This window comes from Typopeltis vanoorti, chromosome 18 (genome assembly GCF_054136105.1).
Source record: "Typopeltis vanoorti isolate ZY-2024b chromosome 18, IOZ_Tvanoo_1.0, whole genome shotgun sequence".
In the NCBI taxonomy this organism is placed as follows: domain Eukaryota; kingdom Metazoa; phylum Arthropoda; class Arachnida; order Uropygi; family Thelyphonidae; genus Typopeltis; species Typopeltis vanoorti.
This window is the reverse complement of record NC_143566.1, coordinates 69,444,044-69,582,267: the sequence shown is the minus strand read 5'-3', so window position 1 is coordinate 69,582,267 and position 138,224 is coordinate 69,444,044. Positions and strand designations below refer to the sequence as shown.

Genomic DNA, 138,224 nt, shown 5'->3' with positions numbered 1-138,224 from the left:
AAGAACTAGCTCTTATTACAGACAAACACACATATGAATTCCTTACATAATCACACTATGCGCCAATTTCATAGTATAGGAGAAAAGCAGACGAATAAATTCTGTGAACATACAACGCCACCATCGGTTAATACAACGAGTCAGCTGCAGTTGAATTCTTAAAATAATATTTAATGTTAAATCCTGAAATATATGTATTAACATATTATAAATTTAAAAACAAATATAAAATTCGCAAATATTTATATTATAAATGAAATTAATTGCTGTAAGCTATTTAAAATAATCTTTGGTCTAAAATATTTATTTCTTAACAAACACAAACTCGCTAATTTAAGTGCCACATAAATAATACCTCTAAAGTCGATATTACTGGTCAAGTAGCAAATATTGTTTAACTATATTTTTCGCATGATCCTCGAAAGGATGCCAACTTACCTTTCCTCAGAAGAGTTTATAATCTTCTGATACTCCCCTAGCATAAAATACTCCTTTTTTTTATTCACGAAGTTCAAAATATCTACCTAATAAATAAATTTCTGCTGAAACGGCTTATACAGAAACAAGGTCAATTTTTTTTCACTCGCAACTTTACCCGACACACGGCCTATTGCACATCATCCAACACATGTAGATCCGGACATGGAGCGATCTCCGACCCCTTTACAGGGGAAGCTGTTTCTGTACGGCAGCAACAGATAGACTGATGTCAGCGGAATGCGACCATACTCCAACCATTCCACTGTTAGGTCAGAAATTCGGAAGTACTCGTCCAGTATAGTAGAACATGCGCACCTCCGCTCACGTGCACTGTGGACCTCCCTTTGCGTCGAGTGACAACAGGCACTATTGTCCCATCACAGGAAACTGTCCACAACAAAAGTACAGCTTCCTAACATCTTCCATTTATTAGGGCAACAGACCTAAATACAGCACCCAGTAATTATTGGGTTCAGTGGCGATGATGCTCCGTTAGTTAATTTGTCATTCGTCATCTTTTTGGACGGATAGAGTTGACAAATTCCTGTTCGTGATTTCACATGGCCATCTGATAAGTTCTGCAATGTATGGGATTGACTGCGAAACATAAAAATACATAAAATAGTTATAAGCGTTATCATAGGTATTAAAACGGGAAACCATATGGTTTTTTTTTCTTTTTTCAGAAAATCCTACTAAAGTAAGCCTAGTTTACACTTTAGTACCACATTCGCAAAGAATTAAATAATGCGGGAACTTGCTTATATACCAAAATGTTCAAGCTACTTCAGACCTCCATTAATTAATGTGATGTTCTCAAATTGGTGTTTGAAAATCATCTTTCACCTAAAATGGCGCATTGATTGTGATCATTGTAAGCTGGAATTTTGCAGATGAATTAAGTGCGTCATAAGCTGGAGCTTTGTTCCATAGGTAATGTGATGTAAATAAAGCCATGTGGTTAAAAAAAAACTGATGCTCTGTATTGGAAATCTCTATTTGTTTTTCCTTTACGCACAAGAACTAATTATAATCGATGATAGCAGTCTATCAGGAAAGTGAAATAATAATTTTAAAAATAATGCGGATTCGGATTTTATCTCAAAATAAAATAATGCACTAAAAGGGATTTTGGAGTCGTCTGTTATGTATTTTAAATATTAAATAGTAGTTTGTGAAAAAGCGATCTTCTGCTTAAAACTATTTGCAACTGTGATTCCCAAGTATTATTCTAATTGTAAGTCTCTAGAATTTTTAAAATTTTGATTTATAGATTCTGCTGGAAAGGCCGCCTTACTCGGAAACTCTTATGGCATTGTGGTTACTTAAAACTATAGCATTTCCTATGATATTACTCTTTTAAAACCAAATATATGGTAAGTTGTCTTTATTGAAAGAGTATTAACTAGTTGCCTTTTGCATATTATGCGATGATGATCCGTTAGTTATCTTATATATCACGTCTTATGCATCAATATTTTTGCATTATCTATGATGGTACGATTGTTAATGTCTCACTTAGAATCACATTATACAGTACTGCACTGTTTAGAGATTGGGTAACTAAAGGATAAGAAATACTGGAAATAAAATAAATAAAAAAAACTGTAAATTAAATTAAAATTTCCGCACGGAACAGAAAGTTCATGTTAATTAATCTGATCGCTTTTTCTAAATTAATATAAAATTCCTTCCCCGTGTTTAATTCTTTTGCTTTTTAGAGTCTCAAAAGTATTTTTCTGCGTTTGAAGTTTCCAATTTATTTTTCCTCTCCGATTTTCGAGAAAGACTTGAGGCACAAAGTGCCCTTCAAGATGACATTATATATAATGTAATGTTTGGTATTTAATGAGATGCTTTTAATAACGCATCAGTTTAAAAAGTTCTAGAATTATTAATAAAAAAATGCTCGCTACGAACTGTACTAAAAGAAACAGTGCAATGATAGCCGAATAAGGCAGTGTGAATGGTCAGTTCAGCTGTGCCAGTCTCATATTCATCCGGCTTAACCATAGTTTTTAAAAGTGATTTACTTTAATTTTTTCCCATAATATTATGAAAAAGACAATTATGAAGTATATACATAAAGTAACTGGACATTATTACTTTATTTTTATGTGTCATATACGATTAAAATAATTTTATTGTTTACTTTCCAACATCACAAAGACTGGGGGAGTGGATGGTAATCAATAATTTATTGATTACCACAAAATTCCATTCTTTAAGCGTTGCTAACCATGGTAGAGATTCGTATAACACAATAGACAGTTCAACAAACTTTAGTAAGATTTCATGTATCATCAAAACTCATGATTTGAAATGGAAAGCAAAATAGATATAAGCTGACTAACAACAGCGGAAATTACTTCAAATAAGCAAATTTATATTATACAGGTGCTTTCTCTCAGAGATTCCAAAATCTCAATTGACTCCGGATATCTTTCATTAGCAGCTCATTCCCATACGATTCAAAAAAATCTTCCTCTGTTAAAGGTTTAATATGAATACTACTAGAAGATATCAGTTTTCGTCTGAACCATATGCAAAATCTTTCCTAGATGCCATTTCCACTTAAGTTGAATTTTTGTATGTGAACCCACCAACGAAAGGCTGTTAGGCAATAGTACACACCCTTAATCCGCTCGCTACTAATAAATGAGTGGATTAAAGGTTTGATCCGGTAACTCTATTCTTGAGACCAACCGTGAATATGGATAATTTTTGTTTTCAAGTTATAGATGAATTCATCGCCCAGTGTGAGACCATCACACGGCTTATTGAATGTCTGAAATGGCTTGAAAAAGTTTCATATTTGGAGCGGATCTAACCAATCTGCAAATCAAGCAGAAATAAAAAAACTCAACACATTGTTGTAAGAAAAGAAGTTTTTCTTTTTCAGCCTTAACCGAAAATTCGATCATATGAGTTGAAATTTCTGCGAATGAACTTGCTAATTTTGATATTATTGAATGAGGAATAGCGCTGATTATACGAAACAGAAGAAATTGTCTTAATCAAAGAAAATGAAAAGTTCCAAAAATTAAATAACCAATAAAACGCGTTTATGCTTCTGTTCTTCTGTAATGCAGTTAGAAAGTCGTCCACAGACCTTCAGTTGAAAAATATCTGTCGAATTCCATGTAGGACGAGTTTTTGATGAAAGTAAATTAGGCGATTGCACACGAAGATTGCAAGGTTTCTTTTCCAAAGATGTTGTTTTACCTCAACAACACAGACAAACTTAGCTGGATGATATATGCAGTCGACTTCGTTGGCGCAGTGCATAGCATCTCTATTCTCTTGTTATGCTCTAAACGAGAATAGAGGGGCAAAAGACTATGAGTTTGAATACTATAGCAAATAACCATGCCATGGATATCTGTAAAAATCTTTAAGTGATACATAATTTTCATCTTCCAATGTGAAACCACAGTCTAATTGTTTGAGGTCTGAAATGACCTCAAAAAAGTTTCATGATTTCTATAGCAACAATAATAATAGCAACACTAACACCCTAGTTTCATGAATTTTAGTCCTAGTCACTTCATCCATATTTTCAACCAATCAGTACCTTACGTCCTTCTGTTTAAAAGATTGCGTTTTTTGTCTTTAAGTCTGAAAATAGATACTTTAAATTCATTTTAAGAGGTCGTAATGGCTTGATTGATCTAATTGGGCAATTCATAGAGTCTACCACTTCTCTTTCTCTATCCATTGATCTAGTTTTACATCGGCATATAACGAGTCATAGAAATGGCTCTAAAAACGAGTAATTACCGAGGTTGATTTACAAAGTCAAATTAGGCTCTCAACATTTACAAAAACAAGTTCAGTAAATCGTTCTTTCAATTTTATGCCTTCTGAAAAAGAAAATTCTTCAAGTTCTATTATATTAGAAATCGAACGAGTGGTAAAAAAAAAAAAAAAAAAAAAAAAAATTCCCTTTTCATGTTTGCGTACATGACAGGCATCATAACACAAGTAGAGCATAAGTGATAGTCACTGATATTATCGCGAAAGATAGAGAAACGGTAGACCAGGTGGTCAGGGGCATCACAGTGACCTGACTAACTCTCTTTGAAACACTATATAAATATGGTATAGGAAAACTAACTGCGTTTCACGATTTATGTAGGACTTTTCGACTGTTTTCAGAAAATGTTTAAAGTATAATAAACATGGTGTCCTTTTTACCTTATATTCACATCCTTTTCCAAAACAACATTACATCCTACCGTAACGTATCGAGGCCATGCTGATCTCTACTTCCCCATATCAGTCATTCAGTTACTAGGTTTGTTTTTCATTTACCACTTTCCGCGGTTTTTTTATGGGTATTAGAGGCTTAAACACTGTGTCCTTTCGAGGCCGAAGTGAGTTGTAACGTGTGGCCCTATAGAACATTTATTGTGGCTGCACCGTGTATACAATTTTATTTTAAAACTAGCTGTGATGTAGGATGGATGACAATATATCCTCCATATTACAGCGCCGTCATACAAAGCTTGACCCACTTTCTGGTTTGGTGCTTCAGAAAAAGTGTTTCGTAAAAAAAAAAAAAAAAAAAAAGTATAAAAAAAAAATCCCTATCGTCTTTTATAATCTAAAAACACGCACATGTGTAGGTATACAGGGACATGCACTAAAACAATACGGTTTCCCGAGGATGTAGACATAATGTGTATTTGACCTATAGAAATCCCATCACACTCAATATAGACGTCATTCGATATACCCTATAGTTGTAATAACTGTAATAATGCATGCTGTCATCATTCATCTCGGCTTTTATAAATACTTCTATGCGTGGAAAGTGAGTCTATCAATGGAAAGTGACTGGGTAAGCTAATTTTTTTTCAAAAATAACTAACTTTCGGCAAATAACGTAAAAACTAGTAAAACGATGACATGGCTTTGTGCATGATTTAACAGAGATTTTTAATAAACAGATGAAAAAATTATTATATGCAACCAGAATCACACCTGTGGGTGAAAATCATTCGGAATACAAAAACAGGGTGAAACATTGAATTGAAACGTGATCAATTAAATTCATATCCCCATAAAAAGACGATCTTAATTATTTTCTTCGATCCTTTCCAGGATTTTAAATCCTATGACTGCCATATTTCTTTGACTTCTGAAACTTTAATGTAGTTACGAAAAGTGGTTAGTCTTAGGCCCGTTGGAATATACATTTTATCTATAATAATATTTATTCTTAAAATATTTTGAATATGTATTCTCCTTCAAAGAAATGACATGTACACAAAAGTATATATAAAAAAATTAATACTGTAATACAAAAATTTTTTACAGTAGGTATAATTGTTATATGTAAAAGAATAACAGTAATAATTTTTAATAAAAAAATATCAACAATAATCTTATTGGTCTTCCAGAGTAGTTACACTTTTTTAAACTCCTTGATAAAAAAAAAAGTTTCATTGCTGAGTACTTTTCAGTTACAGTAAGTCGAGTTAATACTTTTTTTTTTAGACAACAATACTACATTTTACTACTTGTGGTTCAGTACAAAGTTTAAATAATATCCTTATAATCTGCATAACGTCCAAGTCCAATTGGTATTATGATCCATGTATTGCTATTATCAATGATAATCACATTGATAATTTACCATACATAATTCACATTTACATAAGATAATTAATAATATACGTTGCAGTTCACATTTTTTTCTTCAAAATTTGAGAAAGTGTGATTATACATTTACAGTTAAAATATTATATTTCCTACTATTTCGTACAATGACAGTAGAAAGTAAGTTCATTATTTACAAACATTTTTACTAATATTACTGCTTTATTACTTTCTATGCTCATATATTATATAGGAATATTATTACATGGTGAATAGTAATATTGATATATTATATAATAAGAATATTACACTATATATAGTAATAGCAATATTTTACATAATAATATTATTACACTACATTTAATAATTTTAATATTAGTATTAATTTAATTATACTTTATTCAATATTTCGTTTTTTGTTGTTGTTCATTTAGAAATAGGTTTATAAAAGACTTTATTTGAGTAATTAAGTATGCTTGAGTATGTTCGATGTTCGAAATGAGTTCGATGCTAATATTCGCAGTAAATGGATGATGAATAATGAAGACGAGCAATCCACTGATTTTAAAAATAGGCTGTTCATCATCGTATTATATTATATTATATATATATATAATATAATATATGTCATGATGAACAGCCTATTTTTCTACCCTCTGCAGGGTGAAGGCCTCTCCCATTGCGGGAGGTTTTAGGTCTACTACTCCCATGGTATATACTCCCAAGTATAGTGTATCTATACTTGGGTGAATGAATGTATGAAGGTGGAAGACAATCACAAACATCCATGCCTACGCGGGATTTGAACCCGCAGCCACCGATGGTGTTATCAAACATATACAGTGATACTGACTTCGAATATAAAGAAGAGTTACTATTGCTATGGTAACAAACACCTCTTCAGAGATTGCTTCCTTGCAAATTCAAGGAGGCGCCTCTGAAGTGAGATTGTTTTTACTGTAAACGTGTGAATAAAGAAGTCTTTGAAACCAAAAGTTGCACCAGCCCGTTAGTGCAGATGAGTTCGATCTCATTTTAGATAAATGACATACTTATTATAATTATTTACCAAATAATAATAATAATAATATAAAAAGAAGGCTAGATACAGCGAAAATATTTTCAAAATAGAATAGAACAATATTAACAATGTCCTTACATAAATTTGAAACTATCATTGATGTAACGGATAGATTTTATTACTCATTCATCGAAGATGAATCAATCTGTCAGATAATAAATGAAATATTGAAATATATTTGGAATTTCATCAAATTTAACACTAACACGAATTACTTGAAAGACCTAATGACACACTCCTCTACTCTGATGCAAATACAGTCCAGAGAAATAGCATTATCTTTGTTTATACCTAGTGATCGGTTCCTCATTTGCTTATTTATGGAAGGTTACCGAAGCATAGGCGTGTTCAGGACAGCAAAATAAAGAGAAGGATGTTGTTAGAATGGAGTGAATAGCCGTTTTCATGGGCAGTGACTTCACCTCCGGCTGGTTATTCTAAAACAAGATGCAAATTGCTTGAATGCAGAAAGTCAAACAACCATGAATGACAATTAGCGTTTTAGTGAGAATAAAGACATATATTGCTTGCTGTTGCAGACAAGTTTGTATAGTCTCTGATTTGTTATCGAAGGGTTCGAATCATCTATCACATAAAGCAAGACTTTAAGAGATACAATGTATATATATATATATATATATATATGTTAAAGATACCAAGCTATTTTAAATATAAACCTGGTTTTAATCTATTTCCCAAGTAAGCAAACAGATTATTTAAAATAGCATGGTATCTTTAACGTATATTATACCCAAGGTAAAAAACTTTCTACATGGTGCATGTTTAAGTGAAATTTGTTGTCTATTGCAAGGAGTGAGTTAAAAATCGAAACTTTTTATTCATAAGCGGAAATTTTTATTTACTATTTTAATCCAGAATTTAACAGAATTTTAACCCGGTCGAAGTACGGAAGTCAACGTAGCTCAGTCGGTATCGATTATTTCCTTCGGAAAGAAGTGGGTTCGATGAACCTTTATAAGATTTTTTTTTTTTCATCAGTTGAATGTTAGCCAGTCTCATACAAAGGCGATAGAGTTTCCCTTCAGAAATCTAGGATTTTTTCATCCCAAAAAACATGCCAGAAGAACACATGCAATTAACAGACAAAATACTAGCTTCATAGCCTTAGTGGCCTTGGCCACAGTTCCAAACAGCAATCACAACGAGAACATAAAAAAATTGCACTAAGTTCTACCTCGAACTTAGTCCAGTTTTGACAGGAAGCCACTTGACATCAATAAATGGGAAAGCATGAAAATGAATCCCATCTTTATCTATTTTTGTTTCAGGAATGTTTATCACTATTAACACGAAACATTTTAGATAAATGCGGATAACGTTTGCTAAGAGACATATTTTGGAAAAGCTGATGATGTCATTACCTTAGTGACAAATATGCCCCACACAATTGAAAAAGCATATTCCTAATGCAGATATACCCAATTTGCCTTTTGATTTGAAAGATCTAAGTTAGACTCTCTCTTGGATGTGAGAAATTTTTATGACGTTTTCAGCTAGAGATGAGTTAATTAGTGCCATATGGAGTTGGAAGGATTTATCTTCTGAAAAAAAGCCACACAAAGAGCGTACACAAATAACTAAAGCAAATTTCCTCGTAGTGCTTACACTCCTCAGCGATAAACCGCCTGAAGAAAGATCGTTTTGAGTTAGATCGATTCCAGACGCTGCCTAGAAGAACTTGTGAAAGCTACTTTTCGCCTGGTTCACAAGTTAGTCATTTCTGGCACGAGAGAGTGAGTCTTTTTCTCCGGGAAACTCGGATTTTTCGGTTCTTAAACTCAAGAAAATGGGCCGTAGAAACCATACTATTTCAGACATTAAAAATATTGTTTTAAGGTGATGGATCACTAGATGGCAGCAATTGTTAACCGTCTCTTCATTGCGTGCCGCATAAATTAGTGATAGCCTTGAACCAGTAATCTCTGATTAGCTACCAGTGGAGACTGAACTGCCTATTCAGTCTTCAAAAGTTAGGGAAAGCTAAAACGGCCTCGACTACTCCTTATAAATGAATAAAAAGGCGTTAGCAGATTTTCTTAATTCATCAGTCATGATAATTCTTCAGTATTTCTATTTAAATCACAATTAATTTTAACCAATAATTTACTGTATTCGGAAACACCCTTATTTGGCAATATGAAACGGATGCGTCATTGCCAAAAACAATCAGATACAAATCTTTTGACGCTTTTTTTCACTTTTCAAAAGACCACTCCTACTTCACTTTACTCAAATTTTAATACTGGTATTATTGTAGGATTAATAATAAATTGTCAGTTTCTTTAATTTTCCAATGTGGTTCATTTAAATATGACACATCCATCACTGTCAAGAACTTTCCTCGAGAAATTTCTGGTAAATCAGCAGCATGATAGGGCAAGAATCATCAGCACCATTTTAATCAATCAGTTCAAGCAGAAACTAATTATAATAAGGTTGACGTATAGATAGTCCCTAAACTACAAATAGTTTAATGACAGATATAAAATGATATTCTAAATTATATTAAGCATTTGCTACTTAAGCTGAGCTACTCAAGGACTGTCGTTGTGCAACATATAGCCTCTCGCAGAAGCTATATATGTCAAATCATCCTCACCTTCCCACGGTATAGCATGTTTCCACAAACGGGGCTCTGGAGAACAACCTGGCAAGCATTGCCCTGCAAAATCATATATTCCCTGGTTGGAGGAAATGCCAACTTAACCTCTAGGTGGGAGATATCTTTCATTAACCAGTGAAATACCACCACCTTCTTATTAGAGACCTAACGTCTCTGTCTCCTTCCATTTCATACCTAAGGTCTCGCCTGCTGTGTAGTCCACTTTAGTGGTATTTATTTTGTCACAACTCAAGCAGAATTCCCCATATAAGTCATCCAGGCTAATGTCGGATTCCAGATTAAGTGCTTTCACAATGTTTGGTTGCTAGAGAAAGGGTTCTCGTTTCTGTCACCCTCCACTCTTCCCACATGCAGCAAGAGAGACACCCTCAAAGAGATACCAATCTCACTGTAAGGGCCACCGAACCCTTCCCTATTGGAGGATACACCATCAAAACATTTCGCAGGCCGGCGCTTGTTAGTACACAGAACCGAACCAGTTAGTAACGAATCTTGAGGCTTTCCGATCAGCTAGCAAAAAATACTGCAACCATGTATTTTGCCAGATCGTCTGGAGGGAGACCAAATACTGTAACTGCAGGGGGAACTGTCGAGACCACTATGGACAGGAGACCGACTCTCTTATGTGTGGGTGGTATGTTTGCAAGTCTATCACCTCTCACCGCATGCCCCACTTCCATTTTTTCTCTTTCTTGCCAATTCTCCCACAAGAAATAATTAAAAAACCATAAAAACATCGACAATCCAACCAAATTTACTAAAAATACTTACAAAAATATTTCCAGATCCACTTCCTTTCTGAACCAACTGGCAATTTCGACAGACCACTTTACACCTTAGTTGCCCAAATTACACATTAAGCAGCTCTTTCCGCCACACACGTGGCACTTGGGCATTCGTTAGAACCGAAATAGAATTGCCAGAGACGGCAATTCCTTGACTCTCCATCAAACTCTCCACTATTCAATCTGCTTTGGCTCAAACTTTCTCTACCAAATCAACCTGCCCTTTTCGTATGATCCTTCTATCACTCTCCAAACTCCGTCAACCACTCTGACCTCTTTAACTTTCTCTCTCCAAAGAATCTCTCTCTCGATTTTCTGCAGTCTAAATACTAGTAGTGAGGTCATCCTCCTTGGGGACTTCAATGTCCACAACTCACATTGGCTCCCCTTTTCCTGATCAAGGAGGAGGGACGGATGCCATGCTTGCCATCAGCAATTACTTATGCCAGATCATCAATCTTCCGACCAAAATTCCTGACAATGCCCTTTAAATTGCCAACATACTTGACCTCTTCCTAACAAGCTCCCCTTCCGGTTCACAGTCTCATATCCTTTGACACGACAAGGGATAGAGGGAGGAGGATCTCTGCTTCTATTACTATTTTCCATGGTCTGACTACTGCTTCAGTTCTGATCCAAACAACTGCTTAGACCGAATAACAGAAAGCATCCTGATATGAATGAAGGTTTTCATCCCTTATTCCACTCCAAATTCTAAGCAACCATCTAATCATTGGCTCTCAAAAAAATTGCCAATGCTGTGAAATAAAAAATCTCTGCTTACCACAACTGGCTCAAGACAAAACTCCAGTGCCCTCTCTGCCTATACTGTGGCTCACAGTACAGGCAGACAGGGCAGCAAAAGAATCATCACCAAGTCAGACTTTGAAGGGGTCAAATGCTTGCCTCCTGACCAAATGGCAGTCGCTCCTTCTGATCTCTTGCCAGGGCCACTGGATGCAACTTCTGCCCAACCATGTTTCCACCATTCTCGAGATGATATTATAGTCATCTCACCAAAAGACAAGGCCAACTTGCTTACATCACTCTTCTCTTCCAATCCCTGCATTGAAGATTGGCCAAATTTCTGTCTACTCCACAAAGATCGACTCCCTTCATGTGTCTCCCATAGTCTTCCAACAAAAACAAATCAGAAAAATCCTTATTACCAGAACATAAATCAGGCATCAATTCATCCCCAAGAAAGGTGATAAAACTCAACCAACGGAGTACCTTCAGTTGCTCTTAGTTCTGTTCTTTCAGAAATTATAGAGAAAGTCATGAATAACCAACTCTTGAACCACCTAGAGACATACCAAATAATCAGCAGTATGCTTCCACTACTCGTAATTCATACTGCTGGATTAATGAATTCTCTCCTCATATTTCCACACAGATGCAAGCATATCCCAGGATTTGTTCTTTTATCCACTCCCTTCCTCTATAAATGACCTGCTCTCATAGACTTCCAATCCTATTCATAGCTTTGCTGATGACATTACACTCGGACACAGGGACCTGAACTCGAATCTCTTAGCAATATCCTTGGGGAAAGGACAACCTTATAAACTTCAATGCCCCCAAAACTCAGTTCTGTCATATCGCTCACACGAAAGAGCTCACATCCCTCACCCTTACACTCAGTAATAATGGGATATCGAAACACATTCATATTTCTCTTCTTGGACTGCCTTGCACCTCCTATCTTTCCTGGCACAACCATATTTCGATTTTAATTTCTGCAGACGCCAAAAAACTTGGTTTAATTTTTTTGCGCAAGATCTACTTCACACCTTCACAGCTGCTAACCTCTGTACAAAAGCCAAATGTGCCCAGCTATGGAATATTGTCTGCATATTTGGGGTGGTGCACCAAAATCCTCTTTAAGATTGTTTAATTCTATCCAGAAGAGGACAATCTGGTTAATTAATGATTCATCTCTTACAAACCCACTTCAATCCCTCTCTCATAGACGTTTAGTTTCCGCCTTGTGCCTCTTCTACAGATAGTTTTATGTTCAGAGTTCTGTAGAAATGGACACTATTATTCCTCCTCTGTCCTCCAAAATCATTAAAACAAGCGCCACTGCTAACCAACATTATTTTACAGCCCATCGTAAAACTCACCAAACCAACTTCACTTCGTCCTCTTTCATTCCATCTACTTCTGTCCTTTGGAACAATTTCCCCCACACTGCCTTCCCCAAAAGATTACAATCCTCAGCTGTTTAAGCATGATGTGAACAGATTCATCCTTTCTTCTATTTCTTTTGCCCACACACACGGCACTAGTATTCTATAGGTCTTGTGGCCTCTTGTGTGTGGATCAGATATATATATATATATATATATATATATATATATATATATATATATATATATATATATATATATATATATATATATATATATATATATATATATATATATATAAGTTGCTGTTAATGTGCCCATTTTTTTTCTCTGTAGCTCAATTGGTATCGAATAACCTTACTGTTTAAATGGAATGACATAATCATACTACCAATTTGGTGAATACTAAATGATGAATAGTCTGGGGCAGGCTTTTCCGTGATTCGCTAAGGATCGAGACTTGTTGACCAATAGTCTTCCAAAACTAAAATTTTAGACCTGGATTCGAATGTTGCCAAGGTCATTAGTAACGTTAGAATTGATTTTTTTTAACTGAACTCGAAACACCTGATCTCATACTCAGACGGCAGGATTTTTTCTTCTTGAAATTTGAGTTGTCATCTAGAGTAATAGAAAAAATGCCTAAAATATACAAGCTAGGATCGACATAGAGAATTATATAGGAATAACCTCTTTATCATAACATTAACTAGCTCATATGAAGCCATATTAATTGTGACAGACTATACATAATCTCTCTCTCTCTGGTCCCTAAGTGCTACCGTTTTCAAATTACTGGTTTCCTCATACTGTGCTATCTTTTCATTCTACATCTTCAACTAGATGAGTGAGTGATCATAAAATTTGGCATTTTTTATGTTGCTCCCACCCACGAAAGCTTAATTGCAATAATAAGGTACGTTTTGTACCATATTATTGCAATTATGCAATTTGTTCTCTCTCTCTCTCTCTCTCTCTCTCTGAGAGAGAGAGAGAGCCTACGTACCTAAATGGAAGTAGCATTTGCATTCTTCACTGCTAAACCGCTCAAAGAATGACCTAGGCACAATTCTAGTTGCCAACTCTAGCCTTTATTCGACCGGTTCACAAGCTAGTTGATCTCTGGCATGTACAAGCAGATTTCCAGGAAACTTGGGATTTTCATCATAGAAAATCGGCCATCGAACCCACACTATTTCAGAAAATAAAAATACTATGTTAGTGATCACAATATGGCAGCACTTGTTGGTTGTGTCTTTACCAGATGCCGCTAAAAATTAGTTATAGTCTTGTTCCAGTCATCTCTGATTGGCTACCAATGGAGACTGAACTGTTCACTCAGTCTCCGAAAAGGTTAGATAGCGCTAAAACGGCCTTGATTACTCCCAATATGGGAACAAAACGCGTATCTCATTGGATATATATATATATATTTTTTTTTTTTATTTGTATTTTGAATTTATTTTTACATAGTCCCAAAACCCTGTTCTAGGGACCAAACATGGTACTTTTCAAGCTACTTCAACCATCCAATAAGTGGGATGATGGTCGCACACAGGGTGATGAAAGTTTTCCTACAGCTGAAGACCATCACATGGTGAGATTCGAATATGCAACCTGTTGGTTGGGGAGCAGATATGCTAACAACTCAGCCAAGCAGTTCATCAGCTATATACTAAAATTTAAAAAAAAAATCAGCTAAGGCCTATTTGTTCCCGTATAGGGGAGTAGGCGGGGCCGTTTACCCTTCCTAACTTTTGGAGACTGAGTGGGCAGTTCAATCTCCACTGGTAGCCAATCACGATATTGCGCGAAATCTTGTGAAAGAAAACGAATTCAAAGTATTGAACATAATGATTTTGGATAATGTTGAATACATTATCCCATACTGATCCATTGGATGATAGTAAGATTTTATTTTTATATTATTTATTTACTTTCTAATGATGTTAAAACAGATTATCCACCATAATAATTCCTGAACTAAATACAGGGTATATTCTTAATCACTGATGTATGTATGATGGTCTTGTTTATGAATTTAAGGTAGCTTGTTGTGTCTGTGTGATTTTGGTGTAAATTCCGTTAATTAATGTAGTATTTAACGATACGTTTCATATATTTGAATATGGCACCAATGCGACGTAAGATAATGGCGTCCAAAAATACGACGCCATTGTTCAAAAACTATAATGTGAGAGAATTTGTCCAGTGTGATGTGTGTGGAATGTATGCATTCCCGAATGAGGCTGGAGTATGGATTGAAAGTGATAGTGGTGGGAGAATGTGTAGAAAGTGTATGCAAAGTGAGGAGTCGAAGTATGTGTCAGGTTGTGAGACAGTTATGGTTGAAGAAAGCCAGAATGCGAGTGAAAATAGTGGCTCGATAGGGAATTGCGGTGTACAAGATGGCAATGTGAGCGGTGATCTAAGAAAGAGTGAGAGCAATTATACAGAAAGAGAAAATGGTTTGAATGATAAAAAAAATGAGGAATTATTTGTAGGAAGTGAGATCGCTAGGCTGCGCGCAGTGATACAAAATGCGCAGCGGCAATTAGAGCACCTGCAAAACTCTTTCCAGAGTGATTCGGCTAACGTAAATAAACAGCGTGGGAGAGTTTCCTAAACGAAGGAGAGAGTGTTGTATGGTGACTCGTTATTAAGAGGAGTAATAGATGGGAGTGTAACTAAATCGTACTTACCGGGTGCGAAATTTAAGGATGTAAGTGAGAGCATTAGAGTGCAAAAACAGAGGGTGAAAGAATTAACAATTGTGGCGGGTACGAATGAATTGAAAGGTGATAAATTTTTTATGAGAGAGGACTTGAAAGTATTGTTAAAGGTAGTGAAAGAAAAGAGTGACAGAGTTAGAATGGTGAGCCTATTACCGCTGTATGACAGAGAGGAGTTTAGAAGGAGGGCCATAATCGCAAATGACATTATGCGCAGGTTATGCGGGCGGTGTGGTGTGGAATTCGTGGACGTGTGGAATGAGTTTGATGGGCGAAAGGACTTATACAAGATGGATGGCCTGCATTTGAATGGACTTGGTGTGCGGAGACTGGAAAAAGTGTTGCTGAATGAAGTGAAAATGGATGTGCAGAACCAGGGAAACTAGAACTACCAAGGAGGGGGGGAAGTGGATATCCAGACATCAGTGAGACAGTTGAGTGTAAAAATGTATATAATGTACCTGAGCCAGCAATAAGGACAAAAAATGGGAATGGGATATTTAGAATATACGCATCAAGATAGGGGTGGGACAAAGGGATCACTGCAATTCATGTATACTAATGCCAGGAGTATTAGGAACAAGAAGGAAGAATTTTTGGCCTTGATTGGCTCTTCCTGGCCACAGGTTATTGGCATTAGTGAAACATGGCTGATGGAAGATGATATAGTTAGTGGAATAGAATGTGTATGTTATAGTATGTTTAGGAGGGACAGAGAGAATAAAATTGGGGGAGGGGTGTTATTGATGATAGCTGATGAACTGCAGCCAAGGAGAATTGAAGTATTGCAGGATAGTGAAAGGAGCTCATTTGAGGCTATTTGGTGTGAGATTGATACTGGCAGAATAAAATATACAGTTGGGTGCTGCTATAGACCAGGTGATGGAATAGATGGTGCAGATGGTATGCATAAACAAATTGATGAAATGAGTGGAAGGAGGGTAATTATTATGGGTGATTTCAACTATGGTAACATTGATTGGAAGGAGGAGAGGACACATGTGAGGAAGGAAATGGATTTTATTCAATTATTAAGGGATAACTATCTGAAACAGCATGTAATTGAAAATACTAGGGGTGTGAGAGTGCTTGACCTGGTAATAGTATCTGAGAATTTGACTGTAATGAATATGACCATGTTGCCACCTATTGGTAAGAGTGATCATAAGGTCTTGACCTGGGAGGTGGCTAAAGGTGTGAAATTTGTGATTAAGACAGGGTATATGTGGAATTACTGTGCTGGCAAGTATGACAAGCTTAGGAGATTGCTTGGATCAGTGCCATGGCATGTACAACTGCAAGGGCTGGACGTCGATAGAGCATGGAAAGTGATCAAAGAGCATTTACAGGAGGTTATGGCTGATTGCATACCTAAGGTCCGAATAGTGAAACAAGGAGGGGTTAAATGGATGAATAACACCATTAAGCTTGAGCTGCAAGAAAAGAAACAACTATGGAGGGAATTTAAAGAAAGGGGTGACCTGCAGGCACACGAACGGTATAAACTACAGGCCAGAAGGGTAACGAGTGTGGTAAAAACAGCAAAAGCCGATTATGAAAGGAAACTAGCTATGCAAGCAAAAGAGAATCCCAAACAGTTCTTTCAATATGCTGCAAGCAAGAAAAAAACTGTACATGGCAAAATGATTTTAAGGAATGACGATGGTTAAGAGTTCACCGAACCAGTCGATATAGTAGAGTTACTGAGCGCGCATTTTGCAAAAGTATATCATCCAGGTGGTGACGTTGAAAAAATGAAGGAACCATTAGTTTATATGGGAATTGTGATGAATGAAGTGGAGGTGAATAGTCTATTACAGAACCTTAATGTGAATACATCTGTGGGATTGGATGGTATACTGCACGGGTCTTGCATGAAGCGGCTAATGGATTATGAGTGCCCTTGACCATGTTGTTTAATCTGAGTCTCGGGTCTAGCTTAGTCCCGAAGGCGTGGAAAGAGGGAAAAATAGTTTAACTGCATAAAGGAGGATCCAAGACTATGGTTGCAAATTACCGACCGATCAGCATATCAGGAGTCGTTGTCAAGGTCTTGGAGAAAGTAGGCAAGGGAAAAATACAGGAATGGATTGATGAAAATGAGATACTGTACAGAGGACAGCATGGCTTTGTGAAGGGTAGATCATGCCTCAGTAACTTGCTCAAGTTTTATAACAAGGTGACGGCTGAACTGGATAAGGGAAATGGGTTTAGAGTGATACTGCTGGACCTGGCAAAGGCGTTTGACAGGATACCACATGGAATTCTAATCCGTAAACTACAACATATGGGAATGGATATAGGGTTGGTGAGATGGATAGCTGGGTGGTTGATGGAGAGATATCAAAGAGTAGTTTATTCAGGAGTAGAGTCCAAAAAACGGCCTGTGACTAGTGGTGTGCCACAGGGTTCTGTTCTTGGACCACTGCTGTTTAATCTGTTCATTAACGATATAGGGAATGGTCTAAGTGGGACAGTTCATTTGTCCGCTGATGATGCAAAGTTGGGTAGGGCGATAGTGAATGCAGAAGATGTCAAAGTCTTGCAAGATGACTTAGATAGATTGGAGTTCTGGACTAAGGAGAATGGATGTCAATTTAATGTGACAAAATGTAAGGTTATGCATTTCGGAGTGAAAAGATTAGCAGCAGTATACCACATTGGTGGAACTGTACTCCAAGAGATTGATGAGGCCAGGGACTTGGGAGTGTTGGTGGATAGGGAGATGAAGTTTAGGGGGCACATTGCGAAAGTAGCTAAATCAGCTCATCAACTCACTTGGTTGTTGAAAAATATCTTGACGAGCAGAGAAAAACAAGTTATTGTACCTCTGTACCGAGCCCTGATAAGACGTCATCTCGACTACTGTGCCCAGATTTGTTCACCTCGGTTCCTTCTTGATGGGGAGGAGGTTGAGAGGATACAGAGGCGAGTGACTAAGATGATAGCAGGTCTATGGAATGTACCATATGAGAACAGGTTGAAGATTTGTGGGTTGCAGAAACTAGTTGATAGGCGGAAGAGGAGAGATATGATTGAGACATTCAAACTGCTAAAAGGATTCTATAGGATTAATTCAGATGATATTTTTGAGATCAGGACTGGTGGTGGGAGGACTAGGGGACACCTATGGAAGCTGGGCAAGAGCGTGGTTAGCAGGGGTGTTAGAGCTGGGTTCTTTACTTTTAGAGTGGTAAATGAGTGGAATAAGCTGCCAGAGTTTGTTGTGGGTGCTATGACAGTGAGCGAGTTCAAGGCAAGGTATGACAGATACTGTGAGAATGTTGAACAGCTGTGTGAACATGATGTTTAGGGCCTCCCTCGATGAGTCTAAGGACTCCTGGAGTAGCCCGTAATAATAATAATAATAATAATAATAATAATAATAATAATAATAAACGATTTTGAGAGGAATCTGGTGAGGAGAGTATGGCAGGCAACTGATGCCATCCCGACTCTCAGAATCTAACACTATTGCATTATTGTTTGAAATAGTCTGAGTTCTACAGTCGATTTTGAGTTATGAGACTAAAAAAACGAGTTTTTGGAAGCAGAAACCCTACTTTCCCATACGACAATCGCATGGTCGAAGAAAGACGTAAGAAAAAGTTACACATGAGTTGGCAACTGGAATCAAACTGACAACAGATTTCTTAAGGAAGCCAACTGCTATGGATGCAAACGCCATTTTCGCGGGCTACACAGGCCAAATTGGAATTAAAGGATAAAATCCGATAATGCCTTTTATTCTCTTGCAGGTTGCTGGCGAGGCAGATTAATCCCTATCTAACTTTTGAAGAGAAGGGTGCAGTTCAGTCTCTGTTGGTAGCAATCAGATATAGTTGGCCCAAGACTATCACTAATTATCCATATATTTTGGTGAAGAGAGACAGCTGACAAATGCCGCCATTTTGTGGTCTATAATCCTAATCATGTTTTATTGTCTGAAATAGTGTGGGGTCTACAGTTAATTTTGTTGAATTTACAGGAGGAAACACCCAATTTTATGGAAGAAGCAAAAGCTTCTTTTCCACTCCAGTGATCGACCAACTCGGAACCAGTCGAAAAAAGCTAACTAAAAGTTTGTCTAGTCGACGACTAGAATCGAACTTAGTGCGCTCTTTCTTAGAGAAGCCGAGCGTCGTAGATGCACATGCCACTTCTACTGAGCTATTCAGGAATCCTCTTCTTGGAGTTAAGGACGTGTGTTAATTATCTTTTATTTCAAAATTAATGAATAAATGTTATATTTAACTTTTTGGACCAAAATCACAGACCCATGTGACCTCATATTCGTTTCTCAACTTCCCTGTTTGCTAGGTCATGGGTGATCCCCATCAGACATATACAGGGTGTTCGGGATAAATTTGACAGTTTCGTAAGGAAAAAGTATCTATTAAATTTAATGAATTGACAAAAAAACATTACAGGCAGAGTTAATTACAATACTATCAACAAGATTTACTCAAAATAACCACCATTAGCATCGATCACAGCTTCAATTCTGCTTCGGAACCTCGAACAAGCTGATGCTACAGTCTCCCTGGGAAGGGCCACAAAATCTGTTTTAATTTTATCCATTAACTGGGCTTTTGCATTACTGGAAGTGCGATTGGTGTCTTTTTCAACTGCGCCCCATACAAAATAATCCATGGGGTTAAGGTCTGGGGAGTTTGGAGGCCAAACATTTGGACTGGTGAAGTCGTAGAAATTTTCAGACAACCATTTTTGACTTTTCCCAGAGGTGTGGCAAGGGGCCGAATCCTGCTGCCATACATACGGCCTACCATTGGCTACCCTTGTTATCCAGGGCTTGACTACAGTTAGCAACTCCACGAACAAAGCCCGAATTCCAATGCCAGGGTTCTTCAACACCTGTTCCTGCAGATTTGCGAGGAATTCTGCTGTACGAACGCAATCAGATCGTCTGCTAGGGATCTTTCTTCTTGCTACATCCTCGTAGTCACCATTGCAAGTCTCTAGTTCATGCCTGATTGTTTTTACTGTATTCAGGGAGCATTGGGCAGCAGTCGTAATATCCTTATTTTGATGGCGGGCACGAATCATCATGATACAAGTTATTCTCTTCCATGATTCAGGTGGGTTCCAGCTATCCATCCTTTCTGACATCTTGTATATGAATGAAGAAGGGTCCAAACTTTTAAATGAAGAGAAGTGTGTGTTAATACATGTAACTTACGGAAAAATATAATTAATTATAAATATGTCAAATTTATCCCGAACACCCTGTATCATTACTTAAGGGTATATACCCTGTATTTAGTTCTGAAGAATTATGGTTTGTCCTCTCATCATTGGTCAGTAGCAGAAGAGATTCGTCTCCAGGAGATTCATCTTCAGAAGAATCTTCCGAAAGAAGAATTGATAGTAAAAAAGGTAGGAGCATAGCATGTTACATGAAGACTCTTAGTAATAAATTATAAATTATGGTGGTATCCTGTATCATCTGTGTCTGTTCATTTGTTTCCTAATATATTGGATTGCACGTATGTTTAATGGAAATTCATCATTCATGAAAATTTTGATTAACATTTATTCATACAAATAGTGATCAATGGTAAATAAATTCAGTTATATAGATGTAACTTTATTGGGGTGCATTTATGAATGATTAACGTGAATTAATCATGTAATTTTTGAGTGAAAGTTTGCGACTGGAAGGAAAAGTTATGTAGGAAATATTTTGTAATACTGATATTTTATTCTTTGTTAATATTTCTTTTATTCCATGATTTTCGATAATAATATAATAATAATACCATATAAAAATGTTCTGCTCATGATCAGTTAGAATTTTTAAAGTTAAGTTATTTATTTATGTAGTCGGTAAAGGAAACGGTGACTATGGAAGAATGGCAATCGTTGCTAGGATGGTAGCAAGACACAAGACATACGAGTATAGTAGAAATATTTAATTTGTACTTATGATGATTTAATGAATTATTGTAATTGAAAATAGTTGATATACACTCAGATAATAATAATAATAATAATATAAACATCTCAAAATTTTCTACTTTCATGCTCTTATTATGACTAATTGTAATCGGCATCCAGTGAAGAAAATATGGCATACAACTGCCGCCACCTTGTGGCTCTAATCCTAACGTAAAATATGTTATTTTTCGAAATAGTCTTGAGCATATGTCGATTTTCTGGAATTTACGTGACCAAAAACCCACTTGCCAATGTCAGAGATCCATTATCTCAGGAACCGGTTGAAGAAAGCGTCACAAAGAGTTCCTCTTGTTGGAGACTAGAATCGAAGTTCGAACGCCTTTCTTCAGGCGGCTTAGTGCTATGGATGCAAACATCATTTCCACAGAGCTACACGGGCCTCTCGTTTGTTTGTTTTAGGTTTATAACTTAAACGACTAAGGCTATGGGGGGGCCAATGTATTGCGTGTTTTATTCTGGCAGGTTTTTCTGTTTTGTTTAATGAAAAACCCGAGTTTTTGGAAGGAATATCTGTATCACCACTACCGCATGAGATTGGGTATTTCACCTTTTGAAAAACTGAGAAAGCAAGGGACATGAGGGTAATTGTGACTAGATGATTGAAGTTCAGAGAACATATAGCAAAGTGAATACGACTCAGAATATCGAAGGAATAGTGAAAAGGATTTTGCCAAGTCGCAACAACATGCCATTATATAAAGCATTGATTCGACTCCACTTGGATTACTTTGTTTGCATTTGGTCTCTTAGCTGTAAAGGAGAAGAAGAAGGGTTAGCAAAGGTTCAAAGGATGAATAACTAAGATTATTTCATGACTGTGGTGGGCTATTGATTATAAGAACAGTTCAAGTAATTGATTTGCGGTGTCTGTCAGATAGGTGGTTGAGGGGATTTATGATAAAGGCATATAAGTTGATGAGATGGTTTTTAGGACAGATACAAGAGAAAGTTTTCCGTACATTATAAGGAAGATTCACTGAACAATAGTTTAGTGAACAAATTTTTCTCATAGCGAATGGAAATGTTACCAGAGCGAGCGGTGAGTACAACACCGGTGATTACGTTTAAGGAAATTACCTGCATTGTGTGAGTGTTGATGAATTATCCCTGAAAGTTCATCATGTTGTAGTGTAAATATCACGTGTCGTGTCGTGTAGACCCTCCACGATGTCTTAGACTCCACAGAAGTGCCAGTGTAAAAATAATGTATTCAGAAACGAAAGTTCTTTAATTCGACACACATTGTTCATTGAAATGAACCAGCTAATCAGATATCGTCATTAAATTTCCACTCCAAGATGGTATGACATTGAATAACACTCCATGATTGCGCAATACTTATATAATATCTTGTGTTTCATTCACATTCGCTTTTGTTCTGCGTTCCATTTTTCTATATTGTGTCAAATGATATTCTTTCCTATTGTGTATGATTTTGATGCAATTGATATTACAACTGAATTTATTAGCAAAAGATGTCGCTTTAATCAGTTAATTTTAGCATGTGTTCCACGAAAAGTGGGATTTCTTTACTGTTTCTAACAATGTAGTTAGTAATGGAAGGAAAACTGGATATAGCGGTGAGTGATAACAAGATCGCTTACTTAATATTTTATTAACATGCAGTGCATCATTTTCGTAAAAATATTATAAAAAGTGTATTCTTGTTATTTAAAGAGAAGTATTTGTTTTTCCTTTACCGTGTCTGCGACATGTGCTGCTACCGACACGTGATATTTTTCACTTCTATGTTGCGCGCTAATCAATAAATACTCAATGATGTTTATACGTGAGTTCACTCACCTGATATAATGTCGATATTTTTCGAAACGTCAGCATCCGATACTGTTGAAGACGTGAATATTCGGATAAGCTCTTACAATTATCATTATTCTGAACTGTATGCTGGTTCACCTAAATAAAAAAATTCTGCTGAAAAACCAATTGTGAAATCGAAACCAATTGTTACATCAACCCTTACAAAAGACAAATTTCTCTTTAAAATGATTATGAAATCGAAACCAATTGGCACATCAACCCCTACAGCAGACAGATTTATAAATCAGTAACGCTAAAATATGTGTAATTATTTTCAATGTGTGTATGTGTGTGTGTGTGTATAATTATTTTCTATGTGTGTGTGTGTGTGTGTATATATATATATATATATAATCTTAATAATATGCATTATTAGCTGCATACCAGTCCATCATTGCATGTCCAAATGAACAGTTCTTGCATTGTCAACAGCTATCATTAAATTGAATTATTTAATATGAAATCAAAATTAGAATGCATTACTGTAGTACTTTTACCTGCAACTATTAGAATTTTTCTAGGTAATTACTGAAGTGGTCTGAAACCATTACATAATCCCAATGTAGTCAAAGATTGTGTGTTGGGAAGAATATCTAAAATTTTTTTCAACTTAAAAGTACTTTACATGTTGTCTAAAGGTGCAGTTTGATGTTTTTCACATATAAAATATTTATATGGGGTTGGATATTGTAACTCCCAATTGTGGGAGTTATAAGAAACAATTGTGGAGGGAATTTAAGGAGAAAGGTGACCTGCAGGCACACGAACAGTACAAAGCACAAGCCAGAAGGGTAACTAGTGTGGTAAGAAAAGCAAAAGCAGATTATGAAAGGAAATTAGCAATGCAAGCGAAAGAGAATCCCAAACGGTTCTTTCAACATACTGCAAGTAAAAGAAAAAATGTATAAGGCAGAATGATTTTAAGGAATGCCGATAGTAGGGAGGTAACTGAATCAGTCGAAATAGTAGAATTACTAAGCGAACACTTTGCAAGAGTATATCATCCAGGTGGTGATATACAGGAATGAGGGAACCAATGGTTTATATGGGAACTGAGGTGATTAAATGGAAGTGAATAGTATATTACAGAACCTTGATTATTATTACATACACCTCCAGGGAGCCCTAAGACTCATCGAGGGATGTGAATACATCTGTGGGATTGGATGGTATACCAGCTCGAGTCTTACGTGAAGCAGCAAAGGAATTGTCAGTGCCCTTGACCATATTGTTTAATTTAAGTCTCAGCTCTGGGTTAGTCCTGAGGGGGGTGGAAAGAGGGGAAAATAGTTCCATTGCGTAAAGGAGGCTCCAAGACTGCTGTTGCAAATTACCGACCGATCAGCATATCAGGAGTCGCTGTCAAGGTTTTGGAGAAATTAGTCAAGAGCAAAATACAGGAATGGATAGATGGAAATGGGATACTGTATGGGGGTAGCATGGTTTTTGTGAAGGGTAGATCATGCCTTAGTAACTTGCTCACATTTTATAATACAGTGACAGCTGAACTGAATAAGGGTAATGGGTTTACAGTGATGCTGCTGGATTTTGCTGCGGCCTTTGACAGGATACCACATGGAAGTCTAATCAGTAAACTGCAGCACATGAGGATGGATATAGGGTTGGTGAGATGGATAGGAAGGTGGTTGATAGAGAGATATCAGAGTAGTTTATTCAGGAGTAGAGTCCAAAAGAAGGTCTGTGACTAGTGGTGTACCACAGGGTTGTGTTCTTAGACCACTGCTATTTAATTTGTTCATTAATGATATAGGAAAGGATCTGAGAGGAACTGAACATTTATTTGCCGATGATGCCAATTTGGGTAAAGCAATAGTGAGCACACACGATGTCATTATTTTGCAGGATGATTTCGATAGATTGGCAGACTGGGCTAAGGAGAATGGATATCAGTTTAATGTGGCAAAGTGTAAGGTTATGCATTTTGGGGTGAAAAGATTAACAGCAGTATACCACATTCATAGAACTGTACTCCAGGAAATTGACGAGGCCAGAGATTTGGGAGTATTAGTGGATAGGGAGTTGAAGTTTAGGGGGGCACATAGCAAAAGTGGCTAAATCAGCTCATCAGATCACTTGGTTACTGCAGAATACTTTGACTAGCAGAGATAAGCAGGTTATTGTTCCTCTTTATCAAGCCTTGATAAGATCCCATCTTGACTACTGTGCCCAGATCTGGGTGCCAGAGTTTCTCCTTGATGGGGAGGTGGTAAAGAGGATCCAGAGGCGAGTGACCAAGACGATAGCCGGTCTATGGAATGAACCTTACGAGAACAGGTTGAAGATCTGTGGGTTACAGAAATTGGTTGATAGGTGGAAAAGGGGTGATATGATTGAGATATTCAAATTACTGAGGGTTTTTACAGGATTAACTCAGAGGAAATTTTTCAGAACAGGACTGGTAGTGGGAGAACTAGGGCCATCCATGGAAATTGAGGAAGGGTATTAGAACTAGGTTTTTTACTTGGAGAGTGGTGAATGAGTGGAATAAGCTACCGGAGTCTGTTTATTGGGTGCCATGAGTTCAAAGCAAACCGAGATGTCAAAGCTTACCAACATGTCTGTGTTATTTAAGGTTACATTTTCTATGAGGGTTTTTTTAAAATGGGTAATTTTTTATATAGGATGCAAAAAGTCCAGTGAGGGGGGGGGGGGGTCAGAGAGTTGGCCAGCTGTTTTGACAGTTTGTAGTAAGGTGCGTTAGTGGCATCTACTATAGGTCTTAGTGGGGAATTGGGTTTGTGGATTTTTGGTAAACCGTATATTCTGGGGGGACGAGAACAGAAAGGTTTGAGTATTTTCGTGATGTCCGGGGCCAGGAAGATACTTTTTTAAGTAAGTTTTTTAATTTTTTAACTTGTGTTTTTGTGGGGTCATGTTCTAGCTGGATGTAGGTAGAGCGATCGCGGATGATAATCTCCATTTTTCGATTGCATTCTGTGGCATTACCCTTATCCGCTCTGGTGATGACGATACTTTTTTCTTTCTGTAATTTCATGAGATCAGTGCATTGGGCAGACAATAAGTTACTTTTTGGAGGCGAAGACTGGGTGAGGATGTTGGCGACGTCAAGTCTGATGTTATTTGCTATCTTTGGCGCTAAGCAATAGATCCCGTGTTTGATGTTAAACATTACATCAAGCACTGGCACTTCTTTCGGAGCGACCGCAAAATTGTGGCCAAGGCTTAGGACACTGATGGCATCGTCGTTGAGCCTTTTGTTTACCTTTCCTAGACACCTTAGTTACACGCCTTCGTAACGGTACACTTCCCTTTACTGTATATAGAAAACCCACGCACACAGGCAGATACATTCACAAACTCTCCCACCACCATCCTGCTCAACAATATGGCATTATTAAAACTCTAACCAAGAGAGCCCACAATCTTTGTTCCAGTGGAACTGCCTTTACAACTGAGCTTGACCACATACACAACACTTTCCTCTCCAATGGCTACAGCGATCACAGTATTAAAAAATAATCAGGTCCTCCCCCATTCCCCGGTCTTCTCTTCAGAAAGAGTTTAGAAATGCCATCACCATATCCTACATCCGTGGCACATCCGAAAAAATAACCAAGATTTTAAAAAAGTATAACCTACACACAGCATTTAAGCCCCACTGCAAACTTGCTAACCTTATCCATTCTACAAAAGATCAGCTCCCTCCTCTCTCAGTGCCTGGAGTGTATAAAGTATCCTTTTTATTATTATTATTATTAACACGGGCTACTCCAGGAGTCCTTAGACTCATCGAGGGAGGCCCTAAACATCATGTTCACACAGCTGTTCAACATTCTCACAGTATCTGTCATACCTTGCCTTGAACTCGCTCACTGTCATAGCACCCACAACAGACTCTGGCAGCTTATTCCACTCATTTACCACTCTAAAAGTAAAGAACCCAGCTCTAACACCCTCTGCTAACCACGCTCTTGCCCAGCTTCCATGGGTGTCCCCTAGTTCTCCCACCACCAGTCCTGATCTCAAAAATATCATCTGAATTAATCCTATAGAATCCTTTTAGCAATTTGAATGTCTCAATCATATCTCCCCTTTTTCGCCTATCAACTAGTTTCTGCAACCCACAAATCTTCAACCTGTTCTCATATGGTTCATTCCATAGACCTACTATCATCTTAGTCACTCGCCTCTGGATCCTCTCAACCTCCTCCCCATCAAGAAGGAACCGAGGTGACCAAATCTGGGCACAGTAGTCGAGATGAGGTCTTATCAGGGTTCGGTACAGAGGTACAATAACTTGCTTGTCTCTGCTCGTCAAGGTATTTTTCAACAACCAAGTGAGTTGATGAGCTGATTTAGCTACTTTCGCAATGTGCCCCCTAAACTTCATCTCCCTATCCACCAACACTCCCAAGTCCCTGGCCTCATCAATCTCTTGGAGTACAGTTCCACCAATGTGGTATACTGCTGCTAATCTTTTCACTCCGAAATGCATAACCTTACATTTTGTCACATTAAATTGACATCCATTCTCCTTAGTCCAGAACTCCAATCTATCTAAGTCATCTTGCAAGACTTTGACATCTTCTGCATTCACTATCGCCCTACCCAACTTTGCATCATCAGCGAACAAATGAACTGTCCCACTTAGACCATTCCCTATATCGTTAATGAACAGATTAAACAGCAGTGGTCCAAGAACAGAACCCTGTGGCACACCACTAGTCACAGGCCGTTTTTTGGACTCTACTCCTGAATAAACTACTCTTTGATATCTCTCCATCAACCACCCAGCTATCCATCTCACCAACCCTATATCCATTCCCATATGTTGTAGTTTACGGATTAGAATTCCATGTGGTATCCTGTCAAATGCCTTTGCCAGGTCCAGCAGTATCACTGTAAACCCATTTCCCTTATCCAGTTCAGCCGTCACCTTGTTATAAAACTTGAGCAAGTTACTGAGACATGATCTACCCTTCACAAAGCCATGCTGTCCTCTGTACAGTATCTCATTTTCATCAATCCATTCCTGTATTTTTCCCTTGACTACTTTCCCCAAGACCTTGACAACGACTCCTGATATGCTGATCGGTCGGTAATTTGCAACCATAGTCTTGGATCCTCCTTTATGCAGTGGAACTATTTTCCCCTCTTTCCACGCCTTCGGGACTAAGCCAGACCTGAGACTCAGATTAAACAACATGGTCAAGGGCACTGATAATTCATTAGCCGCTTCATGCAAGACCCGTGCCGGTATACCATCCAATCCCACAGATGTATTCACATTAAGGTTCTGTAATAGACTATTCACCTCCACTTCATTCATCCATATTCCCATATAAACTAATGGTTCCTTCATTTTTTTAACGTCACCACCTGGATGATATACTTTTGCAAAGTGCGCGCTCAGTAACTCCACTATATCGACTGGTTCGGTGAACTCTTTACCATCGTCATTCCTTAAAATCATTTTGCCATGTACAGTTTTTTTCTTGCTTGCAGCATATTGAAAGAACTGTTTGGGATTCTCTTTTGCTTGCATAGCTAGTTTCCTTTCATAATCGGCTTTTGCTGTTTTTACCACACTCGTTACCCTTCTAGCCTGTACTTTATACCGTTCGTGTGCCTGCAGATCACCCCTTTCTTTAAATTCCCTCCATAGTTGTTTCTTTTTTTGCAGCTCAAGCTTAATGGTGTTATTCATCCATTTAACCCCTCCTTGTTTCACTATTCGGACCTTAGGTATACAATCAGCCATAACCTCCTGTAAATGCTCTTTGATCACTTCCCATGCTCTATCGACGTCCAGCCCTTGCAGTTGTACATGCCATGGCACTGATCCAAGCAATCTCCTAAGCTTGTCATACTTGCCAGCACGGTAATTCCACATATACCCTGTCTTAATCACAAATTTCACACCTTTAGCCACCTCCCAGGTCAAGACCTTATGATCACTCTCACCAATAGGTGGCAAACATGGTCATATTCATTACAGTCAAATTCTCAGATACTATTACCAGGTCAAGCACTCTCACACCCCTAGTATTTTCAATTACATGCTGTTTCAGATAGTTATCCCTTAATAATTGAATAAAATCCATTTCCTTCCTCACATGTGTCCTCTCCTCCTTCCAATCAATGTTACCATAGTTGAAATCCCCCATAATAATTACCCTCCTTCCACTCATTTCATCAATTTGTTTATGCATACCATCTCCACCATCTATTCCATCACCTGGTCTATAGCAGCACCCAACTGTATATTTTATTCTGCCAGTATCAATCTCACACCAAATAGCCTCAAATGAGCTCCTTTCACTATCCTGCAATACTTCAATTCTCCTTGGCTGCAGTTCATCGGCTATCATCAATAACACCCCTCCCCCAATTTTATTCTCTCTGTCCCTCCTAAACATACTATAACCTACACATTCTATCCCACTAACTATATCATCTTCTGTCAGCCATGTTTCACTAATGCCAATAACCTGTGGCCAGGAAGAGCCAATCAAGGCCAAAAATTCTTCCTTCTTGTTCCTAATACTCCTGGCATTAGTATACATGAATTGCAGTGTTCCCTTTGTCCCATCCCTATCTTGATGCGTTATTCTAAATATCCCATTCCCATTTTTTGTCCTTATTGCTGGCTCAGGTACATTATATACATTTTTACACTCAACTGTCTCACTGATGTCTGGATATCCACTTCCCCCCCTCCTTGGTAGTTCTAGTTTCCCTGGTTCTGCACATCCATTTTCACTTCATTCAGCAACACTTTTTCCAGTCTCCGCACACCAAGTCCATTCAAATGCAGTCCATCCATCTTGTATAAGTCCTTTCGCCGTCAAACTCATTCCACACGTCCACAAATTCCACACCACACCGTAAGCTAGATCCTGTTCCTGTAAGCTAGCATACTTTGGACAGACAGGCAGATCAGCAACCATCTGCCTGGAGGAACACAAGTCATACATCTGCAACCATGACTATGGTCAGTCAGGCCTGGCTGACCATGTCTTGGATACAACCCATAGGATCTCATGGGGAAAAACCACCATGCTCTACCACAGCAAATTCAAAAAAGATAGACTGTTTTTGGAATCAGCGGCAACTCTCAGAAATCAACCAAATCTTAATAAATACGGTTGCATTAAGCTTCCTAAGATTTGGGAAACACTTATCATCAGAGATCCCACCTTACATTCCAGTCCACCTGCAACTGCCCTTAGAGGATGCTCCACTTAGACAGGACTTTAGTGTCACCCATGTGGTTGGGCTTAGTATTGTGTGTTATTTGTATATATGTTACATTAGTGTTTTTGTAATCCCTGAAGATGTCTCAATGACTGAGAAGAAATATAGGAAGTATTAAATTCTGTTTTAATCCTTTCTGAGTGCTGTATACAATCCATTAAGCCTCCAACATGAAGTTCAAAGCAAAGTATAATAGATACTGTGCGAATGCTGAATAGTTCTTGACATGATGTTTAGGGCCTCCCTCGATGAGTCTAAGGACTCCTTGGAGTTGCCCGTAATAATATTAGCGCATTGGATTGGAGATTGGCTCTCTGATAGGTATCAACAGATTGTGTATGGGGTAGTGATGTTCCTGAAGAGGGGAGGTCACTAGTGCCGTGTTTGAGGTGTCTGTTTTGGGGCCATTGTTGCTTAATTTGTATGTAAATGACATTGGAAAGGGCTTAAATGGTAATATACAGTTGTTTGCAGATGATGGAAAGTTGGGGAGAGTTATGAGAAGCAGAGCATATGTAGCTGTGCAAGAGGACCTAAATAAGCTGTTTAAATGGGTGAGTGTGGGGATGTCAGTTTAATGTTTCTAAGTGTAAGGTTTTAAAATTTGGGAAGCAATGATTGGATGCAGAGTATAGGATTGGTGGGGATATTTTGGAGGAGATGAAGGAATTAGAGGTTGTGGTGGATAGAGACTTAAAATTTCTTGGACATTTTGCTAAAATTTCGAGGACAACACAGTGGTTATGGGAACGATGTGGAGAACACTAACATGATTGGGATGTATAAGTTGGTAAGAGATAATTACCAGATTAACATGGATGAGATTTTTCATATGGGGGGGGATGAGAGGCCATTCCTCGAAGCTGTATAAGGTGGGGGAGGTGAGGAGTAGATTTTTTCATGGAGAGTGGTGGGTGATTGGAATGCATTGCCCTGAGAGTGTGGCGAGTGCAGGGACAGTGAATGCATTTAAGGCAAGGTACAATGAGCTGTGCATGTTGAGAGTGGGACCTCCCATGCCACGATGAGTCTCGACTCCATGGAGGTTTGTTGATAATAATAATTATTATTATTATTAATGAATAGCATGATATATTATTGTTTAAGTATAACTTCGTATACAATTTTTTTTTTTTTCCCCCATCATAATTATACTGATGAAAAGGTGTAAACCTATTTTAGTATTAGACAGTGTGGAAACCCATCCCTGCAGAACAAACCGTATTTTCAAGCCCATTCAGACTTTCAATAAGCATAGTGATACTGGTTTCACACCAGAATTAAAATTGTTTATCACTGAAAGGCATTCATTCACAAAATGTTCCTGTTACAATATAATTTGAACACATGGCCTATAGGCTGAAGAAGAAAATGTCATTCTACTTGCTAACAAGAGTGTACTTATCTTTTCTTTTCCTTGGTCTGTGATGGTTTGATCTTCATTCAAGGAACTTGCTGATGGACAACCTTTATTTATATTTATTTATGAAATTGAAACCAATTGGCACATCAACCCCTACAGCAGACAAATTTATAAATCAGCAATGCTAAAATTTGTTTAATTATTTTCAGTTTATGTTTTCTGATCTTCTCATTTTGAAGAGAAGATTAGAAAAATATTTCATTCTTTTTCATATTCCTTTCATTTTTTTTCTGTTTTGCATGCTATAGTCATCTTATTTAAATATCATATACTTTTGTGTAAGCACCATTTCTTATGTAGTTTTTTTTTAAATCTGAATCATACTAATGAAAGAATGTAAGGCTGACATGAAATTATTATTGTGTTCATCTTTATTTTATTGAATCATTAGCAAACAAATATCAGTGAAATGGTCATGTGACCATAATTCTCCAAGAAGGGATAATGCTGTGCATTCAACAGGGAGAGGTATACCATGGTGGTTATGTGAAATCAACTGACTGCATTTGGAGTAGCCTTGTCATGAAGATGTTTCATGTGCAAAGTTTTGTTTGCTCATGCATTGGTAAAATAAAAATGAAAATAAAAAATAATCACTCCCAGACATCAGAGGCAGATAGCAAATCAATGCTGTGCATGGGCTGGTGTCAGGAGCAGAGTAATTGTTGATAATTTTAAACATTTGGAGGTTGTAGTTCTTTGAAATACTACATGGGGGAAGGTTGTTTCACAGAACTGAGGGATATGAAATGAAAGATGACTGGGAGTAGCAGGTTCATTGAGTATGCAGTTCAGCTGTAAAGGGATGTTTGGTCATTGTTTTTTGTTGATCTTGCAGAAATGGAAGGCATAATGGATACTACTTGTTCACCTGAAGAGAGGCCATGAAAATATCTCTGGAAGATGCACAGTGTGGAATCTGATCTTCTCTGAGATCAGTTCTCTGGCTGAAGAGAGTCTGTAAGACTCATTTCAGCCAGAGAACCTTTGCAGTTCAACTAAACTGTCCTTTTATGAATTTAACCCCATTGAAGGATACTACAGAGATTAGTGTTCAGGGCACTTATTACAGATTCCTGATAAACATTTGATGGAGTGAAACAGCACTAAGAATTTAAAAAAGTATTTAAGGCTTCCAATATTTCATCTCAGTTACAGAGACATCATCAAGGAGTACAAAATGAGACTTGTAACACACACACACAAACTGAAACGTGGACTAGAGACTAGACGAAAGACTATCTGCTCCACTAAAGACAAACTCCATCCCCTCTCAGTTCTAGGTGTATATATTGGCCTACTGTAGACGGAAGATCAACTACCATTCAGATGAAAGAACACAAAAAATATATCTGCAGTAATGACTGTGATCAATCTGGCTTGCAGACCATGCTTTGGATACAGTTTATAGAATCAATTAGAAAAAGATCATGTTCTCAGTAAATTTAGAAGAAAAATGCTGTTTTTAGAATCTGCTGCTGCTCTTTAAAGTCAATCTAATTTAAATAAATATTATTGCATAAAACTTCCAGAAATATAGGAAACATTAATACTTCGAGATCCAGTTTACATCCTAGGCCATCAACAGGTGTTGCTGCATAGAGGACCTTCCACCTAGTTAGGACTAGTCTTTTGTCCACGTTTCAGTTAGTTTTGTGATGACTTTGTGTGTGTTACAAGTCTCATTTTGTACTCCCTGATGATGACTGTAACTGAGATGAAATATTGGAAGCATTAAATACTATTTTTAATAATTTCCTGGTGCTGTTTCACTCCATTAAACTTTTATCATGGATTTTTTCCCATCACTTAGGCCTTAACACACATTACAGTTTGATCACTGCAAGGCTTGTCGTATTAGTAGGATGAGTGGATAGTGCTATCAGCACCAGTGGCGCACCCAGGATTTAATCTTGGGGGGGCACGAGTTGAACGGATAAAAATATTTTTAATGCAAGGAATTTGCATTAAAAATATTTTTATTCATTAAATAAAATTCATTGGGTGATTATAAAAATTTATTTAAAGAATAAAACCCAGTTTTCTTTTCTTTTTACAAAGTCCTTGAATTATTTCAGTCGTGGTTAAATTAATCTCTCTGTGTATATACAGCAAAGCCAGTCCATTCAATCGTGATTGTGTCATGGTAGATCTTAAATTCTTTTTTAAAGGCATAAGTTAGAAAATGATCTTTTACTGACATATGTTGTTACCAGAAGCGTTGCAAATATTTTTAATAAGTTATCGATGTTAGGATATATCATTTTGTCACACTTTGAAACTGTTTCAATGGCATTTTTGCATGGAGCTATTGCAAATGGTTTTTCAAATTTCTTATACCACAACTTGAATTCGGCGTTCAAAATTGCTGGATTTGTATAAGGCAAATCACCGGCATAAAATTTACACAACTGATGAAAATCTTCCATTGCACTTGTTGTTGGAGCATCTTTTCCATTTGGTAGAAGAGAAAAAATTTTTTCAAAATGTTGTGGTGCCGAGTGAAACGATCCTGAAGTTGAGTGAATATTTGATCAATAAATGGAATGAAAATAGTTCTCCTGAAATACCTTTCTACAGAATCGGCTGGAACATTGGACCTTAATGTTTGTTTTGATGTAGTCCTTGGCTTTTTAATGTCAATATTAAAATTATTGGCTTTTAAAATGCTTCATCGTAAATATCTTGAAATGAAGACTGGTATTTCACGAATGGTATTTAATTGAGCCACAACATCATCAACAAAATTTAGGGCAATTAAGAGGTCACTCTCAGATTTTTGCATTATTTAGACAATGGTAAGGTGTACATAAATATTTTTTGCTCGCTAAATAAAGATATTATAAAACCAAATTCACACAAATTATTCAAAAGTTCTGCATTAGAGGACGAGTCTCTGTCTTCCCAAGTAATGATATGAATTACAAGACTATGAATCACTGCATCATATAATTCCACCATGGTCATGATGGCTTCATGGCATTCCACCCACCTAGTTGGACAAACTTGGCATAGTTTCTGTCCCTTAGTATCCGGTGTATATTTATCAATGTTGTCAACAAGGATGTCCTGTCTCTTAGGGGTATTGAAGAAATTGCGTACCTTTTCAATTATGCCAATGCAATTTCTTATTTCAGTCACAGATACAGCATTTCCAATTGCCAATTTCAAACCTTTATATGTTCATTGTGCCAAATTATGCACAATGAACATATAAAGCTTGTGGATATATAGCTGATATGTGAGATTGGACATCATTAAACTTTCTGCTCATTGATGCGGCACCGTTGTAACCTTGCCCACGTAAATATGATAAATTGATGCCATAATTATTTAAGCTTTCTAATATTTTGTTGGATAAGTTTTTTCCTGTACTGCTTGTTACAGGAACAAATTGTAAAAATTGTTCACAAACTTTGCTGTCATTTTCTTCATCTATATACCTGACACACAAGGAAAGATGTTCAGTGGTAGAAATGTCACAAGTTTCATTGGCAAGAATTGAAAAACATTTCGGCGAATTAATTTTTTCGACCAAATGGTTCAAAATGATTTCATTACATGCATTTATAATTTGAATTTGTATGTTCCAGCTAATGTAGGTAGCGTTTTTGGCAGAATGTTTAAAATGTTTAGCCAAGTTTTTGTCGCCCGCATTGAATCTCATTCTTAACAAAACTCGAAAATTGCCTTCATTGGCATTTGGCTCCTGTTCAAATGAAAATTCTCCATAATCACGATGTCCTCTCAAGGGTATATTTTGCTGACCGCATAAAATTACTGTTTTATAATCGGCTCTAATCGTTTCTGATTAACTGAAGCTTGTGATGCACTATCTACATCAATTTGTCGATTGATTGGAATACATTTTCCATCTCGAATATGTTGTTTAGTCTTTGTAAGTCATAACAGCTGTTATATGATATTTTGTTTTTTGATGATTATTAAAATTTTCAATGGCTATCTTCCAATTATTATAACCTTTTGTAACTAACTGCCCAGGTATTTCAGATTTAGATTTTCCAACATTACCAGGTGCAAAAAACACACAATATTTACAGTACGCACTATTTTCAACTTGAGAGTACACTAGCCATGTAAATATTTCAAACCATATGTATTGAAAACTTCTGTTGGATTGCAGCACAGGTTGCAGGAAAATTAAAATTTGGTTCTGGTTTCCACAACTTTTTTCACAATATCTAAATTATCGTCAGAATTAAATGTTTGTTCTTTCAAAAATGCGATGTCATGAGAATTATTAATAACTAAGGAAGTACTTTCTTCTGGATAATTCGATGGTTTTGTCAGACCTACGACTGGGGAACCGAATTCAAATCGGTATTGATAATATTAATAGCGTCAACATTGCTACTAACATTTGAATCATCCTTTTTTGGTTTTTTGGTTTTTTTTGAAATAGTTCAATAAAATACTCTGCGTATGTTTTTCAGCTATAATTTGAAGCACAAAATCCAAAAAAACAAAATAAAATCTTTTACAAATTTAACTTTAAAATTTTAACTTTAACTTAACTTCAATGTTATTGAAGAATTTATGTACGGTAGGGTTACTCTTCAGAGATGGAAAGAAGTTTCAAGTTCAAGACATGCTTTTCAACAAACTCAATGCAAAATAGAACAGAATGCGAACGTATCGCACACTACCTATGACTGAGCATCTGCAATGATTCACCAGTACATGAAACCCATGATCCTCTGGCCCGGCTCGGACAGCTATAGGACAGCGTTTCTCACCCTTTCTAAGCCCAAGGACAAGTAAAATGCCTAAAACAATTCTATGGACCACTAAGTCATGTAATTTTTTTAAAAACATATGTGGGGATTACTAACATTTGGGAAAAAACTGTGCCATTTCTAACATAATAAATCTAAAAGCATGTTTTGAATATATATGGAAACATAATTAACTTGGAAGTAAACGAGTAAAAGTGTATCATCATCGAACAAAGTTTTGATTTTTATTAAACAAATAAATAATATGATATAATTATTTACTATTTACTTTTAATGAGATGGATGAGCTTCTTGGCATTGCAGAGTTGCTGGATATCTGGCTGAATATTGGTTAACCTCAGTCGAAGATTGGCACACACACACTAAGACAAATTCTGTATTTTATTTTTATTTGAAGGAGCGATGAAAATCCTTTCTCGCAAAGAAAACTGCATGATGATTTTTGATGCTGCTTCAGATAATTTGGGAAATTCACTTCTCAGTGAAGGCGAGATCCAGAATCGAGCCAAACCACGATCACGGAATTGCATTTTAAGTCTACTGTCACTTGAAAGCTCAATTAGCTGTTCCTTTTTCGATAACAAAAGGTCGTTCTCATGACTGAAAGCCTGAAATGGATCGCGAACCCACAGAAATTTATTATAAAAGTTATTCGGAAAATATGTTTCCAAATTCTGTTTCAGCGTTTTGAGGGGGCCTTATACAAAATAACCAATTATATTTACATTTTGAATACTATCCGGGGAAGCTTCAAACCTCCCCGTCCCTTTCATCATGCGTTTGTAATCAGGCTACTGTTGATATTGATTTATATACACATTCAAAACTGTAAACGATTGTTGAATAATAACACAATAATATAGGCATAATTACCTTAAAAGGAGAAAAGTCACAAAACAGAAAAATGTTCCTACAAACTAACCAGTCGTATTTACCTTTGAATGCGATCCACTGGTCGAGTGTCCAGCAAGTCAGCCAATCTTTCCTTTCGTTCAGAGTATTAATATTATCGCATTGCAACTGACTGGAATTCTCTGCTTCTGTGGATTCGTTACAGACCTTTTTCTCTTCAGAAACTACACACAAACTGTCGTTACAAACTCGATTTGTATTATCACTTTCATCCGAGCTATTTTTCTGTTTAAAGAAGGTACCAATGTACTTATCCATAATTGAAATACTGTACTTACTCGCATATAACTCCCCCCCCCCCCCCGATTTTATTTTTTGAAAAAATAAATTAAAAAGTTTTGCATATACCTCGCAAATGAAAAAAAGCTGAAACACATTCAGAGCAGGGGAGAGTAATTTGCTCCCGCAGTAAACAACACGCCTTCCCCAATAGCCACTATGTTGCAGAGTCAAGAAAAACAAGTACTTTTATTATGTCGATGAATAAGGTACCAGCAGTCTGTGTAATATATTTCTCAACAAATAATGCAATTAGAGACAACTGGGTAAACATGACACTAATTAATGAATCACATGTCCTTTCATACAGAAACTATGCTATTTAGACTCAAGCAAAACCATATGTTGCACTGGCAAATACAGTATCTAACTAAAAAGCTATTGTTATTAATTAGATGCGTGAGTTTGCCTGCCCCAAAGCAGCAATAAAGTTCAACCGAAGGTGTTAAAATTCGTAAACATGTTAAAACTTAGAAATATATATATATAGTGAATTGTTATGGCAGTTTCACATATGGAATTCGGTTGAAGAGAGTTAGCATTTCAACTCAACTGGCAGCTTGCTTTTATCTTTCAGCATGCGATTTCCTAAAAATATATAAATACTGGGGTTAACTCACAACACACTTTGTCCAAGTATTACTTAGCACTTCTGAAGATATATTGAGCCTTGGTTACCCTTCAACAATAAAAATCAATAAACAACAAGCAATTAGTTGAAATGTGGTCATGTGGACAACACATGTTCACTTCAAATCTGACAAAACAGCAAGGGAAAGTGGAAGCAATAAAACCATATTGCCGTTCACTCAATCCCTCTTTTATTACTCGTCATTCTACCGCTACAAATTAAAATAGTGGCAGAATATTCATGGAATGGACATTGCCGCTATTTTTATTTTATTTTTTAAGTATCCATTTTATTTCAATAAATTTTACTTATTCAATTTTAATTTGTTTTGTTAGGATAATTAAAATATATAGATTTATTTGGTTAATTTAAGTCTGCCTATGGACCACCTGTCTCATCGTCGCAGACCACAGGTTGAGAAACACTACTATAGGGTACTCTCACCTTTTGTGACCGCTAATTCATAAGTAGTATAGAAATAGAAAACATGGCACAACATAAATAAAAAAATGAATTTTAATTAGGAAAAGTATGTTGGAAAATTTTTTAGTGTATTTTAACTTTTTCTTTTTTTTGGGGGGGGGGTCAGGGCCCCCTCCCTGGGTGTGCCACTGATCAGCACTATCCACTTTAGTGGAGCAGAGAGTCTTTCGTCTAGTCTCAAAACTGTGAATAAGGTTTGCAGTTAATGAGAACAGGTTGTTTATGTAAATTAGGAAGAGGATGGGTGAAATGACAGATCCCTGAGAGACTCCTGCATTAACAGGAAAATCTGAAGAATGAGAATACCTTTCACCATTACACATAGTGATTGATCTGAGAGGAAACTGGCAATCCAGTTACAAAAGGAGGAAGGCAGTTCATTATTAAGTCAGAACACTGAAGTTTCAGGTTATTTTTAGTTCATTATCATATTTATTTTTTGCCTTTTTGTCTTTCTTTTAACTGCCGTCACTTCCTTTCCACAAAACGTTTTCTTTGAATCACATTGGCTATATACATTATACATTCCTTTTCTTGCATCTATAGAAAGCCTTTTGTATTGGAAGAAGTCTGCATTTGGTGGGGGAGCGGTAAAGTATTGCCAAAAAAAAGCTTCAGTTTATTAGGCTTTTGCCATATAAACTGAACCAGTTAATGGTACATTTTTAGTTTTCTATAATCTGGAAGAAGAGTTGTAGAGAGACAGAGCTCCACAGTTTATCAAGTCATATGAAATTAAAAGTTTACTTTTTATTATATTCAATAATTATCAGAAGACCAGTTTAGACTAAACTGGTCTTCTGATAATTTAAGTTTAGACAGCATTCAAAATAAAAAGAGAGAGAGAGAGAGAGAGAGAATAGTGTAACCAATGCAAGTAAGTTCTAATTATGTGATGATAAGATAATGAAATTGGAGTGGAAGAACAGGCAAGAGCAGATGAAAAGGATAGTAAAGCATAAATTAAACATCCTAAGAAATTATATATTTGGTTTAATCCTTTATCCAAGCATAAGCAAACAAATCGGTTTCTATAAAAGTACGTAGCTGCGGAATGCATCAGTTCATTGCCTGTGAGCAGTCACCATTACCAAAGGATTGTGCACTTCTCATGAAGTTGTTTTACCAAAATAACAGCTGTGGCTTTGACAGCATTGCAAAAGTTCAGAACATTAAAGGAATTAAAAACAGGTCCTATGACCAAATGATTTACGCAAAATGATCCAGAAATTTGAAGACAGTTTCCTTAGATGTCAAGTCTGGCAAGGGGTGGAAACCCATCAAATGAAAGACAGTGGAGGAAGAAAGGATGGCAGATGTAGGCAGCAGCAGCGCATGGCATATTGCATGGTCTTCAGGCAAACCTGTAAGCACTGTTCACAAAGTCATAAGGCAAATTCTGCACTGTTATCCCTACAAGATTTCCCATGTTCAGCAGTTGCTTAATCCTGACTGGGATACACAATTAATGTTTGCCCTGCAGTTTCTTGCTCAGACTGAACTGGACGACTGGCCATGGAACATTTTCTGGACTGATGAAACTCACTTCCATCTGGATGGTGCTCTAAATACACACACCTGCAGAGTTTGGGCAACTGCAAACCCACACTCTCATGACAGATTCTGCTTCATTCCCAGAAGGTCACCATTTGGTGTGGTTTTACAGTGGAATTCATGAACCTTTCTTTTTTTGAGGGGCTCAATCCTGCTGGTCTCATTATCTGCACTGTTAATGGCCAGCGATATGCATCTCTCTCTCTTAGCCAATCAAGTGATTTCAACACCATCAGTGCCTGGATTCAACAGTTTTTATGCAGGATGGTGCCCTCCTCACATCACTAATCCTGTCAAGCAGTTGCTTCAGACACATTTTACCGAGGGCAGAATCATTACCTTCCATTTTTGTACATGGCCAGTATGCTTGCTGGACCTGAACCCCCTCAGACTTTTGGCTGTGGGGGACATCTCAAAAATGTTGTCTATCGTGAACACATAGCCAACTTAGTGGACTCAAGACTAGTATTACATGCCATATTCACAATGTTTCAAGTGAAACTCTACGTTCTGTGGTTGAGTATGCAATTTTGTGATTTCATCACATTGCCGACAATGGAGGACAGCATATCGAACATGTTGTGTAATCGCACAATGTGCTGTGTATGTATACCCTATGTTTTATGATGTTTTGAGTTACCCACTGCAGTACTGCAGTGCCATGTATCGCCTTAGTGGCAACTTTTAGAAGTAATGTTGATTTTTGCACAAAATAAAATTCCATTGCTGCACACATCGTGTTAAATATAAAATTGTTCTGCTGAGTAGTTACCCAGTTACAGCCTTTCAAAATGTGAACTTTAATTATAATTACCTTGTGCATCTGTCGCCATAAGTAGGATCAGTCTGTGTCTAGTTCACCATGCCTTGGTTATCTTGCAACAACTAAAAACTTGAAACAGTTATTTTAGAATTAGTAGCGGATTTTAAAAAAAAAAAACCCAAATATTTATAAATATAGTTGTATTAAACTTCCCAAGATTTGGAAGCTAATTTTTGCCAGCAAAGTAGAGCCTCTGCTACTAAAGGCTCACGCAAAAAGTTAAGCAAGTTTGAGTGCGGTTAGTAGTTGGAAGGATACAATCATTTGATGCTGTTATCACACTCTCCCTCGTTGAGTCTTTGGACTCCCTGGAGGTGTTACATAATAATAATAATTCTTAGGCCTCTTATCCAACAGCTAAGGCTAGTCAACATAGAGGGCACCCTCATAGGACTTGATTCTTTCGGTCTAATTTTTCAACTTATTTTGTGCTTTTGCAATTTTAATACTATTTCCTTGATGATGTCTGACTGACTGAAATGAAATACAATATCAATTAAATTTATATTCATTCCATTAAACCTTATAATGAATTTCTTGGGTGTCTTTAGGATGATTACCCTAAGCAGCATGTGTCAAAAGCAACATGAGATATTAGACAGTTGGATTTGGTGATATCCTCATAGGATGTAGTTGCGAATGAAGTAATAATCTGCTTTCAGTTGGTTAATTAACCTGTGACAAGTATGGGAATTGATTTTCTTCAGCCAGTTAAGTGAGATGTTTAAAGAGTAATCTTCCACTATGTGACAAGCAAGAAAAAAAATAATTATGGAAGTTTGATATTAGTAGATAGTTATGAGAGTAGGGTGACCATGCATGATGTAGCAGAATTATTCAAAGAATGCTTATGTCAATGTATATCATAATAGAGTAAATTATGCCTGTGTAGGACCTAGAAGCGAGACAAGTGATATTGATTAGAAATGAAAGAATCAGGAGTATGTCTGTTATTGATTGGCTAGATGTAAAAAATAAAAACTAGATGTCATTAGTTTTGCCCTTTGACCTAGTTGTTTAATGAGAGGCTTATAGTAAGAGAGTTTGTGGGATGTGGAGGGGGGCCAAGATTCAGGATCTGGGGATGATGGTACAGACTACTTGGCACATTTGTGCCACTGTATAAAGCATTGGTCAGACCACGGACTGTGATCAGCTAGGTCCCACTGTGATGGGGAAATTCTGGTGAGGAGTCTAGGGATGAGTAACTAAGGCATTATCAGAACTCTGGAATGTTGGTTATGGAGAAAGGTTGAGGCAGTGTAAATTGCAGGGTTTAGTGGATAGGCGAAAAAGAGATGATATGACAGAAATGTTTAAGTTAGTGAGGAAATTTTACTGGATTACGGAAGAAATGAAGGGGGGGGGAGATGAGAGACTGTCTAGAAGTTGTGTAAAGGTGTGTGAAGAAAGGAGTGAGGAGTAATTTAATTGTTGTGATCGTGGAGAATGGATGAGCAGAATGCATTGCCAGAATGTGTTGTGAATGAGTTTAAGGTTCAGTATGATAGATACTGAAGTATTTGCACATGGAAAAATAAGACTTCTGTATTGAGTTGTCTTTCATTATCTCCATGGGTTAGCTTACACTGATGAGGCTTCAGTATAAGTCAAAACTAGTCTGTGTAATGACTCTTCCTGTAAAGCATAGCTATATTCATATCCAGATGAAAGTATGTTATGCATTGTGGAACAATTTGTTTTTTGTCAGAACAATTTGTGACATCATCTCCTTCATATGCAAATTTGCTTTATATATAACCAAGGGAAAAACTTGCTATAACTCAACCTCTGCTGATCAAAAAATGCATCACTTTATGTTTCCTAATGACTTGACTGCACTGATGTGCTATAAGGCAGGGGTGTTCAGCCCATCGACCGCGGAGCGATTTTTGGTCGATCTCTTGTGTAGTCTTCCTTACTTACAAATTTAATTAAAACTGAAAACATAATATTTTATTTATCATTATTTTGTATTATTTTTTATTCGCTTTAAGTGTATTGCTATTGTTTATTTATTTTTCGTTAAAATTGTCAAATCAGTAATTTTCTTATAAGTCCAGGTAAATGAATTAATTTGGATCAATGGAAGTCAAACAGTGAGCTGAGTGAATACGATTATAAGCAAAGTGTAAAAACTCGATTGTAGCTTAAATATTAAATATTCCAAAGCACATTATATCGATTTTATGTTTAGGTTACGTCCCATGTGAATATTGTAAAAAAATAAACTTTGTTTCTCTCGGTATAGTTTGTATTAGATGTTTTTGTAAATAACTCTTTTCAAGCTAACTGTATATATACTGCTTTAATAAGAATATGTTAGCATGTTAAAAACAAAGGTAATGTTTTTGTCGCCAAAGCTGTACATGGTGGCATTAGAAAGATTGTTATTGAAACTTGTATGTATGAGAAAGGCTTGCAGGCTCTAAGTGTAAACATCTCCGAAGTCAATCAGAAAGAATTCAAACAACTTTCCAATGGCCAGCAACTTGCAATCAAAAGAAAGGGACTGAAGCAAGCAGAAGGGGTCCTGGTTCCAGAATTGCTGTCAGAGAGGAGGCCGCCCAGTCCAGAGTCGCCTTCAGAGAGACTGCCTGGATCCACGTTGCTTGAGAGAGGAGTTTCTTTCCCGCTTCCAGAAAGGAGCTTCTCGGTTCGAAACATCTCTAGAGAGAGACTACTTCTATGCCGCAGACAAGGTTTCAAGTTGCCGAAAGGAGGAGTTCTAGTTGTCAGAGAAAAGTTTCTAGTCCAGGTTAATGTCAGACATTCACCAGTGTGTTGTGTTGTGTTTTCATTACAATTTGATGGATCAAACGACTTCACTGATATTGCTCAGTTAATGGTATTTATTCGCATGGTATTTCAAGATTATAACTAAGGAAGAACTTTTGAAAATTATACCATTATTGGGAAGGACCAGGGGAGAAGTCATTTTTTTTGGCATTTGATGAATTTGTGAAACAACACAAACTTCCGCTTTTTGAACTTGTGCCACCAACTTATTATTCACCAACAAGTACTGTGTAGTACAAGATTAAGCACAAAAGATGTTTTGGATATTACATTTAAAATTGTAAATTCTGTTTGAGGAAAAGCCCTGCAACGGCAGTTATTTCAATAACAGGCAGATGATGATAGGGAACTTCTGTTCTACAAAAATGTTAGCTGGTTCAGCAGAAGTCAATTTTTAGAAAGATTTCTTGTATTAATTAATGATATAAAAATTTTTCTTGATGAAAAAGGAGATATTTATCCAATTGAGTGATAAAAGATGGTTGTTACACTTATCATTTTTAGTAGATTTCTGTAGGAAATTAAGCAATTTAAATTTAGAGTTACAAGGTAGAGATAAAAATTTAATTGACATGTTAAGTTCAATAAAAACTTTCCAACTATACTTACTTTTATTAAAGAAAAATATAAATGACTGCAAATTTAGACATCTCCCATATTTATTAAAAATTTTCGAACAAAATCAAGAAATGCTTCGCTATGATTTAAAAGAATTTATTTGTGAAATAGAATTAGTTGAGGAAGAAATAAATTCAAGATTTAAAGATTTTAATAAAACTGAAATGATTGTATCTTTTATCAATAATTCATTTCAAGACAACTTGAACATCACAGAAATTTCAAATAAAATTAGTGGGCTGTTTGATATAAATCAAACTGAAGTAGAACTTGAGATAATAAACATTCAGAATAGTTTACATTTAAAATCAATAAACAATGAAGTCATAAGTATGCACATGAAAAATTCCCAATATTAAAATTATCATTTGGATGATTGTCTGCGATTAGTCACTTCTTCATATCAACTTGACTATGAAAATATTGTGAGGTGCAAACAATGCCAAATTTTTTTTTAATCAACCAGCATTTCCTGTAACTTGTGAGTTTGTAATCAATCTGTTGTTTTTTCTAACTTTGGTTTTTCAAAATAGAGAAATAAATATTTTATTCCAATATATATATATATATTTTTTTTTTTTTGTATTAAAATAATTAAAAGTGATAAATAAATTTTTAAATACACAAATAAATTTTTAGTTATTTATTTGGGTGTAATCAGATATCAGGCTGGGGGAACGTGATCTATATAAGAGAGTAGATCACCGAATAACTTATATATATGAGAGTAGATTGCCGAATAACTTTTTATAGAAAAGTAACTCGTGTGTACAAAAAAAGGTTGAACACCACTGCTATAAGGTTTTTCAGCCTTACATGTATCTCAACTTCCCTCAGTATTAGGCTGAGGTCTGTCACAGCCAAAGTAGTGTTGGGGGAGTAATCCTATCTGCATAGTCTATCTTTTTTTTTTTTTTTTTTTTTAATAATGTTGTGCCCATACACAGGAGGTTGGTTGGTCAACCTATAGTACATTAGTACTGTGTGTGGTTAGTGGGTTGGGAAAGGAGGAACCTGTTTACATTTGATTTAAATGACTGTAAATTGTATTCCTTGGGAAACACAGCAGGTGAGAGACTGTTCCACAGTGCAGCAATTGCAGGGATGAAGGAGGAGGAGGAAAAGAAACTTGTTCTGTTTGTTTCTAGGTGTACTGTGAAGGGATGTTGAGCAGCAGCTGCACGTGTTCCAACGAGCTTAGTACTGAGTGGAGGAATTATTGATGTTATTTCAGATGAGAATTTCCCATGGAAATATTTGTAGAATATACATACTGCAGAAACCATGTCTCTGTGAAAGTGGGGGGGGGGGGGGGGGGAGAGTTGGTAAGGGGATGGGTAATTAATAAGTCTAATTGCTCTCCTCTGTATTGAGTCAAGCATTTTGAGAGTGCTTTTGGGGGCCCCACCCCATATGTAGGAGCAGTATTCAATAGCTGGGCAGATTTGTAATGTTAACAGCTGTTCATGGGTGAAGTAACTTCTTGAGCAAAAGAGAAAAACTTGTTTTTTTGAAGCTGAGGATGCAATGGTTGTGATGTGTTTATGCCAGGAGAGGTTTGATGTGAGGGTAATTCGAAGAAGCGAGATCTCAAACTGTGGAAATTTGGGTATCATCAGAAAAGATACTGAGAAAAAAATGGTTCTTTTTTATGGGAAATAGTACAGAACTGGGTTTTATTGGCATTGAAATTGATGAGGTTATCCGAACCCCATTGTAGGATGGCTTGGAGATCGGAGTTGAGGGTGGTGGTGGTTGATGTTTTGTAGGTTGAGGTGAGTTGTGTAGGATAACTTTTATCAAATGCAAGCAAGGAATGTGGTGTGCTGTTGTCTGCAAAACTGTGTATATTGGGTTGGAGGTCAATTGAAGTAGGTCGTATATATATATAGCAGGAAGAGGGTTAGTGAGATGACAGAACCTTGTGGAACCCCAGCATTAATCGAATGGAGAGAGAATAGGGAGCCATCCACCGTCACACACAGTGTGAGTCCAGACAGAAAGCTGGCATTCCTACTACAGAAGTCCTGGGTCAGACCGAATGATGGTAGTTTGCTTAGTAGGCCTTTGTGCAAGACCTGGTGAAAGGCTTTGGAGATATCTAGTGCAACCACTTGAGATTCACCAAACTTCTCCATGGCATTTGTCCAGAGATGGGTGACATATGTTTGCAGATCTCCTGTTCATCAGCAGTGACAGAATCTATACTGGCGGTCATTTATTAGGTGGGTGTCTTCAAGGTAGTGTAGGAGTTGGGAATTGGTGATTTTTTCTATTACTTTTGACAGGTAAGCGAGATAGGGCAGTAGTTGGATGGCAGTGACTTGTCACCCTTCTTAGGAATGGGCTGAATATAGGCCAATTTCCAGTTTGTGGGATAGATTCCAGTGGAGTAAGAGAGTATATATAGATGACATAGGATAGGAGTCAGTTCTGGTGCGCAAACTTTCAGAACAATTGGAGGAATGTCATCATGGCCAGGAGACTTTTTTGTGTCTAAATGGACAGTCTTTTTCTGATCTCATCAAATCATAAATTGCTTATGTTTATTAGACATGATAATCCAAACGGAAATCTATTTTAATTCCAAATGGAACCGAAACAGGTTTTAATATTACATCCATTTTTCAAACTTGATCACTTTTAATTACTGTAACACTTCTACATTGAACCATTATTATTACATGACACTTCCAAGAAGTCATTGCAGGAGGGCACTCAACTACACACAGCAGTACCACCATCAACACACAGTGCCATCTACCACTCACCAATAGTATTTTTCGACTGTAAATTGTGTGTTTTCTCTAAATCAATTTGCCTGTGTATGTGGGATGAAAAATCCAAATGTCTGAGAGAAAAAACCCTGGTACTTCCATATGAGGTCAGTTAACTCATAGCTGAAAAGTTCACATAAAGATTCCTCGTTATGATGAGAATCAAACTCAGGGCTTTTCCAGTCAAATGATGCAATATCCAATTGTTCTTCCAATTACACTGTGGAGGTGCTTAATTATAGCCTACCATTTGACCTGCAGTCAGTTGAGGGATGTAACATTAGTTGGTCAACACTTAAGCAATTGAAGTTTGAGTTTCACTCTTTAAATTTGGTTTTATGTGGCTTCTTATTATGGCTTATTGTTGGCTGATTGGTTGCTTATATTATGCCAAAGTAACTAGGCTTAGTTTAGTATATTATGATCTGTCACAGCCAAGTAACTTGGCTGCACATCAACTTAATTCATGTTTTGAAAGGACAGTCACCATTGCTTTTAGAACCATGGGAGCCTGCATACAAAAAGAGGTAATATTATGTGTGTTTGATTTATCAACACTGTAAGAGCTCTTGCTATATTTAATGACTTACAAATCAAAATTGTAACACTAGTTTTGATTCGAAGTGTATGATGACACAAATTTTATAATGAGCATACCATATTTTGAACTTAAATTTTTTAATGAACAGGTTATGAGAGAAAAGAAAGATATTTACATTACTTGATTATTGTAGTAAAATTAACAGTTCACATTTTATTTTGGTTTGCCAGAACCTTCTACTGCATGTTGATAAGAACAACATGATGTGCCTTTAATTGGAAAAGACCTCACTTAAGTTCCTGTCGTTATACAAGAAATTTTTATATAGGCAGTTAGTTGGTGTCATCTGGAGGTAGCAGGGTTATCCCCCCCCCCTTTGAAAGTTAAGGTTTTTGTTATACAAAATAGGCAAACCTACTAGAGAAACACATATAATAAACAGAAAGTAGATTTAAAGGTAGAGTAATGTAGTGTGGAGTAGCTGCTTGTAGCAGGCCTTGAGAACTTCACAAGGTTTTATATAATGACAGTTAATATAAGTACAAGAATAATTTTGTCTGGAGAAAAAAAAATTAAAAAGAAAGTGTGTTAGAAAGTGAATATATGCAATTTTTAAAATAGATGCAAATAAAAAAAAACGGTATTGATGATCATTGCACCATCGTGTATAAATCACAATTAAAAACCAGAAAGAATCATTTTTAGTTCCTTTTGGATTAAAGATGATTCTATTTGCTATTAATATCAGAACCTTTTTTTTTTTTTTTAATTAATGAGAAATTATTATTACCTGACACCTAAGGGGTCCAAAGACTCATTGAGGGAAGGCATCCTCTTCAATTCATCAATGAAAAAAATAAAAGTAAATGAAAAACAATGAAAAAATATATAATTTTTTTTCATTGTTAATTGAAGTTCCATTTGCTATTTTTTGTATTGAAAATGTCTTTTGTGATTTAAAATGGATGTTTATGATACCTGAGGTAATTTAAAGATATCAACAAATTTTCTGTTTTAGTCATTCGGAATATCAGATGTGCATTTTGTAAACTGGTCATCGACATTTTCATGCTCACCAGAACTTTTTTTTGCTCCTGAAACAGAAGATGAAATTCGGCAGGTAAGTTGATGCATGAGCACATATGAATATTCTACTTTAAAGTTATATTCATAAGTTCTGGAGACAGTGAATCAAACAAAGACATAATTATGCTCATAATTAGTAATGTAATGCAAAGTAAATAAAATTTAAGCTCTCTAAATATGGTTTTATATTTAATCCTTCTTTTCTTAGTTAATAATATAATTATTGCATTCTCTAGAATTTAATTCCAGAGGCTTTATATTTGTTTTATATCAGTAATTCACATTAAGGTTTTCAGGTAACTAAAGCAGATGCTGTTGCAATACAAGCAGACTTATTACAAATAAGTCTGCTTGTATTGCATAAACATCAAGAAGTAAAATGCCTACTTAAAGTGTAAAATCAGATATCTTAAATATTTTATGTGTATGCCTTTCCACATCTCATAAAATGCTTTTTCAACATAATTTCAATATGACATTACATCTAATCAGTACTTATTCAATTTCACATATTAACATACAGTTACTCTACACACACATACTTGGAATGATGCTATGTGAGAGTGCAGGAACTATAGTTTCATCCAAACAGCTGCAAATTCTTAGCAGATGCTCCCATAAGATTTTTTTTAAGGCAGTCCTATATATGAGTGTGTGCTCATCCTGTTGAGCATTAGTACTGTGGATGAGCAGAAAGTCATTTGTTAACATGGGATTTAAAAACCTGCAAAATATACTCTTTAGGAAGTACTTAAGCAGGAAGGTTATTCCAAAAGACAGCATCAGTAGAGGAAATGGAACAAAGAGAAAGAAATGTTTAATCTGCAAGTTTGAAGTTATAGTTAATGCATGTTTGAACAATTTTATAGCAGAGTCAGGCATTATTGATGCCATTATCCGTAGGAAATGTGCATACATTAGAAACTTAAATGTCCAGGTGCTTGAGAGTAGAGTAAGTTGATGAGAGATGATTCATTGATCAACCTAATGGCTGTCTTCTGTGGTGAGTCATCGATTTTTATAGAGCTCTTGGGAGTTGAGCTTTACTTAGTAATAGGCCCATACAGATATCAGGTATCTTAGAGATATCAAGAGCAATTATTTGAGTTTCCTTTCCTTTAAACATAGTGGAAGTCTCATCCCAGAGTTTCAAATCCAACCTGTGGGTTTGAGAATGGAAATGTTATCCATATGGCATTTATTCAAAAATCGATGACAAACAAAGAGATCTATTGCTGATTTACTGTAGTGAGATGCACACTGATAATAATAGTTTATTGAAAGGCTCTGGGGCATTATATATCTCAATGGGGCATTATATCAAGCAACACTTAGTCTTTATTTGAGTTGTAAGTCAGCAGTTAGAATTGAAGGAAGTACAGGAAGATGGTTTAATGTTAAATCTGGTGTGAGACAAGGATGTACATTATCCCCTGTGTTATTCATTATCTATATGGATCACATTATGAAGGAAAGTGGTATTAAACATGATATCAAAATTGGAGGTGTTAATGTCAGCTCTTTGCTTTATGCAGACGATGTTATACTTCTAAATAAATCTGCTACAAGTCTGCAAGATTCTCTGACTAAATTGAATAGCTATTGTAATAGATATGGTATGAAGGTCAGCAATAAAAAGACAAAGACAATGAAAATAGGCAGAATCATTGAAAATGTCAACTGTGTTGTGAATGGAGAACCTGTGGAACAAGTAAAACATTTCAGCTATTTAGGCACGATTTTTACTGAAGATGGTAAATTAAATATAGAAATAGACAACAGAATCAGCAAAGCTGGTATGGTGGGAAGTCAATTGAATAAATTCATATGGAATAAGAGAGAAATTAGTCGGAACACTAAATTAGCTGTATACAAGACAGTGTTCAAACCAGTTTTAACTTATGGATCTGAGAGCTGGGTCAGAAGTAAAACACTTGACCAAAGACTAGAGACCACAGATATGAGAGTCCTGAGAAAGATTAGAGGCATGAACAGATGGCATCAATGGCAATATCATATTAAAAACGAGGATATTAGGAAAGAACTTGACATTGTCAGCATCCAGGAATGTGTTAGCAGAGCTAATCTCAGGTGGTATGGTCACCTAAACAGAATGGGCGAGGAAAGATTAGCAAAACAAGTGTTCTCTGCCAGGTTGGCAGCAAAACGACCCAGAGGAAGACCAAGATATAGGTGGATTGATACGGGTACAAAGTGCTTTAGATGATAGAAATATAAGATCTGATAATGTTGGAGTCTTGATAAGTAACAGACTGATTTGGAGGAAAATTGTAGATAGGAAATTAATAATGATGTAATTTTTTTCATGTAGTACTATCATATCCTGTACACCCCTTGAGGGTACATGGCAGGAATTTGATGATGATGATGAAAGGCTCTGGATAGGACAGAAGTTAATTTTTTTCATTGTGAGTGATCCTATCGATGAAAGGATGGAAACCAATAATACTTTAATACCACTGATAGGGTAAGTGTTAGATAATCTGGAAGGCCTGCAGTAAGCAAAGTGGTACCAGAGTTTCAAATCCAACCTGTGGGTTTGAGAATAGAAATGTTATCCATTTCTCAACCCAGGCCAGTATGGTGATGAATTTCTCCATATTTGGTATTTAATTCATAGCATGATAATGCTTTTGGAATATGAACAAAAAATTAAGTACATTAATTTTTTGTTCATGATAGTTAAGCATACACTATCATGAACAAAAATGGATAATAGTTAAGCATAAACTATCATCCAAGTGTATATATATATATATATATTTAAAAAAAGTAAAATGTATACAATAATTTGTAATAAAATATTTTCTATTGCAAATATATATAAAAAAAGTATATAGCAAATATCTTAACAATAGATGTAATGAAAATGTAAATTTCATTAAATAACTAAAGTTATTTGACTACTGTGTAAATGCGTAAAAAATTACTCATATTACAATATTCTAAATGTACCACATGCATCATAGTAAAAGTGCTAGCATATCATATCATTGTGTACCATCCCAAAAAAAAGCACTGGTCATTTGCAGTTGCATTTCTGGCTCAGTCAATGTTTCCTTTTCAGAGCTTGATAACCGAGAGACTTCCACATAGCTTTTTAAGAAATGTAGAGAACTGACCAGGGCCTCTGGCTTATGTCCAGTCCTCACCTAATCACAGTTCATCCCATTAGTAGTTATATCTGCTGAATACTGAATGAACTGGTGATTTGGAATTTTGTCGATCAAATTGTATTTTGTATTGGCTTCAACCAAAACAAATGGTAAATATGATTAACTGCCATGCCTTCTGAGACATCGCTCAGTTAAACAATGCCCCTGCTGTTCAGCAACAATGAAAATTTAACTACTGGAACAAACTCCAACTTAACATCAGCAGAATTCAAGATTGGTGCCATGCATAAGAAATATCAACAGAAAAGAAGTGGAACCTGCAGAATTAGAGAAGTACCATGTATAATTGGTGGTGTTGAAACAAAGACAAAAACACGGCGAGTTTTTTTTTTTTTTTTTAAATAACGAATAGATATTATATTATATTCAAGCAGTAATGATCAAGGAAAGGAAGGGGTATCTATAACACTCATGAAGATTATCTACACATGAAGATTATCTTCTGGAATAGTGATGTGAGCAGACGTCAAAATGGGAATTAAACAGTGAGACTTATTTGTGCTTATGGTTGGTCCCACAGATGATTCTACTAAGTTAGAAGTGGAGGATTTTTTTAATTAGTGATATCTTTGCACTGGTTCAATACACAAGAATATACAGAGCATTTGAAATAGGACGTGATCATCATTTAGTTTTGAGTAGGATGAAATTGACTATCATATCAAAGAAAAATGTATAAGAAATTTTTAAAACGAATTGGTTGAGCAGTTACATATTAGCCATAGATGCAACTATAGAAATATTATTCAAGAAAAATGTTTAAAAACAAGAGCTTTAGAGACTCAGTCACAGACCCTGAAAAGAAAACATTGATTGAGTTAGCCAGAGAGTCTTTCAAGGATTAAAAAAATAAAAAATCTGAATCCATGGTGGTTTCAAGAAGTTAGAGGTTTCAAGAAGTCCTGGAAAGTACTTCTTGAAACCTCTAAGTATATTGAAAGTTCTTTGTATGTCAGCAGCATGTGCTCAGAGATGAGAAAAATGTAAGAAAGCAGAGCAGTGTCTAAAAGTAGCTAAACATAAGTCACAGGAAGACTTTGGTGAGAAGATAAATATCAGGCAGGTAGGAAAAATGTTCTGGAGGCTATTGAAAAAAAAACCCTCAGAAACAGAGGAAAGAGTGTGATAAAGGGAATCAGATAATAAAGGTGACATTAAAAATGAAGATGTACATATCTGATGCAATTTGAAAGATTGTTGAACAGTGACAGTACAGTGATAGAAGATGGAATGCAGTCAGGAGTACATATCAGCACTTCAGATAGACAGCCATAAAAATCATTTATTTATTTATTCATATGGAGTTTCCTCCCTTTTCCCCCCATCCCTATTGGGGCGAATTGAGCCCCCTCATGGGGGTTTAAGTATTTATGGCTGTAGATCCGTGTGTTCATGGGGCCGGTTTGCCTGCTTGCGGGATGATAAACCCCAGATAAACTTGGGGAAAAAACCCTGCTGTCCATGCCCAAGACCGGCTAACTTGGCTATGGCTGAGGAAGATCCTTAAGCTCCTCACGTCAGTGATGGGAATCGAACCTAGGACACTCCTTCCCCAAGCATGCGGTTGTGAAGCGCATAGCCACTAGGCTAACCGTGCAGACATAAAAATCATGAAATGTTCAGATATGTAGGTATAAAATTTTACAGTGGTTGTGCTGCATAATTCAGAAGAAAGTTGAATTGAGTAAGTTTTGTAGATTTGGAAAGACATGGCTAGTACCAAGAGAAATTATGTTCAAAATGCTACAGTTATATAATGTGAATGGGACATTATATCAAGCAGTACATAGTCCACATTTCAGTTGCAAGTTGGCAGTTAGAATTGAAGAAGTACAGGAATGTGGTTGGGTGCAAGATCAAGTGTAAGACTAGGGTGCACATTGTCTCCACTCTTCTTCATCTATACAGAATACATTGTTGAAGAAAGTGACATTAAACTTAACATCAGAATGGGAGATACAACACTTAACTCTTTGCTTTACACAGATGATGTTCTATTCCTAAACAAATCCAGTGCAAGTCTTCAGGGATCAGTGGTGATTTTCCTTTCAGTCGTTTCCGATCCTAGGTGACTGTAGGCATTGCCCACAAAGTGTTCCTGGTGAGACTTTTACAGGGTAGTTCACCATTGCTTCCCGCAATCCACCAATTTCATCCAGGCTCAGGACTGGCATATGGCTGGGAAGTATTCATGACAGTAATCCATGTGTATTCATGGGACTGGTTTGCCTGTTTTGGGGAATGAAAAAACCAGAGTTTCTGGGTGAAAAAAACCCTACCACCATATAAGACCAGCTAACTCACCTTTAGTCGAAAGAGACCAGATAAAGGTTCCTCACGTCACTAACGGGAATCGAACCCAGGTCTTTCCGACCAAAGATCTTCGTCTATACTGACTGAGCTACGGAAGCTCCAGGGATCATTAGCTAAATTGAATAGCAGATAAAAAATTTTAAAAAATTATATGAAAATCAGTAATAAAAAGATCAGAACTATGTGAATTCGCAGAGCATTCAGCTGCATTCTCAGTGAAGAACAAGTAATGAGATGCCAGTTGAATAAATAAATGTATATGGAATATGAGAGAAATTAGTCACAACATTAAATTATCCATATCTAAAATAGTGTCGAAACCAATTTTAACTTATGTATCTGAGAGTTGGGTTAATCGAGAGACCATGGATATTAGAGTTCTGAGAAAAATTAAGGGAGTGAACAAATGACATCACTGTCAGGAGAAGGAATTTATTTGTCACTATTCAGATGTTGACAGCTAAACTGGGAGTGGAAAGGCCAACAATATAGATGCCAAGATGGCAGGAAAAAGACCAAGATCTGGGTGGATTGATGCAGTCAGAAATACCTTAGGAGATCGAAATATATGACAATTTTGGAGTGCTAATAGTTAACAGACTAAATTATATGAAAATTATTGATAGGAGAGTGCTAATAATGTAAGCTTAATCATGTGGTACTATCCATAGTATGCTGTACTTTCCATGAGGGCACATGTCAGGAAATTTATGATGGATAATTTTGACCTGCAGGATAAATACCAGTGGAGTAGGAAAGTGTGTGTGTACACATACAAAGACAACATAAAATTTTACAAAGCCACAAACCAATTGTATCCAAAATTTTGCCTTTCTGCAAGTAATGTATAGCTAATTATTCAGAAATGCTAAAAAATTGAATTTAGGACTTTTCTCAATGGTTTCCATTTAGCATGCTCATGTAATATTGGTTAGTTAATTATCTATTTGCAAATTGTATTAAAAATTAAATATTTATTGCTTTGAGTAATTGTTTATTCTTTGATAATTCTACAGATTGTTAGGTTTGCTCGAGAAAACAAAAAAAATGTAAGGGTGGTAGGAAATGGGCATTCGCCATCTGATATTGCCTGCACTGATGATTTCATGATCAGTTTACAAAATTTTAAGGAAGTTTTACAGGTATGTTTAATATTTCAAAGCATAATCATAGAGATAATAGAATATTTTACATCTATTTACATTAATGTTCTCATTAACACTCATCAAAAGCTGGTCTGTTATTTCTCACAAAACCTCAACTAGCATTCTCAACTACTGTCTACCTCAACTATCCAGACTACAATGCCTGATTTCTTCTTAGAAAGATGATATATTTCCATTTGTCAGCTCTGACATTCCATGCCAGTGATGATTGCTAAGCCTTAACACGTTGACCACCATATGAATCAAATACTATTCACACTACATTTTTTCAATGTGTTGCGTGAATCATATTTGCTTTGCATAAAGATTTTTCTTTCAGGCTGTATAGTTCACTTGTGATTCATATCTAAATGAAATGCTTATGGGTAATGGAAATGTGGGGCCTAGTAAGCAGGTTTATATAGTTAACGTGGTAGAATTTCAACTACATGTACAACAGGTGGCCTATTATAGGGGTTTTATTTTTACCTGATTTAGGCCAATTTGTAATGTTGAATAAAACAATAACAATGGTGCTTAATATTTATTTATAATATGTCATTATAAATGTGTCAAATCATAAATTTTTCTTGTAAAAAATTGAAAAACTAATAAACAAAAAATGACAAACAATAGACAAATAGATATGAAAAAAATAATTAGGTGAAATTATTACTAAACAATTACAAAGTACAGTTATGCACAATAATAAAACAGCAAACAAAGTAAAATTTTTCGCACTGAACACATTTCCACCATGTTTGTGTGGCCTTAGATGTTGCATATTTTCTGTTATGTTCTTCGGTTAACTTTTTGTAGCAAGATGTACATCTTCTCCTATTACTGGTACCAACCTCTTCTAAAATATGTTTTTCCTTGTCTGAAGTCGAAGTGACATTATTTTCCTTTGATGTAATTCCTAATAACTCTTTTGCGATTTTTTCTCTAAATTCTGTGATGCTAATGTTTTTATCAGTAACTCGCTTATATACTATAAAAGCATTTAACACAGCAGAACCTAAAAGAATTTCAACTGCAAGATTTCAGTACCATTTCATACTTCTTTGAAGACAAGAAGCATAGGCTTTTACCTGATTGGATAGATCAATAAAACTTTTGCTTTTGTTATAATCTATAATAGCTTCTGGCTTTTGCACTTCATTACCATTTCTTGCTGTAAGAGATTTCGTTTTGTTTGTGTGTTTTGTTGATAACATAAGCACTTCACGTTTATCTCACCATTTTATTACTACCATCCCCGTGTCACTTTCTTTACCAATTATTTCACCCTTTTTCAATTTCTTGGTAACATCCTGTGGAATTCCCTTACGATTTTTTCTCAAAGCACCTACAAAGTGTGTTTGTCTATTCAAAAGTTTGTGTGCTAATTCAATACTGGTATAATAATTATCTACATATGTTGTGCACCCATGGTTAAGTAGATTCTCACAAAGTCCCATAACAATTGAAGTCGGAACACTATTAGTGGTATTGGTCTTTTCTGTGCTGCAGTATATCTTGAAATCATATGTATAGCCATCTTCAATATACATTTTGAATAGTATGCCAAATTTGTGTCATTTATTCTTGATGTACTGACGAAAGGCAAGACGACCTCGGAAAGGAACTAAAGTTTCATCTACGCAAATATTACTCGAAGGCGTCATTATTTTCTGGAAATTTTTTCTTATATGATTTATGAGAGGTGTAATTTTATAAAGTCTTTCAGAAGTATTTCCATCCTCGTTGTCTGTGAAGTGCCAGTTACTGAGAAGAAGATCGAACCGATTCCTTGACATAACTTGTTTGATTTCTGTAGAATAGAGGACGTTTTTCGACTAATAATACTCTAATTTTGGCATCTGCACTAAACCGAACCAAATTTGCAGACCCAAAAATATCTTCATTTCATTGGGATTTCTGTTTTTCCATTTTCTTATCCTTGCTTTTGGTAAAATTGTCTTACTGAGTTTTTGAAGAGCGTATCTGTTATTTCTTGCACCATTAGGTCTAGCAGGCCTTCATCAACAAACATAAAAAAGAAGTCTACAGGCTGTTTATCTTGCATTTCTTCAATAATATTTTGTTTTATTCCAAAATTATTATCCACAAACTGAAAATGTTTTAGATTATCACCTGTAATTTCATTCCATTGTAGGTAGGTTGAATTCACATTTCCAACTATTTCATCTGAGGAAGAATCATTAGTCAAATGCAGATTTCTTATAACATCACCAATTGTTTGTTCTACAGAATTATCAGCAGTAAACCGAGATGTATTAGGAGTGAAAACTTCGGCATTACGAGTTGTAGATACTTTTATTCTCTTTCTAGCAATGAGAGAATCAAAATCTGGACACAGAACTAAGATCACATCCGTTGTAACTTTCCGACAAATATTCGTATGGTTCGTCATCAGATAGAACTTCATTTATCAAGGCATCTAAATGACGTTGCTCTTTTTCACAGTCTAACATATTAGGGCAATTTATAACAATATTTATCACTATAACAAATTTATTCCACCAGACAAAGCACTGAACGCATATAACTGTTCATACGCATCATTGATATGCAAGTTTGACTTTGTGTGAAGTGCGAATCACATGTGCACCGCTCGACCCAGTCAGTAAAAAAATTCTTCTCAGGCCGCGCGGTGCACACGTGATTCGCACTTAACAAATCTATTTAGCTGCATGAAATAGATAAAATATGATTATTTTATGTTACTTTCAGCAAATTGTAAAACAAAAAGAAGTTGGCCCGGGGGATCACAAAATTTTTTAACATTACGGGCGGTCAACGTGTTAAATCCTTTCTTCGTGATCTCTGGCTCAAAATCTCCTAGAAATAGGTTTTGAGACAGAGCAGATCTGTGTTAAAGGTTGATTGTCTACATTCTAATTAACCAAACAGTGAGCTCATCTATCTTTGAGACTTCAGTATTCATAATTCAAATTGGCTTGCCTCCTCCATGAATTGATAATACTTGATAATTCTCATCATTCTCACAATATTCTGGATCTTTTCTTGTAACTAGCTCTCATGACAGTATACGCTATCTGCTCTTTCTTTGTAACAACTCCAGTTACAGTTTTTCATTTTCTACAGGTTGATTTACACCCAGTCACTCTCAACCTTGTCCTTTGGCATTACAGTGGTATATCAATTGGGATGACCTTTGCAGTTTTAATGCCTTTTTTTTTTCTTTCTTCATTGTTATTGTTGTTTTGGGGTCACCTAACGGTCAGAGCTAAATAACTGGAATACCCCAATGTAGCTGTTTAAGAAATGCAGCAAACCAATAGTAGCTTCTCACCTAATGTCCAGTCTTCACCTTAATTTAAACTTACCAAGAAATTATATTCTTCTTTAATCCTATATCCAAATGTAAGCAAACAAAGTTTGCATGTGAAGTATCTTCACCACTAGGCTACTTGTATATATAGAAGCTGATAACTTCACATTAATTGTCTTAGTATCCCATAAAGCAAAGCACGCATCCTTTGAGGTGTGTATAATGCTATGAAATATAACCATCTCCCAGCAGTGGCGTAGCTAGGAGGGAGTCTGCCCCGGGCGGCACGTTGAACCTTACCTTATACATCATTTTGACTTTTTGTAGTATTTTTGGTGTGTATTGAGAAGGGGTAGCAAACTCAGGGACCGCCCCAGGTGGCAAAAGCTCTAGTAACGCCACTGCCTCCCAGATTGATTTTAACCTTTATTGGGTCTCCCACTGATGAAGGCAAGTTGGCTGGTCTCATATGGATGTAGCAGGATTCCCCTTCTGCAAACCAGCCAGAACACAATTTACAGATAATACACTAGCCCCCATAGTCTTAGTTGCTTTGGCTGTAAATTTAAGACAAATAGTTAATCAATATGATCTTTTCTTAGAAAGATATCAGATAAATCCTCAATTTATCTGATACCTCTGGATACCTGTAAATCTGGTAAAGATGATATTTCCACTGATCACAATGGTGTCCAAAATTTGTGCTTCTAGTATCTAGCTGAATTTTTCCACCCTTTGGATACCAGCCATTGAAAGATTTGGAGAAAGTTCATGTCGTTCTTGACATTTCCAGGGCATTTAATCAAATCTGATAGAGGGCCTTGCCTTCTGCCCTTTGTCAGATGATGTATTTGACAAAAGCAGAAGGTTTACTTTTTGACCTCGGATTGAGTAAATTTCAGTTGAACTTCGTAGGAACTGTGCTTCTGTTGTGCACAGATATTCATATACAGCACTTTTAGAACTCTGTGACTTCATTAATTCAGAATTTTATATTTTTGTTTCATACTGAATTTCCAGTTTCCAGAAGGAAAACCTGCCACCTCAATATAAGATTAGCTAACTTGCCTACAGATGAAAAGCCCTTATAAAGGTTCTTCGCATCCTATATTGGTCAGTTGATTCAATCACAACATCCTGGAGAACATCTCAGTGGTTTATAAATAGGATGTGTATAAATGCAGGTTTACATGCAAATGAAAAATTTCCATCAGAAAAAACCTGTTGTTTCCAGCTTTGTAATATTTCAACTATCGCATGTTGATCTTAGGACTTTTTTTTTTTCAACTTTACTTAAATGAAATGATATTATACTGTTGGGCAAATTATTTTTGATAATTATTAGGTATTAATAGGATCAGAAAAGGAATTTAAATATAAATCATGTACACTGTGTGGCAAATTATAAGGACGCTACCCATTTTTCGGCTATTACATACCAGTGATAAACCATGTGGTATAAAGGCAAGGGATGATTCTAAATGTCTGTAGCTATGTAGAGTACTGAAAATGAACCACAGTTTTGAGTAAGCAGACTACTTGAGTCATCATATGCTGTTACGTAGATCGTCAAGTAGTCACGTGGTTGCAGCAAAATTAGAACATCCAAGATCAACTGTATCTGATACATTATGGAAATGTAGTGTTGAAAAGAAAGTCCAGAAACAGTCAATCCACATAAACTGAAGTAAAGGGACAAGAGGATGAGGAAAAGATTATACATTCCTCCCATCATGCATCAGGAGGTTATTCCAAGGATTTCAGGGTATTGAACTGAAGTGGTTTATGCCAGAATCTTATATTGAACTTCATAACTTTTGGTTTTCATGGAAGATTGCTGCTGGCATGACAGATATCATTTAAACAGCAGTGTGCTGATTCATATTGCCCAGTATAGAACTTGCCATGATTGGATTGTAGTTCACTGAAATAGAAACTCATGGTATGAGATGATGAATCATGCTATCATGCTACATACTCTTCAGATCAGATAGCTACCAAATCCACACACACTTTCTATCTTGAGAGTTATGTAACAGAACTATCATTTTATCTATTAAGTGTAATGTCAATGATGGTATATTGTGAAGTTGCTTTTCTTAGTTTCCATTGAGGTGAGGAATTTTGGATTTCGTGAATGTTTATTGACTTTTATAAGCAATTCTTTGTTGTCTGTATTATAGTAATCTTGTAGATAAACTTATATGTTGCAATACATAACACTGTCAGTTTTTAGGGAAAGACAACGTATGCTGTTATATTAATTAAAAAACTTTATTTAATACTTCCTATATTTCGGTAATGTTACATTACCATCTTCAGGGAACATAAAATTAATGATATGTGCACGCAGGCACTAACATGGTAAGAAGGTTGCTTTTTGGCATGAGGAAGTGACTTACAAACTAAAACCTTTTAACCTTAGATACCCATAATATATGGACTTCCAAAAATCCATAAACAGAATGTGCCATTACGTCCCATTGTGGATGACATTGATTCCCCACATACAAATTAACCAAACATTTAGCGAGAGTGCTCACACAATATACTGGGGCCTTCACACATAAAAAATTCAGCCCACTTTAAAGCCAATGTAGAAAACCTCTCACTCCAACACACTGACATAATGATCAATTTTGATGTCTCCTCCTTATTCACCGATGTCCCACTCAATAATACTTTGGACCTCATCCAAGCCAGATTTCCTCCTGTTATCTCAGCCTTATTTCAGTTTATCATGAACTTAGACTATTTCGTTGCAGGGAAAATTCTATAAACAAATAGAGGGGAGGTATGGGTTCTGCACCTCTGGCCAACTTCTTTATGGAAACCTTTGAAGAAAAAGCCTTAAACTCTGCTCTACTTAAACCCACTGTTTGGCTACGCTATGTAGATGATGTGTTCGCTATTTGGCCATATGGCTTGGACACACTCCACAACTTCTTATCACACTTAAACAATCAACACCCCAGGATCCAGTTTATATTGGAAAAAGAAAACAATAGCAATCTCCCTTTCCTAGACACTCTGATTACACTCCAGCCTGATGGATCCCTGGCTTTCTCTGTTTACAGAAAACCTACACATACAGGTATATACATTCACCAGCAATCACCCCCCCCCCCTCCCAACAATATGGGATTATAAAAAACCTATATAACAGGGCAAAATTAATCAATTCAGATAAGAATGCCCTTACCACTGAACTTAACCATATTCTTAACACCTTTGTAGCCAATGGCTACAACCCCTATAAAATAAAAAAAATTTTAAAACCAATTAACCTCAACCCACCTCCATAACAAGGACTACTCTAAATCTATCACCATTCCTTATGTTCGGGGTACTTCTGAAAAGCTAACAAAAATCCTAAAAAAATACGACTTGTTATAAACCATATAAAAAATTGGCATCTCTTATCTGCTCCCCCAAGGACCAGCCACTTTCCCTAGACTTACCTGGAGTATACCAGGTTCTTGTAGTTGCAAACTGTCTTACTACAGCCAAACAGGCAGGGCAGCTAATATCAGGATATCTGAACATAAGGATTATATCCGTTTCCACCAATACAGCCACTTAAGACTTGCTGGCCATGCTTTGGACACCTGCCACAAAATACGCTGGAAGAAAGCTACCTTACTACACTGCAGCAAGTATAAATATGAAAGATTATTCCTGGAATCAGCCTCAGCTCTAAAAAAACTCCCCAAACCTCAACAAATTTGGATGCATAAGACTGCCTCAAATATGGGAAGCTTGCATTCTTAGAACATCAGCCCAACAGCCAAGAACTACTATCCAATTTAGCCCACTTGGTGGCATCTTTTAGGACTCTAGGACCAACTTCAGTTGTTGTCTTCAGCCATATTTGTACAGTGTTAATGCTTGCGTGCACATATCATTAATTTTATGTTCTCTGAAGATGGTAATGTAACATTACCGAAATATAGGAAGTATTAATTAAAGTTTTTTAATAATATAACAGTATACGTTGTCTTTCCCTAAAAATTGACAGTTATGTATTATAGTACTTCCTTAGAAGTGACACAATTATGTAGCAACATAGTAATGGACCATGTCAAACTATGGTGACTTGGTTTGAGAAAATGGAAAATTGAAAATTAAACAGGCTAACACAGATTCCAGTTTAATATCAGTTAATGCAAACCTTTTTCTTTCAACATTTTATAAACTGGCTACATTTCCTACAAATGTTTGTTTTTACTTTTAAACAGGTAGATGCTGACAGTTGTACCATAAAAGTTCAAGCTGGCATTACTCTGAAAGAACTCAATGAAATTCATCTTCTACAATGTGGATTAGCATTATCTGTGTAGGTATATTTGAATTAATATGAATTTCTTTTACTCTTAATATTCCTTGAAAGTGTTTCGTGCTGCAGTGTCTTGCACGAAAGTTATAATCTAACAGTTTAATGATATAGTACATTTATCATTAATGTACTGATAATGTAAACAAGTTGTTGTGAGCTAATTATTAGGATACAGATTAGCTTTGAGTTTTATAAGTTTGTAGTTTTATTTTTGATTATAAGGAATATTTTGAGTAATGCAAACATGTGAAAATCTGCTGTCAGTTACATATCCTCTTCCTTGTCTCAATTTTCATAAGACTGAGCTGTTTCCATGAAGAGTGATTTGTTTTCCTTTACTTTCTTTTATTTAGTTCCAGTAAGGAAAGGGGAAAGTCGAGGCAGAAGTCTGCAAAGATGAGGGAGTGGCGGTCACAGTCCTCTCTTTTTACTAAACTATAGAAACGTTTCTTATAATTAAACTTGTAATTAAAAATTATAATAGACTATCTTATATAATACTAGAAGGGCTGTCGATGTAATTTTGACTTTTCAAAAACTTATCCTATCTCAGTAGAAGACATTTGCCAACAAAATTGATGTTTTAGCATTGGTTTCATCCTGTCCTGTCAGGTGTCTTCTCTCTCCAGGAGATTGACTACTGTGTGTCTCCACCATGTCCTATTCTGCGCCTCTCTGCTGCATTCCTCATATGAGAGATAGGTCCAGTCGTCTATATTTTTCATCCACTCCAGTCTTTGTCTTCCTCTCTTTCTCTTTCTCTCAACAGTTCCTTCGAGAAGTGTCCTTTGTAGGCAGTTATGTTTCAGAATATGTCCAAAATATCTGACTTTTCTCTTTTTAATTTCTTTCATCAGGCTCCTGTTTATGCCTGCCATCTCTAGTACCTCTTCATTTGTCTTTTTGTCTTTTCATGATATTCTCATAATTCTTTGCAGCATCCACATTTCAAAGGCCTCCAGTTTTTTCACACTCAGATTGGAGAGTGTCCATGTCTCTACTCCATATAATAATGTAGACCATATGTAGCATTTGGAGATTCTTAGTCTTGTTTTCAGATTTAATTCTCTAGATGTTAGTAGATTTTTCATCCTGTTGAAAGTCGACCTTGCAATTTCAATCTGTTTTCTAATTTCATCTTCTGTCCTGCCATTTTCTGTGATCAAGTGTCCGAGGTATATGTATTTTTGCACCTGTCCTAATTTATTTCCTTTTATATTGATGCATATTTTTGGTATTGTCTTAAGTTGAAACTGAGGCCATACTGTTCTATACTTGAGGGTTTCATCTATAAGAGTTTTTGAGGGTCATATTTGTTTTCAGCTAGAAGAACCATGTGATCTGCATATCTTAGGTTTTTAATATTTCTGCCCCCTACAGTGATTCCTTTGAGCTACTAATTTTATTAAATATTTCTATATTTCTTCTGTGTACAGGTTAAAGAGAATCGGAGAAAAGACACAGCCTTGTCTCACACCTTTCTGAACTGGAAATTCTTCTGAGGTCTCTCTATTTATTCTCAAAGATGCAGTCTGTTCCCAGTAAAGATTAGTTAATAGCCTAATGTCTTTTCCATCCATGCCTATTTTTGAAAGGATTTCAATTAATTGTTCATGTTGGACATTGTCGGCCTTTTTGTAATCTATAAAGCAGAGGTACACATCTTTTTGTTTTTCTAGATATCTTTCTATGATGGTTCTGACGTTGAAAATACCTTCTCTTGTACCTACATTTTCCTTGAAGCCACTTTGTGTATCATTTATTTCTATGTTTATTTTTCTTTTATTTCTTTCAAGAATAACGTGTAGGAGAACTTTTGATACTTGACCGATGAGGCTGATTGTCCTGAACTCTTCACATCTTGTAGCTTTTGTTTTTTAGGGAATTGGAACGAAAATTGAGTGATTAATATCTTTTGTTAGAAATCCAGTCTCGTATATTTTATTGCATAATTTTGTTAGAAATTTCAGTCCTCCTTCATCGAGAGCCCTCAACCATTCTGCCAAGATGTTATCTATTCCTGCAGCTTTATGTGGTTTTAGTTTTCTGACGGCATTTTCAACTTCATAGAGTAAAATGGATGGTCCTTCTAAATCAGTCTTTTCAGGAATATCATTTGTTTATTGTTCATATAATTTCCTTGTGTATTCAATCCATCTTTCCATGATTTCTTTTTTATCCATTAGAATATGGTCTCTTAAGTCTCTAATGACACTTGCATGGTTTGCTGTATTTGTCCTGCTTGTCATTTCTCTGATCTTTTCATGCATTTCTCTGCTTCTGTGTTTTCTATCAAGGTTTTCTATATCTATACATTTATATTTAATCCATTCCTCTTTGGCTTTCCTGCATTTTTTTTAATTTCTTTATGTTTTTTTCTTTGTTCCATCAACGTCAGTATTTTTTCATTCATCCAAGGTTTATTCCTTTTCCTTTTTAATTGTGGGAATGTATTTTTGGCTGCTTCATTGATGCTATTCTTGAATGTTTGCCAGTTCATGTTAATTTCATCAATTGGTGTTCTATTTTCTGTGTGAGTTGTGGTGTCAGACTTGTTAAGGGATTTTGTGAATTCTTTTATAAAGCAGTCTTTAACTTCTTGATTGTTAAGTGAGTCTGAATTATAAGTTTCTCTTATGAATGGTTGGTATCTTAAGTTTTATTTTGATTTTTGCAATCACTGGGTTGTGATCTGATCCTATGTCTGCTCCAGGATGTTTTTGTTTGTGTTATTGCATTTTGGAATCTTTTGCTTATTATTATATAGTCAATTTGGTTTCTGTAGATGTCCCCAGGGCTTTTCCAGATATATAGTCTTCTGGGAGGATGTTTAAACAGTGTGTTGGCAATTATTAGGTCATTGGTTTCACAGAATTGAATTAATCTTTCACCTTTTTCATTTCTGATTCCAAGCCCTTGGTTTCCGATGCAAAATGAGATTTTTTCTGAGCCCACTTTTGCATTTAGGTCGCCCATCATTATAATAACATCATCTGACTTAGCACTGGAGATTGCAGTTTGGATGTCTTCATAAAATTGTTCCAACTCTTCATTTGGGTGATCTTGGGTTGGTGCATATGCTTGGATAATATACAGGTTGAATGGTTGTGCAGTTATTTTGGCTGTTATGATTCTGTCATTTATGGGCCAATATCCCTGTAGAGATTTTGCAATTCTATTACTTAGGACAAGTGCTACTCCATTAAGGTGTAAGTCACTGCCAGAGTAGATTATAGTGTGATTTTTTTCTTCTTATTATGCCTGTATCTGTCCACCTCACTTCACTGATACCTGCAATATTGGCCTTCATCACTTCTAATTCCTGGAGTAGGTTATCTAATTTGCCTGCCTCGTAGAGTGTTCTGATGTTCCGTGTTACTATTTTCAAAAGATTGCTCCTGGTTTTCATACAAGTAGTTAATGTATGAAGACATATCACACTGAGATCATTCATTATTGTCAGTCACTGAACCCATCTAAAACTGAGCAATAAATGTGATTTATCACATTTTCTTCATTTCTATTTTGTACTGTTACTTAGCGAATGCAGCTATCCAACTTTTCTTTTCATTACAATCAAAAATGTACTCCAATATTCACAATGAAAAAGAGGGAAATATAAGATGCAGTCTCTTGGATCAATCTCTGAAAAAAAGACAAAAAAAAAAAGATACCCACAAAAACTTTGTTTATACAGAATTTAAAAGAAAAAAATTACTTATTTTAATATAAAAGAAGATGGATAAAAATCTGATTTTTGGGAAAAAATGCTACTTCTGTTTTTGTTTTTTTCCGCTTGATATGGGAATAAGTTGTTAGGTACCTATCATAACTTGAATAAAGTAGGACAGTAGGATAGATTTTGTTAATCTTGTTTTAAGCTATTGAAATCAAACTGGTATTTGCCCAGAGATAGAAATAGTTTAATCATCTGAGCATTTATTGATTTATGTTCCCCAGACAGTTCGTTTGTTTACTTACTTGCATATAAAATAAATGTTGGGTGCCTATCATATTTTACCTTTATCGTCTCTTACAGATTAGGCTCAGTTTCAGACCTAACTCTAGGTGGTGCTATTAGCACAGGAACCCATGGAAGTGGAATAAAATTTGGAATGTCTTCCACTTATGTAAGCTATTCTTTTCTCAATTTTTTTTTATTAATACAGGTAGAAAGGTTTATATTAGTTCTTTGTTACTGATACTTAATAGTTGACTCAAACTCAAAATATTATTCTCATGTTCTCACTTTCATGAGGACATGGGAATAATATGTGATAATAGATAGTTTGCAAAAGTAAATTTTCTTAGAATAGCATTGCCTGAGAATATTTTTTTGGTAGTTAGTTAATAATGGCATTTGATTGTATGCCCTTTTGTTGTATTTGTGATTTGACATTGGCAGATTTTGTTTTCTATAGTCGTTTATTTTTAGTGTTCATTTTAAATTGGCATTGATTTGATCACTTCCATGTATTCATACTTGTTTTATATTGTTTTTTCAAAGTGATTTCTTTATTTTTTTTGTTTGTTTGTTTTGTTCTTTCTCTACATGCATCCGTTCATTATCATTGATTATATATTCTATAAATATCATGTTTTTGTTTTTTTAACCTTAATCTTTCTCTCTCTCTCTCTCTCTCTCTCGGTCAATCTCCCCACGGCCGAGGGCTTGTGATCCAATGTATTGTCTTATCCATTTGTCTCTCTTTTGTCATCCTAAGTGCAGATCAGGAATTTGATCTAGCCATTTCTAATGGGGTCTGCCTCTTCTTCCAGTTCCTAGTATCTTGCTTAGCATGAAGAGTTTTTTAATGTCCTCTTCCATTCTTCTCTCCACCATGTTGCAATGACTCATTTCAAGATGGATTTAATTGATCTCTGATGCCCAGGTTGGTTCTTTTCTCTGTCCAAGGAACCCGAAGCATCCATCTCCATGCCCGCATTTTAAAATTATGAACAGTATGATCTTGATTTGCCTAGTTCACTGTCCAGACTCTGAGCCATAAAGAATCACAGTGAAGACCAAGGATCTGACCAATGTGATCTTTGTGTTTATTGCAGATCTTCCCATTGTAATCCATCATCTTATTTTCTCCATGTGACTCTTGTTATCAGAAAGCAGTGAGTTCAGATAGATAAACTGATCAATTTTATGTTTATAAGCTGTCCTGAAGTATTTCCTTTATGATTCCTGGCTAGCAACATCATCTTTGTTTTACAGACATTGATCTTGAGTCTTAATGTCAAACTATACCATTCTGTTCTTCCAAGGAGTTCATTTCATGTCTTTTTCATTTTTTGTTATTAGTGCTATGTCATATTGAGTTGGAGATTGATGAGTAAATGGTGACTACTTTCAAACCTGTATGGCTTTGACACCTATCTTAGAAATGCAATTGCATTTCTAAGATAACAAAGATATTTTGGTAAAACATGTGATAGCCAAAATATTTTACTTGTAGATTTTCCATTCAGGATAAAACTGTTTTTTTTTGTTCATGCCTATTTTCATAATTTTGATCTGTTTATTTACTTATTTTCATGATGAATTTATTGCATCTATTCAATTTAGTTAAGTTATCCTATAGACTTGTTCTGGATTTATTTAAGAGTCATGACATCATCTACATAAAGAGCTGAGATTAATATCAATTTTGAAATCAAGCTTAATGCCACTTTCTTTTATAACGTGATAATGAGCAAGAGTGGAGATAGTGTGCACTCTTATCTTACACGTGAATTTCACATCAGACCATCTTCCTGTACACCCTTCAATTCTAACTGCTGGTGTACAACTCAAATATAGACTATATTGATATAATGTCTCATTTTACCCCATATAAATGTATTATTTTGAATTGCTTTTCTCCTGGCACCTTGTCATATACCCATGCTTTTTCAAAAATTTTTAAAGGGAAAATCATTTGATCCTCATAACCACTCTCTGTCGTGAATCCAGTTTTTCTTTTCCATGTTTCTCTTCTAGAAATTATTCCTGGAAGACTTAATAGAGAAATCCTTTAACTCTCACATTAAGGTTGATTTCCCTTTTCATAGATGGAAGCTCTGAGCTGGACTTCAATGCAGTCACTCTAAAACTTTTATACCTCCATGTTTGAGCATTGCTGATCAGATATTGTCTATTCTAGCTGCTTTTCGTATTTCAGGTATCTGATGTCTTTAAGTCATCAAAGAAAATGTCATCCATGAATTATTCCTATACGCTATTTTAAGATCATTAAATGTTTCTGTAACATTTATCCAGTTTAAAATTAAATATTACCTTTTTTTTTTTTTTTTTTTTTTTTTTTTGACACAAGAAACTAATACCATCTCAAACAGCATCCATTCAAGATTGAAGCTATTGCAACTCACGTGTTCTTGTTGGGAAGAGCACACTGTAATAGTTAAAGTAATAAATAATTTTGCGCAATTCTTTTTACAGTATGTCTAAAGAAATTGGTCTCATTATTTAACAGGCACACTAGGGATTTCATTGTTGTCATTTCATAATCAGAGAAATGGTTATTATGTAATAAATTTCACTGCCCATTATGACACCACCACCACCACTTTTGGGAGTTCTGAAGCCCCTTGAAAATATATCATGTTTGGTCTCTATAGCAGAATTTTCGGGTTATTTGACCCTTAGCTCACCAATGGTACCAGCATGCTATAGATTTCTAGCCTTTTGCAGGTACTGTACGCCCACAGATGCGAGACCTTTCGACACTTCTGCGCATGTCACAAGAAGGAGAATCCATTCCGATATTAGAGTAATCAATCCATCTTCTGGGATGAGTTTATTTATTATTACAGGTCGGAAAATTTAGCTTTTTCTTTTATGAACATTGTAGTAACTATTTTGCTTGTATAACAGTTGGAAAAAATGTACGTATAGTATTAACAAAATTAAAAAAGATATAAAATAAAATAAAAATCATTCCTTAATTTCTTTCTCCCCTCGAGCATGAATTGACTATTCTTAGCAATTTGCCAAACTAGGTTCTCGGAAGTGTGGCATACAAATCATTTTTTTAAAAAAGTCATAATATACAAATGACAGCAATCTTTAAAAATTATTAGATAATTTTTAATAAGTTTTTTGGTTGACTGTCAGATAATTGACTGCTCACCAAATGGGTAATGTAATAAATGATATCACCCAAATTCTTGATATCAAATTTTGTGCAAAATTTGATTTGTCAACAGTATCCTTTATTTTTTGCATGCTTATGATTTGAATAGATATCCACTGCAGAATAGCACAGTTTGAAGCAGTTGAGTTGGCCAACAAGAACTTCTACACCATTGTCATCAGTATGTCCAGGTTTAAGCTACTATTATCCAACATTTTGCTATCTAATTTTGTGATCTTCTCATTAGCATATAGATCCTGCTTTGTTCTGATCACACATTCAGCTTCTCTAGTCATACTCTCCACCATTTTTTGATAAATATTGTGTTCCAATATTTGTATTGGACATCTAATATTTATCAAACTTCAAGTTCCAGTTTGCCCAAATATATTCTGTTCAATTGAGATTGGGATTTTGTGCAAGCTAATCAAGAGTCTTTACAGCATCTTTCTCTAAATCCAGAGTAATTTAATAAAAAGGTGGCACACCTTTTGGCAACTCCTATAGGTAAAGATGACCTGCCATTGCTTCTGCCTGGTATCTCCTCTTCAGGGCCTGGCTCCCACTGAAGAGACCTCAATAAAGGTCGAAACTAGTCTGGGTAGTGGCCCTTCCCTTAATGCATAACATTATACATATCCGCAAGGAGATATGCTTTGCATTATGGGAGATACTGAGATAGGATTGATGTTAGCTTGGTCCACCTTTGCTGTGAGTTGCTCGGTGTTGTACTACCTTATCCCAATCCTGAAGATATTTTCAGGCGCAATATTTGTTTGCTCACACTTGGATAAAGGATTAAACTAAATTTATTATAAGAGTCTTTACATTTTACCCCCTTATATCTCATTCTGAAACAGGAGACATTATCTCAAAAACTTATTTCAGTTTAATGCAAACATAAATAAATTGACAAGACAAAAAATTGTCAGCCTTTTTGGCTGAGTGGTTATCATATCTCCACCCAACAAGTTGCAAGTTTGAATCCCACCATGAATATTTGTAACTGTCTTTAGGTGGAAGATGAATTTCATTGTCATGTTTTGAGACCCCTCACCACTTATCGAAGGCCTGAAGTGGTATGAAAAAATTACGCATTGGGTGTCTTGAACAGGGCTTCCATATTATATAGAATCAAAACATAAAAAAAAATTAAAATTAATAAAAAAAATATTAAAAGAATAATCTTAACCAACCCATGGTACTAATGTACTATAGGCTTACAACCTTTGTGAATGAAATGGGGGGGGAAGGTTTAATGGTTTTGCTGCTAAAAATGAGTTAAACGTGAAATTTCTTCTTAGACACTTGCATTCTCCCCACAATGGACAAAAGTAGCCAGAGATCATATGCAGTTGATACACATAATACTTGGATTTTACTTCCAGAAAATATTCCTCCTCTGTCCCCCTCCTCCCTTGCCATTTTAGATAAACTGCCTGGAGAACATATACATTGACAGATCTGGCAGACTGAAGAGCAGTGGCATCACGTGCCTATTTCGGTTGGGTGTGGGTTGTGCAACCCATGCTACAAATTTCATATCAATTTGACCTTATGCATGGGTGTGCATCTGCAGAAAATTTTCCAGAAGGGAGCGAAGCTTGTGGAGACAAATGATTACATCAATAAACGTCTTTTAGCATTTTTTGATGTAATTATTTGTCGATGTAAACTATAAATACATTATTTTCATTTTACATAGATTTTAATGATCTTTAATTCTTGGGGAAAAAAGTATTCAGAATTAATACAGTTTTCAGCACAATTTCATATATAAAAAAAAATTGCATATTTTGTTAAAAAATCAACTGATTAATTAATCACAAAATCCTAAATTAAATTATTTCAGTTTAAAAGCAAACAAATCATAAAACTAACAGGTAAAATAATATTAAATTACATACACTTACCTTTTAAAAATGTATTTTCTGTTTAAATTTGTTTCACTATAAATTTACAATTCACACTGTGACTCACTAGACACAGGGCAAAGGAACTGGTCTCTGTTCACAACAGTGATGAAATTGTAAGATTACATATCGCAATCACTTTTATGATTATAATCTGGAATTTTTTACTCAATCCGGGGGGGGGGGGTTGCATTCTTATAAGATCTGTAGTTTTCATTCGAAACTTTCAAAGTTTCTGTGTGTGTGGCTAGGAAATGAGCATGGACCTTTAATTCTTGATCTAAAAATTGAGACATAAGTGGAAGAATTCATTATAATTAATTAATGGAATCACATTAATTTAAATCTTTTTATTTTTGAATTTTCGGCTATGTTTCATAGTCATTTTGAATACAATTATAGGAAAACAATCAATAAAAAAGAGAGCATCAATTCAGTTGAAAGTGCATGATATTATAGGCACTATCAACTGCAAGAGAATAGCTCCATCTGCATTAATAGACATCTAAAAGCTGTATAACTGAGAGGAGACCTCCACATAGCCTTTAAAGGAATGCAGAGAACTGACCAAGGCTTCTGACCTAATGTCTAATCCTCACCTTCTCATGATGCACCCTGTTTGGTATCTACCTGGATACTGAACGAACGAGGATGGGCTGCCAATGTGGGATTTAGCCGACCAAATTGTATTCTTATTGGCTTTAACCAAAATACAAAATGATGGTACAACATGACAAAATTTCATGCCGGCTGGGGCGTCACCCGGTTAAACAAGGCACCCATTGTTTTCACCAGGAAACCAGGGCGAACAGTGAAAATTCAGCTATTGGAACAAATCTGAAAACACACCCCAACTCAACATCACCAGAGTTAAAGATCGGTACTATCAACATAAGAAGCCTGAATGGAAAGAAATGGAGCTAGCTGAGGAATTAGATAAGTACCAGATCGACATAATAGGGGTGACTGAAACAAAAAAGACAAAAAACTTGTGAGTTCTTTCTGAGTAATAAATACAAAATGTTATATTCAGGCCATGCCAATCAAGGAAAAGAAGGAGTAGCCATAGTATTCAACACTAAATATGAGGCTAATCTTCTTGAATGGCAGGCAGTCTCGAGTAGAGTGATGTGGGCAAATGTCTGAATGGGGAACTGGACAATGAGACTTATTTGTGCCTATGGATCCACAGTAGTGTTATAATGTTGGCATTTAGAATATGTGTTTACTTGGCCTTTAGTTATTGTATGTATATTATTTTATTTACTTTAATTACCTTTCACTTATTTTCTCTAAATAACTCTCACTTAATTCTTTTCTTAAATCTCTCTAGCTTAGTTTTCGTCTAAATAATATGCTCTATCTGTCTTAAGATTCATTCAGGGCCATTATTCACTCTTAAGAATGGTACACGTGGATTTTGAAGACAAAGGGGTTACTACTGGACAATGCCGATCCCCTTTGTTTCAGTACTGGTTCTGATTCCTTCTTCGGATTCAGGGAAAATTTCTATTATACTGCACCACCCTGAATCCTAGATTATTGAACAGCGCAAAGTCAAGGAACCAGAACTCAGTTTAGTACACTATCTTAAATCACTTAAGCTTGTTTTGCAGTCATAGCCTCCCTAACAATTTATCTCCTGCTGTGGTTCGAATTTTATGAGAAGTTGCAATAGAAATAAAAATCAGGCAAGTCACTAGTTAAACTTAAAGAAAAGAACGTTTAATTTCAATTCAGACATTTACACATTATGAATAGACACTGACATATAATTTCACTAATATCAAAGAATGAATATAATATTCAAAACCTTCCAAATTTCACATAGCATGCAACACACATCAATTCCAGTATGCAATTCTATCTATGAACAGCCATGCACTTTTATACACTTCAAGGCTAAGGATTATTCACTTATCATATCACAAAGTAACCTCCACGTGCTTCTGCACTAATTCCTTTAAAAACTCATATATTATCACTACTTCAAAATCTAACTATCTCTAAAGTCCTCAGCATATTTAATAACCTCAAAAAAACTTAATGTCCTTCTTAAATTTACAAGCTTTCTCCCATAACACAGTCACTTAACAAAACATAAGGTTTACATTACCATTTGCTGGGGTACTATTCTTGGCCATCTCATTCATCACGACTGAACTTTCTCTTCTTGATTCCTGGCTCATTCTATGTTATCTGTAGTGTTCCACTGGTGATCCGGACAGGACATATCTCCGCAGCCGCAAGTAATTACCCGTTGTTTTCTCGTCAACTTGCTCAACATGGCTCAGCTATTTCCTGGGGAATCGGAAACTGCCTTCCGCTGGGCTAAACGTTGACCAGCCAGCTTTCATAAACATCATGGCATGCTCCTTCACTCTTTGTCTCGATGACCTCGTCGAAGCATGGGGCGAGAAGGTGCTACAAGGAGGTTCCAAAACCAAACAAAAAAACCGACAAAAAGCCTTCTCTTAGGCGCTGCTGCTGTTTTTAAATCGCACGCCATCCTTTCTTTCTACATCATTGCTTTTCCTCTCCCCCTTTGACTGAGTCACTCTACGTCTCCCAGTATGTAGCAGCACACTCTCCCCTAGCATGCTCTTCGATGTGAGTGTGTGTGTGGGGGGGGGGGGCTACGTGGTTGCCATTCTTGGGGCATGTGTGCTTGTTTCACGTGTTCAGCTTCTGGCCATCTGCACCTCATCCGATTAACTTTTCTCCCAGCAAATTTACAAGCATTTACACAAAAGTAACATAGCTTAAATCACAGACAATTCACAATATTTATATCACAACATGAATTATGGATAAATAACCTCATTTTAGTAATGTTTCTGGTAAGTTAGAAGTAATTTAGCACATCTGATATGTCAATATATGTTCAAAATTGCAAACGCATGTTAAGTCTGAAGGAAATGAAAATTAATTAATTTTCAGTTAAATTCATAACTTAACAGTAGGAAAAAGGAAAAGTTGGTCTTTGTTGGGGATCTAAATAGCAGAGTAGGACGTGATTGTCAGACATACAAAAATATTTTGGGAACATTTGGAGAATTGAGCAAAGCTAATAATAATGGCAAATACCTGTTGGATTTCTGCTCAGGACATGGACTGGTTATTACTAACACCATGTTCCAAAATAAAAATGTGCACAGTTTCACATGGAGAGAAGAGGCAAGGAATAAGAAAAGTCTTATTGACTGTGTTATTGCTGATAGTGATGTTTTCTCCCTGGTGCAGGACACCAGCGTGTACAGAGGATTTGAAATTGGAAGTGATCACTATTTAGTCTTGAGCAGGATAAAATTGAATTTCATATTGAAAAGAATAACATGTAAGAAAATTTTAATGCAAATAAAAGTTGAGCAGCTCTCAGATATGAACCGTAGACTAAAACACAAAGATTATTGAAGAAAAAATGAAAGAGTTTGAGAACAGGAACCAAACCTTGGAGATTCAGTGGCAAGCCTTGAAGAAAACCCTGATTTCTATCCTAATGCTTGCAAGGATAGAAAAATCAGAACTCTGTGATGGACACAAGAAGTTAAACAGGCAGTGAAGGAAAAGAAGAAAGCATATCAAACATTCCTGGCAAATAAGTCAGCTTGTGCTCTTAGAGAATACAGAGACAAATATAAGAATGCTAAACACAGTGTAAAACTAGCTAAACAAAAGTCATGGGTGGACTTTGGCAAGAACATAGAAAATAAATATCAAGAAGGTGGCAAAATATTCTGGAGGTTGTTGAAGAAGCTTAAAAATGGAAGAAAGAGTGCTGTAAAAGCAGTTAGAGATGATAAAGGTGACATAAAAAAGGGAGAAAAAGATATCCTTGAAGTATGGAGTAATTACTTCTAAAAATTGCTAAATGAAACAAGCAATGGTAGCACAGTGCTAAAAACCACTCAGCAGACATACAATCAGGAATACATATACATACTTGAAGTAGAAAAAGCCATCAAAGGCTTGAAATGTGGAAAGGCAGCAGGAGTAGATGATATTCAACCAGAAATGCTGAAGTATGGTAGTATAAAAGTCTTACAGTGGCTGCACTGCATAGTTCAGAAAGCCTGGACAGAGGGACGAATTCCCGATGATTGGAGTAGAGCTCTCGTAGTACCCATATATAAAAAAGGAAATAAAACTGAACGTGAGAATTACAGAGGTATTTCCCTACTGAGTGTTCCTTGTTAGATTTATGCAAGTATACTTGAAAAATGGTTGAGAAGAATTGTGGAAGAACAACTTGGTGAAGAACAAGCTGGATTCAGGCCAAATAGAGGCTGTCAGGATCAGATCTTCACTTTATGACAAATAGTGAAGAAATCAAAAGACAATCATCATCATCATCATCAAATTCCTGCTATGTACCCTCAAGGGGTGTACAGGATATGACAGTACTACATGAAAAAATTACATCATTACTAACTTCCTATCTACAATTTTCCTCCAAATCAGTCTGTTACTTGTCAAGACTCCAACATTATCAGATCTTATATTTCTATCGTCTAAGGCACTTTGTACCGTATCAATCCACCTATATCTTGGTCTTCCTCTGGGTTGTTTTCCTGCCAACTTGGCAGAGAACACTTGTTTTGCTAATCTTTCCTCTCCCATTCTATTTAAGTGACCATACCACCTGAGATTAGCTCTGCTAATGCATTCCTGGATGCTGACAATGTCAAGTTCTTTCCTAATATCCTCATTTTTAATATGATATTGCCATTGATGCCATCTGTTCACGCCTCTAATCTTTCTCAGGACTCTCATATCTGCGGTCTCTAGTCTTTGGTCAAGTGCTTTACTTCTGACCCAGCTCTCAGATCCATAAGTTAAAACTGGTTTGAACACCGTCTTGTATACAGCTAATTTAGTGTTCCGACTAATTTCTCTCTTATTCCATATGAATTTATTCAATTGACTTCCCACCATACCAGCTTTGCTGATTCTGTTGTCTATTTCTATATTTAATTTACCATCTTCAGTAAAAATTGTGCCTAAGTAGCTGAAATGTTTTACTTGTTCCACAGGTTCTCCATTCACAACACAGTTGACATTTTCAATGATTCTGCCTATTTTCATTGTCTTTGTCTTTTTATTGCTGACCTTCATACCATATCTATCACAACAGCTATTCAATTTAGTCAGAGAATCTTGCAGACTTGTAGTGGATTTATTTAGAAGTATAACATCATCCGCATAAAGCAAAGAGCTGACATTAACATCTCCAATTTTGATATCAGGTTTAATACCACTTTCCTTCATAATGTGATCCATATAGATAATGAATAACAGAGGGGATAATGTACATCCTTGTCTCACACCAGATTTAACATTAAACCATCTTCCTGTACTTCCTTCAATTCTAACTGCTGACTTACAACTCAAATAAAGACTAAGTATTGCTTGATATAATGCCCCATTGACACCATATAACTGCAGCATATTGAATAGCTTTTCTCTTGGCACCTTGTCATATGCCTTTTCCAAATCGACAAAACTTAAATATAGATCTTTGTTATAATCCCATGCTTTCTCGACTATTTGTCGTAAAGTGAAGATCTGATCCTGACAGCCTCTATTTGGCCTTATTCCAGCTTGTTCTTCACCAAGCTTTTCTTCCACAATTCTTCTCAACCGTTTCTCAAGTATACTGGCATAGATCTTACCAGGAACGCTCAGTAGGGAAATACCTCTGTAATTCTCACATTCAGTTTTATTTCCCTTTTTATATATGGGTACTATGAGAGCTCTACTCCAATCATCGGGAATTCGTCCCTCTGTCCAGGCTTTCTGAACTATGCAGTGCAGCCACTGTAAGACTTTTATACCACCATACTTCCGCATTTCTGGTCGAATATCATCTACTCCTGCTGCCTTTCCACATTTCAAGCCTTTGATGGCTTTTTCTACTTCAAGTATGGATATGTACTCCTGACTGCATGCCTGGTCAGTGTTTTTTATCACTGTGCTGTCATCACTGCTTGTTTCATTTAGCAGTTTTTCAAAGTAATTACTCCATACTTCAAGGATATCTTTTTCTCCTGTTTTCATGTCACCTTTATCATCTCTAACTCCTTTTACAGCACTCTTTCCTCCATTCCTAAGCTTCTTCAACAACCTCCAGAATATTTTGCCACCTTCTTGATATTTATTTTCTATATTCTTGCCAAAGTCCTCCCATGACTTTTGTTTAGCTAGTTTTACACACTGTTTAGCTTTCTTACATTTGTCTCTGTATTCTCTATGAGCAAAAGCTGACTTATTTGCCAGGAACTTTTGATATGCTTTCTTCTTTTCCTTCACTGCCTCTTTAACTTCCTGTGTCCACCAGGGAGTTCTGATTTTTTTATCCTTGCACACAACCTCACCACATGCCGCTCTGGCAGAATCAATCAATGTTTTCTTCAGAGTTTGCCACTGAATCTCCAAGGTTTGATTCCTGTTCTCAAACTCTTTCATTTTTCCTTCAATAATCTTTGTGTATTTTAATCTACAGTTCACATCTGAGAGCTGCTCAACTTTTATTCGCTTTAAAACTTTCTTACATGTTATTCTTTTCAATATGAAATTCAATTTTATCCTGCTCAAGACTAAATAGTGATCACTTCCAATTTCAAATCCTCTATACACTCTGGTGTCCTGCACCAGTGAGAAAACATCACTATCAACAATAACATAGTCAATGAGACTTTTCTTATTCCTAGCCTCTTCTCTCCATGTGAATTTGTGCACATTTTTATGTTGGAACATGGTGTTAGTAATAACCAGTCCATCTCCTGAGCAGAAATCCAATAGATATTTGCCATTATTATTAGCTTTGCTCTTTTCTCCAAATTTTCCCAAAATATTTTTGTATGTCTCACAATCATTTCCTACTCTGCTATTTAGATCCCCAACAAGGACCAACTTTTCCTTTTTCATTGTGTCAGTTGCTTTTTCTAGAGCGTCAAAAAATTCCTCCACTTCTACCTTAGTAGAACCTTCTGTGGGACCATAGGCACAAATAAGTCTCATTGTCCAGTTCCCCATTCTCATATTTGCCCACTTTACTCTACTTGAGACTGACTGCCATTCAAGAAGATTAGCCTCGTATTTTGTGTTGAATACTATGGCTACTCCTTCTTTTCCTTGATTGTCATTGCCTGAATATAACATTTTGTATTTATTGCTCAGAAAGATCTCACCAGTTTTGGTCTTTTTTGTTTCAGTCACCCCTATTATGTCGATCTGGTACTTATCTAATTCCTCAGCTAGCTCCATTTCTTTGCCATTCAGGCTTCTTACGTTGATAGTACCGATCTTTAACTCTGGTGATGTTGAGTTGGGGTTTGTTTTCAGATTTGTTCCAGTAGCTGACTTTTCGCTGTTCGCCCTGGTTCCCTGGCAAAAACAACGGGGGCCTTGTTTAACCGGGCGACGCCCCAGCCGGCATGAAATTTTATCATGTTGTACCATCATTTTTTATTTTGGTTTAACCAATAAGAATACAATTTGGTCGGCTAAATCCCAAATTGCCAGCCCATCCTCGTTCGTTCAGTATCAAAGTAGATACCCAACAGGGTGCACCACGAGAAGGTGAGGATTGGACATTAGGTCAGAAGCCCTGGTCGGTTCTCCGCATTCCTTTAAAGGCTATGTGGAGGTCTCCTCTCAGTTATACAGCTTTGACCCTTAAGCACCCCTTAAAAAAAAAAAAAAAAAAAAATGACAAAGACAATGAAAATAGGTAGAATTGTTGAAAATAGGTAGAATTGTTGAAAATGTCAACTGTGTTGTGAACGGGGAACCTGTGGAACAAGTAAAACATTTCAGCTACTTAGGCACAATTTTTATTGAAGATGGTAAATTAAATATGGAAACAGACAACAGATTCAACAAAGCTGGTATGGTAGGCAGTCAATTGAATAAATTCATATGGAATAAGAGAGAAATTAGTCAGAACATTAAATTAGCTGTATACAAGACAGTGGTCAAACCAGTTTTAACTTATGGATCAGAGAGCTGGGTCAGAAGTAAAACACTTGATCAGAGACTAGAGAAAGCAAATATGAGAGTCCTGAGAAAGATTAGAAGTGTGAATAGATGGCATCAATGGCAATATCATATTAAAAATGAGGATATTAGAAAAGAACTTGACATTATCAGCATCCAGAAATGCGTTAGCAGAGCTAATCTCAGGTGGTACGGGTCAGGAAAGATTAGCAAAACAAGTGTTCTCTGCCAGGTTGGCAAGAAAATGACCCAGAAGAAGACCAAGATATAGGCAGACTGATATAGTAAAAAGTGCCTTAGAAGGTTAGAAATATAAGATCTGATAATGTTGGAGTCTTCACAAGTAACAGACTGATTTGGAGGAAAATTATAGATAGGAAGTTAGTAATAATGTAAATTTTTCATGTAGTACTATCATATCCTGTACACCCCCTTGAGAGGTACATGGCAGGAATTTGATGATGATGAAAGAATTACAATAAGATAAATTAGTTATTAAAATATTCTTAAATATAAACAATTAATTACAATTTATGGAACACATGAATGGGGATTATTAGTCAGCATAATTTTCCAAAATTGAGAATGTGTGCTTTGTAGCTGTTTTTGACAGTCTTTCCAGAAGAAAATAACTTATGTAACACTTTGGTTTTGTTCCACCGAATCCTGTGTTTTATAGATAATGTGTGGTTTGCTAAACCAGATTTATTGCATTCTTTAAGTGAAATATATTCTTGATGTTCTTCAAGATGAATTTGTGCAGAATGACCAGGCTGTCCGTAATTACTAAAGCTACAAGAACAGGGGATTCTGTAAACTCCAGGATGAGAAAGAGAATGATATTTCTCTTTTGGATAGATAAGGAAGGTATTAAGTTTACAAACTAGATGTAAGTCAGTCTGTTGAACTGTCTTTCTATTTTTTCTGAAAACCCTTTAATGTATAAAATACAAAATCTAGTACTTCTTGACGTACATTAAGACGATAGCCATAATTATTGTTTTATTGATAGTTTTCGTATTATAACCAATAGAGTATTTTCTGGAGATGAGCAGATTCAAATTATATATTCCTTGATTTGAATGTTAACTGTACTACATATTTACTGCTTACTGTTTCTGAAATGGAACAGCTGCTGCACTTTCCCTACTTTCAGTATAATTCATTGATTTTAAAGTAAAATTTATTGATAAATAATGGCACCAGTTCTTTAGCAAAGGTAATCTTTTTGATTATAATTTGTAATTATATTTATATGTAATGTATTTTTATTTAATGTAATGTTTATGTAATTATATTTATATTTAATGTATATTTATAATTATATAACTTTGCCCATATGAATTGTAGGTTTTAGAAATGGATATCATGAATTCTTCTGGAGAAGTTATAACATGTTCTCACAAAAAGAATGAAGAAATATTTGCTGCAGCACTTTGTGGCCTTGGAGCTATAGGTATAATACTTACTGTAACATACCAGTGTGAACCTGCATTTCATCTCCATCAGAAACAGTATTCATCTACTCTAAAAGAAGTAAGTCCTTAGTTTGTAAAAAATGAGCTTAAATAATAGAAGAATATAAAAGCTTTAGAAAATATTCTAAATAGTGAAATGAATGTTGCTTCAAATTTGTACTTTTTAATTTGCATTGCAGACTTGCCCATTAAAGGTTGCAAACTTATGCTAGTGTTATATGTTGGCAAGAGAGTAAGAAGAAGAAAGAAGGAATCTGTTGATGTGTTTCTTGAACAGCGGAAGGTAATAAGTAGTGTTTGTAGAAGACCATGTTAGAGGTTGTTCCAAACAGGGGTAGACAGTAAGAAATAGGAATGATAGTGGTGGCCAGTTTAGAATTGTCCATCGAAATACCTGTAGGAAAGACACAGAGCAGAAATAAAAAGTTTATGAGAGAATAGACTGAATCGATGAGAGCGGTCATAATTTATTGGATTGCTTCTCAGGCATTTTTAGGGAGGTTGGATGGATTTATGATTTATATAGTGTTAGCAGTTGTACAAATGAAAAGTATTGTCTTGATCACAAAGGCAAATTCTAAAGTTTTTTGAAGGATGAAGAAGCTGTCTGCTATTATACACGTATATACAAGAATATGTATATAATTAACAAAACTCTTTTTGACAAATGGTTCAATCTGAAACCGACAGATCATTCTCAGTGCTAAACTAGCTCAAACAAGGTTGAACAATACAGTGAATTTTTTAAGAACATTGAACTGTGTGTGCCAGCATAATGAACCATAATAGACAACAAGGTGTAGGAGAAATGTAATAAAATAATGTATTGTTGACATGAGGGTAACTGTTGATTACTGATAAGAATGAGACTCACAAATTTTTGGCAAGGAGAGGCAGTCATTTCAATTTAAATTCAGGCAATGTGGTAAGGCTTGAGAACTCTCCTTGAACAAGCATTCAAATATGAAGTGGCTTTGGTAAAGTAGTCAAGTTCTCAACCAGAAGATTCTGTGGTTGGCGTCAATCCCATGCTCCTACATCCCAAATTTAAATTGGAACAACTGCCTCTCCTTGCCAAAAGTTTGGGAAAGTCTCATTCTTATCAGTCATTAATAGTTTTTTCCTCTCAACCATACAGCATACCTACATCTCAGTGTCTATTATACTTCATTATGCTCAAATATGATTCAAAGTACAGTCATACCCTATAGCTACTCGGTAGGTGGGATCAACGAAAAGCGCGTAAGTTGAATTCGCGTAACTCGGGTATAATTTTGCATACAAACACAAAATATTAGTTGATTGGGACCAAAGGTTTACAAAAACACCTATATTTTTTAAGAAATATAATCATAATTGTAGTTTTTCGTACATAAAGAACGTTATTTCGATGTCAATGGTTTCATAAAATCTGATGACATAATGTCTTTTTCTTGTCATTCAAAATTTCTTCATAGCAAGCTAATGATTTTTTTATTCCTTACCTTGTGACTAGAATTCGTTCCTCGTTAGATCTATGTCCTCCAAAATCTGTAAACCTTTCTTTTATGATTGTTCTTACTGTGGATTCCTGTAGATCAAACTTCTTTGCTAGCTCAGAAATTTTCATTCTGCTTTCAAAATCCTTAATGATGTTGAGTTTTGTTTCCAAAATCAATGTTTTTCTTTTCTTGCTAGCTGTAGAAGAATCGGACTTGCTTCTTTTGGACGACTTTATTATTTTTTGTGATAAAATTTTTATCAAGAACATAACGTTAAACAATTGCAAGGTTTGTAGACTATAAAAATCGTGTATGAATGGAGACCGCACAACACGTCAGTGCTTGTTCACAGCATGTGCAACACTGGCGAATGCAGCCGGCGCCAGAAAGATACGACTAGTGGTGAGGCTTGAAGCGGGATGGGAATACGTACATATATGAAACCGCGTAACTCCGGATTCACATAAGTTGGGGTATGACTGCATTTTGTTTTAAATCAATTGCTATCATTCTACCTTGTTTGAACTAACATAATACTGAGGATGATCTGTTAGTCTTAGATCAGCATATTTTTGAAATAAAAGTTTTATTAATTTTGTATATATATTTGTGCTTACATGTATAATAGCAGCTAGACTCCAACATATTAAATATAGTTTTATGTGTATCCAAACATTATCTCTAGCACTCTTTTAACAAGCACCAGTGAAATCTTGAACACAGATTTCACTTGCTCTTAGCTGAGCAAATGTCGTCTCATGTCAACCATAGATGGGTCTGTCTATATTATATCTTTTTAATAGATGTTATCATGGGTGCGGCTCTCCAAAACTGGTCACTACCATTCCTCTACTTTCTTCTAATCACGTAAGAAGAAAGTTATGGTTCAACATCCATACACATTTCAGCTCCAATCTTATCAAACTAACTTCCCTCTATGTCTATTCTTTCCTTATACCATTTTTCCCAATGAATACAATTCCTGGCTCTTGAAAAATGTGCATTAACAGATTCCTTCTTTCTCCATAACCAATTGCCCACTCACATGCGCATGCACATACAACCACACAGCACTGTCTTGTTATGACTTTTTTTTACCTTGTATGTTGGGATTGATATATATATATATATATATATATATATATATCAAGGTAGAAATGTAACTTCTGCATCAGGATCTTTTATTGTTTCTTCTTTGTATTTGTTTCCTGCATGTTTTTTTTTTTTTGTATTATTTTATTATCAATTTTTGTTTGTACCAAGAATGAAAACTTGGGAGACTTACATTAAAATTAAATGGACACTAATTTAATTTTTCTCTGTAGATAATTTATTTGCAAAGTTCCTTTTGTCCTGCATAGCCTTGGTTGCTTTGGCCATAAATACAAAGCCAGTCTTCTGTCTGATTTACTATTTGTGATTTTTAATAAATTTTAATTTTTAAAATTTAAAATTTTAACTTTTTTTTATTAAAAAAATATTTTTTTAAATAATAATAGTGTTTAATACATAAAAATAATACTGGTAATTCAGCTGTCTAAACTTAAATTTTGTAATTTAAGTTCTTTCTTTCTTTATGTCCAAAATATGATTATATAAGTGGATTCATTTCACGTAAAGCCAATTACCTGCATTTCCAATAAGGTTTTCATGCATTGCGTAAAGATAAAAAAACAGGACTAGTGGATCTTAAATGTAATATTAAAGCAACTTATGGATTTAACTACAAGCAAAATTTGAGTTTTTGTAAGAATAGACACTTCCTTACTAAAGAGATACTGTACATGGTTAATTCTTTAAATTGTTTTAGTTAATTCTTGATTTATTTATTTACTAGTTTAATGTTTTTTTCTAGATAATTGAAAACCTTGACATTCACCTTGGAGCATCAGAACATTTTCGGTTTCTCTGGTTTCCTCACACTGAAAATGTTGTCGTGTCGCACACTAGTAGAACAACAAAGGTAATTAACTGCTTTCTTTTGTAATTTTATCTTGGAGCATGTGGATGATTTTGACTATGAAACATATATATCATTTATTGGTTGATCATTTACTAGCTTAATCTCAAAACAAACCAGCTGCTAAATGACACTGATGATCATTTGGTATGATGGGAGTAAACTGGCTGACAATATACCACAGGAAGTAGTTTTAAGAGAAGCTTCTCAGAGTAAAGTGGTGAGGATTGGAATATCCCAGAATCGTGTTTTATGATTCTTTATGTGTTTCGTGATTAATATATCTGTTGCTAATATTTATTGAGTTAAATTCGAAACATTATAGTTCTTTTCTTTGCTTATGTTATGAAATTGGGTAAAGTAATAAATTTAGATGACATCAGTGTTCTTTTCAAGCTTCTTAATCTTAAAGGACTGAAAGAACAGACAAGAAAATGGGATTAAAATTTAATGTGAAGAAATGAAAGTGTGGAATTTGGTAAGAAGGTGATATTATATCACCTTCTTCTCACCTATCTAGATATAAATTGAATGGATAGGGTTTGGAAAGTATTACAAGTATTTGTTCATTTTGTTAATGAACATTCGATAATCATTGGTTAAACAACTTAAAAGAAGACTGTTGGTTTAATTAAAGAAGCTTCACCTGTAGGGGAAGGATGTAATGGTACCGTTATCAGTTGCTTGTCAGACTATAGCTGTTATTTGCTGAAATTTTTAATAGATGATGCACTACTGTACTGAGATCTACAAAGTTTAAGATACGTGCATATCATTTGTTTACTTATAATTCTTCAGTTTAGCAAAAAAAAAGGGGGGGGTGGAGCAGAGACTTAATCGAAGTTTGCAAATTATTGTTATTACAAGAAACCTCCAGGGAGTTTGTGACTCATCAAAAGAGGCCACATATTAAACATCAGCTTTCATACCTTTTCTTGAATTTATTCACACTACCTGTGCTCACCACCTCCAAAAGCAATCCATTCCAGTCATGCACTGTCTATGAGAGAAAGAAATCTAGCTTCCCTTTTTTGATTGCATTCATTCTCAACTTCCATGGATATCTTCTCCTACCCTCTATAAAATTAAAATTTCCATTTCCTGTATTGTGTGTGATGCTTTCAAAAGTTCTTAAGTCTCTATTGTATCACCTTTCTTTTTCCATAGTATCTTTAGTGCTCTCTCTCCACTGTATTTCCATCACCTCAGAACCAGGAGACCAGATCTGTGCACAGTAGTCCAGATGATGTTGTATCAAAGCCTTGTAAAGAGCAAATGACTTCCTTATCCTTTCATCTCAGTGTTGGTTTCAGCATTACAATTATCTTCTGTGTTGTATTTACAGTGTTTATGTGGCCTCTGAGCATCTACTAAAATACCAAAATCCCTAGCCTAGTCTGTTTCTTCTAGCATAATCCTGTCAATATAATAAACTATTGAATATCTCAACACACCAAAGGGCATATAGCTTTACATTTACTAACAGTAAACTGACAGCCGTCTTCACATGCTCACAATTCCAGCCTATTCAAATTATTCTGCAGGTACTGCCTGTCTTTGCATCATCAGGAAATGGCTTTGTTTCCAGATCCTTCCCAATGTCTTTAATGTAAAGACTGAATAACAGTGTATTATTAAATAACTTAAAGGAATTTACAATGTACAAAGGATATAAATTAAATTAAACTTTAATCTATATTTCCAATATTTCGGCAATGTCATGTTGCCATCTTCACAGGAACTTAAAATAAAGACACATGCACGCATGCACTACACACAGTAAATAAGGACGAAGCAAGAAGCTATTGTTTCTCCTAAAAGTCCTGATGGTGCCCTCTAGCACGCTATGTAGGTATTCTTGGCCGTTGGGCTGAAGGTCTTCTGATGTAAGTCTCCCAAATTTGGGGCAGTCTCATGCAACAAATTTATTGAGGTTTGGCATGTTTCTTAGGGCTGAGGCTGATTCCATGAATAGCCTTTCAAATTTGAATTTACTACGGTGTATTACCGTGGCTTTCTTCCACCGTATTCTGTGGCTGTACTGGTGAAACCGGATGTAGTTCTTGTGTTCTGAAATTCTGATATTCGCTGTCCTGCCTGTTTGGCCAAAGTAGGACAGCTTTGGATACACGACACAGAATATGGTGGAAGAAAGCCATGTAATACACCATAGTAAATTCAAATTTGAAAGGCTATTCATGGAATCAGCCTCAGTTCTAAGAAACATGCCAAACCTCAACAAATTTGGTTGCATGATACTGCCCCAAATTTGGGAGACTTACATCAGAAGACCTTCAGCTCAATGGCCAAGAATACCTACATAGCCCGCTAGGGAGCACCATCAGGACTTTTAGGTGAAACAATAGCTTCCTGCTTCATCCTCATTTACTGTGTGTAGTGCCTGCATGCACGTGTCTTTATTTTAAGTTCCTGTGAAGATGGCCAAAATATTGGAAATATAGATTAAAGTTTAATTTAATTTATATCCTTTGTATGTTGTAAATTCCTTAAGTTATTTAATAAGCATGTATAACCAACGTCTAAGGTCTTAGACGTTGGATTGTACTAAGTACTGGCAAAGGACGTGTTATTTTGGTTTTCCAATTGTACAGAGATGCTGACAAATGAATATATTAATAATTTCATTTCAATCACATTGTGACAGCCAGATCAGAACTTTTTTTAGTTAATTAGCATAGGGCTGGTAATGTGTTGCTCAGCTAACGGGACTAAAATACGACATTATTAAGCATGGAAATCAACAACATTGACATTTCATTTGTTAGTGAAACAGCAAAGAATGATAGCATGTAAGATAGCATCAATTGTGTTCTGTCTGTACAGTATCTACCACTAATCACATTGGCTAGGATTAACACAGGCCAGAATCACTTAATGTGCTTACCTTAAAAAAAAAATTGATGGGAAAAGAAAGATTAATATATTCTTGTTAATGCCGGTCACAAGTCATGAAGTAAATAATTCAGAACAGAATAGATTATACATGCTCTACTGGCAATTATAGCTCATTTGTAATGACAGTAATGATAGTCTACTACTATTGCAGATTAACATGAAGGCTGGTAAAAACTAACATTTCATTTAAGAAACTGTGTGGAATTTTCTCAGATCATAAATTTGCTATAAATTTAAATGCAAAAAAAAAAAAAAAAGCTTAGAAAAAATAGAAATTCGATTACTTCCAGTAGGACTGACCATTATGTAATTTTCTCTTAACACAAGCCTTCTAGAGGCTTAATTAAAATGTTAAATTCTAAAGAATTAGAACAATATTAATCTTAATGTTAAGTTTTAATTTTTTAATTTTATTATTTTTTTTTCCCTTAGCCGATCACAAAGATCCCAACATGGAGGAAGTGGATTGACTGGTTTTGGGATTATGCAGTTGGATACTATACGTTGGAATTCTGCTATTATATCAGGTATTTATGAAATTATTTTATTTATATAATTATTTTGAGACAGCTTTTAATTATACAGTGAACATAATGCCATTCTTAAAATTATGTTTGCTTTTTGCAATTTTAAAAATTCTTCCTATTTAAGTGGAAAAATAACTGTATAAATGGTGCTTTTCAAATATCTTTTGCATCTGCAGTTGCCCAATACGAACTTATGAATAAAGCTGAAATATATTCAAATGAACTGCACGAAGGAAGACTTTGAATCTAGTCGTCGAGTAGAGGAAATTTTTTAAGCCTTTTTTTGACTGGTTCCCAAGTTAGTTGATCTCTGGCACGGACGAGAGGGTTTTTTCTCCCTGAAACTCGGGTTTTTCGTCATTTAAACTCAAGAAAATCGACCATAGAACCCACATTATTTCAGACATTAAATATATTGTGTTAGGGACCACAAGATGGCAGCACATGTTGAGCCTTCTCTCTCCACTGTGTGCCGCTTAATTAGTGATAGCCTTGGGCCAGTTATCTCTGATTGACTGCCAGTGGAGATTGAATTGCCCACTCAGTCTCCAAAAGTTAGACAGGGCTAAATGGCCTTGCCTACTCCCTATATGGGAATTTAAAAAAAAAAAAAAAAAAAAAAACGTTGGTTGATTTTTGATTCTCATTCTCCTTTGTATAGCATTTCTGTCACTGAAAATTATAGCATTACAGATGAGATATTAAGGGAGAGAGGGGGGGTCCTATGATACCCTAAGTTCCTCTTTGCTAATTAAAAAAACCCACCAGAATTCTATACTTCCTGTATAGAATGCTATTATGGTGATGAGCAGATCTCTAGCTTACTGATGAAAATATTTGTGTGGAGAAGCTACTTTTTATTGTGCAGAGGAGAGAGGGGATCTCTGATTCTTGTGTGTACTACTGCCCTGAACTATTTTGAGTATGGTTATTTGGATTGATAAAGTACTTTGGAGAAAATAAATAAATAAAATGAGCACTTTCTTTACTGGTCTGTAGAATAAAATTTTGAAACTGGGATCATATTATACTATGTGCTGCATTTGTCAAGCTTTTCTTCTAATGCCATCAGCACATACAAACAATCATTTGTAAACCGAATATATACAGATATTTTGGTTATTTCAAATTATTCTGATCATTTGGTTACATCATATGCCAATCAGTCAAATTTCATCATCTTAAAAATCCAATAGAGCACTACCATGATTAATCATTATTTCTGAGTCTTCGATCTTATAAAATAGCACAAATCTTGGATATCCTGTAAGACCTATGATTTTAAAAACACGTTTTAGAGGGTATCCAAGATTTGTGCAATTTTCATATATACACCCTCTGTCCAAAAAGAAACGAAACTTTTGATAGAAAATAAAACACAGGCCAATTATAATTACTCAAATCATTTATTTCAATCAATATACTCTCCCTCGGCTTCGATACAGTATTTGGCATGGTCAATTAATTCATTAAATGAGTTTTTATATCAGTTTTTGGGATACTGTTGAGGGTCATGGACATTTTCACTGGTGTTGTATCACTTTCCTTTCATCGGCAAATGAAGATGGGGGAAGAGAAAGAAGTCACAGGGTGCAAAATCTGGTGAATACAGCGAGTGATCCAACACACAAACTTGGTTTTTGCTCAAAAACTGTCTCACAATGTTCGAAGAATGAGATGGTGTATTATCGTGCAAAAGTGACCAGCTGCCTGCATCACAATATTCATGTTGTATGCGATGAATTCTCGCTATCAATCACTTCAAAACATCGAGATAAAACTCACCATTGCCGTTTAGCCAGGCAGAATGAATTCCTTGTGGGTAATGCCTTTGGAATTGTAGAAACAAATCAGCATTATCTTTACTTTTGACTTCTCCAAGCGATTTTTTTCGGATGCCCCTCTTCTGGTGGTCTCCACTCAGCACTCTGGCACTTTCTTTTGGGCTCATACTCAAAACACCACGTTTCGTCACCAGTAACGATTGTTTCAAGGAAGTTTGAGTCCTTGTAATGTTCAATTCAATACATTTTTTGGTCGTTGGTCAACTTGTGGGAACAAATCGCGAATTCAATTTATGAAGGCCGAAACTCTCGGTCAAAATGTTGTGCACAATTGATTTTGGAATCCCCAATTCATCTTCAATCAATCTCACAGACAATTTCATGTTTTCTTTTATGAAATCACGTACTTTTTGGATGTTAACTTTGCTCAGTCCAGTTTTTGGATGGCCCGGCTTTTCGTCGTCCTCAAGTGTCTCATGACCATTTTGAAATCGCTTAAATCACTCGTAGACTTGAGTAAGGGATAAGCATTCATCACCATATGCTTTTTTGAAGCATTTGATGCATTTTGGTAAAACTTTTACCAAATTTAACACAAAGGTTAATCACAGCTTTCTGTTTGAAACTCATTTTCTGACCGTTCATCAAAACACACTCACTCTTGGCATTGTAACTCTGATTCTGATGAAACAAATGTCATAAACAGTTGACACAACACTAATGAAGATTGCCGCTTTCAACAACATAAATATACAACAGGTGGTGCCACTAGTTTCTTCTATTTTCGAAAAGTTCGGTTTCTTTTTGGACAGAGGGTCTATTTTTGTTGATATTTAATTAATACATTAAATAAAGATGAGTAAACATCATCTATATGTCACAAGTTTGTTTATATTGCAAATAATTAATCTGGAGAGCTATGAGATAATTACAATTTCAATAATCTATTAATGCTATAGGATCTTTGAGAATTACCCTTTATATTGCTATGTTGATAGGGGGAAAAAAAAATGTTGGTTTACAGAGCAATATTGTCCCATCAAACAGAAAGTTATAATAGTCAGTCAGCTTTTTATCTGCTGCAGCTTTAAATTGGGACTATTCATCTAATACCATTTGAGTAATTTTGTGCTTTTTTCAGTTGTGTAAAATTGTATAACATTTTAAGTCAATGAAGTTTTCAGTATTCTGAATAATAGCTGGATTAATTTGCTTTCAAAATGTTCACTTTTATATAAACGATATGTGGCAAAGAATTGTTGAAGTAAGTTCGATTTCTGAATCACAACTTATTTGTTTTTAAAATTAAAAACCGAGCTCATATGAGGTTCGTTTAGAAAGTTCGGCACACTGTACTCTTCTTGTTGAACAAAACATTTAACAAAATACATTTAAAGGTTTTCAAGGGTAAGTCTTGTTTGTATTCATGTCAACAGACCTTTTTAGTTGATGTATTTGATAAGTTGGACCACTTCAGCAGAAGCTTTTTCAGTGATAGTGAAACATTTCCAATGGAGTGGTTCTTTCAACTTAGGAAACAGAAATCTTTTATATTGCTGTGTTTATGGGGGGGGGGGGGGGTCTACAGAGGAATATTGCCATCAAACAGAGGTTATAACTCAGTCAGCTTATAAACTTGCATCTCTGCAATAAACCTGGTTACAGTATTCACATTGTCAATATTTTATCATATATGCCAGAGCTTATGCCAATTCTGTATAAGGAAGAACACTTGCCATCCGTATTCTTCCACAAGATCAGATATTTATACTAGGTATGAATGCAGCAATGCTGATCATTGTAGTCATCATTTTTTTTCTCCATTCTAAAGTCTTATCTCAGAGAGCAAGAATTCAAAAAACAGAAAATTAGCACATGTTTTTACTCAGTCTCGATTACAGCTGGCATGAAGGTTGGAAATATTACATCATCCCACTGGCGATGCATCTGTATTGTGCAAAAATGGTCTTCATGTTTATTATCATTTCAAAAATTTATATTTTACATGCTAATATCACTTCTCTATAGGGATTGTGAACTTTCTCTCCTGGATTTGCAGATTTTAACCACACAAAACATGACTAGCCTGAGAACACACAATTTATAGATATGATACACTCACTTCATATCTTCAGTTGCTTTAGCACAATCTAAACAGTTGACCAATCGCTATTCTACACATTTAAACAATGTCAAATCTCAAAATACAAGTGTTGCTATTCACTGTCTTAGACTATATTTAGTCTTACTGTTTGACAGCATAATTTTCATTTCTGCAGTAAACCTAGTTGCAGTATTCGCATTTTTGATATTTTATCATATATGCTAGATTTTTTTTTTTCAAATTCAACTTAGAGATATTCTTGAACTCAAGTGTCTCTTAGATATTCTAAGAGCTTAGAATCTCAATTATTAATCATACAAAATGTCCACCAGTCAAAAAAAAAAAAAAAAAAAAAATCGTGGTTTCCTTAATATCGTTAAAGCCAATGAACCCATATAATCTAAATGTAATGTAAGTGTGTTAAATTATATTTAACACTTAAATAAGTGGGTGTTCCAAACATTCATAGCAAACTGAATTTCCTATTTTGTTGCAGTTGCTACTCTGAAATTTTTATTTTCTAAACACAGGCACATATTTTTAACCTAATTTACCAGCACACCAATGAAATAATTACCATATAGCTGTGGCAATTGATGTGAAAGAAGGTTGAATAGAGAATATGATAAAATCAAAACCTCAGTTATGCACCAAACTATGGGAATGGGGTGAAATAACCGTATGCTCTTTAGATAAAATTTGAAGTTGTTAGATGTATATTATAGTATCCACAAATGTTATAAATTATAAGAGGAGGCTGCATACCAGATTTAATTAGGTTTCATTCCTGAATGTGTTACTATTATTTAACTCTTAAACTTTTATTTGAACTTCAAACATCGTAAGGAAAATAAAAACCTTACAATATTGCTCTGGGTCTGAGCAAATGAAGCAGTTCAAATCTGTACAGTGTTTTAAGTTATGGTAAGAGAAAGCTGTATACCAGCCATAACCTTATTAGGTTAAGTCTTCTAAATTAGGTTTCATCCCTGGGATTGGAGGTGGGGGGTAAAGAAATGCCTTAAGTTACAAGGGGAAGCTGCATATCAAATTTGATGATGTTAACTCTTGGAGTGGGAGGCCATGAACTTTATAAATTCTTATTCTTGTATTCTTTTGAACTTGGTTAAGTTTGAAAATATATTGATCATCCCTGTTATCTTTAGGAAATTTTAGTATCAGTGTCAACTTCTTTTGTATATCATTAGTGCATCCAAGGTATTTGAAGAAATTAATTTGTTCTAAATTAATTGCTATTTTTAATTGTGATTTATTTATTTTTCTTGTAACTGGAGATAGTCCTTTAAAAGCAATGATTTTTGTTTTGTCTTTTGATGTTTGCACTCCAAATTGTTTAGCAGTTGTGCTAAAGGAAAGTACTGATCTCTGGAATTGAACTTCACTTTTTGCTATGATTATTTGGATGTCTACAAACAAAAGAGTATTAAGTATAGTTTCACTATCCAGTTTAAATGCTGATTTTATATATATATATATATATATGTATGTATTTTCAAAATTCATTTTTACTCCGTTGGAATATTATAAAAAAAGGTTTAATGACTATTACCGAGAGAAAAGATGACAAAATATATTTAAAAAAGATACTACTAGTTTACTAGTTTCGTTACGTGAACATCCTCAGGTATCACAATCAAAGAAGTATATAAAAAAATTACAGAGATTTAAAATTGTACTAACAGAACAAGTATAAAAAACAGTAGCATGTTTGAAAAAATGCAAGTATGAGTTCTAAACAAACGAATACTACGCGCTGTCGCGAGTACGCCAGTACTGAACAGAAGCAACGTGTGCATCAGAGAGATTGTAACTCAGGCTGTTGTTGATATGAGAGGAATCTAGAGAAATTTCCCTAGATTCAACAATCTTTCTTTCGAGTTCATCGTAGCACACATGGATGTTAGCAGTTTGAGTCCAGTTTACAATGTGCTGGCGGCCTTCGTCTGAGTTAGCTGAAAAGAGAACGTGGCTAGAGAGAGCACTAGCTCTAGTCCTGTTATAGGAGATATCTGTATGGTGTTCATCCAAACGTAGAAGAATGGATTTAGCAGTCTGTCCATAGTATGGCTTTCCGCAATCACACAAAATCTTGTATACTCCTGGAAACTGAGTAGGAAGATGTTTCTGTTTATGTTTGCTAAGTAATGAACGAAGTTTTGGAAGCGTAGTGAAGCACGTTTTGAAGTTGAATTTCTTGAGAATCTTGGCCAGTTTTGGTGAAAGAGAGCTGATGTAAGGCAAGGAGATGAAGGCTCTTGGGGAAGAGGGATCTTCAGAAGTAGTTGAGTGCCTGGGGGAAAGAAATTTGTCAATTTTCTTTGGAGAGAAACCATTGTTAATAAACGTTTTTTTAAGAAAACGGAGTTCATTTTCAATTTCTGTTTCTTCTGTAAGTAATGATTTGGCTCGGTGGGCTAAAGTGGAAATAATACCACATTTTTGTGGGGGATAATGATGGGAGGAAGCATGAAGGTATCTGTCAGTATGAGTAGGCTTTCTAAAAATTGAGATTTTAATGCTCTCAGCACATCTGGTAAGTTTGAGGTCTAAAAAGGGAAGGCAGTCATCTGATATAGCGGTACCAGACTTTTGGCATCAATATAGCGGTACCAGACTTTTGGTTTAAAGAGAAAGGAGTTAATAGCTTTTTCTTCAAAATCATTGAGAAATATATCCGCAAGAATCGGAGAGAGTGGGCTGCCCATAGCCAGACCTGAGTTTTGTAAGTAGATCTTGTTATCATATTTGAAGTATCCTGACTTTATGGAATGGGAGAGAAGAGCAAAGAGTTTTTTGATTTTGTTTCTAAAATCAAGGACATCAAACTTAAAAAAACAGATTTAATGGCCACTTTTGATATTGTTTCTCTCTTTACAAATGTTCCTGTTCAAGAAGTCCTCGATCTTCTCAAGAACAAATTATCAAAAAAACTCTTTGCTCTTCTCTCCCATTGCATAAAGTCAGGATACTTCAAATATGATAACAAGATCTACTTACAAAACTCAGGTCTGGCTATGGGCATCCCACTCTCTCCGATTCTTGCAGATATATTTCTCAATGATTTTGAAGAAAAAGCTATTAACTCCTTTCACTTTAAACCAAAAGTCTGGTACCGCTATATTGATGATATTTTCCTCATCTGGGAAGACGGTGCCAATAACCTCTATTTATTTTTAGACCACCTAAACAAGTGCCATGAAAAAGTCTCTTTCACCTTAGAACTGGAATCAGATGACTGCCTTCCCTTTTTAGACCTCAAGCTTACCAGATGTGCTGAGAGCATTAAAATCTCAATTTTTAGAAAGCCTACTGATACTGACAGATACCTTCATGCTTCCTCCCATCATTATCCCCCACAAAAATGTGGTATTATTTCCACTTTAGCCCACCGAGCCAAATCATTACTTACAGAAGAAACAGAAATTGAAAATGAACTCCGTTTTCTTAAAAAAACGTTTATTAACAATGGTTTCTCTCCAAAGAAAATTGACAAATTTCTTTCCCCCAGGCACTCAACTACTTCTGAAGATCCCTCTTCCCTAAGAGCCTTCATCTCCTTGCTTTACATCAGCTCTCTTTCACCAAAACTGGCCAAGATTCTCAAGAAATTCAACTTCAAAACGTGCTTCACTACACTTCCAAAACTTCGTTCATTACTTAGCAAACATAAACAGAAACATCTTCCTACTCAGTTTCCAGGAGTATACAAGATTTTGTGTGATTGCGGAAAGCCATACTATGGACAGACTGCTAAATCCATCCTTCTACATTTGGATGAACACCATAGAGATATCTCCTATAACAGGACTAGAGCTAGTGCTCTCTCTAGCCACGTTCTCTTTTCAGCTAACTCAGACGAAGGCTGCCAGCACATTGTAAACTGGACTCAAACTGCTAACATCCATGTGTGCTACGATGAACTCGAAAGAAAGATTGTTGAATCTAGGGAAATTTCTCTAGATTCCTCTCATATCAACAACAGCCTGAGTTACAATCTCTCTGACGCACACGTTGCTTCTGTTCAGTACTGGCGCACTCGCGACAGCGCGTAGTATTCATTTGTTTAGAACTCATACTTGCATTTTTTCAAACACGCTACTGTTTTTTATACTTGTTCTGTTAGTACAATTTTAAGTCTCTGTAATTTTTTATATACTTCTTTGATTGTGATACCTGAGGATGTTCATGTAACGAAACTAGTAAACTAGTAGTATCTTTTTTAAATATATCTTGTCATCTTTTCTCTCGGTAATAGTCATTAAACCTTTTTTTTTATTATATATGTATTTATATATATATATATGTTAAAGATACCAAGCTATTTTAAATATAAACCTGGTTTTAATCCATTTCCCAAGTAAGCAAACAGACAAGAAAGTCAAGTTTGTGTCTGCAAGTAGTGCAAGTCTGGGTGACCCGCAAGTAGTGCAAGTCACCCAGACTTGCACTACTTGCAGGTGCAAACTTGACTTTCTTGTCTGTTTGCTTACTTGGGAAATGGATTAAAACCAGGTTTATATTTAAAATAGCTTGGTATCTTGAAAGTATATTATACCCAAGGTAAAAGACTTTCTACATATATATATATATATATATATATATTATATATTTTTTTCATTATTTACAGCTATACATTTACAGAGAGTGCTTCATTACTGCTCTTACTCCAAAAACAGTCTCTCTCTCTCTCTCTTTCTTGTACTACCTCTGTAAAGTACTTTAGTTTTTCTTCATCTAATCCTTTGTGAAGGGATATCTAAACCATGGTCTGTCCTGCCTTGACAAGTTATGACTGGCTGACTGATTGAAATTTAATGATTTTCCATTTTTTCAGACCATTTTAATGACCTGTTGTAAATTACCATATTTTAGTTTCTTCTTCTTCCCTTCACGTATCAGGCCTAGTGGTCTGTTATGGAACTATATTCAGCCCTTCTGAGCCGTACCTGTCCTGAGGATGAGGTGGCTAGTCCTATGTCTGTAGATGCTTGTGTTCACGTGCCCGCTTTGCCTGCTTGAGGGAGGGAAAAAACCCTGCAGTCCACATCCAAGACCGGCTAACTTGGCTATGTCTGAGAAAGATCCTTAAGCTCCTCACATTGCCGACAAGAATCGAACCCAGGACACTCCTTTCCCAGGCATATGGTTGTGAAGCGCATAGCCACTCGGCTAACCAGATTTTAGTGAATATCTTAAACATTAAATCCATTCAGCTTTTTTCATTTGTATTATTTCATAATGCTTTTGGAAATTTTGCACTAAAATTATTGATAGAAAACAATTGAGATGGCTTGTTTCCATCTCAATGAGATTTGATGCCAAATTTCGATAAAGTTATCCATTAGTCAAGAAATATTACATCTACAGACAGATGGAACAGAACAGTTCATAAGCACTTACATACTTTATTTGAAATGCAAAATTTAAAATTGTTTTTTCATTGCATCTTTTCACTAACAGTGGCAGCATGTCAGCCTTTACTAACTTCTTGTTTGCTGCTTAGAGGAACAAGTACGCATGCTCACTATGAGGAGGCAAGTTCTTTCCTGTTATCCTCATTTTTAATATGATACCATGATACTGCCATTGATGCCACCTGTTCATTCCCCTAATTTTTCTCAGTCATATCTGTGGTCTCCATTCTTTGATCAGGTGTTGTTTTATTTCAAACCCAGTTCTCAGATCCATAAGTTAAAATTGGTTTGAACACTGTCCACTTGACTTGTATATAGCTAATTTAATGTGTTGACTAATTTCTGCCTTATTCCATATAAATTTGCTCAGCTAACTTCCTATCATACCAACAGTATTAATTCTGTTGTCTATTTCCATATTTAATTTGTCATCTTCACTAAAAATTATACCTAAATAGCTGAAATATTTTGCTTGTTCTTATAGGTTCAGGATGCAGTTGATGTTTTCAATGTTTCTGACTATTTTTTTTTTTTTTCTGTTTATTTTCATACCAAATTTATTACAGCAGTTATTCAGTTCAGTTTAGTCAGGGAATCTTGCAAACTTGTCTGGGATTTATTTAAAAGTATAACATCTGCATAAAGTAAAGAACCGAGATTAACATCACCAATTTTGACAAAAGGTTTAATATCACTTTCCTTCATAATTCATTGATTTATTTTATTTTTCAGAATGATAAGCCAACTGTAACATTGTTACATTTCATAAGTTATATTTAACATTTTTCATTACTCATTTGTATTGTTTATTTCCTGCAGCACATTTTTCCCCAGTTTAGTGCCTGTGATAAACCGAATGTTTTATTGTTTACTCTTTATAAAGTCAAAGGAAAGAATAGATATCAGCTACAAAGTATTCAACTTTGAATGTCTGTTTAAGCAGTATGTTACTGAATGGGCAATACCCAAGTAAGTTGTTTTCTAAATCTATTTTATGAGCTGATTGTAATAAATTTGTATTTCTGAATTTCATTTTTAGTTTGTTTACTATACCAAATCAAAAGTTTTATACCACCATAGATCACTTGGTAATAATGAGTTTGAATTCCATCTATGGTGCAAAGAATTTTATCAAGGTTTTTCAGCTGAAGGTGATTTAAATAGTTTTGATAGTGTTGCATGAACTGATGTTGAACTAGGAAGTAGAAGTACTTGATCATCATAAATGCATTTCTAGAATTTAGGCTTACTATGGTTCTGGCTTTAGAAATCATTGGCCAGCCTCTTCAGTGAACAACCTGGTCTCCTTTTTTCTTGATTGTTTATATTGGAATGCTTGTTTGGACAATCTTTCTATTTTCATTCTTTATAAGTACTTGATGAACATTCATATTTGTTTATGAATGTTCATCAAATTCAAATATTCATACCAGTATCCACTTTCACCCACCCTTGACTTGCTTGCTGAAGGCTAGCAGACAGATGTATTTATAGTTACTAATCTGTTATCCCTTCTCAATTAAGCTGGACTAATTAAAATTCACCTTTTCTCGAAGATCTAGGAAAGTAATAAATAGTTCTTTAGCTGTTCCTAGTTTTAAACTGTCTACTCTTCAAAAGAGCCTCTTCTTTTGATTCAAGTTATAACACAAGCAGTATAGGTTATTTAGCATTATCTGATATGCATCATCAACAGATCTGTGTGCTCGCAATTGTGAGTATCAGGACAACATTGGAGGACAGTTTAGCCTCATTGTAATAGCATGATTTATGCAAGCATATACTAGAATGTGATAGATATTCAGTTTACGTCATATACTTTTAAATCTAATTGGAGTAAAGCAGCTGGCTTTATAAGTAACTTACACCGTTTGTGCATCTGAATTTCTTATAAACCTGTATAATTTAATTTGTAGAGTTCTGATTTAGTCAATTTTTTGTTATGGAATATAGGGGACTAAGAATGATAGTGAATGAGAAATGTATAATCTTTAGAGGTACCTGTGGCATAATAAATTAATAATGGAACATGTATAGACCACAGTAATAACTGTAATAGCTCCTGAACAGATAAGTGATATTTTGAGTAAAAATTGATGAATTTGCATAGTATTTACATAGTATTGTTTACTTTTAGTATTTTAGCAAGTTTGGGTGATTTTTGTGTGTTTTTTGAGTATTTTAATAGTAAATTGATAGATACGATTATCTGTGCACATGGCTCCCATAAAGAGGAATACAAAGATGGCGTCTAGGTCGCCATATTTGTCTAAAAATCTTAACTTAAAGGATTTGATTCAGTGTACCGTTTGCGAAATGTATGCATTGAGGAGAGCGGTTGGAGTCTGGTTTAACAACGATAGTGGAGTGAATGTGTGCAACAAGTAAAGAATGTGAGGATTTTAAGAGTGCTTCAGGTCGTGTGAGTGATATCGTTGATGAAAGTGAGAATCTAGATAACAGTGATGTTCGAGAATCCTAAACAGTTTTTTCGATATGTTGCAAGTAAAAGAAAAAATGTATATGGCAGAATGATTTTAAAGAATGCCAATGGTAGGGAGGTAACCGAATCAGTTGATATAGTTGAATTACCGAGCGAGCACTTTGCAAGAATATATCTTCCAGGTGGTGACATTGCAGAAATGAATGAACCAATAGATTATACGGGAATTGTGGTGAATGAAGTGGAGGTGAGTAGTCTGTTGCAAAACCTCAATGTCAATACATCTAGGGTTGGATGGTATACCAGCTCGTGTCGTATGTGAAGCGGCTAAAGAATTGTCAGTACCCTTGACCATTTTGTTTAATTTGAGTCTCAGATCTGGGTTAGTCCCGAGGGGGTGGAAATAGGGGAAAATAGTTCCACTGCCTAAAGGAGATTCCAAGATTGCTGTTGTAAATTACCGACCGATTAGCATATCAGGAATTGTTGTCAAGGTCTTGGAGAAATTAGTCAAGAGAAGAATACAGGATTGGATAGATGAAAATGGGATATTGTATGGGGACTTTGCAACTTTCTTTAAAAAGGCGTTCATATTTAAACCTGCATCTGTGGAGAAGACAAGCTTTATCCCACTGAATATTATGATTAGTGTCAATGCTATGTTGTGCTAGACCAGACTTATGAGGTTTCATGTATTCGATATAATATTGATGTTCTTTGATTCCTTTTTCCACAGAACTGCCTGTTTGTCCATAATATGACAAATTGCATTCACATGGTATCTGGTAAACAGGTACCTGGTAAATTTCAGGCATCTCAGAACCTATAGGCAGAATTTTGAAGAAGTATCATCTTATTCCCACATATTTTCCAATCAACAAAATTTCTCACTTGTTGCCATCTACAAAAGACAAACTGTCACCTCTATCATTTGCTGGTGTTTACCAGATACCATGTGAATGCAATTTGTCATATTATGGACAAACAGGCCGTTCTGTGGAAAAAAGAATGAAAGAACATCAATATTATATCGAATACATGAAACCTCATAAGTCTGGTCTAGCACAACATAGTATTGACACTAATCATAATATCCAGTGGGATAAAGCTTGTCTTCTCCACAGATGCAGATTTAAATATGAACACCTTTATTAAAGAAAGTTGCGAAGCCCTCTTACATCGGCTGAATTTAAATTGAAATGACCGTCTCTCTCTCCCAAAAGTTTGGGAGACTCTTATTTTATGCAACCATCAATGAAATAATTATCTTTAAAGAATTATTTAATAATATTTTAGTAATTAATCTTCTGGCATGCGACAACAATTTTATTTGGTGAACCACCGACTATTCTGTACTTCGTATTCCATTCCTTTAACTGTTTGTTCTACACTGAGGATGTACTGTTACTTTCAGTACGAAATATTTGTACCTTTATTTAATTAAAGTTATTACTGTGATTTATACTTGTTCCATTATTAATGAGAAATGTATCTCATTAAGCAAGAAGTCAAGCAAACCTGTATGGCTTGGGAAGTGCAGAAGTTCAAAATTCAGAAATTAGAGAATGGGACACCGATTATGGGAGAGTGGAACAAGGACAAACGGGGGTAATAAAAAGGGGTGGAAGCTCAAGGAGATTGTTGTAGTAGTGGAATATGAAAGATTCTTTGTCAGAAGTAAATACAAATAAAGGTAACAGATATGGGTTGGGTTATTTTAAATTACAACCGAAGCTACAAAAACTATGATGTCAGTGTGTTAGCGTATGGCTGTTAATTTAATCTTCGCCAGTTTATTTCAAAGTATGAAAAATTTGAGTTACTGTGAGGAGAATCCTGTCACTTTTTTTTTTTTATGAGACTAGCTAACTCACCTTCAGTTAAAAAGTCCTTATAAAGATATCTTTGATGCCAGATGGGATTTTGAACCCTGGTCTTTCCAACCTAAGGTCATTTGTTACTGATTTAGCCAGGGAGAATAGAAAGATAAGTTACCAAGGTATGATAGCATCAAGTTAAAAAGGACAGTTATTACAAATACTAATATGTCAAAGTCACATAAGACATATTGTAAATAAATTGAACTGGATTCGTTTTATTAATGTTTGGGATGAATTTTACCCCCCCCCCCCCAAAAAAAAAAAAAAGAAAAAGAAAAAGAAAAGCTTTTGGCATTTAGAGTAAATGTGCAAGAACTGGAAAATGGAAATTGCTAGGGAGACAGCTGATGAAATTCTCTGTAAATAAACTAAATGTCTGGAATCTATACATGCAGATAGAATTTTGTCAAAAAGAAAGTTGTACATGAAATGCTATCCATAGAAGGTTAATGGATTTCTTTCATGTGAATAACAGTTGGGAATACTCATGTAGTTACTGTAGCATGGATTATATGATCTAAGAACAAATTGTATGGTTAATTTGAAGTCTGGGATTAAGCTCACATCCATATATACAAGTGCTATGAATATTAGGAACAAATTTGGAGATTTGGCATGGAATGTACTGTCTGCAGGACAGATGAAATTGAAAAGGTCGTGAAGTTTGGTTAATGAGAGTGGAGTAGTTATATGCACTAGATTCTCTAGTGCATACAACTAGAGAATCTAGATGGGATATAATATTTAGTAGGATGTCTGCTCAAGCCAAGGAATCTTGAAAGAGGTGAGGATGAAATGTTTCAGCAAGTAAGAGGCAATTCTATCTCTGATTGGGAGAATGAAGTGGCATATAGGAGTATAGAAATTACTTTTTTTGAGTTAGAGACTGTTATTTAACACATAATGTTGTGAAGTGATTAGATTTAGTGATTACATCAGAGAATGTGATAGTGAATAATGTTTCCATGTTGTCTTTTGGTTGTGAAAATGATCATGTGGTTAGCACATGCATGTTTCATTGGGACAAGGAATATGTGGAATTAAGATCAGGAGACTAAGTGAGATTCAGGCACCAACTTGGGAACATTCACTAGCATGAAGATTTTATTGGAAAGAAGATTCAGTATTATTCAGTGATCATTAGAAAACAGATGCCAGGTTATTTTGAGAGTTAAGAGGATAGTGAGTGTAAAGCAGATGCAGAATGAAATTTAACAGGAAGTGTATAACAAGAAAATGCTCTAAAGGAGATATAAACAGGAAGATAGTAAAAATTATGTGATGAATATAATGCACAAACTAGTAAATAATAAATAGTATTATTTGTAACAGCTTTAAAAGTATTCAGCAATGATAAGTGTAGTGATCCTAATGTGAGTTTAGAAGTAATTTTAAAATGCACTTAGGAAACAGATTTGGAAATATGAAGTATATTAAAAATATCTGAAAGCAAATGTAATTTATTTTAGAGTTGAGTGCCTTGGTCACTCTTAAGGAATTGGCTTAGATGCAGATTATATTTTAAAAGCAAAATTTTAATAGGTAAGATAATGAGGAAAGAATAATTGTGCATAAAAGCAATGACCCTCTAACATTAGTGATATTGTTATCCTAAAACATTATCATTTACAGGCTTACCTTAGGATTTCAGAATTACTGTTGCTATCAGTACACGTGGCTTTGTATATGAAATGCATTTGTGTGTACTTTTTCTGCTGCTACACAAGTGCACTTACCTAAAAGCAGGCAATTAGGTTTTTTTTTTTTTTTTTTTTTTTTTTTTTGTGCATAATTGTCCTTTATATTCTGTTTTGACTTCACAGAGTCGACTGATTACCTGTTAAAATATTGCAATTTAATAATTTTGTAACTGGACTTCAATTCTTAATACATAGCAGAAGCTACAACATGCTACTTATTATTCCTACAGAGGTTTCTGTGGTTAAGAAGTTCAATATGCTACTTATTATTTTGAATTATTCAGATGATGTGTTTGATTGATTACTTAGATTCCTGTTTCTTTTCTATAATGAAAAAAAAATAATAGATTGTTTTTTTTATCTGTCTTTTTTATAGATCGAAAACCGGCTTAGTTTTGTGGGAACTAAAAAACTTCATAGAAAACACACCTGGTCTGTATGCTCATTTTCCAGTGGAAGTACGCTTTGCAAAAGGTGATGATATCTACATTAGTCCAGCATATGGAAGGGATACTTCTTATGTTAATATTATCATGTACAGGTTAGTATTCTTGCTCTAATTAAATAAAGATATGTTTTTAGGAAATAGTAATATAAATCTTAAAATTTCAGTTGGTTTGCAATAGTAAAAACAACACAAATAGGTTGAGTTACAATCTTTGTTGCAGGTGACCGAAAAGGTTTTGGAATTTTGAAATTTTTGCTTTAACACCATAAAGTTTCAGTTATAAAACTATTTAACAAAATCATATTATTACATGACATGCCCAAGGAGTAATGTCATCATGATATGACACTCCACAGTCCTCCATGTATACACGATGACACTATCTGTCATCTACTGCCCACCAGTAGTATTTTGGTTTGTAAATTATATGTTCTCCTAGCCAATTTGTTATCCTGCAAAACTGGCTAGAAGAACACAAGCAACTTATAGACAATACACTGGCCTCATAGCCTTGGTTGCTTTGACTGTAAATTCAAAATAACTAACCTCACCAATTTGCATATGTGCAGGATGAAAAGCCAGAGTTTTAGGAGCAAACATCCTGTTCCCCACCCACCCACCCACTGTGATATCAGTTATTCTGCCTTCAATTGAAAAAGCCATTATAAAGGTTTCTCTCATCACAATGAGAAAATCCATCTTGCATCTTTCCCATTTGAAAAGCATAATCTACCATTGTTCTTCAATTTGCATTATGGAAGTGCTTTTGGAAGATGTTATATAAGCCATTATATGCATTTAATAAATGAGTTAGACATAAAAATAAGACAGAAGGGTGTTGATGATACCATTAATTATGCCAAAATTACTAGCTTTGTGAAAGCAAGTCTGTCTAGTTTATAAAAACTAGTAGAGAACAGTACAAAATTAAACGTGTGGACAGACTTATGTGTTCGTCGAACATGTTGTTTATTATTTTAACGGTATAATAGAACACAGAAACTAAGTAAATAATTAATTTATTAACTTGATGCTGGTATTGTGACAAATAGTGTTTTTGTGCTCTGAAGATGCTGGTTATAATACCAGCGAAATATCAGCATCAAGTTAATAAATTAATTATTTACTTAGTTTCTGTGTTCTATTATACCGTTAAAATAATAAACAACAAGTACAAAATTAAGTACATGCATACAACCTTACCTTTCCAATTATGTGATGATCACATAACTGGAAAGGTGTGATGGTTTATAATAGGCAAACATATCTATATGAGAATATGATTGTTAGTTAAAAAAAAAAAAAAAAAAAAAAATCTTATTACAGATTCTGACTACTTGCATTTTTAGAATGAGCATTGTTTTCTTTTGATGATTTGAACCACATTTGCAAATTTGAAAGAAATTTATGTGAATCGCATCCACAAAAGTGTATAGTACATTAGTATTATTACTGTGAGTGGACTAAGGGTCAGATAATTCAGAAATCTTGCTCTAGAGACCAAATATGGAAAACTTTTTAAAGCCATTTCAGGCCTACAATAAGAATGGTGGTGATATTTTCACAGCAAGTAATAAAATTTATTTACTACCTAAAGATATTCACAAACATCCATGCCGTGGTGGTATTTGAATCCACACTGTTAGTTGGAAAGCATCTGCTGACCACTTGGCCAGCCAGGCTGGTATCTGCAATGTAATAATCTTCTGTTGCTGCTACATTTGGTTAAGCGAATAGCATATCTACTGTGCAACCAATAGACTGTGGGTTTGAATCCTAGTGAGAGCATGGATGTTTGTGAATGCCTTTAGGTGGAAGCTGATTTTCATTGCGTGGTGTTATTGTGTTCCTGACGCATCTTGAAACATTCTTTCTCTGCAGTAGTTTCCATATTATCTGACCCTCAGCCCCACTGTTGATATGCTATAGACTTATAACTTTTGTGGATGGGAATCACATAAAATGTTCTGATTTCCACAAAATGGAAAGAAGGAAAGCCTACTTTTAAACCACAAAGAAGGTAGTAGAATGGTTATATATTTTCAGATGAGACCTGGAAGTGTAATTTGTTAACATCCTGTTGATTGTTAAAATGTTGTAGCCATAAAAGAGATCTGCCTTAATGTAGTCATATTCTTTATTGATGAAGCTATTTGAAAAAGATATTGTATTATTTGCGTGATAAGTCAGGGATTTCATAATTCCGTCTCTCTGATTGAAGATATACTAGAATTTCTTATGAATATGCAATTATATTGAAACACATATTGGGACTGTACCATATTTCAGAGAAATCTAAATTACACACAGCTCAATAGCATGTGGACTTTATTTTGGACTGATCACATGCATAGTCTCCACCAGTTTGTGTTAATGAATTAGCTATTTTGGACCATTCCTCCCATCTGCTTACTTCCCAGTAGTGCAAGCACTTGGATATATTAGTCTCACCTTAACTCACAGTCACCTTTCATACCAAAAGAATTTTTGAGGAGTTGAGATTGACTCTGTATATCAGTCAAGTTTTTTAACATTTTCCTCAAACCTTGAAATAATATGTGCAGTGTGATATGGTACATTGTCATGCTGAAAGAGAGATGGTTTGTAAACTGACAGTGTAAAGAGCATTGTGTTATCCAGAAGTGTAGGTGTAGTGGATGACAGGAGTGCATTGTTCAGCAGCTCTTTCTTCTGGTAGTGAATCAGATCACTGTATGCAAGATTCCTTCTCATAGATCAGGTGATATTCTTTGTGTCAGCATAGTCTGTTCTGTTTGGCTATATGTAGCTGTCTTTCTGTATATGACTCCATCTCTTTACTAATGTGATTTTTTCTGATCATTTCTACATCAAACTACCAAGATTTACATACCACCCTTCTCAGGTGCCCCCCTTTGAATCCCTGATGTCATTGAATCTTCGTGTGAATTTTTTAACTGAGGTGACACCTCAGACTTCCATTGGTTAATATTGTTTCCTACAGTTGATTTTGTATGATGTACTCTATTAACACTATCATGAATGGGTAGATCACTGACATAGCATCCTTTAATAACATATCCACTTGATCTTAATGTTACCAAAACATAGTTCTTTCTTATTTTCATAAGATCTTGCTGTATTTGAATTTCCCCTTACCTTTGGTTATACTCAGATGTACAGTCTGTACTTGAGCTGACTTACATTTGTATCCTTTCTTCAAACAGCTAGTGTGATTTGCCACTCCACATGAGACTTCTCATAGACTGGTTGCAGTATTCTTTCTCATCACATTGATAGCCTATTAAATCTCCATAAAATCATAGTGTCCTTTTCCATTTGAGACTACTTATCACCTATACAACTTCTAACATTAAATAAATCCCAGCTCTCACATTTGAGATGTTGCATCAAAACTTCCCAAAAAATTATTTATGCTCTTCAGAAGTTTGCTTAATGGATAAGCGCTCGCTCTATCTCTCATAGAATTCTGTAGGTCTTTTCACATATGCTTTTCCACCATCATTCCTCTTCTTTTGTCTAAGCATTTAAGTATTGAACTATATTTAAGTATTCTCTAAGCATTGAACTATATATGGATGTTGTCAGCATCAGGCTTACTGAACCAACTTCTCTTTCATTCTGTATACCTCTCTGCTTTAAAAGAGCCTCCTTTATGCTATTTTTCTTAAGAACTATAGTCCCAAGTTGTTCATTAAACATGGAAACAGGTTTCTTCTTAACTACTTGCCTACATATGGCAGTCTTGTGTTGTGACCTCTCATGTGGAGTTATCAAAATAAATAAATTAATTATAAATGAATTATAACAAAACATAATAAACTTTTAAAACATCAAAAAAGTGTTATATTTTTGTTATTTTTTTTCCCCTTTGGCTATAAAATAATGGATCTTTAATATCTCCTATTTCTCTTTTAACATTGCCAAAATGAAGCCATTGGCTTTTTTTTTTTTTTTTTTTGAATTTATGTAACAGACTGAGAGTTCACTTATGTAAAATACTACTCTCTGACATAGGATTGCTTTGGTACTGGATGCAGGTTCTTGCCCTCTTAAGGTTCTGCCTGATGAGATGCAACCAGCTCAAAAAACAGTTGTTAAGCCAGTAAACCCTTTATCAAAAGCACTAATAAAAAAAAGACAACTGTACAGATGACTGGTGAGCACTCAGGTCTTTAAAGTAGCACAAGCTAAGGAAACTCACATGCTGAGGATTGTATTCTCATAAAGTCTACTCAGATTTTTGGAAACTTTCAAATTTTCTTGTTTGAAAATTTGAAAATTTATTTTTCTTCCTCTGAAAAACAAGGATGAATCTTTAAATATTTCCTATTTCTATCTATTTTAAAATATCTTTTATCAAGCAGTAATCCGGATAGGTTAGTAGATATTTGTAGCTGTTTGTTTAGGTTAGCAGATATTTATACAGTTTAAAAATGTTGAAAAGTAAGAGAGAGAGAGAGAGAAATTTTACATTACTTGAACTGTCTGGTGGTGTTATTATTTATTATAATAAATAATTTATTTATTTATGGTGTTATTATTTATATAATAACACTTCAAATAAATAATATATTATTTATTTGAAAGAAATAAAATAAAAATTATAAAAACTTAGTGCATTTATGCCACTTCCATGGATAACATCCATGCTGTTATCCTGACATGGATGTTAACGATTGTTTTAGGTGGAAGATGAATTTCATTGCTCTGTGAGACCACTACCCTGCTTATGGAAAGCTTAAAGTAGCTAAAAAAAAAGTTCCATGTTTGTTCCAGGTCTTAGATCAGTTTCCAGATTATATAAAAAAATAAATAAAATACAAGTCTGCACAGTTAGCCTAATGGCTGTGCACTTTGCAACCATATGCCTGGGGGAGGAGCATCCTAGGTTCGATTCCCATCTGTGAAGTGAAGAGCTAAAGGATCTTCCTCAGCCATAGCCAAGTTAGCCTGTCTTGGGCATGGACGGTAGGGGTTTTTTCCCCAGTTTATTCTGCGGTTTTTCATCCTGCAAAGCAGGCAAACTGGCCTTGGGATTCAACACCACAGGACATAGGATACACCAGGGCGTAGGGCTGACCACCTTATCCTGTGAACGGCTTGAGGTCCGATGATTAATAAACCCTCGACACCACAAGGCAAAAGGAAGATGAGATGAGATAAAAATACAAAAAAAAAAAAAAAAAGAATAAAAGGAGAAAAAATCCTTAGCCCATTACATTAATATATAGGCTTACACCTACTGTTCGTAGTAGTCAAGAGAAAAAAAACTGATTTTTTTCACTAGAAAATTTGATAAAAGATTCTTTTAGGTTGTATTGAATTCTATTAGCTGGTACGCAACTGCCATTCTGCTGTTGAAGGCCTTAAATGACTTGAAAAAGTTTTGTGTTTAGTCTCTAGAGCATGGTTTCCAGATTATCTATAATAATAGTTAGCCTGCTTTCAATTCTTTGTAAGTGAGATGCAAATAAATTAAATTTGATCCAGCCTGTGCAAATTTATTAATAACAGATCTTATTGTATCCTAATTTCTTTATATTTCATTTAGCGAGAGCCAAGTTATTGCAACATGTAATTTTGATGTTCCTCTTTATTCCACTGCAAATAGTCTGGTTAAAAATAAAATTAGGGTGGCTTGACAAATTTTTAACATCGAATTCCTGATATGTATCCAGAAGAGGTGAACAGGATAATATGGTAATACTATATGACAAGCCGACATTATTATTAACTTCCTGTTCATAATTTTCATTCATATTAGTCTTATTTTTCAGGACTCCAATATTATCAAATATTGTATTTTGGTCTCCAGAGTTACGTCTAACTGCATCAAATTACCAAGATTGTGGTCTTCTGAATCTTATGTTTTTGACAATAAGACCACTTTTGCTAACGTTTCCTCTCCCATTACCATCTTTGATTAGCCCTACTCACACATTCCTGAATTCTAATAATGTCAGGTTCTTTCCTTCCTAATTCATTTTTAATATGATTCTACCATTGGTGTTATCTCTTCACTTCTTTAATTTTTCTCAGAACTCTCATATCTTTGATCTTTAATTCTGATCAGCTGTTGTATTTCTAACCCAGCTCTCAAGTCAATAAGTAAAAATTCATTTGAATAGTTTTATTTAGCTAGTTTAGTATGAGTGATTTTTCTCTCATTCCATATAAATTTATTCATCCCACCATGCCAGCTTGCTTATTCTGTTTATTTCCACATTTCATTTGCTATCTTCACTAAAAATTATGCCTAAATAGCTGAAATATTTTACTTGTTATAGGTTCTCCATTCAGGATGCATTAATATTTTTTATGTTTTTGTCTTCTTTTGATTGCTAGTTTTCATGGCAGATTTGTACAGCAGTTAACATATGCAATTTTTATATCATATTTAAAGTTTCCTTTATGATGAGATCCATATAAATAAGATTGGAGATACTGTTCACCATAGTTCCTTATGGTGAACAAAAATAGCCACGAGCCTTGTTTAACTGAGTGATGCCCCAGCTGGAATGATATATCCTGTTGTACCATGTTGTTTTAAGCCAGTAAAGAATGCATTTAAATCCCAAATTGTTAGCCTATCCTTGTGAGTATTGGATGTTAGGTCAGTGGATCCACTTAATTCTCTATGTTCCTAATTTTTTATATTGATTCCATATACAAAATTTCAATTAAATTCATCTGGCTGAAATCATGGAAATAGCATCATGCATATAGATAGCATGCATAAAGAAATCTGATAAGTGCTTATGCATTTTACAACTTGCAAAATGCATTAACAAATAAATTCAATAAATAAATAAATAATAAATAAAATAAAAAGATGAACAATGAAAAGGCGAAATTGAAATCAATTATATGATTGGACGGAAAGAAACTGAGCATTAATTATATTCATTTGTGTATTCATTTCACTCTGAATTTTTGAAAAATTAATCATTAGATTAGATATACTTTGCACAGAGAGGAAAAAACAGAGCCCTGTGCACTGCAGCATTATTTGTAAAGTGTATTAATAAGATCTGTCCACCATCACATAAACAAGCGACCTAAAAAAGAGAATTGTCAACCCAGTTGCAAGACGCAAAAATACATAAGATGGGAGCATACTTAAAAGGCCCTTATTGACCAACTCAGTCAAATTCTTTAGAAATGTGAACAACTTTGAGTTGGAAAGTGTAATATGAGTGCAAATAGGATGATAATTTGATGGTAAACTCTTGTCTTTCGTCTTAGAAATATTGAGTATAAGTTAACTTCAACTCCATAATAAATACCATTTTGAATAGGAGGATGTAATGAGCAACACACATGAGTGAACTTTGGTACATAAAATTTTCAGAGAAATTAATGACATCTGGACCAGGAGTCTTTTTTTTATCTAGATTTTGTAAAATTCTGATCTCTTTGCATTAAATCAAAGGAGAGACTTAATGCAGTGTTTTACACGAAAACCTTTATCTATATCGTATCTGCTCTCCAGCCAGAAGGTTGCAGGTTCGAATCCTGCTGTGGGCATGGATGTTTGTGATTGTCTGTGAAAATATTAGTGGTGGTGGACAGTAGATGGCGATGGTGTAAATGATGAGGTTGAGTGGTGGAGACTAAGAGTTGCAGAGTAGGTTCCCTCCCTTGATGAGTCTTGGACTCCCTGGAGGTGTCAAATAATAATCAATGCATGGAGAAAAAATTAAAATAATAAAAAAAAAAAAGGTTGACTCACTCTTTAGGTAATATAGAATATTAAAGCATTGAAACAATCCCATGGAAAATGTTGCAGCTAATGATTTAATATTTGATTATGTCTGGCATTATAAGTCTTCCCAGGAAGCTTCTGGTTTTTGTAGCCTGATGACTAGTTTAATCTACTATGTGTCTATCTTTTGACTTTCTTACTAATACCTTAGGGTTCTGTTCTTTTACCTATCTATAGTTTTTTTTTTGTTGATAGTATACTTCTTTCCTCTTCATTTGACAAATCTTAGAGTGCTGAAAAATTCAAAATGTCAAGATATCTGCTACTAGTCTTATATGCCAACCCTCAGTTAATCCTCTAAAGGGATGAATTATTATAATAATGCTATAAGTTTAATATGTAGTGTGATTTTATGTCACAAGCAAAAACAATAGCTAATACCTTTTATGAGAATCCCACCCATGAAAGGTTGCAGAACTAATGTTAATGTTTAAAAATTAGGTAATCTTGGAATCTTACTATATCAACCAGATACTTTTTCAGCCTACTCAGGCTTCCAATAAACACAGTAATAGTCTCATTGGATGATGAAATTCATGTACTGTCTAAAGACATTTGCAAATGTCCGTGTGGATTCAATCCCAGTGGAATTTGTATTCACAATTGGAAAGCAGAAGTGCTATCTACTCAGCTAACCAGCATAGTAATTTCATTGGACATTTTTGCTGCTCACTATTAAATGCTAATTCTTACTATATTTATTAATGATTTCAGTTATTTTATTTCAGTTGCGATAATCAGTGGTGATTTCTTTATAGACCTTACAACAAAGATGTTCCTACTGATGTTTACTGGAATGGTTATGAAAGAATTATGATGGAATCAGGAGGAAGACCTCACTGGGCAAAGGTATGTTAAATGCCATGTATAGCATTTGTTTTATCAAATTCTGTAACATGGCATTTAGAATTTTTACAGAAACACTCTGGTAACCTTATTCAGAAAACTTACAAAATAGTGCATTTAGAAAAAGTTTAAATATGTTTAAACTTTTTCTGAATTTTATGTTTTTCTCATGGGTAAATTATGGAACCATACACTGACTTTCTTTAGAATAGCATTGATCCTGTGAGATTTGGCTTTTACCTTCAGTAAACTGGTTTAATTCAACATTCTCTGTAGAAACATTTTCCATATGTTGGAATTTTGCAAAAAAAGAAAAAGTAATTTTCAAATCATTTCAGTAAATGTTGTTTACCAAAGTGAAAAGTGAAGTTTACTTTTTGTATTTCATGTGAACAAATAAAATAATTTTATTAAATATCAAAAAGAGAGAATTTAAAATTTCTGATTTGAGAATTTCCAAGTAAATTAGCTTACATGAAGCCAAGTAAGTCCATGCGGTTAGCCGAGTGGCTATGCACTTTTCAATCATATGCCTGGGAAAGGAGAGTCCTGGGTCCGATTTCCATCACTGATGTGAGGAACCTAGGATCTTTCTCGGACATAGCCAAGTTAGCCGGTCTTGGATGTGGGCTATAGAGTTTTTCTCTGCAGTTTATCTTAGGTTTTTCAACTGGCAAACCGGCTTTAAGAACTCAACGCTTCTTAAAGCCGGTTTCTACAGACATTGGATACACCGGGAGGCATAGGGCTAACAACATTATACTTGTGTATGGTTGCAGCTAAATGAATAGAAAACCCTCAACTAAAAGAGGGGAAAAGGAGGAAGAAGAAGTCAAGTAGTCTCAGAGGTAATGTCTCCATTGGAATTGATCTATTATTGGTTCTGCCATCAACCATCCAAGCAACCATATGGATGAAATATATCAAATAATTTATGCTTTGTATCCATGTTGTTATTATTATTAGAGACCTCCAAGGAGTCAATAACTCATCGAGGGAGGCTATAAATCACCCAATCCAGCTGTCATACCTTCCCTTAAATTCATTCACACTAGGTGCACTTACTACCCCTAAAGGCAAACTATTCCACTCACTCACTGCTCTATGGGAGAAAAACCTAGCTCTCACCCCTTTCTTGACTGCAAATAAATTTAACTTCTGTGGATGCCTCTGTGTTCTTTCCCCACCTTCCAAATAACGAAAAATTTCATCACATGATATCCTATAACACCCATTAAAGAATTTATTGACCTCTATCATATCACCCCTCTTTCCCTGTTAACCAGAGTCTACAATCCACATTCTCGCAATCTGTCCTCATAATCTAAATCCCATAATCCGGATATAATCTTTGTAACTCTTCTTTGCATTCTTTTCATAGCTTCTTTATCCCCTTGGAACCTGGGAGACAAAATCTGTGCACAATAATCCAGGTGTGGTCTTATCAAAGCCTTATAAAGGAGCAAAATGACTTCCTTATCCTTACACGTCAAGGTTCACTTCAACATTGCAATTATCCTCTGAGTCGTATTTGCAACTTTTGCTATGTAACCTTTGAACTTCAAATTCCTATCCACCAATACGCCAAGATCCCATGCCTCCTCAGTTTCTTGTAGCATAACCCCTCTAATATAATATGCTGCTGAAACTTTAATCATGCCAAAGTCACATAACTTTACACTTACTAACATTAAACTGATACCATTTTCGCTTGCCCAAATTTCCAGCCTATTCAAATAATTTTGTAAGTGCTGAATATCAGTAGCATCCCATCCATGTTATTTCAGTTTCAGTGGACACTTTGTATCCATATATTTATCATCATCATCATCATCAAATTCCTGCCATGTACCCTCAAGGGGTGTACAGGATATGACAGTACAACATGAAAAAATTACATCATTACTAACTTCCTATCTACAATTTTCCTCCAAATCAGTCTGTTACTTGTCAAGACTCCAACATTATCAGATCTTATATTTCTATCCTCTAAGGCACTTTGTACCGTATCAATCCACCTATATCTTGGTATTCCTCTGGGTCGTTTTCCTGCCAACCTGGCAGAGAACACTTGTTTTGCTAATCTTTCCTCTCCCATTCTGTTTAAGTGACCATACCATCTGAGATTAGCTCTGCTAATGCATTCCTGGATGCTGACAATGTCAAGTTCTTTCCTAATATCCTCATTTTTAATATGATATTGCCATTGATGCCATCTGTTCACGCCTCTAATCTTTCTCAGGAATCTCATATCTGCGGTCTCTAGTCTTTGGTCATGTGTTTTACTTCTGACCCAGCTCTCAGATCCATAAGTTAAAACTGGTTTGAACACTGTCTGGTATACAGCTAATTTAGTGTTCCGACTAATTTCTCTCTTATTCCATATGAATTTATTCAATTGACTTCCCACCATACCAGCTTTGCTGATTCTGTTGTCTATTTCTATATTTAATTTACCATCTTCAGTAAAAATCGTGCCTAAGTAGCTGAAATGTTTTACTTGTTCCACAGGTTCTCCATTCACATCACAGTTGACATTTTCAATGATTCTGCTATTTTCATTGTCTTTGTCTTTTTATTGCTGACCTTCATACCATATCTATTACAATAGCTATTCAATTTAGTCGGAGAATCTTGCAGACTTGTAGCAGATTTATTTAGAAGTATAACATCATCCGCATAAAGCAAAGAGCTGACATTAACATCTCCAATTTTGATGTCAGGTTTAATACTACTTTCCTTCATAATGTGATCCATATAGATAATGAATAACAGAGGGGATAATGTACATCCTTGTCTCACACCAGATTTAACATTAAACCATCTTCCTGTACTTCCTTCAATTCTAACTGCTGACTTACAACTCAAATAAAGACTAAGTATTGCTTGATATAATGCCCCATTGACACCATATAGCTGTAGCGTATTGAATAGCTTCTCTCTTGGCGCCTTGTCATATGCCTTTTCCAAATCGACAAAACTTAAATACAGATCTTTGTTATATTCCCATGCTTTCTCGACTATTTGTCGTAAAGTGAAGATCTGATCCTGACAGCCTCTATTTGGCCTGAATCCAGCTTGTTCTTCACCAAGCTTTTCTTCCACAATTCTTCTCAACCGTTTCTCAAGTATACTTGCATAGATCTTGCCAGGAACACTCAGTAGGGAAATACCTCTGTAATTCTCACATTCAGTTTTATTTCCCTTTTTATATATGGGTACTATGAGAGCTCTACTCCAATCATCGGGAATTCGTCCCTCTGTCCAGGCTTTCTGAATTATGCAGTGCAGCTACTGTAAGACTTTCATACCACCATACTTCAGCATTTCTGGTCGAATATCATTGTTATGTCCCTATCTTACGATCTTTGTTTGTTTGTCTTACAAACTGCCTTCGTCTATATTCTTCTAACTTCTATTTTCAAAACACCACCAAAATTTCCACTAATATCTGAGCTATTGTTCTCCGTAGTATCCCTAGTATTTGTATTTTAACTGCACCCTTTGGGACATTTAGTTTAAGATATCTTATACATAAACAGAGAAAGAAACTCAAATAACTGAAAGTGCAACTATTGCAGTCGTGACACTATTTCTTATTACTCAACATTAATTCCTTAAACTTCCCATTTCTTAACATTAATTCCCCGCGTGGTTAGGTTCGAATGTTTCTAAGCGGTGCATTGGATTAGCAATATCAGACAACTTCTTTTATCATTAAACAAAAGGTTTATTATTTCTCTAAACATGGTACATATCAAAATACACAACTAAATTACTTACACACTAAAATTAGCTTAATACAAGTAGATGGGCTATGATTCGACAAAGGTTACTATGATCATGCCACCACAAAATTTTTTATACAAAACATGAATTCACTTAACATAAAAGTTTTAGATCATCACAAATTAATAGATTATTCAGCTCCAAGTACACTAACAAATACATTAACTACTCTAGCACATATTTATGACAATCAAATTCCTCAGGCTACTTGGTTACTCAATTTACACTAATCAAACTCAATATTCATTAACACACAACTATGTCATTAACTTTCCTTTTACAATATAGTAGACACTCAAGATTCTTAGGATAATTAATTATTCAATATGAAATTCAATTTTATCCTGCTCAAGACTAACTAGTGATCACTTCCAATTTCAAATCCTCTGGTGTCCTGCACCAGGGAGAAAACATCACTATCAACAATAACATAGTCAATGAGACTTTTCTTATTCCTAGCCTCTTCTCTCCATGTGAATTTGTGCACATTTTTATGTTGGAACATGGTGTTAGTAATAACCAGTCCATGTCCTGTCCTGAGCAGAAATCCAACAGATATTTGCCATTATTATTAGCTTTGCTCTTTTCTTCAAATTTTCCCAAAATATTTTTGTATGTCTCACCATCATTTCCTACTCTGCTATTTAGATCCCCAACAAGGACCAACTTTTCATTTTTCATTGTGTCAGTTGCTTTTTCTAAAGCATCAAAAAATTCCTCCACTTCTACCTTAGTAGAACCTTCTGTGGGACCATAGGCACAAATAAGTCTCATTGTCCAGTTTCCCATTCTCATATTTGCCCACATTACTCTACTTGAGACTGACTGCCATTCAAGAAGATTAGCCTCGTATTTTCTGTTGAATACTATGGCTACTCCTTCTTTTCCTTGATTGTCATTGCCTGAATATAACATTTTGTATTTCTTGCTCAGAAAGATCTCACCAGTTTTTGTCTTTTTTGTTTCAGTCACCCCTATTATGTCGATCTGGTACTTATCTAATTCCTCAGCTAGCTCCATTTCTTTGCCATTCACGCTTCTTACGTTGATAGTACCGATCTTTAACTCTGGTGATGTTGAGTTGGGGTTTGTTTTCAGATTTGTTCCAGTAGCTGACTTTTCGCTGTTCGCCCTGGTTCCCTGGCAAAAATAACGGGGGCCTTGTTTAACCGGGCGACGCCCCACCCGGCATGAAATTTTTTCATGTTGTACCATCATTTTTTATTTCGGTTTAACCAATAAGAATACAATTTGGTCGGCTAAATCCCAAATTGCCAGCCCATCCTCGTTCGTTCAGTATTCAAGTAGATACCCAACAGGGTGCACCACGAGAAGGTGAGGATTGAACATTAGGTCAGTAGCCCTGGTCGGTTCTCCGCATTCCTTTAAAGGCTATGTGGAGGTCTCCTCTCAGTTATACAGCTTTGACCCTTAAGCATCCCACTCTTAGAGAATACAGAGACAAATATAAGAAAGCTAAACAGTGTGTAAAACTAGCTAAATAAAATAAAATAAAAGTCATGGGAGGACTTTGGCAAGAACATAAATATCAAGAAAGTGGCAAAATATTCTGGAAGTTGCTGAAGAAGTTTAGGAATGGAGGAAAGAGTGCTGTAAAAGGAGTTAGAGATGATATAAAGGTGAAATGAAAACAGGAGAAAAAGATATCCTTGAAGTATGGAGTAATTACTTTGAAAATTTGCTAAATGAAACAAGCAGTGATGACGGCACAGTGATAAAAAAAACACTGACCAGGCATGCAGACAGGAATACATATCCATACTTGAAGTAGAAAAAGCCATCAACGGCTTGAAATGAAATGTGGAAACGCAGCAGGAGTAGAGGATATTCGACCAGAAATGCTGAAGTATGGTGGTATAAAAGTCTTACAGTGGCTGCACTGCATAGTTCAATATGCCTGGACAGAGGGACGAATTCCCAATGATTGGAGTAGAGCTCTCATAGTACCTATATATAAAAAGGGAAATAAAACTGAATGTGAGAATTTCAGAGGTATATCCCTATTGAGTGTTCCTGGTAAGATATATGCAAGTATACGTGAGATATTGTTGAGAAGAATTGTGGAAGAAAAGCTTGGTGAAGAACAAGCTGGATTCAGGTCAAATAGAGGCTGTTTAGGATTAGATCTTCACTTCACTTTACGACAAATAGTGGAGAAATCATGGAAGTATAACAAAGATCTGTATTTAAGTTTTGTATATCTGGAAAAGGCATATGACAAGGTGCCAAGAGAGAAGCTATTCAATATGCTACAGTTATATGGTGTCAATGGAGCATTATATTAAGCAATACTTAGTGTTTATTTGAGTTGTAAGTCAGCAGTTAGAATTGAAGGAAGTACAGGAAGATGGTTTAGTGTTAAATATGGTGTCAGACAAGGATGTACATTATACCCTCTGTTATTCATTATCTATACGGATCACATTATGAAGGAAAGTGGTATTAAACATGATATCAAAATTGGAGGTGTTAATGTCAGCTCTTTGCTTTATGTGGACGATGTTATACTTCTAAATAAATCTGCTACGAGTCTGCAAGATTCTCTGACTAAATTGAATAACTGTTGTAATAGATATGGTATGAAGGTCAGCAATAAAAAGACAAACACAATGAAAATAGGCAGAATCGTTGAAATTGTCAACTGTGTTGTGAATGGAGAACTGGTGGAACAAGTAAAACATTTCAGCTACTTAGGCACAATTTTTAGTGAAGATGGTAAATTAAATATGGAAATAGACAACAGAATGAACAAAGCTGGTATGGTAGGATGTCAGTTAAATAAATTCATATGGAATAAGAGAGAAATTAGCTGTATACAAGACAGTGTTTAAGCCAGTTTTAACTTATGGATCTGAGAGCTGGGTCAGAAGTAAAACACTTGACCAAAGACTAGAGACCACAGATATGAGAGTCCTGAGAAAGATTAGGGGCGTGAACAGATGGCATCAATGGCAATATCATATTAAAAACGAGAATATTAAGAAAGAACTTGTCATTGTCAGCATTCAGGAATGCGTTAGCAGAGCTAATCTCAGGTGGTATGGTCACTTAAACAGAATGGGTGAGGAAAGATTAACAAAACAAGCTGTTTTGTTAATCTTTCCTCACCCATTCTGTTCTCTGCCAAGTTAGCAGGAAAATGATCCAGAGGAAGACCAAGGTATAAGTGGATTGATACGGTACAAAGTGCCTTAGACAAAAGAAATATAAGATCTGGTAATGTTGGAGTCTTGACAAGTAACAGACTGATTTGGAGGAAAATTGTAGATAGGAAGTTAGTAATGATGTAAATTTGTCATGTAGTACTACCATATCCTGTACACCCCTTGAGGGTACATGGCAGGATTTTGTTGATGATGAAAGTTGGTCCTTGTTGGGGATCTAAATAGCAGAGTAGGAAATGATTGTCAGACATACAAAAATATTTTGGGAAAATTTGGAGAAAAGAGCATAGCTAATAATAATGGCAAATACCTGTTTGATTTCTACTCAGGATATATACTAGTTAATACTAACACCATGTTCCAACATAAAAATGTGCACAAATTCACATTGAGAGAAGAGGCAAGAAATAAGAAAAGTCTCATTGACTATGTTATTGTTGATAGTGATGTTTTCTCCCTGGTGCAGGACACCATAGGATTTGAAATTGGAAGTGATCACTAGTTAGTCTTGAGCAGGATAAAATTGAATTTCATATTGAAAAGAATGACATGTAAGAAAGTTTTAAAGCGAATAAAAGTTGAGCAGCTCTCAGATGTGAACTGTAGACTAAAGAGTATTGAAGAAAAAATGAAAGAGTTTGAGAACACGAACTAAACCGTGGAGATTCAGTGGCAAGCCTTGAAGAAAACCCTGATTGATTCAGCCAGAGAGGCATGTGGTGAGGTTGTCTGCAAGGATAGAAAAATCAGAACTCCATGGTGGACACAGGAAGTTTAAGAGGTTTATATCAAAAATTCCTGCAAATAAGTCAGCTTGTGCTCTTAGAGAATACATAGACAAATGTAAGAAAGCTAAACACTGTGTAAAACTAGCTAAACAAAAGTCATGGGAGGACTTTGGCAAGAACATAGAAAATAAATATCAAGAAGGCAGTAAGATATTCTGGAATATTGAAGAAGCTTGTTGAAGAAGCTTACAAATGGAGGAAAGAGTGCTGTAAAAGGAGTTAGAGATGATAAAGGTGACATGAAAACAGGAGGAAAATTTTCCTTGAAGTATGGAGTAATTACTTCACAAAATTGCTAAATGAAACAAGCAGTGATTGCACAGTGGTAAAAAAACACTCAACAGGCATACAGTCAGGAATACATATCCATACTTGAAGTAGAAAAAGCCATCAAAGGCTTGAAATGTGGAAAGGCAGCAGGAGTAGATGATATTCGACCAGAAATGCTGAAGTATGGTGATATAAAAGTCTTACAGTGGCTGCACTGCATATTTCAGAAGGCCTGGAGGGAGGGACAAATTCCGGATGATTGAAGTAGAGCTCTCGTAGTACCCATATATAAAAAAGGAAATAACACTGAATATGAGAATTACAGAGGTATTTCCCTACTGAGTGTTCCTGGTAAGATTTATGCCAGTATACTTGAGATATGGTTGAGAAGAATTGTGGAAGAAAAGCTTGGTGAAGAACAAGCTGGATTCAGGCCAAATAGAGGCTGTTTAGGATTAGATCTTCACTTCACTTTACGACAAATAGTGGAGAAATCATGGGAGTATAACAAAGATCTGTATTTAAGTTTTGCCAATCTGGAAAAGGCATATGACAAGGTGCCAAGAGAGAAGCTATTCAATACGCTACAGTTATATGGTGTCAATGGAGCATTATATCAAGGAAGTCAGCAGTTAGAATTGAAGGAAGTACAGGAAGATGGTTTAATGTTAAATCTGGTGTCACACAAGAATGTACATTATCCCCTCTGTTATTCATTATCTATATGGATCACATTATCAAGGAAAGTGGTATTAAACATGATATCAGAATTGGAGATGTTAATGTCAGCTCTTTGCTTTATGCGGACGATGTTATACTTCTAAATAAATCTGCTACAAGTTTGCAAGAATTCCCTGACTAAATTGAATAACTGTTGTAATAGATATGGTATGAAGGTCAGCAATAAAAAGACAAAGACAATGAAAATAGGTAGAATCGTTGAAAATATCAACTGTGTTGTGAATGGAGAACCTGTAGAACAAGTGAAACATTTCAGCTACTTAGGCACGATTTTTAGTGAAGATGGTAAATTAAATATAGAAATATACAACAGAATCAACAAAGCTGGTGTGGTCGGAAGTCAATTGATGGAATACGAGAGAAATTAGTCGAAACACTAAATCAGTGTTCAAACCAGTTTTAACTTATGGATCTGAGAGCTGGGTCAGAAGTAAAAACTTGACCAAAGACTAGAGACCGCAGATATGAGAGTCCTGAGAAAGATTAGAGGCATGAACAGGTGGCATCAATGGCAATATCATGTAAAAAACGAGGATATTAGGAAAGAACTTCACATGTCAGCATCCAGGAATGCATTAGCAGAGCTAATCTCAGGTGGTATGATCACTTAAATAGAATGGGTGAGGAAAGATTAGCAATGCAAGTGTTCTGTGGAAAACGACCCAGAGGAAGACCAAGATATAGCTGGATTCATACGGTACAAAGTGCCTTAAATGATAGAATTATAAGATCTGATAATGTTGGAGTCTTGACAAGTAACAGACTGATTCGGAGGAAAATTGTAGATAGGTAGTTAGTAATGATGTAAATTTTTCATGTAGTACTATCATATCCTGTACACCCCTTGAGGGTACATGTCAGGAATTTGATGATGACTGTAATATCACCAAAGTAGCCAAAACCATTTGAATGCCTGTGAAAAGTACTTTCCAGTTTACTTGCCCATGGATGGATTTTGGTGGAAATTCCTGGACCAACCAAGAAAGATTGGTTGGTCTAGCAACTATATCGATAGAGCTGAACATAGCTTATAAACAGTTTTCTTGTGCAATATCCCATAGAGCAAACATTTAATTATTATTATTATTATGTAATCGTTTTGCATTAATGTTTCTCTTGTAATAAAACAAAATAACAATTGGAAATTTTCTTATATTTCTGTCTTATAATCATCCATCAGGTGCAATATTTAATTGTTTGCCTCAGGGTGCAATCTAATCTGGCAGCTCTTTCTGTCCCCATACAGATTAATCAGATAATCCTAACCACTCCTCAGAAAACATGCTTCTTCACAGATTATCTTTCTATACTCTGGTTGTTTTGTTCTCTTGGCATTTCAAGTTGCATTTGATTTCTTCTCAGGAGGAACACTCCAACAACCATTCTCATTCAAGTGTTATCTAGCACTATAAGAATGCACAGTGGGATGATCTAAATGATTTTTGTGGTTCATATCCTGGTTGAATAATTGCTCTCTTACATCATCATCACTAATTTATTGTCTACTTCTTCCAAATCAGTCAAGACTCCAGAATCAAATTTTATATTTCTGTCTTCTAAGGCACTTTTTACTGTATCAATCCACCTATACCTTGGTCTTTCTTTGGGTTATTTTCCTGCCAACCTGTCAGAGAACACTTGTTTTGCTAATCTTTCCTCTCCCATTCTGTTGAAGTGACCATACCACCTGAGATTATCTCTGCTAACACATTCCTGGATGCTAATAATGTCAAGTTCTTTCCTAATATCCTCGTTTTTAATATGATATTGCCATTTTTTCACGCTCCTAATCTTTCTCAGGACTCTCATATCTGCAGTCTCTAGTCTTTGGTTAAGTGTTTTATTTCTAACCCAGCTTTTAGATCCATAATTTAAAATTGGCTTGAAGACTGTCTTGTATACAGCTAATTTAGTGTTTTGACTAATTTCTCTTTTATTTCATATAAATTTATTCAGTTGACTTCCTACCATATCAGCTTTGTTGAATCTGTTGTCTATTTCCATATTTAATTTACGATCTTCAATAAAAATCCTGCCTAAGTAGCTGAAATGTTTTACTTGTTCTATTGGTTTTCTATTCACAATGCAGTTTATACTTACAATGCTTCTGCCTATTTTCATTGTCTTTGTCTTGTTATTGCTCACCTTAGTCAGGGAATCTTGCAGACTTGTACCAAATTTATTTAGAAGTATAACATCATCCACATAAAGTAAAGAGCTCAGATTAACATTGCCAATTTTGATATCAGGTTTAATATCTCTTTCCTTCATAATGTGATCTATATAGATGATAAATAACAGAGGGGATAATGTGCTTCCTTCGATTCTAACTGCTGACTTACAACTCAAATAAAGACTAAGTATTGCTTGATTCATTTTGAATAATGTTTCTCTTGACACCTTGTCATATGCCTTATCCAGATCTAGAAAACCTATATAGAGATTTTTGTTATATTCCCATGATTTCTCAACTATTTGTCATAAAGTGAAAATCTGAACCTGATGGTCTCTATTTGGCCTGAATCCAGCTAGTTCTTCACCAAGTTTCCCTTCCGCAATCTTTCTCAACTGTTTCTCAAGTATACTTGCATAAAGCTTTCCAGGAACAATCAGTAGGGAAATACCTCTGTAATTCTCACATTCACTTTTATTTCCCTTTCTATGTATGGCTACTATTAGGCTCTATTCCAATCATCTGAAATTCGTTCCTCTGTCCAGGCCTTCTGAACTATGCAGTGCAGTCACTGTAACACTTTTACCTTCATACTTGAGCATTTCTGGTCAGATGTCATCTATTCCAGCTGAATTTCCACATTTCAGACTTTTGATGGCTTTTTCTTACTTCAAGTATGTATTCCTGATTGCTTTCTGTTGAGTGTTTTTGAGCACCATAGCAATTTTTAATAGTAATTACTCCACACTTCAAGGATATCTTTTTCTACAGCACTCTTTCCTCCATTTCTGAATTTCCAGAATATCTTGCCACCTTCCTGATATTTATTTTCTATGTTCTTACCAAAGTCTTCCCTGGACTTTTGTTTAGCTGGTTTTACACAGAGATAGCAACTTTCATTGCTATCTCTGTATTCTCTAAGAGCAAATGCTGACTTATTCGTTGGGAACTTTCGATATGCTTTCTTCTTTTCCTTCACTGCCTCTTTAATTTTCAGTGTCCACATTGGAGTTCTGATTTTTCTATCATTGCAGACAACCTCACCACATGCTTCACTGGCTGAATCGATTAATGTTTTCTTCATGATTTGCCACTAAATCTTCAAGGTTTGGTTCCTGTTCTCAAAGTATTTCATTTTTTCTTGAATAATGTTTGTGTATGTATGTGAACTGTTAATCTACAGTTCACATCTGAAAACTGCTCAACTTTTATTTGCTTTAAAACTTTCTTACATGTTCTTCTTTTCAATATGAAATCAATTTTATCCTACTCAAGACTAAATGGTGATCACTTCCTATTTCAAATCCTCTTTACACTCTAGTGTCCTGCACCAGGGAGAAAACATCACTATCAACAATAACATAGTCAATGAGACTTTTCTTATTTCTTGCCTCTTCTCTCAATGTGAATTTGTGCACATTTTTATGTTGGAACATGGTGGTAGTAATAACCAGTCCATGTTCTGAGCAGAAATCCAAGTATTTGCCATTATTATTAGCTTTACTCTCTTCTCCAAATTTACCCAAAATATTTTTGTATGTCTGACAATCGTTTCCTACTTGCTATTTAGTTCCGCAATAAGGACCAACTTTTCCTTTTCCATTGTGTCAGTTGTTGTCTCTAAGGCCTTAAAAAATTCCTCCACTTCTACTTTAATAGAAACTTCTGTGTGACCATAGGCACAAATAAGTCTCATTGTCCAGTTCTCCATTCTGATATTTGCTTTAATTCTTCTGATTAAAGCATTTTGACAATGCATCAGTGAAACAATTTTTAATAAAATTGTTTCACTGATAAATAAAATATTCAATAAAAAAAAAGGAATGGAAAATATCATTTTGCCATTTTTTTTATCTATACTAAAACTTAAAATATCTTGGGTGGGGGTGGAAAATTATGCATCCAAAACTGGTTTTGACAAAGCAGGAAATTTGCATGATATCCAAATAGCAATCTTGCTCTCTGGTCCTTTGTCAAATTGGCTGCAACTTTTATTCTACTTTGACCTCTTTTGTATGCAGATAGTTCTGTGATACAAAAACGTCAGGCTTCCTTAAGGAGTATAATCTGCAAGCTTTCAAAACCGGTGTGGTCTAGAATCAGTCTTTCTCTTTAATGAAAGCAATAAATGATGTATTATTTGTCATAACTTAATCATAATGAAATGAATGCCAAGTGTGCATTTACTGCACTACTTGGAATCTCCTTTCTGCTGATGTGTGATTCTCCCCCCCCCCCCTTTTTTTTTTCATACTGTGTCATTTTCTTAGGTTGGACAGTCACATCTAGTTCAGGCAGTACACTTATTATTTTCTTGTAGTATAGTGGATTATACTACAATTATAGTATAGTATTCTCTTAACCAGCTTAACTCATCTCTTTCTGAGAAAGATTACTGAAGTGAACAGATGGCATCAATGGCGGTAGCATATTAAAAATGAAAATATTAGAAAAGATCTTGACATTGTTAGCATTAAGGAATGTGTTAGCAAAGCTAATCTTAGATGATCTGATCACTTAAACAGAGTGGAAGAAGAAAGATTAGCAAAACAAGTTTTCTTTGCCAGGCTGTCAGAAAAAAGATCCAGAGGAAGACCAAGATTTAGGTGAATTGTTATTAAAGTGTCTTAGAAGACAAAAATATAAGATCTGATAATGTTAGTCTTGACAGATAACAGATTAATTTGGAGGAAATATTGTCAATCAGAAGAGGATATTATGATAGTACTACATGAAAAGATACATCATTACTAACTTCCGATTGACAATATTTCCTCCAAATTAATCTGTTATCTGTCAAATTCCTGACATGCATCCCAAGGGTGCATGTCAGGAATTTGATGATAATGTAACTCCAGATTAATCTGCTTTCAATAACAGTCCTACTCAGTTAAACAGATGTCACTATTCTGTAGGTTCATAAGTGAAACATAATCTGAATGGTTGTTAAAGTAGTAAGAAAAATAAATGTCTTATATTTTGCATATACAGGGTTTCTGTAAAGTCCTTGTGCAATTTGAATAGTTTCTTAAACATATTCTGCATTGTTCTGATCAGTGCTATAACTCAATTAGATGCAAATGGTAATTTTGCAGCATAAAAGAATAGACCTATTATGTGTGACTAGAGTACATCAAATGTTCATTTTGGTAGAATCTCTTTCAGGTTTCCAAACTTCTTGTAGTTTCTCCAACCTGTCCCCCCACACACACACACTAATAACTGCTACCATTTCAACAGTTATCCTGTTAATTATGTCTTATATGAAATGCTACCAATAAACAATAAATTGTCAAACATTAGACATTATTTTTAACTTCATGATTAAAATGATAGTAGAAAGGTGATTTTGCATGGTAGTCTTCTTTCAACAACAACGTTCGGTTCATTTGAATTTTGTGAACTGTTGCTCTAGGAATACCTAGTTCCAATAATGCCTATCATACTGAGTTTCTTGAGTGTTTGTAAAAGTTTACTCTGCAGACAATTAGTCTTATTTTTGTTTATTCTGGTCTTCCAGTTCATGTCTTATCATTAATGGAACTGCTTTTTTTATGTTGTAATTTCTGTGAGGCACTTCCTTGAGTCCAAAATTTTCTTCTAATAACTGGTAATTAACTTAAGAAAATTACAATGCATAAAACAGATATTAATTAAAGGAATATAACTGCATATTTATAACTGCACTAGCTTCGCCCTACTATGAGAACAAATCACAGCGATGCGTGTCATCCTTGCCGATGAAAACAAAACTTTATGGGTGCTAGAGGAAGAGCTTTCAGATACTCTCGGCCATGACCTTTGGATGATTCTTTATGACGTCTCATGCGCTTTGGCAACAAAAGAATTCGAAAAAATACGTAGTGGGCACATGAAAAAATATGATAACTTGATAAAGAATTCTACTTCTGTACCACAACAACCACTGAACACAGTAGTCAACCTCTCTTCCATAGTTTTGAAGTCTGAAGCACTCGCCACAATTTCGCCCTAACTCCTAAAAGAATACCTGTCGAGGAAATAATGATCCAAATAGAAAGTGGGATCCGCAACCTTCCTAACCATATCGCCATGAACGTCAGACTGGATCTAGCCGGTGTTCTCACCAAAGCAAGACCGCCAAAAACCAACTTATCTAAAGACGAACATGCAGCTCTACTAGAAATGAAGAAAAACAAAAAAAAATAGTAATCACCAAAGCGGATAAGGGAAATGCCACGGTGGTTCTCAACCAAAAGGACTGCACAGGTAAGCTTAAGGTTTTATTATTAGACTGTACTACCTACCTCCCTGTTGAATATAATCCTACCAGCTCTCAGATTAGAACTCTCCACAGACTCCTTAAGAAGGTCACTTCTTGGTCTGTGGAAGTTACTAGCAAACTAAAACCTTTTAACTCTAGATCCCCCCCCCCTCTGATTATATGGACTTCCAAAAATACATAAACAAAATGTGCCATTACGTCCCATAGTGGATGGCATTGATTCACACACTATACTGGCAACACACCATCATACATAAAAAAAAAACTCAGCCCACTTCGAAGCCAGTATAGAAAACCTCTCACTCCAACACACTGACATAATGGTCAGTTTTGACGTCTCCTCCCTATTCACAAACGTCCCACTCAAGGAAACTCTAAAGCTCATCCAAGCCAAATTTCCACCTGATATCTCAGATCTATTTCAGTACACAATCAACTCAGGCTATTTCGTTTGGCAAGGAAAATTCTACAAACAGATAGAGGGGACATTCATGGATTCACCACTTTCCCCACCCTTGGCCAACTTTATGGAAACCTTTGAAGAGAAAGCCTTAAAAAACCCACTATTTGGCTTCGGTACGTGGATGATGTGTTTGCTATTTGGCCACATGGCTCAGATACATTCCACTCCTTCCTAACACACTTAAACAACCAACACCCCAGGGTCTAGTTCACCTTGGAAAAAGAGGAAAACAACACCCTCCCCTTCTTAGACACTCTAATCACTCGCCAGCCTGATGGATCTTTTGTTTTCTCTGTTTATAGAAAACCCACCATACATTCACCAGCAATCCCCCCCCCACACACACACAACAATATGGGGTTATTAAAACACTATATAACAGGGCAAAATTAATCTGCTCAGATGACGATGCCCTAACCACTGAACTAAACACATCCTTTACACTTTCTTAGCCAATGGCTACAACCCCCAAAAAATACTAAAACCAGTACACCTCAACCCCCCCCCCCCCCCCCCTCACAATAAAGATTACACTAAATCTATCACCATGCCCTACATGAGAAAATAACCAATATCCTCAAAAATATGACCTAACTTCTTGTTATAGACCATATAAAAAGTTGCATCCCTTATCCGCTCTATCAAAGACCGACCACTTCCTCTAGACCTACCTGGTGTATACCAGGTCCCTTGCAGCTGTAAATTGTCCTACTTTGGCCAAACAGGCAGGGCAGCGAATATCAGGATTTCAGAACACAAAGATTACATCTGGTTTCACCAGTACAGCCACTCTGGGCTTGCAGACCATGCCATAGATTTCGTTGGAAGAAAAGTAAAATAATACACCGCAACAAGTTCAAGTATGAAAGATTATTCATGGAATCATCAGCAACTCTAAACCTTAACAAATTTGGGTGCATGAGACTGCCCCAAATTTGGGAGACTTGCATCATAAGAACTTCAGCCCAGTGGCCAAGACAACCCAATTAGCTTGCTAGGGGGCACCATTAGGACTATAGGAACAGGATTAGTTTCTTGCCTTCTTCCTCATTTGCTTTTGTTAGTGCCTGAGTGCATATACCATATTTGTATGTTCCTGAAGATGGCAATGCAACGTTGCCGAAATATTGAAGGTATTCATTTAAGTTTCCTTTAATTAATTTTATGTTTTATCCATTTTATGCATTGTAATTTGATTAAGTTAATTACCAGTTATGTAAGACCAATGTATAAGCCTTGCTGCAAAAATTTCTTCTAATAGCTAATATAATTTCAGTATAGTGTAGGATTTATTACCTTTTAGAGGGTGGAGGCGCATTAAAATTTTATTTAAGCCTTAAATAAATTCCCTCTCTGCATTTTGCAGATTATTTATATCTTATATAGAAGTGAAGTTATAAAAAAATTCAAACTGCACAAGGACTACAGATGCCCTGTATAGTTTTAAATATCCGTATAATTAAAATATTAATTATGAATAGACATTAATATCTACCAAATTTCTTAGGCTCATCGGGTGACAGCAGGACAGTTTCGGGAAATGTATCCAATGTTTGACCAGTGGTGCCACATTAGAAGAAAAGTTGATCCTATTAATATGTTTCTGAATGCTTATTTAAATAGGATTTTTACTTCATGAGTCTGATATTTTATGAATTAATAGAAATCATAGTTTTTTTGTTAATATCATGTAAATAATCACTGTACCAAGTTTGGTTGTCATTGGCAACATTTAAGATCAAAGATATAAAAAAGTTTCAGTGAATTTAAATTTTTGGCTATAGTTATAAAAATTTTGAATAATGTTGAATTCATGTATAATTCATGAATTTTTAAGATCGTGACTGAGGGTTATGTGTTTTACTCGAATGCTGAGATTAGATTATGGTCTGTTAAATGGTGTGATAGATATTTTTGTTGTATTCTTCAATACAGCAACTATTTAAGAAAAAAATTTTGGAAAAGTAGTTTAGTCCCAACACATCCCTGTACTGTTGACTCTGCATCTTCTTATATCTCGAGAAAATCTTATATGCATTATAAGGTAAATCTCGAGAAATTTTATATTATGAAATTTGTTCGTTGATGTGAACAGTCCATGATAATTTATTGCTAGGCAGCTGTTAATTATTGTTCAACAGTAACTGTCTTCCATAAATTTGAAAGAATTACACAAAATGCAAATTATATTTGCATTTTGTAAATGCAAATACATTTGCAAATGTAATGACTGTAATTCTTGGATTATCATTAAATGACTACATTCATTGTTAAAATATATATATATATATATAATTTTTAGCTGATGCAAAACTTGTATTTAAATATGAAGTTTTAATTAACAAAATGATTTTACAAAGATTTTATATATATTCCATTTCTTACAAAAAGCAAGGCATTTTTTCTTTTCAGGAGAAAAATTTTTAATAAATAGTAATGTTTAACAGTTTATTATCTGCTAAAATTAAATATTAATTAGATTACATGATGAATATAACTTTTATATTCCATAATTCACTTGTATTATATAGTAAATTATTAATCTTTCATCATAAAGGCACATTTCCTGTGATGTCTTCTGATTTAGTTGAGCTGTCACTGGAATTTCTATGTCATGAAGTGTTTTGTAGACATTGCTATTTTTATATAGTTATATTTTGTATTTTCTTTTGGTTAAAGATTACCGTAGAGACTGTTATTCAAGTTTCAGAATTTTACATGACTATATAGCTCGTAATGAGAATTTATAATTAAAGTTTTTTTTGTATATAAATATATTAGTTCACTCACTTCTGGCTATTGATCAATTAAAATATTTCAGTTCTAGTTTACCACTCTAGTAGAGTAGATATCTGAGAAAAAGCTTAAATTGGTTCAGCATAGAACCCAGAACTTTATTTTCAACTGGCCTTTTGTCATGCATGGAGTATTATTCCTTTTGCAGGAGGAAGTATTTTTACTATCGAAGTATTAGATTCTGCAGAAGTATTATATCACTGTACCTTTCATCATCAGGAAACAAAACATCCAAGTCTGAATGTAATGGGAATTTCTTGTGAGCAGCACTAATTATGGCTCTGAATGTGCATGTCCGATACTGGCCAAATGTATCTGATATCCAACCAACAGCCTTTGATTTCAAATCCTGCTTTGGGCATGGTGAATGTGAGACCACTATTCCACTTATTGGAATAGTGGTCTCAAAGTGCCTTGAATAAAGTTCTATATGAGCTCTAGAGAGCACCAGGTGAAAAATTATTTTAAAAAATCCAAAAAAAATAAATAATAAATAAATAATTAAAAAATTAATTTAAAAAAAAATATATCATCATCATCATTAAATTCCTGCCATGTACCCTCAAGGGGTGTACAGGATATGATAGTACTACATGAAAAAAATTACATCATTATTAATTTCCTATCTACAATTTTCCTCCAAATCAGTCTGTTACTTGTCAACACTCTTATATTTCTATCGTCTAAAGCACTTTGTACCGTATCAATCCACCTATATCTTGGTCTTCCTCTCGGTCGTTTTCCTGCCAACCTGGCAGAGAACACTTGTTTTGCTAATCTTTCCTCGCCCATTCTGTTTAAATGACCATACCACCTGAGATTAGCTCTGCTAACGCATTCCTGGATGCTGACAATGTCAAGTTCTTTCCTAATATCCTCGTTTTTAATATGATACTGCCATTGATGCCATCTGTTCACGCCTATAATCTTTCTCAGGACTCTCATATCTGAAGTCTCTAGTCTTTGGTCAAGTGTTTTACTTCTGACCCAGCTCTCAGATCCATAAGTTAAAACTGGTTTGAACACTGTCTTGTATAGAGCTAATTTAGTGTTGCGACTAATTTCTCTCTTATTCCATATGAATTTATTCAATTGACTTCCCACCATACCAGCTTTGCTGATTCTGTTGTCTATTTCTATATTTAATTTACCATCTTCAGTAAAAATCGTGCCTAAATAGCTGAAATGTTTTACTTGTTCCACAGGTTCTCCATTCACAACACAGTTGACATTTTCAATGATTCTGCCTATTTTCATTGTCTTTGTCTTTTTATTGCTGACCTTCATACCATATCTATTACAAGAGCTATTCAATTTAGTCAGAGAATCTTGCAGACTTGTAGCGGATTTGTTTAGAAGTATAACATCATCCGCATAAAGCAAAGAGCTGACATTAACATCTCCAATTTCGATATCATGTTTAATACCACTTTCCTTCATAATGCGATCCATATAGATAATGAATAACAGAGGGGATAATGTACATCCTTGTCTCACACCAGATTTAACATTAAACCATCTTCCTGTACTTCCTTCAATTCTAACTGCTGACTTACAACTCAAATAAAGACTAAGTATTGCTTGATATAATGTCCCATTGACACCATATAACTGCAGCGTATTGAATAGCTTCTCTCTTGGCACCTTGTCATATGCCTTTTCCAGATCGACAAAACTTAAATACTGATCTTTGTTATATTCCCATGCTTTCTCGACTATTTGTCGTAAAGTGAAGATCTGATCCTGACAGCCTCTATTTGGCCTGAATCCAGCTTGTTCTTCACCAAGCTTTTCTTCCACAATTCTTCTCAACTGTCTTAGCCACCCACAGTACCAATGTACTATAGGTTTATAACCTTTACTAGGTGGGAGTCGCATGGGGGAGGTCTAGTTGCTCTGTAACAAGCAAATGGATCATCAGACTTGGAGAAAGCCATTATGTATTTAGCCTAAAATAGCTGAAGCGTGTTAATTGTTTTAATTGTTATAAAATAGCATCAGCAATGAATTGAATTGAATGTAGACTCCAACCTTTCAAAAAAAGCACAGTCATCCAAACTTCTGAGATAAACAATACAGTAGATATGCACTGTAGTGAACATTGCTGTAACAGAATGAACCGCAATGAACTATAGAGAAGTCCAAGCCTAAATTCCATAGAACCAGTGCTATTTTAAGCTTACTGTTACAAATAGTAAATCTTGACCCCAGTGAACTGAATTTCGTAGCAAGTGATGTCAAAGGCAATCACAGGAAATTGTACATTGACAATAGAGTGAAAAGGATTGGCAGGAACCATAAATCACAGAAAATGACATGAAAAAAGTAGAAAAGCACAATGATGGGAGACTTAAGAAAGAACCAGATGAGTATGAAATTTTAAAAATGAAAATAAGATTTAACATTTAAATTTAAAATAATCAACCAAATATATATAAACTATCATTAAAATAAAAAAATTAGGTCAGAAATTTAAATTCTAAATAAGAAATGTAAAAAATTACCTTATGGATAAAGAATCGTTCAAACACAAAATGATGTGGTTCTTTAATTTACATTTCTAAGAGAACAATATCAATTTAGGCCAACTGTATATTCACAATAGACTGATGCAGAATGTTCATCACTTGTGTCCTCTTTGCTGTATATATTTAGTTTATTATGGAGATTTCAGGTAAGTGACATTAATTTAATCTAACATATTTCAAAATTCGCTATTTCTGGATTTTCATTTTTAAAATTTCATACTCTTCTAGTTCTTTGTCTCTCATTACATCTATACTTTTCATGCTGTTATTTTGTGAGCTTTATGGATAGTTCCTGCCAATTTGTTGTGTCTTGTCTTCAACTAGTAGGTTCACTTCACAACATGAATGAAATATTCATTCGTTCCTTTGGTTGAATGAATACTCAAAATCCTTCTTTTTATGGAGATTTCTAAAATTTGAGTGTTTTTTATTCAAAGCAACCCTTGAAAGGCATGCATCAATCTTCCACCCGAGAGGAGTGAGCACTGGAACACTTCAAAAATGATTCCACAACACTGTTAATAGTTATTATGAAGATTAGACCATTTGTGGCTAATGAATGTCTGGCAAGGGTGAAGGATTCTAACATTCATTCTGCCAGTTTGCCTCTCTACTCATTCTCTTTCCTGTGAGGTCATGTCAAAGTAATTGCTTAAGTTGGATTGGTCATTGATACTTGTTCAGTTCATACTGGAATGAAAAAATGAAATTGCCACACTTCTAGCAGCACTTATGCTAAATTCACAGGAAGAGAAAGGTTAAAAAAAAACTGTGAGTGTACTGATACATGTAGCCTTTAGAAGAACCTTTCAACTTGAGAGCAAGTTTGCTGGTCTCAGGTGGCACAGATTTTCCACCCAGAAACTCGATCTTTTCATCAAACAAAATGGACTGGCCTGAAATTAAATTAAATATGCTGGCATTGCAGATTAACTGCTCTATTAGTCATTAATTAGTTGCGAGTTTATTTTTCACTTGGTTAGACTATAATAAGTTTAGTTTAATCCTTTATCCAAGTGCGAGTTATTTTTCACTTGGTGAAAAATAAACTCTCAATGTCTTTCTCTGAATCCGGAGTAATTTAATAATAAGGTTGTACACCCTTTGGCAACTCCTATAGGTTGGGATAACCTCTCATTGTTTCTGCCTTGGTGTCTCCACTACTGGGCCTGGCTCCCACTGATGAGACCTCAATAAAGGTCGAAACCAGTATGGGTAGTGTCCCTTGCCTTAATGCATAGCATTACACACATCTGCAAGGAGATGTGCTTTGCATTATGGGGAGATACTGAGATAGGAGTGATGAGAGCTTTCTCCACCTTTGCAACGAGTTGCCTGGTGTTGTAAAGTACCTTAACCCAGTCCTGAAGATGCTTTCAGGTGCAAACTTTGTTTGCTCACACTTGGATAAAGGATTAAACTAAATTTATTATAGTCATTAATTAGGTTTATATGTAAAGCCAAGTCACTTGACACTGACAAGGTATTGCATCTAATACATTAAAGGGATGTATGGTAAGTATACTGTTTACAAAACTATAACTATTCACACCTATGTAGCACAATGGAAGTGGTGTGTGCTGTCATGCCACTAGACTGCCCGAAGGAAGAGCTTTGTAAGTGCTATTTTAGTCACTGACTAGAGGAATTTCTACTTTAACCATTTTCTGAGCTAGTCGATCTCTGGCACAGGCAAGTGGATTTTTGTCTTGTAAACTCAAGAAAATCGACCACAGACCACACTATTTTCAGACAGTAGAAACATAGTGTTAGGATTAGGGATCGCGAGAGGGCAGCACTTCTTAGCTGCCTCTCTTCACCAAAGGTCGTTTATAATTGTCTTAGGCCAGCTATCTTTGATTGGCTGCTACTGGAGATTGAACTTCCCCTCTCTCCAAAAGTTAGGACTAAACGGTCTCGCCTACTTCCTATACAGGAATAAGGCATTAGGTGATTTTATTTTAATATAAGTGTATCACTAAGTTATGTATGAATCAGGGATAATAAGCCAACACTAATGATAGAATGGCAAAATTCAGATAGTTTAGCATCTGCTCAGCAATTAAAGGAATTTGATTTTAAACTTTTAGCTTTTTGTTAACAAATCTCTCCATTTAAACTCAAAACTATCATTGGATTACTAATCTCAGCAGTAATAACTAATAGTTACTTCTCTTAGACAAGTAATGTTATTTTTCCACTGATTAAACATCTGGGATATCACCCTTTGAGAAACAGTTAACTCTGCTGTTTTCCAAAACCAGCCAGACAGGCACCCACAATAAGCCCTTTATCAAACTCTGAAACTTCAGCATAAACTTGATTGGTCATCTGCGATCACCAAATTTAATGTGTGCAGTGCATGGGACAAAGTGCTCGAGGGTTAATATTCGGTATGTGTGTGTGAACACCACTGTTTTCCTCGCATGACCGCACCCCCCCCCCCCCATTATCGTATCCTTGTCTCTGCAAATTTTTAATATCTAAATTTAAATCTTTTAATTTAACCTATAGTACCATGTATGGGTAGTGGGTTGAGAAAGGAGGAACTTGTTTACATTCGATTTCAAAGCCTGTATGTATATTGTATTCCTGGGGAATACAATATAAGCAAAATTTAACATGGAATTGTAAACACCCATGCAAGAGGTAAGGATCTGGCATCATGCCAAATCTTTGCATCTTCTCACTCATTAACAAGCAGCAAAAGAAAACTGCCCGTCTTATTCCATCAGTTTATCCGAATGGTTCAATTCGTAAACTCCTCTTTCCTGATAAATCTCAAACACGATGTGCCGTAACGAAAACTCATACCTTTCATGCCTTATTTGAATACACTGCGCATTCAATATATATATATATATATATATATATATATATATATATATATATATACAAGATTACAATGTAGATGCAAATAAATTAATACTTCTATGTACACATGTATATAATGTAAATAAGTAGGAATGAATATTATGGGGGGGGGTAGAAATATATATATAATCTTATAATTGCATTTTCTGCACGCAGCAAAAAATTCACAATGCCGAATATATTCTTTTTTTTTTTTTATTTTTATAAATAATTTTTTTCCAAAAAATTAACATTTATAGAAAAAGTGATCAATGGTCATTTTTATTTCATGAGGCACAGTTCTAGTAAAATCAGCGGCCATAATTTCAGACGTGTACACAAACAGGTCCACATTTTTAATCGACAGTACCTCTAAAATTTAGACGATTTCGTCCTAAATCTTTTTATTTTCTCTGGGCAGCAAGAATTCCAAGCATATGCAGTATATATTTCCTCCTCTGGGTATTATAACTCCATGCAATAGTTTTGCGAGCTCTTCATCATGGTTCATTGCCTGCTCTCTAAATTGTACAGTAATTCTCATTTTGAACAGCTATATATTTCTAAGATTTCGGCGAGCAAATATTCTAACATGGCAGTTAAATATACTGTTGCAGTAGCAGAAACTCTCCATGTAGCGTCTCTTTTTACAATACGGTGGATCCGTCCAATGGACATAAGTCCAGCCCTTGTCGCCTTTGTGAGTCGTCTAGGGAAAGGACTTCTTTCTCCTGAATTTGATCGACGACATGAAAGTTCTGGTGATCTGGTGTGGTATTGAATTGTGGGATTACTGGAATAACCGAGTGCAGAGCGAGAAAGTGGATTTTAAAATACACTGCCAAATAATGCGATAGTTAACGATATTGAATAATATTTTTTTTTTCAATCAATCAAACATTATTCACTCCTCAATAATATTTACAATATTCAGGTACATGTACTAATAAAAATATTTTTGCATACAAGTGCATATGTATGTACACATAGGGCTAAACGACCTTGCCTACTCCCTATATACGGGAACAAAAAGGTATTAGATGACGTTACGCGATTAATGCGCGCTAAGCGAAAACAATCACCGA

At 35.3% G+C, this 138,224-nt stretch overlaps 1 protein-coding gene across 1 annotated transcript; it reads left to right on the top strand.

Annotated features, from left to right (window-relative positions):
- The first annotated feature begins 22,950 nt into the window (after nucleotides 1–22,950).
- On the top strand, nucleotides 22,951–131,730 carry LOC150096754 (L-gulonolactone oxidase-like). The gene is made up of 12 exons (XM_090408070.1): nucleotides 22,951–23,017; nucleotides 49,110–49,211; nucleotides 55,704–55,829; nucleotides 63,369–63,466; nucleotides 67,506–67,596; nucleotides 81,870–82,055; nucleotides 85,334–85,441; nucleotides 88,787–88,881; nucleotides 99,024–99,173; nucleotides 104,604–104,768; nucleotides 113,202–113,292; nucleotides 130,470–131,730. Exons 1-12 carry the CDS (start codon nucleotides 22,994–22,996, stop codon nucleotides 130,599–130,601), a joined length of 1,368 nt encoding a protein of 455 aa, XP_090264196.1. The 5' UTR covers nucleotides 22,951–22,993; the 3' UTR covers nucleotides 130,602–131,730.
- Nucleotides 131,731–138,224: the final 6,494 nt, after the last annotated feature.

Excerpts from the sequence above, each read along its gene's own strand:
- LOC150096754 (XM_090408070.1), top strand. The coding sequence starts at position 22,994 with ATGGAAGGAAAACTGGATATAGCG. Across the intron at positions 99,174-104,603 it reads ACTGAATGGGCAATACCCAA|ATCGAAAACCGGCTTAGTTT; the intron begins GTAAGTTGTTTT and ends TCTTTTTTATAG. Across the intron at positions 113,293-130,469 it reads GAAGACCTCACTGGGCAAAG|GCTCATCGGGTGACAGCAGG; the intron begins GTATGTTAAATG and ends CAAATTTCTTAG.